The sequence below is a fragment of the Sarcophilus harrisii genome, chromosome 2 (assembly GCF_902635505.1).
Source record: "Sarcophilus harrisii chromosome 2, mSarHar1.11, whole genome shotgun sequence".
NCBI lineage: Eukaryota > Metazoa > Chordata > Mammalia > Dasyuromorphia > Dasyuridae > Sarcophilus > Sarcophilus harrisii.
Genome location: NC_045427.1, coordinates 109,009,914 through 109,131,809, shown reverse-complemented (window position 1 = coordinate 109,131,809; position 121,896 = coordinate 109,009,914). Strand labels below are relative to the sequence as shown.

Genomic DNA, 121,896 nt, shown 5'->3' with positions numbered 1-121,896 from the left:
GGGCATAGATTAAGTCACAAGACTATTTGGGAGACTATGATCATGCAACAGAATTTAAAGGTAGAATTACCAAAATATGATGACTAGATGTATGTGGCAAAGCAGAAGGACAGAGGAAGGGAAGAAGCATTTATTAAATGCCTACTATGTGTTAGGTGTTAGGCACTGTACTAAATGCTTTACCAATATCTCATTTGATCATTATACATGGCACCAACAAGATTATACGATGATCTACTCTGATGGGCGTGGCTTTCTTCAACAATGAAACAGTTCCAATTTTCAGTGAAGAGAGCCATCTACACCCAAAGAGGGGACAGTGGCCGCTGAGTGTGGACCACAACATAGCATTTTCACTCTTTCTGTTATCGTCTGCTTTGCATTTTTGTTTTCCTTCTCAGGTTTTTTTCTTGCTAGATCCGATTTTTCTTGTGCAGCAAGATAACTGCATAAATATGTACATATATGTTGAATTTAACATATACTTTAACATAGTTAACATGTATTGGACTACATGCCATCTGAGGGAGGGGCTGGAGGAAAGGAGAAAAGTTGGAACAGGTTTTGCAAGGGTCAATGTTGAAAAATTACCCATGCATATGTTTTGTAAATAAAAATCTGTAATAATAAAATAAATTTTAAAAAATATCTCATTTGATCGCACAACAATCTTGGAAGGCAGGTGCTATTATCCTCATTTTATATAGTTAAAGAAACAGGTAAACAGAAGTTAATTGAATTACCTAGGGCTATGCATTTAGAGAGAACCTGAGGCTAAATTTGAATGTAAGTCTTCTTGACTGTATTTAAAGAATTACAATCTAGAGATCAGAAGACTGGATAACCAGAATTACCATACCATCAATAACAGAGATGATAGAGGAGAGATAGGTTCAGATCTGAACCTATTAAGTTTGATATATAGCAAGTGAACATATAGAGAATTCCAGCAGGATACTAAAAATAATCAACTGGGCAATGTTAGAAAAACTAGGGACATTGTTGGTACATTCTGGAAAGCAATTTGGAACTATACAAAGTTACAACTATGTGCATTCCCTTTGATCCAGAGATTCCATTACTGGACTTATACCCAAGGAAGTCATTGATAAGAAATATATACAAAAACAAAGCAACACTTTTTTGGGATATCAAAGAATTGGAAACAACACAAATACCCATCAATTGGGGAATAGCTAAATAAATTGTAGGACATGAATATTATTGTGCAGTAGAAAATTGGATGAATACATAGCATAGAAAAGATCAATGAGAACTGATGCAGAATGACATAAGTAGAACCAAGAAAACAATATATACAATAATTACAACCAAATAAATGGAAATAACACACACTCACATACAAAATTTCTATCATGGATCAAAAGAAGACAGATGAAAAGACATTACCAACTTATTCTCTTATAGAGATATAAGTTCTGCAAGTATTTCACATTACATGTTTTCAGAACTTTTTTTTTTTTGCAGTATTAATCAGTTAAGCAGATTTTTCCTCCTTTGTATTAAAAAAAACCACTTATTTGGGACAGCGTTCTGAGAAGAGTGGAAAGGCTAGGAAAAATGATGAGTATGGAAGTCATAAATGTGGGGGGAAAGAGAAGAAAATGTAGCTAAGAACAGACACCTGAAAGAGAGATGAAAAAAAGTCAATAAAAAGAGTGAGTGTTCAGACAGGAAGGAAAACCAGGTGTAGGAAAGTGTCAAAAAAAAAAAAAGTGGTGAAAATACAAAAGAATAGATTTTAGTGATAGGAAGAGGGCTGGTTTTAGTATAATGGAGGGAATAGAAATAAGATTGCAAGAAGCTAAGTAGGTGGTAAGATAACATAGGCAGAAGTATTGGCTATTTTTCAAAACTTGGCATTAAAGGGCAAAGAGCTGAGATGGAAGCTTAAAGAGACAGATGGATCAAATAAGGTTTTTTATGCATGAGAAAAACCGGAAAAAAACATGTCTACATGTGGTAGATGGTGGGGTTAGCTTTAGCAATTATTATTTCAACCTGTGAAGCTAGAGAGAAGATGGGTTAGGGACACAGAGAACAGTGTACTTAAGTTCACCTGAGATGTCCTCAATGTATTCAAATAGGAGTCTAAGGGTGACTGCTGGGAGACTCTAGGAGAACTTGAGGATACAAAGAAAGTATATTATTATTGTCAATAGGAAGTGAATAAAGACTGTCATATAAGAGAACCCTGTTGATATTAAAAAGTGCTTATTTGTAGTAGACTCCATTAGCAAGACTTTTGGTTAAGTAGCTTGGGAATAAAAGAAAACACAACAGAATTCAACCAAAGCTGAGAACTATAGGGTAAAAACAAATAAAGGAATTCAAAGATAAAAAGGACAACATTATTGGAGTGGCTGATAATTAAATATGGATAAATAAAGGAAAAACATACATTTACTACCACTCCACCACCAACCCTGATTAAATCATAAAGAGGATAAATTGAGAGTTATCATGTGGATATTTAGTTATATATGACATTCAGATTGTTTTATCCATTCTCAATTCAGTTCATTTTAAAACCTGAATTGTCAAGGCCTTTATGAAAGCTATTAAACCTTGAAAATGGATTATTATCTAAGCTTTGTACTAGATTACTAATAATCTGTACTTTGTTAATTTTCATGGCCTATCTTACTTAAAATTTTCATTCAATAAAACAAAACTAGTAAATATACCAAAATAACAGTGCTGGATTTGGCCAAGTGTGGAAGTGGAAGTAGGGGGAAAACTCAGCCTAATCTTTTTCATAAGATGCTTCCTAAAGATTGTCAACTGATCACATTCTAACAAAGCAAAACAAAACATGAATGAAAATGAAAAACAATGTAGTCAAACACAATTATCAAAAGATAAGACTAAAACCAAACAAACTCTGAAAAATTTTATTTTATTTTTCAATAAAAAAGGCCCGTGCTCAAATTAAATTTAAAACTACTGAAATATCCATTGACAGTTTCTCAAATGGCTTTCCAGATATTTTAACATTGCTCAGAACTGTAATAATGCTTTTGATTTTGTTTACCTGGGTTAACATCCTAAATACCAAGATTTGGTGTGGTTTTAAAGCAGATAGATGTTTAAAAGTAGGATGAAACCCTAAGAAACCCTTTAACTGTCAAAAACATAAGCAAATTCTAGATTAAAAAAAAATTCAAAAGTATCATAATTATAAATTTGAGTGACTATTTTCTTTTCTCAGCATTCTGTTGTAAGCTGTGAAAGCAGTTGTAAACTTCCCCTGTGGGAACTTTATCTGACACAACAAAAACACCAATTAATCAGAGACACCCAAAAAGACATTTCTAAATGTACTCATTCAAAAGTCATGAGAATCAGATTTTAAAATGGAATTTTATAGTAAGTGTAGAAAGGTAAGTAGTATAATGAAAATTTTCAATTCAGAATTCAACAATTTTTTAAAAACAATGTCCAATTTGTTTTAATTATTTATTCCATGGATTGACAACTGTCTGAAGGTAAAATGAGTTACTCCTTTAATGTTGAAAATAGCAGCCAATACTTCTCCTAAATGTGGATCATCCGACATGGCCAGTGCTCAAGACAGTAACCAATTTATATTTATATGAGTATCCCACCCAATGAAGTCCATTTAGAAGATTTTAAGAATCCAAATACTTCATATCAATACTACTCAAATTTATTACCTCGTATTATATGTAAAGGTGTTGAAAGCACATCCAGCATGCCTATAAGTTTGCCTTTTTCCAAGTTAAGGGTTAAACAAATTTAATCACCATTATCAAAATACTGGCTGCATAACTTCTTTTTTTGTACTTGTTGCTTTTAAACAGATTTAAAGTTTTCATAAATACAGGCCTAAGTCAATTTTTCTGATTTTAGTGAGTCCAAAAGAGGGAAAAAGTAGAAGTTTCAGAAATGAGAGGCAGGGGTGCATGTGGCCTGGAAATTAGGAAGCCTGGGGGTTCATGTCCTGTCTCTGGGGAAGTCACTAAACCTCTCAATGCCTAGGACACTTTCCTAAGGATCCTCGAGGATGCTCTTCTGAGAGAAGTCTCCATTAAATGAAAACATAGGTCCAATCATCTTTATTCCCTTTTTTAAGACATCACTATTTGTGAATAAACTTCACTTCTGGAATAAGGGTCTTCAAAATGCTCATTTTTAAAATCAGTTATATGATTTCCTGTTACTTTATTCAAAAAATTAAAAAACTTCATCTGCATGATATTATTTGATATTTCCAATAAATACTAAGAACTATTGTGTAGTTTTATACAGATGATGTAGCATAACCAACAGCCTGCTATGCAGTTACATAACACAACTCTTCTTTCAAGCATTAAAAAATGGATGATAGTTAGCAGCTACAATTATTTTTTTTCAATAGTTGTTAGAGATTTTTAATCTTGATTTTTCTTTTGTAAACAACATTTCAAACAATTGAATTTCACCCTACCCCCTTCCCAGTATCAAATCAAGACAAGCAAAAATTACTTGTGAATGAATATTTATCAACTGGCAACAAGTCCCATAACCCAATGTTATTTTTTAATCCAACAAGTAGAGGTATTTCTTCTTAATTACTGCCAGCAACCATATCTGCTTGTTTTATTTAAATCAGCACTGGTCAGTTACAGGAAATCTCCACTTTTTAAGAACAGTACTTGGCATCAGATTACTGCCTCTGCAAAATTTAATATAAGTGCTTTAGAAATAAACAAAAGCACTTTAGAAAAATAACCGATTTTACAATTCAGTTTTTAAGTAACGCTTTTCTCTGTACTTAGAATTACTAAAAAGCATCTTTCACTTGACAAATTCTAGAGAAACCAGTCCCAGAATGATGATGTATGGAATTAAAAAAAAATTTTTTTTAAGCTAGGGTTAAACCATATGGCAATGGATTAGATATTACTCTACCCTTGCTTTTTCTATCATATGGAAATGTATACCAAAATTAAAATGGAAAACTTACAAAATAAAATGAATGTAAATAAAGTTCACCCTAAATGATCACAGAAAAGATATACAGCTCAAAATCAAAATACAGTATCTCTCAACTCATTTCCACTCCCGTATCCCCACTAACCTCTGGAGGAAAGGGAGGAGAACTTTAACTGTTTAGTTTACAGCCAGATTATTTCCCCAAGACATTAAACATGGAAGGCTTTAAGGTATTTATAGTAGTAGCAGTGACAGTTTAAAACTCCACATTATGGAAGAAAGGCTACAAAGGGTGCAAAGGTAACTCCTCCACAAAAGTAATAGGATATAAAAGCTGCTGTAAAAGTTTTTCTTATGCTAAGAAAGGCAAACCACCTGGTGTGCTAAAGACAAAAGCTAGCAGCATTATAGCAGTAAACTGAAAATAAAAAAGTCTACAGGAATTATCCAAATGCCTACAGAGAAGAAACAATGCAACAGACAGGGCCCTTAGCTCTCCTGTTTTGTTTGTAGGGAAGTGGGCAAATTAAATAGTCAAATTTAGCCACATTAACTAACATTTACCAAAGCTTCCCAGAGAAATCAGAACAAAACCTGACCTTTCATGTCAAAGGGCACAGAGAGGCCTTTTCCATGTGATGTAGCTGAATGAGTTCAAAAATTGGCAATAAAGAGGGGGGGGAAAAGAAAGCTTTAAAGATGTGATGGGAAGAAGCTTTGAGTTTATCGAACAGTCACGCCCAGTTTCTCTAGCACACGAACACCCTTTTCCTGGTATTCTTGTCTGGTCATCCAAAAGTTGTCTTTGTCCTTCATAATGTCTGCCAGAACTGCACCGCCCAGAAACACCATGTGCTTTCGGCGAGGTGGGTCCTCAATGCGTATCTTAAATTTCTAAAAAGGGGAGAGAGATAAAATTAAAATCCTAATTGCAGGGAATTTGCCATTTCAATGAATAGCCTAGCCAATGGATAGCCAACTATCCATTCTGAAAAGTGTAGCAATGGCTGTCTTTGAGTATTTGAAAAGATGAATATGGAGATGGAATTAAGCATGTTCAGCTTGGCCCTAAAGGAGCATGAGAAGAGTAATAAGAAGGTAAAGAGAGGCAGAATGAAGTTTTTAATGAGGATTAAATTCCTAACAATTAAATATCTATTCAATATAATGCAATTGAAACAATTATTAAGTGCCAACTATATGTAAAGCAGCAGAGTGGGTTCTTTAGAAAGTAGTAGGTGTTTCCACACTAGAGAGCTTCAAAGACAAGATGACCACTCGTCAGTGTCATTTGCAGTGACAATTGTTAGTTTCTTGTACACATTTAAGTTGGGACTAGTTGGCTTCTGAGATTCTTTGATTTTTTTAAAAATCCAAATCTCATTTTCTTTTTTATGGTATCTTTGGGATACAGACCCAGGAGAGACACTGCTTGATCAAAAGGTATGCAGTTTGATAGCCATTTGGGCATAGTTTCAACATTCTCCAAAATGGTTAAATCAGTTCACAACCCCACCAACAATGTAGTAATGTCCCAGTTTTCCCACATCCCGACCAACATTCATCATTATCTTTTCCTATCATCTTGGCCAATCTGAAAGGAGTGAAGTGGTACTTCAGAGTTGTCTTAATTTGCATTTTTCTAATCAATAATGACTTAGAGCATTTTTACATGACTAGAAATGGCTTTAATTAGTTCATGTGAAAATTGTCTGTTCATATCCTTTGACCATTTATCAATGGGAGAATGGTTTCTATTCTTATAAAGTTGACTCAATTCTCTATATATTTTAGAAATGTGATCTTTATCAGAAACCTTGGATGTAAAATTTTTTCCCCAGTTTTCTGCTTTCCTTTTAATCTTGGCTCCATTGGTTTTGTTTGTACAAAATCTTTTTAATTTAATATAATCAAAATTACCCATTTTGTATTTCATAATATTTTCTGGTTCTTCTTTGGTCATAAATTCCTTCTTTCTCCACAAGTCTGAGATAGACTATCCCTTGTTTTCCTAATATGCTTGTAATATCACCCTTTATATTTAAATCATGAACCCATTTTGACCTTATCTTGACAAACCCCTTTTCTACAGAACCAAATTGAAATAAAATGTTCTAAAAGAGATAAGAGGAAATATAGTGTTCTCTGTTTCAGTTTCTTTGGGGTCTCTGGGAGCAGCCTTCGTTTCAGTTCAGTAATCACCACACGAGTAGCCAGGGGTTAAAGTCCAAATCCTTTATGGTCTCCTTCAAAGTCCTATCTCCTTCACTTGGGGCTTGGCTAGTTTTCTGGAGGCCTTCCGGAATCTTGGTTTCAGTAGAGAAGCGAAGGAGGAGAGCCTGACACTAAGGAGATGTGAGATGAAGTGAATCTTCTTCAAGTCCAGGGGCTTGTGCTTCAGCCTTCAGCCTTCAGCCTTCTGTATTCTCTGGCCTCTGAATCTCTCCAAATCCAAAGGTTTGTGCTTCAGCCTCCAGCCACCACAAAGATGGATGATGGAATGAATGTGTCTCAACCTCCGAGAGTTTCTAGTGCACTTGTCTCCTCTGGCCCTGAGAGCTTCTAGCTTATATGCCCCACACTGAGTATAAACCAATCATTGTATCACTAAGAAACCATTATTTGTTGTAAGAGTAAATCTATCGTACTGAACCATGCTAAGCCAGATAACTATTATCTCGATCAATTACACTGACTTTAGTACCTTGTAAGAATATTTTGTTTCAAGTTCAGAGTTCTGGCCCATAACAATGAAATAATTCTTAAAATAGAGGCTACTAAAAAGCAAACTATAGATGCAGGTAGCAGTGTAGTATACAGAAAATTGGACCTGGAGTCAAGAATACCTGCATTCAATTTGCCCTCAGACACTCAATAGTTGTGTGACTCTTGAGCAAGTCACTTGATCACTGTTTCTTTAGTTTTATCATCTGTAAAAATAGGGATAATAATAGTACTTAACTCCTAGGATTTTTGTGAGAATCAAGTGAAATAATTGTAAAGTGCTTAAAACAGTATCTACTTTCAGTAGTAAATACTAAATAACTGTTAGCTATTATTCCTACTATTTTAAAAGCTCATGAAATAACAAATGTATCAATGAAAAGTGAAAACAATCTCTGTACTGGCTAAAATAAAAGGGCATAATCATAATCAACATTTGGAAAGAAACAAGGCTAAAGGTGACTTTTTGTTTCTTAGAACCAGAGAAAAGGAAAGAGGAACACGAATCAACTAATTACCTTTTAAAATTATCCATTTTGTCACATATATAGAATAGTGAATCTTAATTTGACAGGATAGACAAGTAAAAAGGTGAATAATATTTCAAATGTGTAATTTAATTTAAACATTTGTCAAAAGAGATCTCCAAGTTAGTAGGTAAGAAGGCAGTCAACAAGTATTAACTACCTAATAAGCAAGGCACAGTACTAAAGTACTGAGAATAGATACAAAGATTCAGAGCCAGTCAAGACTAAAACAATTAAAAAAAAAAAAAAAAAAAAAAAAATCCAACCAGCATGCATTTACAATTATCTTTTAAAAAGGAATCACTATATTTAAAATGTAAATTATGTATTAATTATGCTATTTCCCCTTTCAATTTTGATCTACATTTTAGAATATATTTTTATAGTCTTAATTTGCATTTATGCTATTCTTTCTTCACTTGCTTCATGTCTTTTCAAGTTTGTTTATATATCAGTTAATTTTATGTTGCATTATAGTATTGTATTAATTGCTTTAATATAGAATATTATTCAAATGTTGAAAATAGAGGTTTTCTTGAGATATTTTTATACCAAGCTAAATGATATGGCTACTTTTGTAATTTTCCTTGTGTAATACCAGATTTCTCTACAAAAAAAGTTTACTACTAGTCCCTATAACAATATAAGACAATCTTGCTATTGGAGGAATTTTGTTAAGTTTTGTAATTTTTGACAATCCAAAAATTACTTGGCGGAAAATTAGTGTAATCTGCACTTCTTTATGACTTTGAAGTGATTATTTACAACATATAAATTATTCATATTTGCTTTTTATTTATCCAGCAAGGACTGGATTCAAACTGCTCCCTATAGGAGCTTCCCTAACTACTTTGTTTTTATTTCCTGTATTTATATAAATGTTTCATGTTGGGACAGGAAAGTAACACAGTGGAAAGACAGCTGGTTCTGGAGTAACAGAAGTTCAATCATTTCAGTCGAGTCCAATCCTTCATGACCCCATTTGGGGTTTTCTTGGCAAAGATACTGGAATGGTTTGCCATTTCCTTCTCCAGTTCATTTCACAGAGGAAGAAACAGGAACAAACAGAGTTAAGTGATTTCCCCAGGGTCACACTAGTGTCTGACTCCAAGCCTGATGCGCTTTCCATAGTGCCACTTAGCTGCCCCAGGATTTAGGTAAACCCGAGTTCAAATCTGACCACAAAAACTTACTAGTTGTGTGACCTTGAATAAGTCACTTAATCTATTTACCTCAGTTTCCTCAACTGTTAAATGGAGCTAATAACAGCATTTGCTTTGCAGGAGTATTACAAGGATCCACTGAGTATGTAGAACAGTGGCTGGCATATAGTAGAGGCTATGCAAATATTAGCTATGATGATCTATGCTGTCTTCCCCTCATAGAATGTAAACTGAGAAGACAGAGATCTAGGCCAATTCAAAAGTTGATCATATTGATAGAGATTTTTTTCTTTCCTACTTTATTATATACTGCTCCCTTTCCTAACCAAACTGTCTCACTCTTCCCACATTTGCTTGTAATGCTCATCTTTTTCATCTTTTTCTTCAAAACTCAGCTGTTCAAGTAGCACTTTCTACATGAAACCTGTATTAATCCCACCTAGCACAGTGTTCTTAATCTTGAGGTCCTATGATTTTTTTTAAATATATATTTTGGTAACTATTTCAATGTAATTGGTTTCTCTTTGTAATTCTATATTTTTTATGCATTTAAAACATTATTTTAAGAAGAGCTCAACAGGCTTCATCAGAATGTCATAGGGGTTCAGGATAACAACAAAAGTTTAAAATCCTAGCCTGCCTCTCTACAATTATTTTCTATTTCTTTCATATTTGACCTATATATATTTCTTTGGGGACATACTATCTTCACTTCACCACTCAGCAGAATGAAAGACAAGGAGTCTAAAGAATAGCTTATTCAGCCATTATTCAAATAATAGTATCCAGACTTCATTTTTCTTTAGATATTTTTTAATAGCTAGCTTTCCTCTTTCAGATAACACTCATTAAATAAGTATACTTTTCCTAATAAGTTAAGGAGATGTGGGGGCAATAAGGAGTAGCATTGCATATTGAGTTTATTCATGTTCAGAAATCTAGGAACCAGAAGGGAGAAATATAGTGAGGAATATTTGGATGAAGATTAATAGAAAGAGAAATGGAAGTCATTTTTTCTTTGGAATATACTACAAGACAAATAGGCCAAAAAAATAATTATATGTGGAGTTTAGGAAATAAGTTATAAGTTTAGCATAGGGAAATGATATAGTAGTGACATAGAATTTGAATTATGTGGACAGCTACTGGAGGTCTGCCAAATGCAGAATAGCAAGTCCTTTCTTGTTATGTTTTAATGATAATTGCATCCTTCCAAGTAAAAGGGATCAACCAGGAAAAAGTCTTATTCTGAAACTTAATTCTCACGCAAAAGAGGAACTTGTTTCTGGGGTGTAAATAATTAAAATTATTATTTATATAGCATGTTAGGGTTTTCAAAATGCTTTATCCTACCTACACTTCATATTTATATTACACTTATACTGCCTAATTTGATCTTTATCAATGAGGTAGGTACTCATAGTTTCCACCTCCATTTTATAGATAAAGAAGCTAAGGTGGAGAGAAGTTAAATAACATGCTCACAATCACATAGCTAATAAGTGTCAAAGGAAGGAATAAAACCCAAGTCTTCCCAGCTCCAAGTCTGCCACCAGACTGACTTATCACTTTTCTATCAAAGCCTTAGGGAAAATGACCATTTTGTCTTGAAATGTGTGACAGAAGACAAGAAAGCTAGGCAAAGCCTAGATTTGGGGAGAAATATTTCGCAAAAATTTTAAAAAAGGAAACAATGTTATGGTTTAAAATTCTATAGGGAGTCACACAGAAAGGGCTCAATAATGAAATCCTAAAGACATAAAGAAGAAAAAACCTGGATAAGGAAAAGGGGGTGTTGTCGTGCACTTAACATGGCTACAGAGGAAACCTAAAAAAACATGTCAAAAGACAGGTAATGGAGAATGAGTTCAAAAGCACAGCATAATCCAGAATATTATAAGTGCTTAAGAAAAGAATAAGTTGAAAGTGAGGTAAAAACCAAGGTTAACAAAACTAGCTTTTAAAGTTATGTTGAATAATCAATAGGGAAGAGAAGGTATAAATGTTAGATTCCTACTTTTTGTTTCCTCTACAAAGAAAGACTCCCAGATAACTGGGAATGGATAACCAAGATAAGTAAGGAAATAAGAGCACTAAGCTCTCCCAGGTGAGACAGCCACCTGATGAAATCTATAGATTCCTTCTCAGAATGTTTTTTTTTTCCTTTTTAAATATAGCTATGACTACACAAGAAGACAATTACATTGAAGTAGTTATAAATTTATTTCAAAAACAAGGTCAAGGAACCCTGGTTAAGGACCTCTGCTCTATACTCTTGCTTGGCTATCTTAAACATATTCTCTACTATTACCTAGGAAATCTTTACTTTACTGTAAAGAGCCTTAGAAATAATTTATACAAATTAGGGAACTGAGACCTAAAGTGATCTGCCCACACACTGGCTCTAGAGTCAAGAAGACCTGAATTCAAATTCAGCCTCATAGATTTATTGGCTGGGTGAGCTGGGAGAGTCACTTCCTCTAAATGCCTCCATTTCCTTAAATGGAAAATGAGAAGAGCAGTACTTACTTCCCAGGGTTGTTTGAGGATCAAATGAAATAATAACTGTAAAGTACTTACACAATATCTGATATATTATAGGTACTTAATGAACACTTGGTTCCCTTTAGGCACTGAGTGAAGATATAGAAATAAAATACAATTGTTGTCCTCAAAGGCAGCTTACAATACAACAGAACTAAAGCACAACATAGACAAGGGCAAATAAGACTGAGCAAAATGTTTTAAATGTAGAGAAGAATGTTAAATTTTCACCAAGAGTAATTAAAGAAGACTGGCTAGTATTTAAAATGGACCTTGAAAACTACATAGAATATCAACAGACAAGACACATTGGGCAAAAGAACAGAGATTAAAGAAAAATTAGAACAAATCACAGCAAATATTGAAATACTCAAGGAGATTGTGTAGTCCAGTTGGGCTGGAACTCAGGGTACCTGAAGGGGACTAAATAAAGTCCCCTTTTTGCTGATAAGACTAAAGATTTTTATTCAGGATACGTCATCTCAGCTATATGAAGGAGATAGCTTCATTAGAAGCTATGATAGCTATGATGGATTCTAAGAGGATGAGACTGGAGACCAGAAAATAGTAAAATTATTGTAACTTATAGTTTGGGGTAAGAAGGCAATGGATATGAACAATACCACAGAAAGAAATTCCACAGGATGTGACACCTAATTGGTTATAAAGGAAAAGAGAGAGGAAAGAGTCAAAAATGATTCAGAATTTTCAAATTGGTTGCCTGAGAGGGAGATAACATCATCAATTGAGAAAGAAAAGAGGGAAATAAATAAGCAATTATAAGTGCAAGATACTCCACTAGGCACTTTTTACATATGTTATTTTATTTGATCCTCACAACAACCTGGAAAAGTGGGTAATGTTATTATCTCCATTTTATACTTGAGGAAATTGAGACAAAGAGAGATTAAATGACTTGCTAGAGTCATACAACTAGTAAACTTCTGAAGCCAGATTGGAACTCTGGTACTCCTGACTGCAGGTCCTAGCTGCCTCAGAAATTCAGAGATCAGGAGAGGGTTTTGGAGGAGATATATTGAATTGGTTTTAGGAAATAAAGGGTTAAATGGGGTGGGTATGGGAAATGATCAACGAGGAGAACAGCTCATTAAATAGTCAGCAATGAAGAGGATAGGAAAGGCATATACAAATTTTTAACTCTGTACTGTTTTATAACACATAATAAAAGTCTTAAGGACAGTAAAGGAGTTTGTTTAGTCTAAAGTAAAGACAGCAAATATTTAGAAAAGCAAAGAGAAATGTTTAGTCATTTCAGTTGGAGAATTGGTTATAAATAATAAAATCAGAAAAGATAATTCTCAGAATCACTATGTGACTCTATCCCAATCTCTGAAGTTTGCCTGAAAGGTTTGGTCCTGTCTGGTCACTAAGTCAGAAGATGCAAGAAAAACATCACTCCATTCTCCAAGTTGTTCTAGCTGATTACATATAATGCAAAAGCTGAGCTCCTGGCTCCCTCTAGTGGCTGTCAGGATCAAATTAGAATTCTAAAACTACAGTTCTCTCCATGATGTTGCTCTCACTTACCGAAAGTTTTTCCACATCTCCCTTTAAAACTCGTTCTAAGTAAAGCTGTTTAAGTTCACGTTCCAAACGAGATGGCAGCCCAGGATACATGGTAGAACCTCCAGAAAGCACAATGTGCTTATAAAATTCAGATCTAGAGAAAATAAATCAGATTATAGATTGAGAATTCAAAAAGACAATAGGAAATCAATCATCCATTCCTCCAATCCCTTATTCTACAGATGAAGAGAGAAGGAACAGAAACTAAGTAAAATGATTTATCAAAAGTGTGATGCAAATGGAACTAAAAATCAGGTTTCCTGTCACCAGTCCGGTGCTCTTATTCAGTACTGTCAGAATGCAGCAGAGTATGGTAGTGACCGATGGGAAGGAGCATCATGCGACTGACTGAGCCAGAGATTATCTTCTCAGATCCCCTTCTCTGACAGGAAAGCTGAAACTTTGAGAGGTCAAAAGACTTGCCTGAGATCACACAGGTAAACTGAGATAGTAAATTTATAAATCATAATTCAGAGGTGGAAGGGCCTTTAGAGGCTATGATCTGATCCCATCTTTTCACAGGTGAGAAAGGAAGTGCTTTGCCGAAGGTCATAAAGAGAATTGCCAACAAGAGTCAGAGCTTGAACCTGGACCTTCTAACTCCAGAGGCAGTGTGCCCATTCTCCTGTACTACATATGGCTCAGTCAAGTTTAAATGCAAGGTGAAATGCCTATCATTCTCTTCCCTCCTCCTGCCATTTTGACACTGAAATCAATGCACTTTAGAGAATCTGTAAGGAACTCTGGGTGGTACCCACTCAGGAGTCATCCTGGACCCTCCATCATCACCCTCACTCTTACTGGGTACATGAAGAGTGTTACTGATAGGAATCTGGGAGCCATGCCACCATATCCATGTGAAAGAGGTGGATTTCTATCCCATGTCTGTCCAAATTAACAAGTGGCAGAGCTGAAACTCAAATCCAGCTTATAGCACAGTGCCCAGAACACAGTAAATTCTTAACAAATATCTGCTGATTGCCAGTTTCCACATCCATGCTCTTTCCAGAGCAACTATTTATTCCTGGTGTTGCTTTTAATTTGGTTTCATCTAGATAATCCTGCAAAGTCTCCATTTTCCAATAATAGTGCATGGAAAAACACTGCTAGTGACAGACCTTAACAGATACTTGTTGATGCTGCCAGTGGACAACAAGCTTTTCAGTTATATTATGGTACCATAATTATGGATTCTACTAAATATTATTCTATTTATTGATAAGAGTGGATACTTTGCATCAGGAGCTATGAGGATTAAAAATATGCACATATATATACATATACACATATGAATATTAAGTATTTAGGTATGTTTTTCTATGTATAATAAACTATACACACACACGCACACACATATATATGTTTTATTGCTCTCAAATGTAAAACACTTTTGGGTAATAAGTTATGGCTCAAACTATATTTTGTGTATTAAAGGTGTTTTTTAAAAAATACAAAAAACCAAATACTAGTCATAGGTAAACAATGGGAGGTAGCATGATATGGTGGAAAGAACACTGGCTCTGGCATCAGAGGAGACAAGTTCACATCTTCCCTGACACTACCATGTATGACCCTGGACAAATCACAACGTTCTGGGCCCTCAGTTTCTTTATCTATAAAATATAGGATTGAAAATATCAGAGAAGCAAAGATGAAAGATACAACCCACCTTCTGACAGAGGAGTCAGATGGACTCAAAATGCAAACATATTTGCAGACTTGGCCACTGTAGAGATTTATTTTCCTTAACTGTACATATTTGTCACACTAGTTTTGAGTAACTTTTTTTCAATTAAAGAGATGTAAGAAGGGAAAACCGGCAAACTAAGGATAGGATTACACACCCAAAAAAAGCATAAAAAAGAAAAACAGAGAGCAAGGAAGGAAAAAAAGGCATAAGCATTTTTGGAAAAACAAAAAGTCAAAAAGAATCACAGACAATAAAAAGCATAATTTTGAAAGTTATATGTTAATGACTTCTATGGAAATGTCTTGTCTAACTTGACACGTGCCTTCTTAATCAGAGGGGAGAGGGAGGAGGGAAGAAGAGAAAGAATCTGGATCTCAAAGTTTTAAAAAATTGTTTTACATGTAACTGGGGGAAAATAAAATATAAAATTTTTTAAAAAGGAAAAATAAAATAAAATCACACGCTGAATTTATTCTATATCAAAGAAGAAAAGAAAGCTCTACATAATACAGTTATATAGTTCATCCACAATTCTGTATGGAAATACTCATTTGGTGTGTGACAGATTTTTTTTTAGTTTTGTTTTGTTTTAAGTAGAAATTGGATGAGATGGCCTTTAAAGGTTCCTTCCACACATACTAGAATCTTTTCAACAAAAATGGACCATATGGACTTTAATAGACATTATTATATCAACTAAGAAACAAAAATACCTTTGCCAAAAGTATTTACCATAATTAGAAAGTGTCGATTAGAGGGGTATCTGACAGTCTTCTATTTGTCTTACTGTTTGCCAAGACCCAGCCTAAAATAAATGTTCTGTTTTAACTTATACTCATTATCTCCTCTTCCACAATTACTTTACCAAAATGACTCATTGAGAATATCCCCTTAAATTATGGTCAACAAATCTATGCTTTTAAAGCATTTAACCCACTATCATGGGTCTATTTTTAATGTTTGAAGTTCACTTCCATCCTTTAGAAATTACTTTCCTGTACTTAAAAATATTAACTATTGTGAATTAAATAACAGCTCAACCACTATTTACAAATATCCAGTTCTAAAAGTTTATATAAAAGCACAAATCATCCTAACCTACCTGGTATCAATATCAGCAGCCTGGATTGTGTTAAAAAGCAATTCAGCAACACCCACTCCTTCTACATTGATCAAATGAGGTTGAAATAAAGCTTCAGGTGCTTCAAACCTCTCTCCACCAACTTTGATAATTCGGCCATCTGGGAGCTAAAATATAAGAAAGTATGAGTAGAAATATATTTAATAAGAATTCATGACCATAGTGGCCAAAATTAGAATTGGCTTTCCATTAAACTAGAAAAGAGGCATTTGCATTTGTGTTTTAACAGAATAATGGACAAGTTCAAATATAGACTCTACCACTTAAAGATCTGAATGGTCATGTCATACAAATTTCTATTAATTCTTTTCCCTCACCTTTAAAATGCAGGTCAATCAATAAGCTTTTATAAAGCTCTTATTATGGTCAGGGAATACGCTAGGCCCTACAGATGTAAACAGTTGTTACCCTCAAAGAGTTTTTACTCTACTTGGGGGATAAAGCCTATTCACAGACAAGTAAACATATAGATTCATTAACAATTAGAAGAAATGAAAACAATACTTTTAAAAGAGGTGGCACTTGATCTGAACCTTGAAGGAATTTGGTTTCCCAAAAGGTGGAGAGGTATGAGAGCATTCAAAATATGGGAAGATAGTCTGTGTAAAGATATAACTAGGCTAATCTGGCTTGAATTATAAGTAGAGCACACAATTGCTTATGTTATGTAGTCAACATAGAAAAATATGTTGAAGCCAGATTGTGAAGGGTTTCCCCCCCGCAATTTCTTTTTTAATAGCTTTTTATTTTTCCTATACATGCAAAAACAGTTTTCAACAATCACCTTTGCACATGAGGAACACACATTGTGTTCCAAATTTTTCTACCTCACTCCCTCTACTCCTACCCATAGATAGCAAGCAATTCAATATATTTATACATATACTATTCTTTTAAACGTATTTCCATATTCATCATGCTACACAAGAAAAAATCAGATCAAAGGCAAAAGAAAACACACATACCCATACACACTCAAAAAAAAAAAAAAAAAACAGGCAAGCAAACAACAATAACAAAAAAGGTGAAAATACTATTGATATAAATTCAGTCTCCACAGTCCTCAAACTGGACGTAGATGGCTTTCTCTCCATCATAAGTCTATGGAATTGGCCTGAATCATTTCATTGTGGAAAAGAGTCACATTCATTAAGAGTTGAACATCACCTAATCTTGTGGCTATGTACAATGTTCTCTTGGTTCTGTTCACTTCACTTAGCATCAGTTCATGTAAGCCTCTCCAGGCCACTCTGAAATCATCCTGTTGGTCATTTCTTATAGAATAATATTCCATAACATTCATATACTGTAACTTATTTAGCGGTTTTCCAATTGATGAGCATCCGTTTCTAGTTTCTTGCCACTACAAAAAGAGCAGCCACAAAAATTTTTGCACATTTGGTTCCCTTTCCCTTCTTTAAAATTTCTTTGGTATAGACCCAGTAGAGACACTGCTGTTTCAGAGGGTATGCAGAGTTTGATAGCCCTTTGGGCACAGTTATGAAGATTTTAAATGAACACAAAAGAGTATGTATTTTCTCCAAAAGGCAATGGAGAAAGATGAGGGTAGAGGAAGAGGTAGGTCTGGGAGAAGATAATGTGTTCCATATCCTATTTTGAATAGGGCGAGTTGGATACCTTTGGGACCTCCAAGTGCAGATGTCCAACAACATGGTACAGTGGAAAGAGTACTGAATATGAAGATGAGTCAGAGTTGGGTTCAAATCCTGCCTCTGACGCTTACTATCTGTATAAACACAAGAACAAGTCACTTCTCTGCCCTACGTCTCAGTTGTTTTTAATCAATAAAATAGGAATTGGGCAAAAGATCTCCAAGATTTTCTGGAACTTAAGTACTATGACCTAAGACTGGAGCTCAGCAAAAAGAAGAAAAGATTGTGGGGCTATGTGCATAGAGATGTGAATATATCTATTCTCAAAATACCATTCTAAGCATCTAAAGAATGTAAATATAAACTGCGATTAAAATCTGGATTTTCACTCTCTGTTCAGGGTATTGGAGGCAAAGGGTTTATTATTTAGCAAAGATTAAATAATTTAGTTATAATTTAGTGTTCTGCAGCAACAGAATATTTAAGATATAAAATTTTAAAACATTTAATGTAAGCTTTAAAAAATGTAAGCTTCATATCAATAGTTTAAGGTTTATGGTTTTGTGAAGCAAATACTTCGATAATACCAAGATTATATTTATTTAAATGAGCAATTCTGAAAAGAAATTTCCTCTCTACTACCACTATAGTAGTTCAGCAGATTGAAATTACAAGCCAAAAATGTGCACTGGTAAGTTGGCATTTGATGTATTTCTTCATGAGATCCTAAAATTAATTATGGTATTTAATCACAGTTGCTTTAAAATTTTTAACATATTCATTATATTTAGCATCTCCTCAATTGATTCTGTTATATAATTAGTTCCCATGATAGAAATAACTCATCTGAAACTATTGCATCTGTTGGCTACAATACAATCAAATTAAAATCAGTATCTTAACAGGAAGTACATTCAATTCTATTATAACATGCATTTTTAAAAACAAATCTGTTCCTATGTGGTAAAAATCTGAGCATAAAATAAATTTTGAGTTTGTTTAGAACTTATTTCATCAGAGAGAAGGAGTGAGAACATAGAAAAGTGCACCAATTCATAGTAATTCATACCCTGTAATCCTTTTAATGCTCATTCCTACAATCAAACTTAGGATCTTATGTTCCAAGGTGAAACTGCATTTTTATTATTTATCTTCTGGTACAGTTGGAGCAATATGTTCAAGCATAAACACATTCATTTTGTCAAGATAAGCAGCACCACTATTTACTTTAGCAGCTATGTATTTCTTAAATAATGTTTTAAATTGTACTACTGATTAAGTTTTCTATCTTTTTTTATGTTTCACTGACGAAGTTTTTAGTGTATTTTCCTAATGCCATATTCTCCCAAAAGCTATGGTTTTTACTGTACAATTTTGCATAGCAGTAATTTTTAGAATACATTTCATATTATAGTAGAACTGACTGCCTTATATTTTATTTTCGAGTTGTGAAATGTAAATTTTAAACATACAAATTACAAACCAATGTATGGTATCCTCAAACATCTCAAGTGAGTTTAACAGAAAATTTTGCTTTTAACAGATCAAGAGATCTGAGCGGAAAATATTCAAAGATGAGGTAGGTGGGTTTGGCTATATATAACACCTCACACTTTATGAAACATTTTGTTCTTTTCTTTAATATTGCCATATCATCACTGTTTCTAATTCCCTTATTGAAAAAGGATCCAATTTTTTCATTTCCTCCCCCCATTTTTCTCCAATATGAATCATGAAGGCAAGTAAAAGATTAGAAATCTAGGAATGCTTTAAGCATACCTCGAAAAAGTTACAGAAGGAGCTCAATAATTGTGATTTTGCTTGAAAAAAAAAAAAAAAGACTTCATTACATATTTAGTCAGTGTTAAATATGGCTTTCTTTCCTAAATAAAATTAAGAAAAGACAGTCATACTTAGATAAACTTAAAGGCTAATAAATGTTGTTACTTTAAGTCAACAACTTAAAGTCTTTGAAAAAGTTAATTCTGTTATAGGAAAATAAATGTTATCCATTCCATTAATTTTATTTAATGGATAGGATTTATGAACAATTAGTTAAACCCTGATTCAAAGAAAAGAATGCTACCTATTGATCTGTAAAAGCAAACTTTTATATACCCAAATTTGGGCAAGGATGGAAGTAGAACAAGATAGAACAAATGAATACAGAATTTTCAGCTTTAGTTTATGTTGTATAGTATTATAAAATGATCATCTTATAATCAATCTTAAGAAATTGAAGGGAATTTAAAAAACAGTGTACCCCAGTCTTTCAAACAATTATTTATAATTCTTAACACATGAACAAAAACATTTAGTTTGAAGTAGGAAATGTCCTCTAAAAAAGCAAATACACTGAACTATTTTAAATGCTCTAATTTCATCAATGTGCATATTATTTTCTTCTAACTATGTAGATGAAACTCAGTCATGAAGAAAAAACATTGATTATGACTTATAATTTCTGAAATTAGATACATCATACTCACTGTATAAGATTCAACTAATACTGTGGTTTCTAGGGCCAGTTTCTGCTCCTGTTCAATATTGTACCCCACATAGCACAGTTTTTCTTTAATCATGCGAACAGTTTCAAAATCAGCAGAATGGTTGAAGGCATATCCTCGAAGAAGCAGCAACTGACATGAAAACAAGAGAGAATGAGCACTGCTATTTCTGTTTTTAGATTTTAAATTCTACACAACAGCAGTCAACACTTACACAGTGTTTCAAGGTTTTCAACATGATTTATCAATATTTTTATCCAGCAAGGACCACCTCTTTTTGCAAGTTAAAAAGTCAAACGCAAAAAGGTTCAGTGTCCCACTCTGTAAAAGAATTGAAATATAGGGTTCTTCTGATTCCAATCCAGTGGGATCTTTTTGTTCTGCTGTGTCATATACACAGGATATATTAAACACTAGCAATTCCTTCCCCTTTCCCTTCCTTTGTCTATATTCCATGTTTATAATTACTTCTCAATCTCTTCCAATCTGACTTTGTTCTCATAACTCAACTCAAATCTTTCTTATGGCATTTGTCCAAGAAATATAAAAGGAAGAAATTCTGTAAAACAGTTCAATCAAAGATATATAATCTTGAAAGACATGCATTCACAGAAATATATTAATATTCATAAGAGGTTTATTAAAGAGATTATAAAAGAGAGCTAAGTCTGCAAATAATCAATTACTTCTGGACAAAACTCATCCAGACCCAAGAATCAGTAAGAGGTCTATACTGTAAAGCAGGAAGGAGTTGTAACCTTAATGAAGGGCAAAATTACTCCAAGACAATGAAATTATATACCCCTAAAGTATTAAAAGTATGAAAATGATACATCATGGCCTTTTCTCTTACTTGATATTTTTATATTAAACAAAAGTTTATATGAGAGAAAGATTCTGTGTCACCACTCCATTTGCCATGAAAATGCTCCAAATATTCCCACAACAGGATGCTACATCCTAATTCTACCTCTGAAATCCTTTATATCTCATTCTGTAGTTTTTATTTCTACTCCACCAACTTGGTTGAAACCCTAATCCTCTCTTCTCTAGCCTATTAGGTCACACTTACATAATCTCACAAAAGCTATAAATCCAAGAATTACACCCATTTTACAGATGAGGAAAGAGTGACATTCCCTGAGTCACAAAGAATTAGAAATATATCAGAGCTTTAAACTCAGGCATTCTGATTCTAAACTCCATATGCATTTACCCTAGTCCCTTACTACTCTCTATCTGATCCTTTTAAATTGCTGCCAATGTATTTCCTACCATATAACCGGGGTCACAAAACTCTCACAATGAAAAAAGCCTTTAATGGTTTATCACTGCCTACTGAATAAAAAACACAAATTTCTTAGCCTAGCAGTCAATGCCTCTCCTTATCTGGAGTGAACCTATCATTCTAGTCATATTTCACAGGACTTCCTTTTGTATAAATTTTATATAGCAACTGAACTGGCCTACTCCCTCTTTTTTTTTTTTTTTGGCTTCATTTGATACTCTCATTCTTCTGGTTTTCAGGAAGCAACTGTTATAATGGAGCTAAGTTCTCTTCTTCTCCGGGCTCTCCCTACTCACAACTTTTCTCTCATTTAAGGCCCAGTTCAATTCAAATTTGAAAAAATTACAGGGATCCTAAAAAGTTATAAATTTAATGGATGAAAAAGTTATAAATTTAATTCTTAAATATATTTACTTGATTTGTAACAGAAAAAAGAATTAGAGTACAATTTAAATAATTAGGCACGATTCCTAATTCTTGATTAATCCTAATCCTAAATAATAATCCCATTTACTGGGAACACCTGGATTACATAAGGCCTATTCACTTGTTTTAAAAGCTATTGAGAAGAAAACATTAACTAGGAGGCTAATTAATAAATAAAAAGTTTTTTCTATTATGTATCCTTTAAACTGGAGAGATTTTTTTGATATTCTCTGAAGTGAGAACTGTTCAACAGTGCAGGTTAATGAAGACAAACCACAATATGTTTATTATGTCTCCCCTCCAGTTTACCTTGATAAGATATCTGGTAATGTCTCTCCCAGCAATATCCAGTCTTCTGGTAAGGTGAGGAAGAGAAAAGCCTTCATACACTGGACATATATGAGTTACACCATCACCAGAGTCCACAACAACACCAGTCAATAAACCTAGACAAGAGAAATAGCATATGAAATAAAAGGGGAAAAAGCAAAAAATTGTAGCCAACACATTTTAAAAATTGGTGGAGTAAAGAATAACATTTTAGCAACTGGGAAGCGATAGAAACATATAGCTCTCAATCTACAACATAAAATTTCTATACAATTGAAATACAGGTTCTCTTTTGAACAGTCCTGATTAAAAGGATTAAAATTGTATTTAATAGACTACAGGGAAAAATAAAACTTTCAAATGAAGAAAAAACAGAAAGCCTCAAAAAAAAAAACCATGAAAATAATAATTATAAGCTAACATGTATATATCACTTCAGAGTTTGCAAAGGACGTTACTATATTTATATCTACTTGATAATCATAACTATCTTGTGAAGTGGATCCTATAGTTATTCCCATCTTGCAGAAGAAGGAACTAAGGGTCAAAGAAGTAATTTGGCCAAGGTCATTCAGTTTTGAAGTATGTGAGACAGAATTCAAGTTCTTCCTGACTCCAAGTCTAGAACTCTAGACATGATGCCATCATTTAACAGTTATTTCAAGAAAAAAATTTGTTGAAAACATGTACTAGGAGCAAATGCAAACGATTTGTGAAAAGGTTTAACGATGCAATATGAGAAATACACAACCTTCTCCTGGAATGTCCCAATCACCGACACTGTTAACTATCCTTTCAGACATTTTAGACCATCTCTTAGTTAGTTCCACTGTATCACCACCCAGTTAAATTCTTTGTTGCATCTCTAAAAGTAATCCTTGTCTGAAGTTTCCTCCCACAAAGAAAATCCTGCACATCACTTCTAGATTGGTTCCTCAGTAAAATAAAAACAAAACTTGCCAGATTACCAACTTAATGAGGTAGTAAGGAAAGAATTTTGTAAACCTAAAGTGCTAGATAAAATTAAATAGTAATTGCCTAGTACAATCCATTGAAAACATTAGGTACTTAATATATATTAAACAAACACCCAGAATAGTCCTTATAAGCCAAATAAAAAATTTGAGTTTATTCAATTTGGAATAATTAAAATTCTACCTCACATTTCCTAGACATCTGGTAAAAAATAATTAATAGAAGAAAAAAAAAAAAGACTTTACAAATTACTGTGAAAACAAGCCTTAGTATTTTATGCATCATCGATTTAAAGCTCTCAAATATTTAAAGTATAATACTGCTGTGCGAGAACAGCCTTATTATTGTAAAAGATTCTCTGGTGATAGTGAGACCACATGCAGTCATGAAAACTAATGAATTTGGGTCAAAAACTAATCTAATTAACCAAAACTACAATTACTATCCTTCAATTTAAAAAAAATCTTCAAACTTTACAAAATATTGCTATGCATTTTGGAGGCAACACCTTTTTATCACTAGGTAATGTCTGAGAAGGGGCAGCTAGGTGGCACAGTGGATAGAATGCCCATTCTGAAGTCAGGAGTTTAAATATGGCCTCAGAAACTTCCTAACTATGTCAAATCACTTAACTCTGCTTATCTCAGTTTCCTCATCTATATAATGAGCTGGAAAGAAAATGGTAAACACTCTAGTAGCTTCCCCCCCAAAAAAAAAACAAATGGGGTCACAAGGAATTAGACATTACTGAAACAACTACACAACAACAAAAATGTCTGAGAAGAGAGGTTAGCAACTTCATGTTCTTTTACTATTCCATTATAATCTAGATTACAGTAGCCACCATGTGAAATTGTCATTCCAAATTCTATGAAATTTTAAAAGATCTTTGTCCTTATATGGATGAGTACTAAAGAACTCAAGAGAGTATAATAAAAATTATTAGCCTTAAACAAAACCCAAGAAATTAAAAAGATTTTAACCATAATCTTTACCTGCTTTGTATACACATAATTTTAAAGTGTTTTAGAACCATTTAGATGTATGTACATTAAATAAGTTGGTTGTAAAATTATGATAATATATAATTATTATATACCAAAGTTTGGTTCCAAGAAAGAAATGAGGAAAAATCACCTTCTTTTTGCTGAAGAGGTGAAGATATAAAGTATAGAAATTTGCTTATGATATCAAACTGGTTGGTTTGGCTAAACTTTTAGTTCCTTAAAAAATATTTTTGAAATAGATCGCTTGATAAGTAGGGACTAGGGGGAGAATCCAGATCAGCATTTATAAAGAAGTCAGGCACTGTTCTAAGTACCGGGAACACAAAAATAGGCAAAAAAGCAATCCCTACTCTCAGAGAGAGAACAGTCTAACGGAGGAGACAATATGTAAATAACAATGCTAAGATACATACTTAATAAACTGGGGGAAATTTCAGAGAGAAGGCATGAAGATCAATGAAGATTGGGAAAGGCTTCTTGCAAGTGTAACTCTAGGTCAGACTGGAAGGAAAAAAGGGAAAGTGGAAGAACCAATGAAAACATGCAGACACAGAGTGTCAAGTTCAAGGAACAGTAAGAATACTAGTATTATTGGATCACAGAATTAAGTTATGAGATATGAGTAAAATGTAAAAAGACTGAAAATATAGGAAAACCAACCAGGTGATGAAAGGCTTTAAAAGCTAAACAGATTTTCAAATGATGAAATTAAAGCCATCTATAGTTATATGAAAAAATGCTATAAATCACTATTGATTAGGGAAATGCAAATTAAAATAACTCTGAGGTACCACCTTACACCTCTCAGATTGGCAAAGATGACTGGAAAAGATAATGGTAAATGTTGGAGGGACATGGGAAAACTGGGACACTAATGCATTGTTGATGGAATTGTGAACTGATCCAACCATTCTGAAGAACCAATCTGAAATTATGCCCAAAGGGCTATCAAAGTATGCATACCCTTTGACCCAGCAATGACATTACTGGGTATGTATCCCAAGAAAATCATAAAGGAAGGGAAAAGACTAACATGTACAAAAATATTTGTAGCTGCTTTTTTATGGTAGCAAAGAATTAGAAAAGGAGTGGATGCCTATCAATTGGGGAATGTCTGGTAAATGAAGGTAATAGAATATTATTGTTCTATAAAAAAATGATGAACAAGCTGCTTTTAGAAAGGCCTGAAAAGATTTACATGAACTGATGCTGAGTGAAACAAGCAGAATCAGGAATACTCTGTACACAATAATAATAATGTGCAATGATCACAGCTACAAAGGCTTGGTGCTTCTCAGTGATTCAGTGATCTGAAGCAATCCCAGCACCATCTGCACTCAGAAAAAAGAACTAAGGAGACTGAATGTAAATTAACATAAGCTATGTTCACTTCTTTTTTCTGTTTTTTTTTTTTAATCTCTCCTATGGTTTTTCCCTTTTGCTCTGATTTTTCTTTCCCAATGTGATTCATAAGGCAATGTATATTAAAAATAAATAAATGTACTAGAACAAAAAAGTTAAACAGAGGGATTTTATATTTTATCATTAAGGTAAACAAGGAGCCACTGATACAGAGGTTACTGAAGGAAGAATAGCAACACAGTTCAATCTATGTGTTAGGAAGAGCAATTTGAAAGCAGATAAAAGGATGGACTTCCGGAGTGGGAAGAGACTTGCTTGCAGCAGATCAATAATATTATTGCAATAGTCTAGGTGTGAGATGATAAGGGCCTTTACAAGTCTGGTAGCAATGTCAGAGGAAAGAGATGTTAGTTACAAAGTTAGAAATAACAGGATTTGACAACTTAAGTGATCTTTGATATAGACAGGATATGGTGGATGTGAGAAGGACTGAGGAAAAGTTGAAAGATGACACTTTGGCTGTCAAGCCTGGGTCATCAAGAGGGTAGTAATACTTTTGACTAATAAGTTAGAAAGGGGGAAAGAATTCATGTGGGGTGAGGAAAAAGGAAGGGGAAAAGATAAGTTCAGTTTCAGACATGTTGAATTAGAGATGTGTGTGGCACATCCAATTCCAGATATTCAATAGGAAGTTGGGTAAGGAAAACTAAAGGTCAGGAGAGAGCTTAGAGGTGGACAAATAAACCTTAATTTAAGGTTAATTCCAAAAGAACTGATGTAATCACCAGTTAAAAAGCACAGAGGGAAGGGCCCACGACAGAGCTTTGGGGAACACCCATTGTGAGCTGGCATTACATGGATGGAGATCCAGAAAAGGAAAACTGAGAAGATACAATCTTACAAGGAGATGAGAAAGAGGGAAACAGCAGTGCCAGAAAAGCCTATGGAAAAAAGGCTTATAACTAGTGAATATAGATGAGTCAAGTGAGAGTTTTTTTTGAGAAAAGGGAGACATAAGCGTATCTATAGCCAATACACAGAAATAAGTGACTGAAAATTACTGAGGATGTTAATAGAGAAGGCAATATGATGCAGATGACACGGGAGAAAGGGAAACTTGTGCATTATTAAAGGGTGGAGAAAGGCCATCTCTTTATGTCAAACAGAGGTAATAGAGGAGCAGTTGTAGAAAGAATCTAAATGAGGTGAGATAATGAACAAGGAGTAAGAAGTTTTATAAATGGCCTCAGTTTTTTCAGTGAAATACAGATGAGAAGGGGGAACAAAGAGGAGCTACTGGAGATTTGAGAAGGGATGAAAAGTTTTTGGGGAAAAAAAATGGTTGTGATGAGTTGGGATAGTCAACAGATTAGCAATAGATGTAAAAAAGACTGTTTTGCCATGAAATAAAGAGGCAAAGGACTCAAGATAAGAGGAAGGGACTCAAGATAAAAGGATATGGTAGAGCTTACCTGGGGAATGGAGGAGAAAAAAGTGATAGCTTAGGAAAGAACTAAGAAGTTACAAGGATGAGAAGCCATGGAAAAAGAACATCAGAGCTTGGAGTTTCAGAGTTCATGAACATGGATAAGGAACATTTTTAGGTGACGAGAAGATCACAGACCTCACCATCTCTGCATATAACTGTGTTGGGAGAGAGAAATGGATCATAGGTAATAAGTTGAGAAATTGAGAAGTTATGGTATTTGAAAGAGAATCAATATGTATGTTGAAATCCCTCAGTATAAAGACAGGAGTTTAGGAAGAAAAGACAGTTAATGAATGCATTGAAGTTGGAAGGAGGTCATTAGACAACAGCCATCAGAATCTTGGTATAAACAGGGACTGAATGAACCTCAAAAAGAGGTTATAAATGATGGTAGTAGAGAGAGGGCCTAAAGTAGTAACAACTCAGGTGAGTTATTAAGATCACTAAGTGAAATTCCAAAGAAAGGGGAAAAAAAAAAAAAAAAAAAAAAGACCCAGGAACAGAGCTTTGGGGGATACCTATAATTAGTAAAAGTTACTTAAATGATAATCTAGCAAAGGAAACTGAGAAGTGTTCAGTTAGATATGGAAAGAAATAAGATAGAGCATAATCAAAAATTTAGGGTGTGAGAGGGCTTCAGAATCTGCTTAAGACAAAGGGTATGGGATCAAGGTACAGAGTTTTTCTCTGGCATGAAAGGCTACTTCTTTACATGAGATGAGTGAAGGAGGACACAGTAAGGGAAAATATCTGAATGATGTCAAATGGAGGGGAAAAGATAGGGTTAGTTATGAACAGTGGAAATTAAAAACAAAACAAAACTAAGATTTTTATTCAAAGACAATATCATCGTATCAAAAATTTTCAAAATTTCATTTAATAGACACCGGCCTATAGCTACAAATTAAATGTTCATTTATTCATTTCTACTAAGAGAAAAAAGGCCTAGCAAGAAAAAAATCTTAGGCTCAAAGAGGTTAAGTGCCTTGTCCAGGGTCATAGGACTATTAACTGACTGAGACAGATTTTCAAAGTCAGGTGTTCTTAACAGAGTCCTTGTTTGGTTCTATGAACCATTAAGAAAATCAGCTTGATTCCACATGAAAGCCCTTAAGAAACTTTAAGGTAATGATCATGGTTTTCTCTTTAAGTTTTGAATAATCCATGCAAGTAGTTGTGAGTCTAATGTTCTAGTCACTCTTATCTAGACTAATTTGTATATTTCCTTTCTTTAATGTGACACCCAGAATGAGCCACAACAGTTCAAAGATGATTGGATCAGTGCATAGTAGATAGAGTGGAACTATAAAGTCTTTTTTTCTGGACACTTATTTCTTTTTTTAATTGAGTTTAATTTCAAATTAGCTTTTTTGACTGCCATGTAACATTGATGACTTACACTACACTACAAATTCATCATAAATACTAGTCGTCTCTCTCAATCTTTGCTTACATAATTGAATCCAAGTGTAAGATTTCACATTTATCCTCACTGAATGCCATTTACTTATTAGTCCAGTTAGTTAAAAACATTTCTGGATTCAAATTCTGTTATCCCGCACACTTGATATATTCCTCCCCCAGTTCTATCATTACAAGGTTGATGCATGAAAACTCTGCTTTCATCCAATTAATAAAATAATATTCCTGAAAAATTCTTAATTTTAAAAGTCAAATTTTAAAAGACCAATTCAATATACTGCCATTTACAAATGATGCATCTGAGGGACCTCTCCATACACAGATAAAAAATTTTCTATTTCAACTTGATACAGGAAATCTTTAGAACACTAGCTACAGACAAGTTTTTTGACCTGATAGACACTTAATGTTATGATAATCAGTGGATAAGCAAAGTTTTTTGCTAACCTTTCAATCTTACATACTTCATGTTTTATTCTGACAAACACACGTAGAACACCTTGTTAAGAAAATTATTGGATTTTCTTCTATCAAACTAAATGCTATAGGAAAAAAAAAAAGTCCCATAACCCACAAATAGCAACCATTAGGAAATCTTATATTCTCTACACCTCAAAGGCAATTGTTTGACCAAAAAGATACAATTTATAAAAAAAACAAAAAACTTTTATTGGTCTCAACTTGCTTCTTAAAATAAAGGCCCATTAAAAAAATTATTTAAATGAGATTCACGTATTCATTGACTTATCTCTACAATAATTTTTATTTCTCTAAATTATTTTTCAATATACTTTAAAACTTACAAGTATTTGTGTACCTATCTGCATAGCAGCAAACCAAATAGCTTAAAAATCTCTGTTTAATTTCCTCATGATTAGTGATTTAATTAAGTTTTTTCATACGTAACAGTAGATGACTATCACAAAATTTTTATTTTAAATAAGTTTCAGTTGTGTAAACAAGCAAAGCAAAAAAGCACATTAATAAGTACTTAAAAGTTTTAATCACATAAAATACCAAGAGCAGAAATATTTAGTAGATACAGTCATTGGTTTATTCAAATCAGCATTACATGCACAAAGCATATCTCTAAAGGTTAAATACCTATTGCAAACTATTTTAATTTTTCCTTTTTAGTCCATTATAAAATTACCATCTATGATCATTTAAACTCTTGCTGTATCTATGTTTTTATTTGTGCCACTTCTCAGGGTAAGAAATTCTCTATTTTTATTGCCAGTGACATCTTAATTTTAGGATAAATGTAAAAGAAAATATTACTAGCCTAAAAAAAGTTTCCTTGATTCAGCAGTATTGAATAAATAGGTTTATGTGTATCTATACCAGACCTTTTTCTTGTTTAACAAAAGGTAATTTTAGAAATTCAAAGTCCATGATAGACTAATTTCCCAAATTATTTCAGAGATTTAAAATGTACAGTATTGAAAAAAATATTTAGAGTATATACAGCAGATGATGTAGTTGAAAAAGAATATGTTTTCCTTGAATTAGCTAGCATACAAATTGAATAACTGAGAAATAGTTCCCTGATAGTTGTTTCACCTACCTTGAGCATACAAAGTAAGAACAGCCTGGATGGCTACATATACACCAGAAAACTGGTAAGTCTCAAACATGACCTAAAAGAAATTAAAAGTATCCATGACTACCAGAAAACCCTTAGAACATTATTCAACCTTCATTATGTATTATTCACTTACTGATTAGTTCTCTCTTAATAAACGTTACAAAAAGACAATGCTACACAATTCAGTCCATGTTCAACATGAGTCTGGTCTTCACAACTCTCACTACTGATAACTTTTGTGAAATTCAATGAATTCATATTACCAATTTAACAAAATAATATAAATGAAAGATTCTAACCATTTCAATTATTTAGCAATTATAACAGAATTAAAGACTTCTAGAAAAGAACAAGTCTACCTTATAATCAGTGCCTTCTGTGGGAAAAAGATTTCAATTCAAATTGTAGAATATCAGAGCTCATCATTTTGTATGGAGAGAATAATTTAGAAAAGAAAAAAAGGACATCAAGAGAAGACAGAAAGAACTAAAAATATATATCGTCAATTACTGAGGTTGGGCAAAAATTAGAATTTGCTTGCTATGAAGCAATCCTGCTAGATTAGGACTCTATGCCTACCTATCAGGGTAGCATGCCAGTTGGGTAGCAAATGGGAAATGGGCTGCTTTGAACAGACAAATTTCCTTATACTTTGCCTGGATCATAATTGTGACTCTTGGGAAAGAGGGAACCTATGACATTCAAAGGCCTCAAATCTAATGCAAATGGGAACATTATTCAATTTTTGATTATGCATATTATTCCCCATTGATTAAAAAAAAGTTGAGAAAATTCTATGCTTTTAAAGAATGTGAATATTTTAACATAACAAAAAAATTCATAAAATTTAAACATACTGCCATCGAATATAACAATGCAGTTATATTCATGAGATATCTTGGCAAGCATACGCCATTATCATTTTTAAAAAAAAGACAAAGTTTAAGTGACTTGCTCAAGATCACACCTAGTTAAATGTCTGAGGCCATATCTGAAGTCAGATCCTCCTCCAGAGCTGATACTCTAGTCACTGCGCCACCACCCAGCTATTCCTCTATCATCCTCTTTTTAAAAAAAGGTTAACTACGGCTCTGCACACATATATTATATCTAGGAAATACTGTGACATATTTAATATGTATAGGACTACTTGCCATCTGGGGGAGGGAGTGGAAGGAGGAAGGGGAAAAGTCGGAACAGAAGTGAGTGCAAGGGATAATGTTGTAAAAAATTACCCAGGCATGGGTTCTATCAATAAAAAGTTATAATTATTTAAAAAAAGAAAAAAGTGAACTATGGCTTGCAATCCTGAAAGTTTTCTGTGTCTAGCACTGAATCCAGTAAACAATTCCCTTCTATTATTAGTAAAGTCATTAAAGTTTTTTGTAGTATTAAAAATAGCTTCCACAAGCCTCAGTTTCCTTAATCTGTAAAAGGAAAGTATTTACATTATACCATCCATATGTCACAGGGTTGTGAAGAGGGCAGTTTGCAAACTTCAAAATGCTATACAAAGGAGTTTCTTCTTCTTCCTCTTGATATTAATACAACAGTTTTCTAATTAGATATATTGTCAGTTTTAGACAAATTTATACTTAAAAGCACAGAATTCCAATACAAAAATGGTAAATCCAATCAGAATAGCAGAGACATCTTTAAGCCCTGCTAGGTCAGGAACCAAGTCTTAATTATTTCTGTATCTCGGCTTGCATTTACACAGGGCTTTACATACATCAGGTGCTTAATAAATAGTAGCTGAATGAAATTAGTTCTTAAAAGTATAGCTTGACAGCTAAGCTCAGACTTTTTAAATCTTTAACTTAAATGTTAACAATATCCCAGGAAATAACCTGTCCCTGTTCAAGACCCTTTAAAAGAACAATGGCTTACAATTGTGTTAATTTTCAAAAAGGGAAGTGTAACCATGTTTAAATTAACACAGAGTCAACTCTGGGCTACAAGCACAAAATGAAAAACTGAGCTAACCACATTTCAAAACTAGTCCATTTTTAATTTAAAATAGCTACATTAAAAAAAAAAAAAAAGTTAACTAGCTTCACGTCTATGCTCATTGGAATAAGATAAACTTACCTTACACATTTTAGCTAAATATTCCTAACATGCAACCTAACAGAAGACTTAGGCTATAATCTTGCTTTTGCCACCACTGAGAATGTGAAATTAGTCAAGACCCTGAATACAGTTTGTTCTATTGTAAAAGAAAAGAGTTGAACTAGATTCTTTTGGGGGGCCTACTATGGCTCAAAATCTTTCACTAGGTCTCTATGTTAAAAAGCTATAGAAATACAGGAGACTAACCCATATTGTTGATGACTCAGACTTTCTTTACTCTTTTTCCCTTTGGCTACTTACCTTATTTTGGAAAGTTATTCACATCTCCAAAATTTGGGAAAGACAACATTTTTTAGATCTTTCTAATTTTAAAATTTTCTCACAGAAAAATGTATATACATAAACCCCATCTTAAATTTACCTCCACAATCTTCTCCCTGTTTTTTGTTGGGTTCATAGGAGGCTCCGTAAGTAAGATTTTACAATTTCTGGTATCTATGTTAAGTTTTTCTGGTCCAAATGTATAGTCCCACAGATGCTTCATATCATCCCAGTTTCGAACTATGCCATTTTCCATAGGATAGTTAACTTCTAACATTGATCGCAATTCACTTGCCTCATCACCAACCATAAGATCCTAAAAATTACAACAGGAACATGTTAAACTATTCCAACTTTTATATACAAGTTCTTAAAAAAAAAAAAAAAAAAATCACATGTCTTTAATATTTTAAGAAACAACAATCCCTGATTTACTGCAGTTCTTTCAAATATACACTTCCCCTTACCAGTTTTCAGGGTCGCATTAAACTTTGGTCTTTCAAGATCACTTTGAAAAGTTTCATTTTTGAATGACAAATTTTAATGTATAATTGTGGTTTGAAATAATAAACTGATCTTACCTTCTTTTCTTATGATCCCAAAAGAAAGAGTTATTAGTATAAATAAATCCTAGATTTTGTTATACTAAAGGGCTTTCTGTGTGGTTTTCATTTGTTGCTTTTGATCTAATACTTAAATAATAAAGTATGTGAAAGGTTAGATAACGTATAAAGAGGGAGAAGATAAGTTGATAGAAAAATGTTCAATTTAGCATATTGTGAATATTCTTCTTGTTACCAAAATGGTAGTAATAAGTATTTGAAAGATATAGAATACTTAAAGCAAAAAAGGGGCCACAATTTTACATCAGCATTATATATATATATATATATAACATCCCAAATGAGTATTAAGGTAATTAAATCTTTAGGGAAGAAGCCCCAACTCTTTCAATAAGTATCCTTAGTATGAATAATAATGTAAACCTCAAAAGCATTTCAGAAAAACATGACATCACACATAAAACCCATTATCTATCTGTATGTATACACATACACACACAGATACACTCTGCTTCCAATTATATTAGCATTAATATTATCCAATTATACAATATTACAATTTGTGGGAAAGTATTACAGAAATAAAACTTTTTTCCTCCAATGATTAATGACAATTAGGCAATCTCAACAAAATATAAGGAATTAGTTAATACTGTTTTTTTTTTTTTCTAAAAATGTCCATCTCTAAAATACTCTTTAAGGAAGAAGAGAGCAACACTATTAAAACACATTCAGTCTTAAGATTAGGGAGGAGAATCCTATTAAAAAAAACTAAGATTTCTAACAAATAAGCTCTATAAACATTTAAAACAACAAGAAAAAGCTGAAAAGGAATTCCACCACATTTATCAGGAGGCAATAAAATTACAGTGCTCACCTTATTTATGATTGGCCCTTTTCAAAACTGAAGTATTATAAGTGCTTGATTCTTTAAACATTTTAATACTTCAGTATCACTCATAAAAGATAAAAAATCAAGAATTAATAAATAGATCAGCACTTGAATCCTTAAGATACTCAACACTCCTATGCAAATTTAACCTTCATTTTAACACATTTTGGTACACATTGTCTTGTATTTTATACATTTTAAATGGCTTACTTAAGGTTATTAGAAGAAATACAGGAAAAAAACCACAAAACTTCTCAGCAGAGCTGGATTCAAATTTTGGCTCCAACACTAACTATTCTATAATCATCAATTTCATGGATTATAACATGGGATCTACAACACAGGCCTTTCCTATTCTACAAGTTTATTATGAAGAATTTTTTTTTTAAACAAATCTCCTCAAAGTTCTATATAAACATTAAGGACAGCATGAATCATCAGTATTATTATTACTCAATAAAATAAGCATGCTTTACAATGTCACTAATTTAACTCTGTACAAACGCTTCATTTTAGGAAAAATCTGTCCCAATGGTATTTTCCCTCACAACCAAATCAACATCTTACTTTGAAAATACTTAAAGTTAACTCAAGGGCCAGATAGATGGCACAATGGATAGATGTGAGTTCTAATTTGACCTCAAGATATTTTACACTTAAGAGAGATGTGACCCTAGGCAAGTCACTTAACTTGCTTTGCCTTACTCCAAAAGAAAAAAAACTGAAAGAAATTTCTGAATCAACAAAATTATCTTTACTATTCTTCAGCATATAGGGAAATTTGGAAAAGAAGAAAAAAATGCAATAAAAATGTGGATGAATAAATGTAAATTATGTGTTATCTTTCTATGAATTGTTACCTATGACTAAGATTTTAATACAATAACAATAACAATGTACTCTTTCAAAGAGGACCTCAACTTAAAACAAAACCTACTGAGAAAATCATGCATTCTGCCCTCAGACCTTTGAAACAAGGTGTGAACTATAAGGTCAGGCCTCAGGCTTTACTACTCTCTTGACAGCAGTAGTCTTCACTGGGCACTCAAGCCTAAAACATCACTTGTTGCCTGAAAAGAATTAGAAATTATGGTAACTATCTGAAATGCCTTTAGAAAGATGTTAATACATACAACAAGCAGCAAAAATTATATTTTGCAAACATCAGGCAGTGCAAATTCCAATTATCAATAAGAACAATTCTGAAGTATGCAACTAAATTAAAGTCATAAGATTCTAAATAATCTGCATTTTGCAATAACTACAAACACTCAATGAAAAGCACATGGTATATTGTTGTATACATATTACTTTCCACAAAAATGTTTATAACAACCTAATATTAATCTGTACCTTTTTTGATTTTTTAATATTAAATATTGGCATTTATTTTGGACTAAACCTAGGCATCTCCCCATCTTTTTAGTTTTTTGATATTTACTAGGAAACTAATATGACAAAGACGAAATACTTAAAATGCTTTTGTACAATCACTAGAATCATTCAACATTCTTAATTTTCAAGCAGGGAAAGATACAATATGTTAAACTCTTTAAAAATATCCAAAAATAAACAAATAGATTTTTTTAAAAAAAATCTTAAATTTCAAAGAAATGTAATAAAAGGACAGAACAAATCTTCTGGGGACAAAGCTATGGGAGTCACAAGAATAGGTTACTGTATAACTACATTTAGTTGAACAAATGAAATGAACATTAATAGCTGAAATTCTTATGAGTATTCTCTTTTTCTTAGCCACACGCTTGTGGTTTCTATTACTCCTCACTAGAAGAAACTGATCAATATTGTTTCTTTCCTTTTTCTCCATTTACATTTCACTTGCATATAAAAATTTTACTCTGATACTTTGCAGATAGCATAAAGCATGACAAATATACATAGCTATGAGTACAATATTTGACTGAACACAGCTATGTCAATTAAACTTACTTGCAACTTGAAATTCTACTGACCCTTTTCTCTATTTAATACTTAATCCTGTACAGAATCATTTGAATTCTAATATAATGCACACCACATTCCATTTTACTATTAAATTTTTCTACATGGTAGACAAAAAAAAGTCAAAACTATGTTAGTGATTAGAATGTTTGGTCCTTGGTACATGTCCCATTCAGAAAAAAAGCGTAAGACTTAAATTAGTTGCCACTAAACTGAAGCAATGAAAGAAAAAAAAAGTTTTTAAAAAATGAATGAATGTATTAAAAAAAATTATGGAAATATCCCCCCTCCCAAATACTAAGGGACACAAAATAACAGCTACTGGTCCCATAAAGCAAAAGTGGAAAACAAACAGAGCATGGTATAACCTCACTTACCATCTTGTTATTCTACTTCAACAGGTCAAGAAAGGTGAAGAGAGAGAAGGTAGAAGTAAGAGTCAGAAAGGCCTAAATAAAATCCTCACTAAAAATTTTAAACACACAAGCAAGAGAGACAAATTAAGTAGAAGTCAGATGCAGTACTGCTATGATTTTTATTGAGTTAATAAAATCAGGGCCAAATTAACATGGTCAGTATCATCAACCCTAAAAAAAGGAAAATTCAGACACTTTATTTATAAATGGAATTTGGTATTTATGACTTAAATGTTTAGCTGTTTAAGCTGAAAAGAATGAAACAGAACGTATCTACCAAACAGATAATTTCAAATTCCAAGCATCTCTCCAAATTCATTAATTAATGTTAATAACATCTGATTTTCTGAAAGTTTAAAAAAAAAAAAAAAAAAGGAAAAACCTTCTGTAGGTAGGTAGTTCAAGGCTGTTATTTCTGGTTCTTGCAAAAAAGCATGGATTAGTCACATCCCTTATGCCACATTTTTTCAACCTTAATTATATGATGTTCTAATTTCAAAAGGCATGACAAATTGATCAGACTGAACCAGTGGAAAACAGTAGGCAAATCTTGCAGGGGAAATGCCCCCCTCTGTTAATCATTTTGCATTTATACCAAAAGTCATGGAGAGAATGAAAACATAGTCCATGGCTTTAAATGTAAAATGAACCACTTCCTAGGATGAGGACATGTATGTACAAAATATATGAACAAATATTTGCGGATAAGTTACAACTATATAACAAACACTGTTTAAATATGCTAATACTGTTTTTAATCTTTCGGTAAAGTAGAAATGGCATTTTAAACTTTCAACTGGGTGTATCATCAAATAAAAAAGATAGCATTAATTTCAGTTTAAGAAAGGCAGTTATATTTGTTGCAATCATTAAATGCTTAACTTATGTGATCATAATTATGCTCAAATTGAAATTAAGATTTAAATTTCAAGATGGAATTTGTTCAGAATTAAAGAAAAAGGTGCTTGGAAAATAAGATATCATAACGATAAAGCTGTAAGGAGGGACTTTAGCTAGAAATTAATATATTCATTTCTTATTTCAAACAACTTATTTCTGTTTTAAAATCTATTTATACTGCTTCAATTTGTTATAGGTTTCTCTGGTGATTTTTTTTTTTTAATATGAAGAAGCAGTCTTTTTAAAGCCTTTTAAAAAAGATTTTACATGTAATTTAGGATTAAAAAAAACAAGTATCAGTTAGTACATTTATTCATTGAGCTAATAAATAACTTAGCAAGAAAACAAATGACTATTACTATAAATCTATACTTTTTTGTAGATCTCCATCTCCAAAGACTGACTGCATATTGCATCCTAACCTCTAATTCAAATGATATGGTGTTCTAATAGGACCCAGAAGTCTTACAAAAAGGCTACATAACTAAAACCTACAACACTAGCTCACTCATAAACAACTTTCTGGATTCTAAGGGCCATAACATTCTATATTACCTGCTTGCTCTCCCCTTTCCAAGAATAAGAAATAGTACACCAGAGAACCTTTGGGCAAAAGCCAAATGGAAGACAAGCATAGCTTCCTTCTAAGGTAGAGTATAGGAGGTTGGTAATGTTAGTTGAGCACAACACATATTTACATGGCATCCAAAGTTTTCCACAGTTATACTGTGAAAAAGTACAGGATCAGGCCACAAAGCATTGAAAGAAAATGAGCAAGTTTCCAAAGAAGCATTTATATAACAGCAGTTGCCCTATAAAATAGAAAGATAGAAAAAGACCTTTTGAATTTTAAAGAACAAAGCATTCTAAAAATCACTCTATTGTGTAGCCCGGATTAAAACCCTCAGTAGAATATTAAGTATTATATACAGAACCTAATATGTATTTTATTCCAAACATGCTGTCACAAAGTAAACAAAATTAGATTTAAATTGGCATTAATGATTTACTTTGCTTGATCACTGTTTTGTTTAACAAAAATTATTTCAGATAACAATTCAGAGATTTCATTCCTGATTTACTTATAAATAAAATATTACCTTGATTTCAATATTTCCCACTTTGGTGGTTGATCTGATAATAGGTCTTCCAACCAAAGCTGGAAAGATGTGTTCTGGAAAATTAGAGCCTGCATATCCACATTTGACAAACTGAAAGGGAAAAAAAAAAAAAAAAGGTAAACACAAAATATTTATCATTTCCTAAATCCTTTTAAGTATGACTATTAAACTATTATTACATATAGTAGAATACTAACAAAATACTTTTACACACATTACTTCACTTGATATAGAATGCCACCTTTAAAGAGTAAAATGCTTCTAAACTATAAAGGAACAATAGAACAGAATAAAAAATTTTATTATAATCTTGATTTGTATTTTTGGTAAAGTATTCATCTTTATACTATGGACTATGATTTATCATCTGTTCATACTGTTTGAACCTAGCTTTATATATGGCTAAAAACTGTCAAATCCCAAAAGTTTACTAAAGAGGTAAGGCTCATCTCAGAGATGCTTCAGGTAATGCTTAGGTTTCACTTGCTGCTCCTTTTAGATTGCCTCACTTAGTTTTGAGTCAACACCAAGTTTGTGTTTTGGGCTCTCCAGAGTTCTGATTTACTGATGTTCATTTCAAACTGTCCTTTTGCAGACCATCTACTGCCTTAGGGAGACTAATCAGGCAAATGTCCATATGCCGTTTTCTCAATTCTATATAACCTCACAAAGATTTGAGGAAGGGCTTACCCCTTCTTTCCAGCTTTCTCTCTACCAAACAACCTAATAAATGTCTTTCTAAAATTGTTCCAGATGAGTTCACCACAAAAAATATATTTTAGAGACCAAAAACTAAAACAGAATACCACACCCCACCCCACCCCCGAAAAACCCCAATAACAATTTTCAGGGAATTATAAATTAGTGTATGAACACTCTGCATACTTCTACATGTGAATCAATAAGTAAATACCACTGAATAAACATTTTTTCTTTCTTGTGAGACAACTGGAGTTAAGTGACTTGCCCAGGGTCACACAATCAATAAATATTAAGTTTCTGAGGCTAAATTTGAACACAGATCCTCCTGACTTCAAGGCCAGTGCTTAACCTACTGTGCCATCTAGCTGCCACACACTGTATATTTTAACAAAATATTTTAATACCCTATTCAACAATAAATATTTAATTCTCCACAGAAGTTTTGCCCCAAAATCTCATCTATCAAATCCTGAGTTCTTGATATACCAAACAAAGCACAAAATCTGGCAGCTTCTATAAACCAAGCTATATTAGGTCTGCTGTCTGTGATCCAGTCTTCTAAAGTACTGACTCATTGTCTATCAATCAATAAGTATTTTTTAAGCATCCACACTGTGCTAAGTATTGTGTTAGCTTCTGGTAATATAAATAAAAGAAACAATTTCTATTCAAAAGGAGTTTACATCCTAATGTAATTCATAGCTGAAATATAGTCAATAAATACAACTATATATAAAATAGTTAAATACAAGATAATTCAGGAGGAAGAATACTAGCAGTTAGGAGAATGAGGAACCTGGTCCCTGAGCTATGACTCAAAGAATGAGAGGACTCTAAGAAATGGCAAAAAGTGAGTTCAAGGTATGTGGACAGCTAAAACAAAGGCACAGAGAGGAGAGAATGAGTGTCTTGTGTAAGGAGCAAAGATATGGCCAGACTAGACAGATCTCAGCATGTGGAAGAGGAAATATCCATGACCAATAGGTGGTGGTAATTGTTATGGACCCTTCTGGTAGTCTGGTTTCCATGGGCTATACCATACTGCCAAAGGGGTCTATTAACACCTAAAAAGGTTAAGAATCTCTGTTGTAGACATTCCATAAATGACATTAATTACTGGTTGTCCAAATCTCACATTTCTATCCAAAGATTTAATAGCTGATGAACCAAGGCAAACAGTATTCAGTAACCTGCCCAGTTTCTCCCAGGGAGAGGCAAATAAATAAGATTTCATTTTGAGCTCTAAAGCATCAATAATCATTTAAATCCATTCAGTTCTACATTATACAAAGTAAAGTGGCTACAACTAGTCTGCTCCTTGAGACTTACATGAACTGATGCTGAGTGAAATGAGCAGGACCAGGAGATCATTATATACTTCAACAACAATACTATATGATGACCAGTTCTGATGGATCAGGCCATCCTCAGCAACGAGATCAACCAAATCATTTCTAATGGAGCAGTAATGAACTGAACTAGCTATGCCCAGAAAAAGAACTCTGGGAGATGACTAAAAACCATTACATTGAATTCCCAATCCCTATATTTATGCACACCTGCATTTTTGATTTCCTTCACAAGCTAATTGTACAATATTTCAGAGTCTGATTCTTTTTCTACAGCAAAATAACGTTTTGGTCGGGTATACTTATTGTGTATCTAATTTATATTTTAATATATTTAACATCTACTGGTCATCCTGCCATCTAGGGGAGGGGCGGGGGGTAAGAGGTGAAAAATTGGAACAAGAGGTTTGGCAATTGTTAATGCTGTAAAATTACCCATGTATATATCATGTAAATAAAAGGCTATTTTAAAAAATAAAATAAAATAAAACTTCTCAAAATGGTCATAAAAAAAAAAAAACAAAAAAAACTAGTCTGCTCCTTTCAGGGAGTAGGGATGGTGTCAAGATATATTTATACACATGCCAATAAAAAGTATAGATGGAATAACAGGAAATATGTATCAAGAACAGAAAGCATCAACAACAGCGAAGTTGGCACTTAAAATCAGGAAAGCCTTCCTACAACAGGTGTCACCTGAGCTGTATTTCAAAGGAAGATAAGTGATTCCAAAAGGCAGGAATGGATCTGGAGGACCACCTATACAAAGTCATAAGTACAAACACTTTAAATCGGGAAATATTATTAAATTAGAGAACAGGGACCAATAGATGCAAGAGATGTTGTAGTTACAACTTAGTAACTCGGAATGAGACAGAACAGAGTCAAAGAAAGATTTTGAGAGTCACATGCCTAAGGCTGACAGTTTAACTTGGAATCACCAAAGGATAGAAAAAAGAAAGAAAAGAACCAAGGAGAGAAATTCTGGACGATGTCCAAACTTAGTGTGATAATGGACAAGTAAAGATAAATGAGAAGGAAAAGGCAGAAGAAACAATAGGTGGGTACAATAACAGTATCACTAAAGCAAAGGCAGGAGGAAGTGGGGTTTAAGTGTCAAAAACTGCAGACAGGTCAAGTTGGATAAAGACTAGGAAAAAGCTATTGGATTTAGCATGTAAAGAAATCATTGTTAATCTTGCCAAGCAAGTAGTGGAGTTGGAAAGACAAAATGCCAGAGGATAGAGGAGAAGGAAATGAGGCAAATAAGGCAACGAATACAGAAATCCTTCCAACAAGTTTACATAAAGGAAAAATGATATAATAATTAAAGGGGATGGTACACTACTAAGTCTTTTTAGTCCTTCCTTCCCTCTCCTCATCATTGCTGATTTATCTTGTAATGTAAGATATACCAATAAATGAAGCAATGAACAAGATCCCTAAATGAATGCTAACCTGTATTATATCTAAATCCTTTAAAATTTGGATACTGTCCTAGAGAACTGGACTGTCATAAATTCAGATAACACACAAATAATACCATTTTTTGGCTTTCAATTATTTGCTATCCTCATACATCTTCATAATCATGATGACTTGGATCCTTCTCTCAAAATTTTTCTTCTTCACTTTAATCAATTATAAAATTAAAAGATTCCAAAGTATAGATTTAAGGATCAAGGTATTAAATAATACTTTGTCTTTCAATCAGTGACTGACTTAGAATCGCTAAGAAGGCAGGGAAGTGACAAAATATCACCAAATATGTATCAAAGATAGTATTTTTTCTTCATATGAGGGAAAAGCTGGAGAACCACTTTAATCTTATTATGAACATGTGGGGACACTAATAGTTAAGTTGGTTTGTAACTATTAGATAATCTATCGACCTGAACAAAGTTTAATTTTCCTACCTAGCTTGTGTTAAATTTTTATCTTGTTCTAGTCCTCCTGACCACTTCCTACTTGTAGTCAGTATAGTTAAGTTTGTAAGTAGCCAGTATAACAGGAAGTAACATACAGCAAAGGAGAACCTGAAAGTCATGTACAAACTGTCCCAAAGATTTTGTCAGATAAAAATCAAAATTCACATTCTGGTAGTATGTGCTAAATCAGTAGAAGCCATCTCAATGCTACTATCAGAGCTCTGGTCCTGCAATATATAAATCTAAGCCAAGTTTCAAACATCTTCAATAAGAAATATTGCTGATATTTTGAGGCAATGTTAACTTTCAAATTTTACTGACAACTTTGAGATGATTTGGTTATGCTAATGAACTAATCCCAAGGTAGCATAAAGAGTGTGTTCCCCCAAAAAGCAATAAAAATGAGACCTCACACTTTGGCCCTTTCCATCCCCATACCCCCACAACACTCATTCATTTCCATTGGTCAGCATTATCAAGTATCCCCAACTCTACTTCATGATTACCTAAGTGATGTTGTCTGACTCTTCTCCTATATCTTTCTCATCACCAAATGCCTTTCTTCACAGCATTTTCTGTGCATTGCTATCTTTCTTTCACCCTGTCTCTGTACCTTCTTTGTTGTTTGCCCCCACACTTGGTGCTGATTAAAATATGATTTTTGCCCCGTTTTCAGCTGCCATTGGTAAGTCTTTCCTGGGGAATACCCCAAAAAAAAAGATTGCTTGGCCATATTTCATAATTCATAAATTTATCAAGTCATCTTTCAATAAGGTTTTTTAGGATATCTAAGTTTTGTGTATGGGCTTGCTTTTTCTAATAGCCTTTGCTATTAGATGAGAGGGAGGAGTCTGAACACCTCCATCCCCAAAAAGCCCCTGTGAATTTCCAAACTAAGTCATATAGAAAGGACAAATTAAATTTTTAAGCATAATGGAGATGTTAACATGTTTGAAAACAACAGTAAAGGAGTCACTGAACAAAGGATACATGAAAATGACAAAGAAGAAACGATTAAGGGGACAAGCTTCCAGACTTCCAGATGGAGATGGCATCAGGAACCTCCATGGCTTTTGGCAAGAAGTCATCTCCTTCATGAGACTAGACAAAAGGAGCCTAGGGAAATAACTAAGGAGTACAACAGAGCAGAAGTTATCTATAATTCATGGCTTCTGTTGTCTCAGCCAAGTAGATTTTTTAATCTGATATAACAATTAATTAGCTACAAAAGGTGAAAGAAAGGAGTATAATCCTAGTGTACCAAATCTGGGTGACTGAGAGAATGGTGGTATCCCCAGCAGAATAAGGAAGTTAAGAAAATGGACTAGGAGTGGGAGGAAAGATGGGAAAGAGAAGAGAGACTTCTGCTTTGGCAATATCGAGCTTGATACATGTAGAAAGAGATAATCGGGCAACAGGTAATGTTAGAGAGAATTAATAATGAGAATTTAGGTATGTAAATTTGAGAGTTATCTATATGGAGATTATAATTGAACATTGGGGACAGCTTATTCACCTTAGGTAAATCACTTAATTTCCTTGCATCTCAGTTTCCTCACCTTCAGAATGAGGAGACTGGATGCATGGATGATAATTCAGCAAAGGATTCTGAAAAATAAGTTAGACAACAGGAAAATCAGGAGACAATAATTTCATAAAAATCCAGAGAGGAAAGAGAATGGGAGGAAGGGCAAGTGTAAAAAAAATTGTAGAGATAAAAAAAGATGAGTGAGAAAAGATCAATGGATTTGGAAATTAAGACATTATTAGTTAAACTGCATTGTGAGATGTTAAGAATTAATTAGAGATGAAAAGTGAAAACAGTAAATATAGATATATGGTTCTTCTAAGTGTTTGTGAAAGAAAGATATTGAGTAAGATAGCTTAAGGATATGAAAAGAACAACTAAAGATTTCAGAAAAGAACTAAATATATCTACAGGCAAAAGGGAAGGAAGCAGGGGAACAAGAGACAATAAACATTAAAGAGAAAGAAGAGAGTATAACTGAAGGGGCAAGCTCCCAGAGATGGAAACAGATAGGATCAAAGACAAGTAGGGTTGACATAAAAATAGAAGGGTCACCTCATTCTCAAAACGGAACAAACAATAGAATGGAGGAATAAAGTTGAGGAGATAAAAGATATATAACCAGAAAGAGAGAGAGAGAGGAAAAAAAAAAAGGAATCCACAATGGAAGACCTAAATATTCTAAGTAAAGAATTACAGAAGGAAAATGGTGGAAAATTAAAAACACTATTACCTTACAAAATAGTTAACAAATAACAAGAGGAAAATATATAGAAATGCTTAATTTCACATCAACTAAGCCAGATCACCAAAAATATTTATAAGTGATATCAGAGGGAGGACCTCGAAGAAACTCAAAGCATCTTCCATATTCAGAATCTAACAGTTAGTGTCTGATGAGCTATAAGAGTAAGCTGAAATGACACTTTAAAAGATAGCAAGAAACTGACTGGATCTGATCAAGTACACAGAAAGGAAATCTATAGTGAGGTGACAACTTTGAAAGCACTGAAAGATCAATTTTCAAGCTCTATTACAGAGAGAAAAGAATACCAAAAAACCTCACATCAGAGAGAGAGAGAGAGAGAGAGAGAGTGTGTGTGTGTGTGTGAGTGACCGACCATCAATTACCCACACAGGTCTTTTTTCACATTTGAAAAAGGAGAGACTTTAGGGACAGTTAGTTAGTACAATGAATAAAGGACTCAAAAAAGCCTGAGTTCAAATGCAGCCTCAAACACTCACTAGTGGCCTAGGACAAATCATTAACCTGACTGCCTCAGTTTCATCTGTAAAACATAATAATATAGCACCAAAGCTGCTGAGAATCAAATAAGATAATATTTGTAAATGTTTAAAAGCACAGAGCCTGGGATATAGCAGACTTTATAAGTGCTTATTTCCTTCATTCCTATCACCATAAAATCTTTATGAGAGTAGTTTCCATTGTTTTCAGATTATTCTTGATGAGAAGAAAAAGTTTTTTAACCAATAAAGTTAACCATGTTTAACATAGATTGGATTACATGCCACCTGGGGAGGAAGTAGGGGGAAGGGGAAAAGTGGAACACAAGGTTCAATGTTGAAAAAATTATCCTTGCATATGTTTGAAAATTAAAAACTTCAATTAAAAAAAGAAAAAAAGAAAACTATCTTTGCATGTATTTTGAAAATAAAAAGCTGTTAAAAAAAAAAAAAAGATTTACTTATAAATGCAACCAACCACAAGGATAACTTTTAACAATCCACTGCTATAAATATAAGAATGGGAATGAAACAAGTAAAATTTGCTCAACAAAAGTATCTGCCATCCGTATAGGAAATATCCTATTAAAATTGAACACTTTAAGGTTTGCAAAATATTTTACATATCTTAACTCATTTAATTCTCACAATAACACTTGTGAGGTGGATGCTATCATTATCCTTATTTCAGAGATTAAATGCTTCTGCTAATAAGTGTGTGAGGCAGGATTTGATCTCAGGTCTTCTTATCGGTACTCTTACCCACTGCAACACTAAACTTACTAAAGCTTCTTCCCAACAATCTATGTTCATTTTTATGGGTACACAGTCCAATCAACATAGAGTACTTCTTTAAATAGCTAAATGAGTTGCTGTGGCCAAAAATATTAGTCATTTGATGCGCAACTTTCTAATGAGGTTTTCCAAATTTACCAAGTCTGGCCTTCAACCAGTCAATAGAATATATGAAATCTTTCCTACTAGATAAGTCCTACCAATCTATCACTGATCTTATAGAGTTCCAGACTAAGAATTGCCTCTACTCCATGATTTTAGAATTGAAGTCTTTAGTTTTTATGTCACTTTCAATTCCGAACATCTTTTATCTCCTCTTTCCTATTCACCTCATCTTCCCCATAGTGACTGCTCCCCTATTTAGAAAATCTTCCTTTAGAACAAAGATTTTTCAAGGAGAGAGTAGTTTGGAACTATGCTCAAAAAGTTATCAAACTGTGCATACCCTTTGATCCAGCAGTGTTACTACTGGGATTATATCCCAAAGAGATTATAAAGAAGGGAAAGGGACCTGTATGTGCACGAATGTTTGTGGCAGCCCTTTTTGTAGTGGCTAGAAACTGGAAACTGAATGGATGTCCATCAGTTGGAGAATGGCTGAATAAATTGTGGTATATGAATATTATGGAATATTACTGTTCTGTAAGAAATGACCAACAGGATGATTTCAGAAAGGCCTGGAGAGACTTACACGAACTGATGCTGAGTGAAATGAGCAGGACCAGGAGATCATTATATACTTCAACAACAATACTAGATGATGACCAGTTCTGATGGATCAGGCCATCCTCAGCAACGAGATCAACCAAATCATTTCTAATGGAGCAGTAATGAACTGAACTAGCTATACCCAGAAAAAGAACTCTGGGAGATGACTAAAAACCATTACATTGAATTCCCAGTCCCTATATTTATGCACACCTGCATCTTTGATTTCCTTCACAAGCTAATTGTACAATAATTCGGAGTCTGATTCTTTTTGTACAGCAAAATAATGTTTTGGTCATGTATACTTATTGTGTATCTAAGTTATATTTTAATATATTTAACATCTACTGGTCATCCTGCCATTTAGGGGAGGGGTTGGGGGGGGGGGTAAGAGGTGAAAAATTGGAACAAGAGGTTTGGCAATTGTTAATGCTGTAAAGTTACCAATGTATATATCCTGTAAATTAAAGGCTATTAAATTTAAAAAAAAAAAAAAAAAAAAAAAAAAGATTTTTCAAGGAAAAAAAAAAAAAGCTCAGTTTTAGACAGCATGCACATGCAGTATTAGTCCCTAACCTCTCCACTGAAAAGAGGGGAAGTATATTCTTGTTTTCTCCACTTTAGATTCCATGTTATCCATCTTGATGGGAGCACTTAATAATAAGGCCATAAGTTTTTATTTACCTGGTATATTCTGCCAAAGATATCAAAAACTTGATAATAATCATAAAAATATAAGAATTCTCAGTCCCAAAGATTAAATGATTATTATAGTCTAATAAAACTAAAGATTTTCATATACATACAAGTCATTTATTATTCTTTTTCTTCTGGTCTCCTATCAAATTTTCTTCAACCCATATTTAAGAAAAAAAACCTGAAAAAAAATCCTATTTCATAGAAGACAACAGTAAGAGTTAGCTGTTTTCATTAAGATTAACTTAATTAAGAAATACTATAGATGAGTTGATTGATTTTTGCCCCATCCTATGAAAAAAACAAATATATAGGTATAAACAAAAATCAATTGACTAGTATCTAATAAGAATTTATAGTGTGCATGTAACCATTATTATTTTTTTTTTTGCTAAATGACTACATGAATCATTCATTAATATTTCTAAAAATGCCATTTGCAAATGTAACATGTGAAAACTCAAGTAACATATAATTTAGGAATTTTCAAAACTCCTCTACCGCAATCTGGAGAAAGATTCTAAACACATCTATTTAATCATAATTGGCTCAAGATATGCTGCCATTTAGAATTCTACTTAGATTTAACAGATGGGACTTGTGAAATGTGTCAAAAGTCATGTTCTCTTCAACAGACTAATAAATCTTTAATAAAATTCTATCTGGAAATTTATTTTATGTACAAAACACTAAATAATTATCCCCTGAAGTATCAAGTTTATTTTAAAGGACTAATCCAGGATTGATTCACATTCTTTCCAAGATTTACTAAAAACAACATCAAAGGAGGACATCATTATTCTATTTCCTTACAGCTTAGAATAAAGGTAATTCTTATTGAGACAAAAATTAAGAGTAATAGAAACAAAACAATATAAAGTACTTGCTTAACCTCATCACTCCCCAGACTTATTTGCATCAGCACTAAAAGACCTAGGATTTACTTCCTAAATCAAGGCTATTTTTGTGCTAAAAGGACTTCAGAAACTTGGCTTTTATCCTGATCTAGTCTCTTGACCTTAACTGAAACGACTAGCTAAAAATCAAAAGGGGAAGAAGAGAAGAATGAAAGAATATCTTCCTAATTCACTCAAATAATGAGCTCCTAGACACAATCTACATTAGCCAACACGTATATTAATGTAAATACTTCATTACCTTAAAGAACAAGCTTCTATTAATCACTAACTATATACCAAATATTGACTAAGTGCTAGGGGCACCACTAAAAAAAGAAAACACAAAAAAAAGATCAACTGCAAGACAGATGAAAAGTCCTAGAAGTCCTATGTTTACTGCAGTAGGATAAATGGCCAAGTTCAGGGGTCCTGCCACTACATAAGAAGTCAAATGACAGTACAAGGAATGCAGAGCTAATGGTAAAACCCAGAAGACCTCAGGAGGTATTTGTAGGATAAATGATTAAGACCTGATGATTAAGCCTCCACCTCATCAGAAGGAAAAGCTCTTAACTCCAATCTCAAACAAATCCTGTGCACCATCAAGGACCCTAGTTGAAGGTGAAAGGGTAACCCAGTGGTACATCTTCCTGCATTCTGAAAAGCTATTCCAAATGGATTTTTTCTTTTGGGGGATGGAGGGTGTCAATTGTGGGTCTTTCCCATACCATCACCAACATATTTACTATTTGATCTGGCAAATAGTCTTTATGGCCAAAAATTACCTTGTGGCCAACCCAATAATTATCTTCTAGATAATCTGTTATCTTCAGATAACAGATGCATTTCACTGATCTTGAACCTCAATTAACACTTATTAGAACTGTACTCCACTGGCATAGTCTTCAAGAATCTTCACATACATTCCACTAAGAGGGAGTGGAAGAAGAGTTTAGTAAAATATGGGCATTCAATTATAATTATTTTAATATCATACTTTTACATTAATCTCAAAGTAATGACTAGATGTAAATTCATGAAGGGTCACAAAGGCCTTTGGTAGTTTGATAAGATAAAAATGGTTAACTTTACTAGATAAGCTATATCATGCCTATTCTCTACTAGGGCCACTTTCAGTATCAAAAGAAGTAGGAAGATATTGGAGGTTGGTCTGCAGAAGAAGCAGTTAACATGAATAAAGCCTAATGGGTAGAGGGATGAGGAAGATGGCAGCAAAGTAAGGAAAAAAGCTCAAAAAGGTTCTTGAAATTTCCTCCTCTAAATGATATGAAGGAAACAGTTTTAATTTATCAAACACTTACTTTACTGCATCATCCCAGGTACTCAAGATACAAAGACAAAAAATACAACAGTTCCTGCCTTCAAGGAGCTTATAAAAAGTTATTGTGAGAAACAATATATCTATATAAAGTATTTACAAGACAAATAAAAATAGAAGGTAATTTCAGAGAGTCAACTTCACATTAAGTCAATAAACATATATTAAACATCTATATGCCAGGTACTGAACTTATTAATAAGCACTGGGGACAAAAAGAAAAACAAAAACCTGGTCCCTGCCCACAAGGAGCTCCCAACATGCAAACTATTATGCAAATATGACATATACAGCATAAACAAGAAGTTATGCCAGAGAGAAGCCATTCACAGTAGAGGAGCCTGAGAAAGGCCTCTTATAGAAGATTAGAGATGAGCCATAAAGAAAGCCAGCAGGGAAGGATAAGGAAGAATTCAGGCATGTAGGCCAGCCAGCAATAAGACTGTGAAGATAAGTATTATATGGAAATAACAGCAAGAGCCAGTTCTGCTGGTTAGTAGAATACACAGTTGGGGGAGCAAACTGTTAAGAAGTATGGAAAGGTAGGAAGGGACAAAATCATGAAGGGCTTTAAAAGCTAAACAGGATTATAATTGATGACCAGAAATTGAGTAGAGAAACACTGTCAGATCTATGCTTTTTAGGAAGATCAACTTTGGTACCTGACTGGAGAATGGAATGGAGTCAGAATCACTATAAAGCAGGGAGATCAACCAGAAAACTACCGAAATAACAGATTATGGTAATAGTCCAGTGATTAAAGTAGTGAGAGAGAATGAAATGTATATAAGAAATGTTGTAAAGGCAAAAATGACAAGAGATAGCACTATATTAGTCATGTGCGCTAAATGTTAATAAAGAATCAAGGACAACATTATGGTTGTGAGCTTAGGGAACTGACAAGATGGTGGTCTTGGCAGGCATAAAAGAGTTCATAAAAAGGGAGTATTTGGAGGAAACGATATTGAATTCTGTTTGGGGCTGAAATCAGTATGTCTATAAGCAGATTTCCAGCTGCCTAAAATAAGTCCATTTGTCGCCTATCCTTAAAGAGGAGAATACTGGTATAACAAGCCTGTAAAAGTAGGTTGAAGTCTCTATTTCATCATAGAAGCATTAGGGAGTCATTGGAGTTTACTGATTAGGATAGTTTATGTAGTCAAACCTGTAGTTTAGGAACATTACTTTGGTAATGATCCCGGGAGGGGGGAGTCTTGAGACTGGGAAACTAAGTTAATACAATATTCCAAACAAGAGGTGATGAACACTTTGATGGGGAGAGTAGGGCAGGGCAAGAGACCAAAGAGGTGAACATGTGAATGGAAAGAGGATATATAAACAACACTGTAGAAGTAAAACTGACAATTAGCAACTGGTTAAGTGGAATGAGAGAGTGAGGAGCTTCTACTGATTAAGTCTGGGAATATACTTACAATTAAAGCCTAGAATATGAATGATGATCCAACAAAGATGACTGAGAAACAGATAAGTAGACAAGAGTACCACAAAAATTCAGAGGAAAATTATACAGAAAAGAATGGTCAAAAGTGTCAAATGCTGCAGAGAAATCAAGAATGATGACTGAAAAACATAACTGATTTTTAGAAATTAAAAGATCACTAGTAGGTAACTTTGGAGAAAGTTGATTTGAAAGCATGGAGAAGAGGTCAGAATCTATTTTTAAAAGAGTTAAAAAGTGACTGAAAACAGAGGTAGTTAAGGGAAGTCTAAGTGGTTCTTCCCCCCCCCCCCCCCCCATCTTTCTTTTTTGGAGAGATTTAGACATGTTTGTAGATTACTGGAAATGTTTCACTAGAGAAAAAAACAGAAGATCTAGAGAGGGGAAGATTGTAAGGGGTAGCATACAAGAGATGGGAGGGAATCAAGAGAACAAGTAGAGGGATTGGCTTTGACAAAAACCACCATTTCATCTGCAACTAAAGGACAGAATGGAATATAATGACAAGGACTTTTAACATACAGAGTAGAAGAAAATATGAAACTTAAGGCTATGACTTCTATTTTCTCAGCAAAGTATGAGGAAGAACTCTGAGAGGAAAGGTAAAACATGGGAGTCTTGGAGAAAAGAGAGGGTTTCAAACAATTGTTGAAGAAAGTGTGTCACTAAGGGAAATTATGGCACCTTAGGCAAAGCTAAGCTTTCAAAGTTTTAAAATTTCATTTATGGTTATAGTATGTATATAACTAGAATGAAAAAAGCAAATTGATTTACATTTGTATGATGGGATCAAATTTATGATGTTTCTAAACAAGAAGATTGACTAGATAATTATTCAAGTTGCTAGTCAAACAACTAAAAGTGTTTAAGTGTTCTTAGATCACTAGGTACAATGACATTGCTAAGTCAGAGAATCTAATATTCTTAAATCTTAATTGTCTGGAAAACTTCAAGAGCTTCACTGCCAAAGTTGACAAGTTTAAAGAGTACTGAAAATGGAAACAATTTAGATGGCATTTCTAAAGTTACCTGAATTTCTATTGGTCCAAAGAAAAACCACGTCTGTTGTGTTGTTAAATTACTATGTAACAAATTTATCAAATAATGGCTGACATTTCTAGAAGGATTTCTTTGGGTTGCTCAGTCAAAACTATTCCATATACTTTGGCACACATATTTTATTTCAAATTTTAAAATTACTTCAAAACTACTATAACAGGAACATAGTTTAAAAAGAATATCTCTAAATTAAAAATACATACTAAACGCAGGTAACTGTCTTTTAGTCAGCTGCTTTTAGTTTCCATTTCACTTAACATCGGGCTCCTGCTTTCCAGCTTCATTTTGAAGGTGGCCATCCCTCTCCACCCCTTTTCCATTTAAATTCTTTTGTTTTGATCTTTTGCAAGGCTATTGGGGTTTAAGTGACTTACTTGCCCAGGTTACATAGCTAGTAAGTGTTAAGTATCTGAGGTCACATTTGAACTCAAGTCCTCCCAACTTAAGGGCCAGTGCTCAATCCATTTTGCACCTACACGTCCCTCTCCACTGTGAGCTCAACAAGAACAGTTTCTTTTTTTTTTTTTTGTATCCCTAGGGCTTAGCATACAATTTGGCATATAGTAGTATTAACAAAATGTTTACTGAATTGAATTAAGAGCCTAAGGTAATCTACATACTCTTAGGAGACAGTGGAGCAAAAGAAAAGGGAAAATAAGTTGGTAAGACTAGATAGGACTAGACATTCTGCCTTCAGCCCTCCACAAGGAACATCATCTTTCCATGAAATTATAAAGGATTTGACAGGGTAATTTTTCACATTAATAAAAGATGGGGAATTTTAGAAACTTTGATTTTGGTATCCCCAAGAAATATCTGATAAGTCTGTGTCCACTAAACACAAGTGGAAAAACTAATACACGGTACCTAATGACTTATACTGTATGAGTTTAAATTTTCCTATACATATGGTAGCTTTCACGTTTAATGTGTTAGCTCCCAAAAATACATAGTAACTTTTATGTTTGTCTATGTGTGTGCTTGAGTATACTATGAATTTAATATTTTTAAAACGTCAACTAATTTCATTTATATAAACAAAATTTAAGTATTTACTATTATGTGTTAAAATTAAATGGGATATGCTTAAAAAAAAAAAGAAATACAAAGGAATTTGGAGAGGAAAGAATCATCAATATTCATTCTTCCTGCACCAAAAATCACAATTTTTAAAAAAATGTATAAAATACTACATCTATTAATTTACAAAATCAAGAAAATAAGTCTTTATTTTCAAACCATTATTTTGTCACTTAATCCTTAAAAGGCAAAATGTGACATAGCATATGTTAAGAACCCTCTCATTTAAAAACTTAGCTACTAATTTCCCCCGGTGTGTACTGTATTTACGGCATATACTACATAGATGGCTGCATTTTAGAAATAGATTTTACCATATATAGTTTCCTCTTCATAGCATTGTGGTTGAAACTGGCTCTCTTACTTCCCACTGAGTCATCAAATGGTAAGAACATTCACAGTATATCATATTCTTTCAGACAAGAATTAAGAATATTAACTACATTAGCTCACAAAATGTTTTATAAGAACAAGTTTTAATCTTGCTTCTACTTGTCTTTTTCCTTCCATTAATTTTATCAGAATAGTCCTTTTTCCATATTTTAATCAGACATTCATTAGAATACTATACTATAACCCTATTTGTTCACAAAAACTTTGTGTAAAGAGTTACTGACTTTCACCTCAAAGTTATTCTTATTCAGTGAATCACCTGAATGAACTAGATGATGGCTTTATTTCAAACAACCTCAATATGGCCCCTACAATCAGCAGAGTCCCTAAAAGCTCCTTAGAAAATTCATATACTAATACATATAAACTATGTGTTTAAACTAGTATGTATAAACTAGTGTTCACAGGATGCTAACTTGTAACTAGCAAAGTTCAGAATTCAACTACATTACTGATGGTGGTAGTTGTTGAGTAGTATCTGATTCTGAAGCTGTTCTAATGGCAGTGCAGAGAGTTGAGGTCTAAGAATCCCCTTCTAGTTGGGGCAGGTTCAATGTGAGAGAATTCACAAATTTGAAATATTAGTGGCAAAAAAGGAAGTTTTATCGGCACTGCAGAAGTCAGTTTTGTTAGGAGACTGACTTCCTCACTCAGTGGCAGAGAAATAACAAAAGTTTTTTGCTGAGAAGAGGGTCTCTTCACAGCGGGCAGGAGTCCTGGCTGGCAGGCAGCTATGCCAAGGACAGAGGTTCCTTGATAAGACATAGTCCTGCTTTGTACATTCTGCAAAGAAATGAGTATAAAATTGTCCTTTAATAGGAAATCTGAGATTGAAGTTCCCAGTTGAAAGAAAGCCAATGCTCCCAAGCCTAGATACTTTATCAACATCAGGCCCAGAGCTCCCAAATGAATGAAAATCCTTTTGAAGGGTTTTTTCAGCCTGAATGGGAAATCCAGTTTCCCAAAAAGATCAATGGGGGGGGAGGGGGGAGTGGCAGGAGGAAGGAGGGGGATTTGGCTTAGAAAAAGTCCAGCCTGGAAAGTATGTTTTCTCCTAGACTCTTTGGAGCCTGGGAGACTCCAATCTCTCTTTTTTTGCAGATCAAAAGGGACATAGTTTCAGTAATTATTTTACATAATTTTTACAGAGTTCACCCGTGTCAATTCTTCATGATCCATTTTGGGGCGTTTTCTTGCACTGACACGAGAGTGGTTTGCCATTTCCTTCTCCACTTCATTTTTCAGATGAGAAAGTTGAGGCAAACGGTTAAGTGCCTCGTCCACAGTTAGGTTTCTGAGATCACATCTGATTTCAGGAAAGTCTTACTAACTCTAGGCCTGACATTCTATTTTGCACCAGTTAGTTACCCCTACTACATGAGGATTCCTGAATGAATCACTGCATTAGAATTGGAAATATTTTCAGGGTCTATATAGTCTAACCCATTATAATTTAACTCGAAAAGAAAAGAGATGATCGCTTTGCTGGAAAACCACCAATGATTCTCTTAAGCAACCCATTCCATTTTGGGACAGTTCTAATTATTAGGAAAAATTTCCAGACACCAAATTTCAATTTGTCACTTTAATTTCCAACCATTGCTTTGGCTCCGCACCCTAGGGCCAAACAAAACAAGTACAATCCCTCTTCCATCAGAAAGGCATCTAAATATTTGGAGCTAGTTATTCTGTCCTCTCCCAGTGATCCCTGCTCCATCTCTAAGTCTACCAACCAATCCTCAACTGAAACAGGCTCAAGGCCCTTCAACCTCCTAGTTTTCTGGACAATTGCTAGCTTATCAATACCTCCTTAAACTGCAGTACACAGAACTTAACACAAAATCCACATATAGTTTAACTACAAGAGAACAATTCACCTTTTTTCTGGAAGCTATGCCCCTCAGTACAGTCCCAAATTATATTAACTAATCTGAGCACCTATATCATCCTACTGTCTCATGCTAAGTCTGAAGTCCACTAAATTCTCCAGATTTTTTTCAAAGAAACTGGTTAACTCTCCGTCTCCTAATCTGTGATTTGGAAATGGGTTTCTAAAGAACTCAAATCTAAGACTTTGCATTTATTTCTACTGAATTTAATCTAATTAAGACTGATCTCCGGTGTTAACCTGTCAAGACCTTTTCGATACTAACTGTCAAAAAGTGCTAACTATCCCTCTCAGCTTTGTGTAAAGCCTTCCTAATCACCAGATGGGAGCTACTTTAGGGTACAGAATCACTCCACTGGCCAAACACTTATGATACTTTCAACAGCAGTTGAAGAAGTATGCCTTATGTGCCAGGCACTGTGCTAAGCAGTTTATTATTGTTATTTCATTTGACCCTCAAAATAATCCTGCAAGGAAGGAAGGTACTATGTCTACCTCCACTTTACAGATGAAGAAAATGAGGTAAGCAAATGTTAATGACTTGCACTGAGTGATTCAGTTAGTAAATGTCTTTTGGTCCTTTAAGTATCATCAACAGCAAAGCCGAGAAATGTTAGTTTCTTTTCTTTTTGTTTTGCTTTGAATTTTATATGGAGCAGAACTAGATAGAATAGAAAAGTAAATGTAATACTTTTTCCCCTGCCTTGTAACTATGAAATGGTTGGGCCAATACTGATAGTTTTATACTTCATTGGATTTATAGTTTCATCCCTTGCAATGATGAAGACTAGAAATTATCCATGCAGCTTCATTTCCTCTCACAAATGGTCCATCTAATGATTGGGAACCTACTCATTTTCTAGGACACCAGTAGAGATCAGTGAAGTGTATAGGCAGTATCAGTTATTCTTTGCTAACTTATCTCCTTTACTTTTCCTTATCATGTACTTCTGATTATATCCTTTACTGCAAGGCCTTTCCCAAGTCATTTCTGGTTTGTAATGTGCTGCATCCTACCCATGCCTATCATGTACCTCTCTGCTGCCTTTTGGATTATGATTATATATGACTATGTAACATCACAAAAAGACTATTGGTGTTAAAAACTTTTTGTTTCAGGCAGAAGCTTGGAGAAAAGTTGTCATTAAAATAACTTCAACTTAACACAATCTGCCTCATTCCTCCCCTTGTTCGATTCTCAGCACAGCATAACTATTAAAGGATAGTTTAGCTTTTTAAAAAAAAGTATCTTTTAAGTGTCCAGTCCATTCATACAAGCTAACATGGAAGATTCTTGCTCTGTGGCTTATTTTCTTTAAATATGTGATCAATGGACAGAAGCTATAGTTTGCCTACCAAACTACATATCAGTCAGGTAAGTAGGCATTTGTGAATATAATGAACTTTCTAATTGATTTAGAAGGCTCTGCAATCTTCTGAGGCCTGATAAAATCAGTACACTGTTATTTGCAAACAGAAACATCCAGAGAAAAGAGGCCAGGCCAGTAGATACTAAAAAAATTACCAAACTTTGGATAAACTATCACTAAGAAAAAAATTTTTTTTAATTTAATAGCCTTTTATTTACAGGATATATACATGGGTAACAGAAAATTTTAAATGAGCAAAGAACAAATGAAAATGCTACATGCACAAATTTTTTATGGCCTTATACTTAATTGCATATGTAATGTTGTTCTAGAATAAAATCAGGATAAAAGACAGGATATAATTGATTTACTAGATTGCATAGCTTTAAAATGTCTATGTCTAAAGCTTATAGAAATGTTAAAGTATCTCTGAATATATTATGATGCTATCAATATGACTTCTGTACTAGTTCTGGCTCTTTCCTCATTTTAAAATAGTTAATATGTTCATATTTGCAAACACCAGCAGTTAATTTCAAAATTAATCAATCAATTTACTAGATCGTTAACAGAAAATGAAAGGAACTAGATTTTTAAATTTAATCATGCAAACTTTTCCCCTCCTCAAAATGTTACTGGGGAAAGTGAATTTTAAATGTCAAATTCATTGTGCTATTTATACAATGGACTTTCCAATATCAAATTAAAATCCATTTCTAATGCTTTTTGTCGTTCAGTAATTTTTCAGTCATATCCAACTTTCATGACCCCATTTAGAGTTTTCTTGGCAAAGATACTGAAGTGTTTTGCCATTTCCCTCTCTAGCTCGTTTTACAGATGAAGAAACTGGCAAACAATTAAGGGACTTGCCCAGAGTCATACAGATTGTAGTCTAAGGCCAGATTTGAACTCAGAGATATGTCTCCATTGCACTATTACACCACATTGGTACCTGGCATCTCTACTACTAGTGTTTTATTATATAAAATAGAAAGTAATTGTCTATGTGTTCACATACTAACAGGAGGTAAGAAATAATTTGATTTACATAAGTGAAAATTTCAGCAAATGAAAAAAGCAAAACAATTGAACAGACCTGAAAGGCAAAGGGGATAGAGCTTTGTCCTTAAAGCCAAAACTGTGACTTGGAGTTGGAGTCCTGCCTCAGACAGACACACACACACACAGACACACAAACTCTATCTCCAGGCTACTTCTAAGAATCAGCTAAAATCCTATCTTCTAAGAGAAGTCTTTCCTGATTCTAATGCTAAATTAAAATTTAGCTAAAGCTAAAACTTTTTCTCTATTGAGTATTTTAAATTTATTTTGTATTTAGCTTGTTGGTACATAGATGCTTATCGTTGTCATTTCTCTCATTAAGTGTGAGCTCCTCACGAACAGAGACTGTCTTTTGCTTTTCTTGTATCTCCAATGCTTAGCATAGAGTCTGGTACATAGTAAACATCGGTATTGACTGACTCTAAGCAACTTTCTAAGAAAGGGGCTTTTTAAAATTTATTTATTTTTAATTATGGGCATCTGATGAAGCCTGGGACACCATCTCATACAAACATTTTTAACTAACTGAAAGAAATGCTAGATTTTAGTTAGAGATTGGTGAAAATAAAGACATAGCCTTATCTCAATCAATTTCATGGGTTCCCTAAAATCAATCCATAAAGTCTATGGACCCCAGGTTAAGAATCCCTGGTCTTGAAACTATAAATTGCAGAAAAAGTGCCAATTTGCATTATCTGTAGAGGGTATTTCCTCATTTAGAAGTTTTCTGGGCCAATGAACTAATCTCTAGCTATATATAGATCTCTAAATACATATAAAATTCTGTTTTCTGAACATTACTGTGAGTATAATGGAAATAAACCTGAGATAATCCTAAACTTCATTTTTTTTTCATGTGACAAAAAACCAAATCAAACGGCGTCGCTGGAAATCAGCGTTATTTTTTTCAGTATTTCATATTTAACAGTCTCTCTAAAATGCTATAGCTGCATCAAACTAAATAATGTAACAATGATTCCCAACAGCCCATATGATTATATGAGGCAGACCTATGTAACCTACAAAGTAATAAATTAGCAAACAGGGTTTTAGTGCCGGCTATGCCATTAATAATACAGTGCTACCTAGTATAAGCCACAACTACTCTGGGCTTTAATTTCCTAATTTATAAGAGGATGTTAATTTAAAGTTCATTACATTCCCGACAGCAGAATTCTAGAAGAATTTAACAACAATTTTTTTTAAAATTGTAATTCATATCCTAGACCCTGCTGGGTGAGAACTGTAATAAGCAGGATCACAAAACTCCCCCCACCCCTCCAAAAAACAGACATCACTAGCATGCTGAAGGAACCTCCAAAGAATTGAGAATAAATGTAATATTAAAAGCATCACCGGAGAGGGCATTCAAAATAAATGTGTTTCAGTCTTGCGGTTTGTTCTGATTTTGCTATCATTTGATAAAAAGCAAAAAAGGGGGCAGACCTCCCCCCTTCTCAAATGAGACATATAGAAAAGGGAAAAAAAGAGTAATATTGTTTTTACAACTCTTTGCGTTTCTGGATCTCATTTAAGACCACACTCATTCGCAATTTGCAGTTAGGAAAAAAAAAGAGGAAGAGAAGGGGCTGGGTAACTTCCCCCAAGGTCACCACCCGCTACACCGGCCTTCGGGCTTCTGCAGTGCTCGCCCCCCAGGTCTTTCCCCCTAAGTCACCTCACCTCCAGGCCCCCTAGATCGTGCGAAGTCGGGCGCCTCCCACTAAGCTGCCTTCCCGGAGCCCCTCCAGGAACTAGGCTTCAAGACCGAGGCTGCCGGCCCTACTTCCTGCCCCCGAAGCTCTATCTTCGATTTTACAGGAAGAGGAAGGCCCGAGGATTCTTATTTTTTTTTGAATCAGAAGCTCCTCCGAATTGCCAAGGACTACCTTGAATCTGCCTAAGCCCATGGTCCTCAGTACCATCTCCAAGGCACTCGGGAAGGGGGAGAGCAGGAAACCATCCCCCCACCCGAAAGGGCAGGAGGCGCGGCGTGGGGGTGGGGGTGGGGGGGGCTGACAGGAGCGATGCGGGGGCGGGAGGCACAGGTTCCCCCACACACACACACCCACAGGCCCCGGTGTGCCGCACCACACCTAGGCAGCCTGCCCACACACCTCCCTCCTCCCCCCGGCCGCCTTTGACTGCGCTGCCCACAGGCCTCCTCCGGGCTCAGCGCTTACCCCGGTGCCGTTGTCACACACCACCACTTTCCTGCCCTGGCTGTCCATTGTGAGTCCCGGAGAGAATCAACGCCGCCTGCGCGCTTCTCTCCCGCTTCAGCTGGGCTAGTCGCCGCCGCCGCCGCCGCTGCCGCTGGTGAGGAAGCTACTACAGCCGCCGCCGCCGCCGCTGCCACCGCCCAAGCTCTTTTCCTCTTCCTCCTCCTTTCCGCCCCTCCTTCGACTCAACTTTCTGGACCCAACCGGAAATGATTAACCCCGCCTGCTGTATAACTGACAGCTCCTTGAGAGGGGCGGGAGAGAGATGGATGGAGGACTCCAAGAAAGTGTGCAAGGACTGGCAGCACTACTGTCCAATGAGAAGCTGGAGCAGGCGGAGGCTCCGCCCCACGCCTTGCCCTCCCGATTCTGTCTTCTCTTTTTTTTCTCTATGGTCGCTTTCCTCCCGCCCACGGCCGCTGCCCCGCTTCCGGCCGCCGCGCCCTGCCACCCGTAGTCCTCCTTCCTCCCTTTCCTCTCGTTTCCAGTCCTCCTCGGGGCGTTGTCATGTTTGCCGCTGTCGGCACTCGGTTCTCGCTGCCGGTGTGCGGAAACCGGGCTTGCTGCTCAAGCCTGGGGTTGGGAGGCCGCCGTGCGAGAGAGGACGATAGGTGACGGGCGAAGGGAGAGGAGCGGGCGGCGGAAGGAGCAGGCGGTGAGGCGTACAACCCTTCTGGAGCCGGGCAACCCTTCTGGAGCCGGGCGAGGGCGCTGTGGGGCGAGCGAGGGCGCTGTGGGGCGGGCGAGGGCGCTGTGGGGCGAGCGAGGGCGCTGTGGGGCGGGCGAGGGCGCTGTGGGGCGGGCGAGGGCGCTGTGGAGCGAGCGAGGGCCCTGTGGGGCGAGGGCTGTGGGGCGAGGGCGCTGTGGAGCGGGCGAGGGCGCTGTGGGGCGAGGGCCCTGTGGAGGGAGCGAGGGCGCTGTGGAGCGAGCGAGGGCGCTGTGGAGCGAGCGAGGGCGCTGTGGAGCGGGCGAGGGCCCTGTGGGGCGAGGGCGCTGTGGGGCGAGGGCCCTGTGGAGCGAGCGAGGGCGCTGTGGAGCGGGCGAGGGCGCTGTGGAGCGAGCGAGGGCGCTGTGGAGCGAGCGAGGGCGCTGTGGAGCGAGGGCCCCGCCTCCCCGCACTGCTGTAGAACTAAAGCGACTCGGCGGAATAGTGCCGCGTTCTGTTACTTGTAACCTTGCCTTGCGATGCCGTAATTACACGTTATCTGTAGGGTACGGGACTAGCCCCTGCCTTATTATAGTGCGCTGTTAATACTATGTATCAATGTACATTCATCTTGTTAATGGGCAACTAGATGAGCGCCGGGCCTGGAGTCCAGAAGATCTGAATTCGAATGTGAACTCGGACACTTCACTGGCTGTGTGATCCTGGACAAGTCACTTAAACCCCTTTTACCCCAGTCTCTTATCTATAAAATAAAGAACGGGCACTAGTGTCTTTGCAAAGAATCTTTTGTTTACACGGTGCCAGAGATTGGAACATAACACAACTATGCTAATACGTGTATGCATATTAATTAATACCTATTATGTATATTAATGCCTATTATGTATATTAATACATATTATGTATATTGAGAAATATTGTTGAATATTCATATTAGAGGCCTTAATGCATATCTACATTAATTGGTGGTTATATGTAATTATACATGTGTATTGATATTTTTGTGAATTAATGCATACTATGTGAATTAAGTAATTGTTATATATGTGTATTAAGCAATTGTTTTAATATGAACTATTTAGTACATATATGCATTTTTATTATTCAGTCATGTTTTACACTCTTTGTGACACAATTTGGGCTTTTCTTGGCAAAGTGACTTGGTTTGCCATTTCCTTCTCCAGTATATTTTATGAGGAAACTGAGGCAGAGTGAAATGGCTTGCCCAGACTCGCACAGCTAGGAAACATCTGAGGTCAGTTTTGAACTCAGAGTGAAGCTTTGAACTCAGGTGAAGCTTTCTGACTCTAAGTCTGCAACTCTATTCCCCTCCCCTCCCCCCCGCAACACCTAACTGCCTTTAATACATATTCTGATTATTCAATAGTAATTATTGTGTTAGTTACTATATATTCAATGTATTAATTGTTATTGATATATATTCATTTATACACATGTATTAATATATATTCCTTGTATTATTTGAAACATTAATACATACATTGTTTAACACATGTATTATATTATCAATGCATTTTAATAGATAATATACAGTTAATGTATTAAGATGATATACAATATAGTATTTAATTTACTAAATGTACTTTTATATAGCACAGAAATATAATGTATAATAATGATAAACAAATATACTCATATTAATGTTTTGCTAAGCATTTTAAATTCACATCAGTTTTGAGTTAAGTGCTAAAAATGTTTTTATACTCAATTTAAAAGGGAGGAAGCTAAGGCCAAGGATGGTTAAAATATTCATCCATAGTCTAAACATTAACAAATGGCAAAGCACCTTAAAGAGCTATATAAATGGCTATTATTATCTGAAATAGGATTTGAACGCATTTCTTCCTGATTCCCAAGCTCAGCAGTGTAGCTTCTCTAGTCCAAAGGTTTAACATGTGTTTTGATATTGTACACCTTTTTAACAGTATGATGAAGCTTATGGATCTCTTTTCCAATCTATATTCTTGGGGCAGCTAGATGGCACAGTGGATAGAGCACCAGCCTTGAAGTCAGGAGGACCAGACTTCAAATTTGGCCTCATATACTCAAGCCTTCTAGCTGTGTGACTCTGGGCAAGTCACTTAAAACCCCAATTGCCTCAGCAAAAAAGCAAAAAAACAACATTTTTAAATGTATGAAATAAAATATATAGGACAAAGGAAACTTAACTGTATTAAAATATATAGTTGTTGTTTTTTTTTTTTAAACAAATTCAAAGAATCCTTTCAAGTCCCTTTGTGCCATACTAACTAATCCAAGAGGCAGTAGAAACTGCTTTTGGAGACAGAAAATCTAGATTTGTTTCCCCCACTTTGCTTAACCATGGGAAAAATAATTAAGAAGCATTTATAAAGCCCTTATTACATACCAGGTGTCATAAGTAAATAAGTAGGTGCTAAAGTAAGTGCTAAAGATACAAATAAGAAGAATGAAACAGTCCCTGCTCACGAAAAGCTTATGATCTAACAGGAAATAAGCATGTGCCGACAACCTCACTATTTATCCTTTATCTATTCACTGTCTAATTGTCCACAGGGGAGTTTCTGAACTTTTCATCTCTTCTCAAGCCTCCAATGGTTTCCCTATCTATCCATGTTCTTAGCTGAGAATTTTGCCTCATTTTTTTTTTTTTTTTTTGCAAAAAAAAGGTCAATTTACATCTTCATCTGCTATCATTCAAATTTCTTTCTGTTCTCTTTTCTTCCTTCACTCTTTTCTCACATAATGAAGTGGATTTATTCATTACAAAGGCTCAATCATCCACTTCTTAAAAGCTCACAATCTACCTTACCTCCTTCAACATATTCCTCCTCAGTCATCTCCATTCTTTCACTTACTTTCAGTCTCTCTAATGGCTCATTTTCTATTACCTAAAAGCATACTCATCTCTCCCCTAACCTAAAAAAAATCTTTGCTTGATTGTTCTTTACCTCATGTTATCTTATACCTCTTCTACACATTGTTGGCAAACTACTTAAAAAGGCCATTCACTATACGATCCTCTATTTTCCCTCTCTCATTCTCTTCTTAGCATCTCAGAAATTGGATTTTGAAATTCCAACATTACTAATAATCTATCAGTTGCCAAATCCAATGACCTTTTCTCAGTCTTCATTCTTCTTGACATGTTCATGCAATTAATTTATAATTAAAGCTTTTATTTTCAAAATAAATATGTGAATAATTTACATTAACCCCTACAAAATCTTGCACTCTAATTCCCCCTCCCTTTCCCCACCTCCTCCCCAAATGGCAAATGATCCAATATATATTAAAAATGTGCAATTCTTCCACATATATTTCCACAAATATCATGCTGCACAAAAAATCAGGTTAAAAAAAAGAAAAAATGATAAAGAAAAATGCAAGCAAACAACAACAGAAAGAGAGAAAGTACTATATTGTGGTTCACATTCACTGTACTCTCCTGGTGCAGATGGCTTTCTTCATCACAAGACCATTGGAATTGGCCTGACTCATCTCATTGTTGACAAGAGGCATGTCCATCACAATTTATCATTGTATGATCTTGCTATTGCCATGTATAATGTTTTCCTGGTTCTGTTCATTTCACTTAGCATCAGTTCATGTAAGTCTCTCCAGGCCTCTCTGAAATCATCCTGCTGATCATTTATTCTACAACAATAATATTCCATAACATTCATATATCATAACTCATTCTCCAATTAATGAATATCCACTCAAAGTACTGCCACAATCGTTTTTGCACATGTGGGTCCCTTTCCGTCTTTTGCCATCTCTTTAGGATACCAGCCCAGTAGAAATGCTGCTGGACCAATGGGTATCCACAGATTCATAGCCCTTTGAGTATAGTTTGAAATTGCTCTCCAGAATGGTTGAATCAGTTCACAAATCCTCCAACAATTTATTAGTGTCCCAGTTTTCCCACATAACCTGCAACATTAATCATTATCTCTTCCTGTCATTTTAGCAAATATGAGTGATATGTAGTGGTACCTCAGAGTTGTCTTAATTTGCATTTCTCTGATCAACAGTGATTTAGAGCACCATTTCATATGACTAGAAATGTTTTTAACTTCTTCATTTGAAAATTGTCTGTTCATATACTTTGGCCACTTCTTAATTGGAGAATAGCTTAAATTCTTATAAATTTCAGTCAATTCTTTATATATTTTAGAAATGAGACTTTTAGGAGGTAGAGCCAAGATGGTGGAGAGTAGAAATAACTTTTATCTGACCCTCTCCCATCTTCTCTAAAACCAATAGAATTAAGTCTCTAAGTTGTTTTAGACCGATGGTACCCATAAATATTTAGAGTACAACACATTGCCAGAAGAAAATACTTTGGAAGAACTTTAGAACAGGTCTGTTTTAATCAGACAGGGGGACAGTCTGCCAAGCCCAGACTGCAGCATAGGGAGCCTAGGAGAGGACCTGGGGTGAGGAGCCAGAGAGTTGAGGCATCTGCACACCAGGGAAGAAGTTCTTAGGCTATTCTGTCTTGGTTGCAAGCAAGTGGATTAGCAGATTAGTGGTAAAATGTCCCAAAAGCAAATACAAAAGTGATCCTCAGAAGAACAAGGAAACTGGGCATGATTTCCCAGCACCACAGTTCAGCCAACAGAACTGCAATTCAGCCAGCAGAACTGCCTCAGGGCAGATTAAAGTGACTGTCACCCCTTCGCTTTAAGAGCAGATCTCAACCCATAAAAATGAGCCAAAAAGTGAAAATAACTCGGATCATAGACGGCTTTTATGGAGAGAACAAATGTTAAATCTTGAGGCTCCTAAAGGCAAATCAAATCCAGATGTAACCCCATAATTAATCCCCATATGAGCTGGTTCCCATTTCACAAGGCTTTCTTGGCAGATTTCAGAAAGTACCTTAAAAGAGAGCTAGAGGAAAAATGGGGAAAAGAAATGAGATCTTTGAAAAAAGGTATGAAAAAGGAAAAACATTGTCTGAAGAAAATTTCTTTAAAAATAAATATGGGGAAAGCATATAACTCCCTACAAAAGAAATTTGAGGAAATGGAAAAATGTATAATTCCTTATTATATATATATAACCAATCCATTGGAAAACAGAATATGTGAAATGGAAAAAAAATTCATTGAACAAAACAACTTATTTAAAAATTCAATTGGCTAAATATAAAAGGAGCTAAAAAAGGCAACTAAAGAAAATATTGCACTAAAAGTTAGAACTGAAGAAATAAAAGTGAATGACTCAAGAGTTCAAGAATCTGTCAAATAAAACAAACAAAATACAAAAAAATGTGAAATCCTTCATTAGAAAACAACTGACATAGAAAATAGATCTAGGAAAGACAATCCATGGATTATTAGACATTCTGAAACCCATGATGAAAAAAAAAAAAAAAAAAAAGCCTGGATATCATCTTTTAGGCATTTTCAAGGGAAACTACCTTGATGTCCTAGAACCAGAGGGTAAAGTAGCCATTGAAAGAGTTCACCAATCATCTACTGAGACGCCAAAATGAAAACTCCAAGGAATACCATAGCAAAATTTCAGAGCTATCAGATCAAATAAAAATATTGCAGGCAGCCAGAAAAAATAATTTAAATATTGAAGAGCCATAACAGAATTGTCCAGGACCTAGCAGCTTGCAATTTAAAGGATCCAAGGGCCTGGAATTTCATATTCCAAAAGGAAAAGGAACTTGGATTACAATCAAGAATAAACTATCAGCTAAATTGAGCATTATCTTTGAGGGAGGAAGCTGCAGAAGTAATGATACAAGTAAATTTCATTTATTTTGATGAAAAGACCAAAGTTGAACAAAAAATTTGATCTCCAAATACAGAACTCAAGAGAAGCATTAAAAAGGTAAAAAGCAAATAGCTCTTGAGAACTATAACTCTAAGAATATACTTAGAGCATGTGGGTATAATTTGATATTATTGTGATAATATGAAAAACAAACTAGAGCTGGAAAGAGGAATGTACTGGAAAAAAGAAAAATGTAGGTAAAATGAGGGAACTGCATTCAATGAAGAGGCAAAGAAGACCTATTATAATTGAGGGAAAGGAGAGGGGAGGTGATCTTTGTGCGAATCTTACTCTCATCAGACTTTGCTCAGAAGGAAAATAGCAGATATATTGGGTTTCAGAGAGAAACTTGTCTCACCTTAGCAAGAAGTGGGAGGTGAAAGGGGAAAGAAAAGGGGGAGACTAATAGAAAGGAAAATAGAAGTAGTAGGGGAAGGGTATAAAAAAGGGGGAGGGCTATAAAGGGTGAGACCTGTGTAAGAGAGGTGGTAATCAAGAGCACAATACTGGAGAGGAGGAAAGGGGAAAAGGAAGAAAAAAGCATAACTTGGAGTAAATAGGATGACAGGAAATACAGAATTAGTTGTTTTAACTATGAATGTGAATGGGATGAACTCTCCCATAAAGTGGAAGTGTAGAGCTGACTGGATTTAAAAGTCAAAATCCTATATGTTGTTTACAAGAAACACATTTAAAGCAAAATGATACATGCAGAGTAAAAGTAAAAGGCTGGAGCAGAATCTATTATGCTTCAAGTGAAGTAGCAAAAGCAAGGGTAGTAATCCTAATCTCAGATCATGCAAAAGCAAAAATAGATCTAATTAAAAGAGATAAGGAAGAAAACTATATCTTGCTAAAGGGTATTATAGATAATGACGCAATATCAATACTAAACATATGCACCAAGTGATATAGCATCCAAATTCCTAAAAGAGAAAGTAAGAAACCTGCAAGAAGAAATAGAGCACAAAACTAAACCAGTGGGGGATCTCAAACTTGCTCTCTCAGAACTAGATAAATTGAATCACAATTTGTTTTCTTGGTGATTTTTGGAGAAAATTGAATGGAGACAGAAAGGAGTTTAGTATTTTCTTGGTGGTTCATGGAATCTATACAAAAATTGATCATGTATTAGGACATAAAAAGGTCAAAATCAAATTTAGAAAAGCAGAAATAGTAAATGTACTTTTTTCAGATTATGATACAATAAAAACCACATGCAATAAAAGCCTGGGGAAAATTGACCAAAAATTAATTGGAAACTAAATAAGCTAATCCTAAAGGATGAATGAATGAAAAAAACAAATCATAAACACATTCAATAACTTCATCCAAGAGAATGACAATAATGAGAAAACATACCAAAATTTGTGGAATGCATCCAAAATGATTATTAGGGGAAATTTTATATTTCTATATATAATGGAAAGAAAATCAATGAATTGGTTTTCACTTAGAGAAAAGAACAAATTAAAAACCCTCAATTAAATACCAAATTTGAAATTCTGAAAATGGAAGGGGGATTAATAAAATTTAAATTAAGAAAACTATTAAATTAATAAACAAAAATAAGAGTTAGTTTTATGAAAAATCCAATAAAATAAATAAACCTTTAGTTAATTTGTTTAGAAAAAGAAAAGAAGAAAATAAAATTGCTAGTCTTAAAAAATGAAAAGGGAGAACTAAGGAAAACAGAAGTAGTAGGGGAAAGATACAAGAAAGGGGGAGGGCTATAAAAGGGAAGGGCTGTTTAATGAAGATGGTGGTCAATAGCAAAATCCTGGGGAGGAGGGAAGTGGAAAAAGAAAGAGAAAAGCATAACTTGGGGTAAATAAGATGGCAGGTAATATAGAATTAGTTATTTTAATTGTGAATGTGAATGGGATGAACTGTCCCATAAAACACAGGTGGAGGGTAGACTGGAAGCACTGAAGAGGAAATTAGAGTAATAATTAGGAATTATTTTATCCAACTATATGTCAATAAATTTGGTGATCTAAGTGAAACCAAAGAATACCTACAAAACTATAGATTGCACAGGATAATTGAAGAGGAAATAAATAATTTAAATACTCCCATTTTAGAAAAGGAAATAGAATAAGCTATTAATCACCTCCCTAAGAAAAAAAATCTCCTCACCCAGATGGATTTACATGTAAATTCTAACAAACATTTAAAGAACAATTAATTCTAATGCTATGTAAACTATTTGAAAATATAGAGAAAGAAGGATACCTACCAAATTACTTTTATGACACAGATATGGTACTGATACCTAAATCAGATAAGGCAAAAAGAGAGAAAGAAAATTATAGACCAATTTCTCTAATAAATATTGATGCAAAAATCTTAAATAAAATATTAGTAAAGACATTACAGAAAAATTTTCCCCAGGATAATACACTATGACAAAGTAGAATTTGTATCAGAAATTCAGGGCTGGTTCAATATAAGGAAAACTATGAGCATAGTTGACTCTGTTAATAACCAGACTTACAGAAATCTTATGATTATCTCAATAGATGCAGAAAAAGCATTTAATAAAACCCAATACCCATTTCTATTAAAAAACACTAGAGAGTATAAGAACAAATTGTATTTTCCTTAAAATAATCAATAGCATCTATTTAAAACCAACAAGCATCATATGTAATGGGGACAAACTAGAAACATTTCCACTAAAATCAGGGGTGAAACAAGTTTCCCCATTATCACCATTACTCCAAATATTACTCCATCACCATTACTCCCCATTATCACCATTACAAAATTTCAAGGGAATTAATGAAAAAGATTACCAATGAAGGTGGCCTAACTGGGCCAGACCAAAAACTGTATTATAAAGCAGCAGTCATCAAAACTATTTGGTACTGGCTAAGTACTTAAGTTGTTTTAAAAAAAATACAGAGAATACTCTCTTTAAACATCATACACAAGTAGTGTCATGAGAAGGGGCCACAAGGAGTGTCACGAGAAGGGGCCACAAGGGGTGGCCATGAGAGGGTGCCACGAGGAGTGGCCATGAGGAGTGCCTTAAATGAAATAAAATTAAATGAAGTCAGCTTAATTGAAAAGGTCAATTTAAAAGTCAGCTCCAAAATCAAAGTTCCATAGTCTAGGTAAATTTCAGGTTTCCAGAGATAATAACAAAAATATGGAGTGAATTTAGGACATATCATTTTATCATTAGCGATAGAAACTATACCAGAGAAGCTGTAATATTGCTGAAGTATTTAAAGTTTACTTTGAGGGAAAAAAATTAATATAATCCAAAATTTTTCATTTTTTAAGGCCACAAAAATGTTAATCTTTATTTCTTTGCTCTGGCAATCTTCTAGTACATAGAATATAAGCCTATTCTTATCCTATCATTTGCTCTTTTTAAAGGAACTTTTCTTTCCCTCTTTATTGAATCTTAATGTTTAAAAATTCATTTAAACATAAAGATCCACGGTTTAAAATAGATTTTTTTTCTCAAAATTGGTTAGGTAAAAATTCTTTTTGTAGATTATAATATCTAATTTCTTTCTTGTCAAGTGTTTGAGTATAAATTTAGGGATAATACTATTTTTTGCCTAATAATAACCTTATTATTATGTATTTTATAGTGAGACATTCCAGATGGGATCAGAGTTCTACACTAATCGTTGGTACAATTCCTTTAAACTTAAACCACTAGTTATTTAACAAAGTTCAGCAAAACTAACACATTATAATGTTTATGGCCTAGATTTCTCTATTTCCTAAGCTGCTGTTCATTTTTTTCTTGGCAATGCTAAAAAAAAAAAAAAAAAAAAAGTGTTTTTTAATTTCCAGAAACATGTTTTTAAAATCAGTGGATGAAGCAAAAAACAGATATGTAGAAGTGAGAGGGACTAAATATTTATGTAGGTTATCATTTTAAAAATCAGTTTATAAAGAATTACTACTATATATTTACTAGTATAATAAAGAATTATACTATAAACAGATAAACTTTTAGTTTATCTCTAGCAAAACTAAGAAATTTAGAGCCAGCCTTAACATGTTTGGTAAATAGTACATATTGAAGTGTAAAGGTGTTTTGGACACAAAGGTAGAATTTTTTTGTATAGCACTGTGATCACCCCAGATCTCCCCTCAAATCTTTAGAAAAACCCACCCAAGCTTCAAGGGTACTCTGTCAGTCCACCTCCCCTCATGAATCACACTGATGTATACACTCTATCAGACTAATATGATTAAGTCACATAGTTCAAAACAATGAAGTGAAGAACAAAGTTTTATAATGTTTACATACACACACACACACACACACACACCATTAGTAGAAAGAGAGAATGTGGGAAAAGTACATGGAAGGCAAAACAAGAACCTGAGTTCTTATTTGAGGAACACAGGTATAGGGAAGGACTATGTCCATATGTTTGTGTGATTAGGAGATATGTATTGGGGGCAGTTGGCAATTCTTATACTAAAAGGCCATCAGAGACTTTGGGGGATACCATCCCCTTACTCTCTCTGAGCCCTCTCCCCTTGGCCTGCTCTATCCTTGGTCCTGAATGTGAATCACACTGTCTTACTCCAATTTGGCCTTCACACTTCTTTTGTTCCCCCTGTCTCTAGGTTTCTCTGTTCTTTAGTTGGCACATCACTCCACTGATGTTATGATTGTTACTGAGAATTTATCTCTGGTACCATTTGTAATTTTATCTCTTCAAGACTCTGTAAACCATTTCTTGTTCCATCTACAAGGATCCCATGAATAAAAAACCTCTTTGATGGAGGACAATTCACTGGCACTTTATTTGCAACTGGAGGCCAGGAGCCACTGTATCCCCAAAGCACTAGACCTACTTCCAACTCAGTCCCTTCAGCCATAATTGAGAGAAGAAACCAAGATGGAGAAGGATTCCACTTTCTTCATCACCATCAACAACAACTGCTGACTAACTACCACAATAGGTAGATGAGCACATTAGGAGGGCAACACCCACTACAGTACCAGTCCTGTTTCTATTCCAGTTTTCACACTCCCCATATAGGCCTTCATTTCAGAAGGACAATTTTTTTTATATCTCCCTAATCAATTCATCATCACATTTACCATAATGGCTATTTTAAACCTTTTCAAGATTCCATCAATTCCCCTTCTTCACCCTTGACTAAGGACTTTGCTCATTTCACTATTAAGATCATTTTCTAAGACTTCCCTTTTCCTCCTCCTCATTTTACATCATTCAGACATTCACCCTACTGACTTATCTTTCATTTCTACTCAAATAAGGAGATGGTCTTTCTCTTAGTAAAGATAAATTCCTCTATATGCAGAAGTGATCCCATTGTGTCTTGTATTCTTTAGCAAATTGTCTCTACCATCCCCATTCTGTCACCAATCTGAAATTTCTCCCTATCTTCTGGTGGTTTTCTTTTGATACAATCTGCTCCCAAGTTTTCCATTCTAAAAATGAAAAGACTTATTTTATCTGCCCATCATCATCAATTATCTTCCTTTCATAGATAAATTCTTAGATGAAGCCATATACTCACCTTCTCTTATCACTCAATTCTAAACTTCTTTAGAAGAAAGTTTTCTTTAAAAGAAAATATGGGCACATGCCCAATTCTAAGTCTAGGAATTCCTTCCCTAGGGATTCCCTAATAAGCGATAGAAGGCTGGATTCTTGAATAACTATGCCCAGGTAACCTCTGGAAATTTCTGCATTTCTGATAAAAAGTTAGATTTTTATAATTTCAAAATTGAGAGTGCTAGAGTCAACCCTAAAAGGAAGAACTCTCAGCAGACTTGCAGAAACTGAGTGGTCTGTTTTCAACTGAAAGTGGTCTTTCCAAAGTTACCAATGACTTTTTAATTGCCAAATCTAATGTCTTTTTCTAAATCTTCATCTTTTTCTAGTCTTTGACACTGTCATTCTCTCCTCCTGTATACTCTCTCCTTTCTAGTTTTTTGGACCCTGTTTTCTCCCAGTTCTTCTCCTACCAATCTGACTGCTCCAGAATCAGTGTCCTTTGCTGAAACATCTTCCATGTCAGCTCCTTTAATGGTAAATATCCTTTGACAATCTATCCTGGTCCATCTTTCTTTGATCTCCATTCTGTCTCCTTGGTGATCTCATCAGCTACTCTGGGTTCAATTATCATTTCTTTGTATGTTGTTGTCAGATCTATTTATCTAGTCCTAAACTCTTCCTATCCTTTGGTCTCATATCACCTCAAGCTGGATAATCTTTAGGCATCTCAAAGATAACATGTTGTTTAAAACAAAACTCATTATCACAAACTCCCTTGGGAATTTGCTTCCCCATTAATACTGAGGGCACCCAGGATCACAATCAAGGTGTTATTCTTGACCCTTCACTTGATACTCCCTTCTGCTTCTGTTTTTCTCTGGAAAGTGAAAATGAACTTTCTCTTTACACTCTGTTGCTTAGTCTTCTTATGTCTGTCACAATATCTCTCATATACTACCCATTCTCTTTACTCTCACTGCTACTCTGGTTCAGAACTCACCACTTCATATATGGATTAGCTCATTAGTCCTTTGGTTACCCTCCCTGAATCAAGTCTTTTTCCATTCTAATCTATCCTCCACTCAGTTGCCAAAGTGATCTTCCTAAAGTACAAATCTGACCATGTCAGCCCCAGTCTCATCCAGTAAACTCCAATGACTCTCTGTTGTCCCAAGGATTGAATATAAAATCCACCATTTGGCTTTTAAAAGCCTTTAACAAACTGGCCCCTTACAACTATTCTAGTATTCTTACTCCTTTCTATGTTATCTGCAATCCAATGATCTTGAACTTCTTCACACCTGACATTTCATTTTTCTACTTTTTCACTGGCTGTTCCCCCATGCCTGGGAATATACTTCCTTTCTTTCCCCACCTCTGTTCCCTGGCTTCTCTGGCTTTCTTCAAGACCCAACTTAAATTCTACTTTCTTTAGGAGGTCTTTCTCACCTTCTACTCATAACCCCTTTTACTAGTGCTTTCCTTCTAAGATTGCCTTTCATTTTCTCTGTGTATATTTGAAGTGTACAAAGTTGGCAGCCTCTCCCATTAAAAGGTTAATTCTTTGAGGGCTAGGACTGTGTTTTACCCTTTCTTTGTATTCCCTGTGTTAGCAATTATGACATATCAAAAATGCTTATTAAGAGGCTGATGTGTGGGATAGATCACAATATAGTTAAGTGAATTCAGGAACTAGCTGAATATCCAAACCCAAAGATTGATGGATAAAATCAACTTGGAGTGACTTCTATAATAGAGAGTACACCAGAAATCTGTCTTTAACCCTATGATGTTCTACATTTTTATGGATGTCGTAGAACAGAGAAGGGAGAATATGTGAGCAATGTTATGAAGGTGAATTTGATAGGATTTTTCAAAAAATATTGCATGCAATATGGATGGAATAAGTGGGTAGAAAATAGGTAGATAAGACCTAGGTTATAAGCCTTAGTTACTGGGAAATGATGGTATGCTTGACAATAATAGGTTGTCGTTTAACTAACAGTAAGTTAGGAGGTGTGGGGACAAAGATAATGAGTTAAATTTTGAGCATGTTGAGTTGAAAATACCTATAGGATATCTAGTTTGAGATGATGATAGGTAGTTGGAGATATGAGATTGAAGGCTTAACATGGAGGATTATCAGCATAAAGATCATAATTGCATTCATAGGAGAAAATGAAATTAATAATAGAAATAGTATAGAATAGTCGAGAAAGAAAAGAGGGGAAAGGAGAGAAAAAATAAGAAAAGAGGAAGAAAGAACAGAGCGAAACAGAGGAGAGAAGAAGGGAGATTTCAGGATATTTCGAGAACATCTAGGGTTCTGGCCAAACAAGAAGTTTCCTATGGAAAGTAACACTAATAAAAATAAATACCGATTTTCTAGCTTCTTAGCAATCAATTTGTTGACTTGATTTAGGGAAATCCAACTTTGAATATAAAGCAGAAGAAACATGGTGTTTGTTTTCATTCTCTGCCTTCTTTGTTTATTGCCTACAAGGAAACTGAGAACACTTTTTAAAAGGTTGAACATGTGCAATTCTTCTAAAGATATTTTCATAGTCATCCTGCTGCACACACAATCATACATATACACACAGGTGTGTGTATATCTGGGGTGAGAAAAGAGAATAAATATAAAGAGAACAGATGCAGGGTAGTTTGGGAAGGAGAACCCTAGTTTGTGGAGTGAATCAGGGTGTCAGGGTGTGGAGTTTTTCATGGGTGTCAACTGTAGAAGTATAGTCAAGTAAAACAAAGCCATACATTGACCAGGTCCAAAAATGTAGATCTTCCTCTGCACCTCTAGTTTATCCCTTCTCTATCATGAGAAAGTCATTTCATTATCCATCTTCTGAAGTTGTATTTGGACATAGCTCTCAAGTCTTTTAAAGTTGTTTTTCTTTTAAAAAAATTATTTCTTTTCAATAAACAACTCTCTACCTAATCTCCCAAATGAAAAATTGTAACAAATAAATTTCTACATTAACCATTTCTGAAAAACAGATGCATCATTCTTCTCCCTGAGTCTCTGTGACTGGTATGCTTCATCATTGATTCCTTGGATTTGTGGTTGATCATTGCATTGATGATTTCTCATCTTTCAAAAGTTACTTTTCTTTATAACATTTATAACATTGTAGTTATTACATAAATTGTTCTGATTCTGCTCATTTTCCTCTATCCACACTAAATCTTCCCAGTTTCTTTTGATACATCTTTTTCATAATTCCTTATTAGATAATATTCCATTACATTCACCATACTTGATTAGCCATTTCCTAGTTGATGAATAATCCTGTCATTTCCATTTATTTACTGTAACAAGTGTGACTATGAACATTTTTGTACATGTTTTTTCTCCCTTTTTTGAAATTTATGCTTAGTTGGGATTGCTATTAAAAAGGGCTCAACCAATTCACAGCTCTACCAACAACATAGTTTTATGCCTGTCCTCCCAAGTCCCTCCAACAATTACTGGGGTTTTTTGTCATCTTTCCTAATTTGATGAATGTGAAGTAGATTCTCAGTTTTAAAATTGCATTTTTCTTAATATTGTTGATTTACAGTTTTTGGTATCCTTGCTTTTCTTTTGAGAATTGCCTATTCATAGCTTGATAGTTTGTCTCTTAAAGGATGACTTTTTTAAAAATAATAATCAGCTCTCAATATTTCCAGTTTTAAATTTTGATTTATCAGATAAACTTGCTACAAAGATTTTTGTTTCTCAGTTTTTTTCCTTCTAATTTCAATTTCATTCATTTATGTTTGTGAGAAAACTTCTCAACTTGATATAATCAAAATTGTTCATTTTATTATTTATTATCCTTGCTATCTTTTGTTTGGTCAAGAAATCTTCCCTATTTGTGAAATGTATTTATTCCCTACCTCTCTTAATTTTTTATGTCATTGTATTCATTTGGAGCTTATTATAGTATATGGTGTGAATAAGCCTAATTTCTGCAGAAGTGTTTCCAGTTTTCCCAGACATTTTATTGAATGTCAACCTTAACCTGGCTATTGGGTTCTTCGGTTTTATAGAATACTAGATTTGTTTGCTTCTGTTCTATTGATTTTTTTTTTATTTAAACCAGTGCCATAATGTCTTGATGATCACTTTTTAATAAAACTTGATGTTAGGCCCTTTTTTTCCCCCACCATTTATTCATTGAGATTTTACATCTGTTTTTCCTTTGACTGAATTTTATTGTCATTTTTTCTAGATCTATAAAGTATTTACTAAATTGTTTGAATGATATGTCTCAAAGTATAATGTAATTTAAGTAATACAGTGTTGTTAGTTTTATTTTAGCTTAACCCTTCTAAAAGAAATGTATTTTCAGTTATGTAGGTCTTACCATTTCTGCAAAAAGTATTTTATAGTTATATTCATCTAATTATTTTACATGACTCGGTAGAAAGACTCCTCAATATTGTTTACATTCTGTAATTATTTTAAGTAATTTCCTTTTTTTCCCTGTTGAACTTTGTCAGAAAGGCTATTGATTAAATGTGGTCAAGACAGATGATTTATGTGAGATACTAACATTACAGAGAACAAAAACTAGATGACTTCTCTCTTCCTTTCCATAATTGATATACATCTTCCATCTATATCTTTGATCCCTGTTACAATGGATTTAGACTTCACTCATATGCTTGAAGTGTTTGTTCTTGCTAAAAATGTTCATTTAATGATGATAAATTTTAATTACTAATTGCTTTATGTTCTTACAAATAGAGCAGTTTTCTCTGACTAAAGCAGTTCTCAATCTGTGGTCTGCAAGGCCAAAACCATTTCCACCATAATATTAAGACATTTTAAGTTCTAATATATTGCCATTAGCTATAAACCAAAGCTCTTCATGAGTACAGTTTTTAAAATTGTAAAAGGGTCTAGAGACCCCTTTGGTTTTAGGGATCTTAAGAAAGTTTTAGAACCATTGGACCAGAGTATAAACTTTAATCTCAAGAAATCCAGATCATCATACCATTCTCCCAAAATTCCATCCTCCAAAGAACAGTTTATGTTTCAGATTGGTAGACATGAACTAGTTAACTTTGAAGGACTTTGAAACAACCAGGTGTTTCTGCTACTCTGGTTGCTCCATAGCTATGAGCTATGTGCCCTTTTTTCCAATTGTATATCTTCAGAGGAATTCATTAGGAACAAACCTAACCTTACAGAAGAAGAAATAGTGATGTGAAGACACTTGTCCAGAATCACAGAAATATCGAGTGACAGTGCTGGGAGTTGAACCCAGTGGACTTTCTGCTGTCAGATCCAAAACTCATCCACTCCATCTCATTTTTTCCAGCTTAGCCTTTTAGCCTGATCCCTAGAATGCTTTCCTTACCAATGTTGTCTTTGTTAACAAAACAGCATTACCTATGAATGTGACATGTCCAAGCAAGAAATGGAACTTAAACTAAGGTATTTCACCTTTCAGTGAATTCCCAAGAAATGAGAGATTTTATCTTAAAATTTTAAGTATTAATGATATCCATGATATCTTATGATGGAATCTTATGACACAAGGATTATACTTTTTTCTGGAGGTGATATTTATTAGAATTAGTCAGAATTAGAGTCTAAAGTCTAGTATGCTTTGGGATCCTTCTTTATGGAGTTTCATTGTTAGCAATGTTTTTGTCCAATTGATAAATGGTTAAAGGATATGAACAATTTTCAAATGAAATTAAAACTATTTATAGTCATATGAAAAAATGCTCTAATTCATTATTGATTAGAGAAACTCAGATTAAAACAGCTCTGAGGTGCCACATCACATCTATCAGATTGGCTAAAATGCCAAAAAGAAAATGTTATAAATTGGATTACTTGCCATCAGGGAGGGAGTGGGGAAAAGGGAGGGAAAAAATATTTGGAAAACAAAGTTTTGCAAGGGCGAATATTGAAAAACATCTTAACATGTAATTTGAAAATTTAAAGCTTTAATAATAAAAGAAAATGATAAATGTTGAAGGGAATATGGAAAAACAGGAACACTAATACACTGTTGTTGGAATTGTGAACTGATCCAGCAGTTCTGGAAAACAATTTGGATCTAGGCCTAAAGGGCTATAAAAATGTGCTACAATACTATTATTAGGTCTATATCTCAAAGAAATCATTTTTAAAAAAAAAAAAGAAAAAGGACTCACATGTACAAAAATAATTAGAGTAACTATTTTTTATGGCAACAAACAATTGGAAATTGAGTAGATGTCCATCAGATGGGAAATGGCTGAAGAAGTTGTATATGAATGTAATGCAATATTATTGTTCTATAAAAAATGATGAGCAGGCTGATTCCAGAAAAGCTTGGAAAGACTTAAATGAACTGATGCTGAGTGAAGTGAGCAGACCCAGAAGAACATTATATACAGTAATAGCAAGATTTTGTAATTATCAATTATGATTGACTTGGTTCTTCCTCAGCAATACAGTGATCCAAGACAATTCCAAAAGACTTGTGGTGAAAAATGCCTTCCATATCCAAAGAAAGAACTATGGATTCTGAATACAGATTGAAGCATATTATTTTTAGTTTTTTAAATTTGTTTTTTCTTGTTGCTTTTACTTTTTTAAAATTCTTTTTTCATAGCATGACTAATATGGAAATATGCTTAATGTAATTGAACATGTATAGCCTATATCAGGTTGCTTGCTGTCTTGGAGAAGGTAGAAAAATTTGGAACTCAAAATCTTACAAAAATAAATAATAAAAAATGATTTTTACATGTAATTGGAATAAAAAAAATTTTTTTTCAGAACAGTAGATTGAGGTGATTGTGAAAACCTAAGACCTTGGGCTAGGCCTAGGAATTTAGGCAAAACAAAGTCCCTGACCTCTTGGAACTTATTTATATGGATAATACTACCAATCTGCATGAAAGTCTGGAGACCTTCTCAGGCTATTTAGATGCTTGAAATCAATGTATTTCTATTTCAGAAAGTTTAAAGAAAATATAACAATAAAAGTGGAACTAGGACTTATCTCGAGTTTGTTGCATCCTATGAAAATGAGGACGCTTTACACAGACTATGTTCAAGATGTAATAATATGTACCATGAGCTTCCTAAATTAAAAGACAGGCAGAATGACTTAGTGAAAAGAGAGCTTGATTGAGAGTAATGAGCATGGGTTTAAATCCTAGCTTTGCCACTTATTATATGCTTTTGAATAAGTCATTTAACATCTTTGAATCTTAGCTACTTCAACTATAAAGTAAGTAGGTTGAACTAGACAGATTCTGAAGTGCTTTCCACCTCTAAATTTGTGATTTATAATATGTGATTTATGATTGAGAAAGTGAGAAAGCATCTTTATAATATCAAGGTAATTAATTCTTAAATGAATGAGCTTTCCCTGTTTAGAGTTTGCGAAGAATGGATCGTTGCTGAGATAATCAAGAAGGAAGTGTCATGTTGCAGTTAAGCCAGGATAGAAACTATTCATTCTATTTCTCTTTGCAGATTATAGGAAAATGAGAATAGAGATGCTTCACAATTTCAGTGATATCATCAATTTGGGTATTCTTTCCATCAGTGGAGAACTATATCTCTCCCTCACCATTCTTGCCCATGTCTTCTCATTGATCTTCTATTAGGATCTACCTGAAGTTTTAGGAGAGTTCTTTTAGGTCACGGGATTTTAATGTTGTCATGAGCTCCTGTGGCCCCTTCTCAGAATACTATATTTAAATGTATAAAATAAAATACTTAGAATTATAAAGGAAACCAGTTCTTTTGAAATACAATTATCAAAATTGTAATGATGTTCCAAGATTCTTGAACATGCAGCACCAAATGTAGAACACTCATATAAAAAAGATGTGATTTTCTTGTGGGTTGTATTTTGAAGAGGTTAATGATATTATCCAGTTTCCCATTTGCAATCAGCCTGTTCTTTTCCTCCTGTGCAATGAGGATGTCCTATCTCATTCTCTATAGGAAGTGCCTGCCCTAGATATATGTACTAATTATCAATTCACTGGAGTGGCTTAAGTAAGCTAATAAAGGTTTCAAAAACCCTCTAGATTTATGAAAGTCACTATCTTTATGAAAAGGTAGCTATCAGAAGATTGCCGTTATAGCCTTCAGAAAGAAAGGAAAAAACTTCTCCATCTTGTCTTCATCTGTCCCAGCCTTTTACTTATCATGTTCACCCATTCTGCTTATTGACTCTTGAATGTTGACCCAAAGTCAGTCACATAAGGTCAATCTAATATGTGAAAAGCCTTCTTGATGTCATAAGGATATCAAAGGAGCATATGGACAGTCTATAGGTTATCTACCACTTTTACTCCATAACTAGCCATATCCTTTCATGTTTCTTTGCCAGCATTCATACTATATTCTGCTTTGTTTTATGATTCTTTGTAATGTATCACAACCTACTCACCCCCATCATGAATCTCACTGTTGCCCTGTGGATGATACGCTGTTTTAGTTTTTCAGAGAGGATAGGATATCCATTATTAAAAAGTCTTAATGATATCCATTAAAAAGATGAGCCTTCATTTTTTTTCTGATTTTTCTTGTATAGCATGATAAATGTAGAAATATGTTTAGAAGAATTGCACATATTTAACCTATATTGGATTACTCACTGTCTAGGGGAGGGGATAGGAGGAAGAGAGGAAGAAAAATTTGGAACATAAGGTTTTGCAAGGGCGAATTTTTATTTTTATCTTTTATTTTTGCATTTTGCTGAGGCAATTGGGCTTAAGTGATATGCCCAGAGTCACACAGCTAGGAAGTGTTAAGTGTCTAAGGTCACATTTGAACTCGGGTCCTCCTGACTTCAGAGATGGTGCTCTATCCATTGCGCCACCTCGCTGCCTCTAAGGGCAAATGTTGAAAACTATCTTTGCATGTATTTTGAAAATAAAAAGCTATTATTTAAAAAGGATATTGATAAACTAGAGAATATTTAGAGGAAGTTATCCAAAATAATGAAGGACCTTGAATTCATAACAAATAAAAATCATTTGAAGGGGGAAAAAATGAGCCTTTTTTTTTTTTTTGTAAAAAAACAATTTTGAGATTTTCTAAGTTCATTATACCCCCATTATGTCTTTTCATTTCATTGTTAAGTATTTAAGCTAGATTTTAAGCTATTTAAGTTAGAAGAGTTGCATAGATTTGCCATCAAATTGAGTATCAGAATATAAATGATAAGCATTGCCTAAGAATAGGTTGAATCTTTTTGTTTTTTAGTGAGTATTAAACTCATCTGCAGTATTCTAAAGATTAAGACAATCAGCACAATGTCATCTGCAAAATGCAGTATTTGGATGACCTTTCCATTGTAGGAAATCCAGTTTTTACTTAAAAGGTATATTGGATTTTTTCTATAACAGAAGTGACTACCTTTGATAAGCATATATGCCCATGTCACAAAGTTTCCCCTATGGTATTAATCAGAAAGTTGTTATAGTAGATGATGTCTGTAAAATATTTAAGGGAATCTTGTATAATTTTGATATAATCATAAGAAACACTGTTTTTAAAGATAGCATTTTGTTCTACTGAGTCAAATGCTTTTTCATATTTAAAAAAATAGACTATCTTTCAGTCAGTTATAGTAAAAATGTGGTCTTTATTGTGGCCCCACGTGCATGCACACACACACACACACACACACACACACACACACATACAGGTTGGCATCTAATAATTGCTCATATTCCCTAAGTTAACTTTTTTTTATAGTAATAAGGACTAATGAAGCTTTTTTCCTCCCCACCCTTTTGCTATCTTCCCCTTTCAAATAAATAACAGAATCACTCTCCTTGTGCCCTTAGAATTGAGCATAGACTTTCTCCTTGTACATTTAATTTAGTCCAGCTTTTTTTCCCATATGTGTTCTATTTAGTGTTTCTACCTCTTCTCTGATCCCACCTAGGACTGTGATGTTAGAGTCTGAGTTTATGATAAAAAATTTTTGCTGATCTTTTCATCTTTCATTGGTATGTTGCTCTTCTCTTTCCTTCAGTATTCTCAAAATGACTTTGCATCTCACTGAACTTTATTTTTTTTAATGTTATATTTATGGATCCTTTTTTTATGTTATGTGGATTTTCATATATATCCCTCTTACCCAGAAAGCCAACTCTTATAATAGGAATTTTAAAAGAGGGAAAAAAAGATTTTCAACACAACTAACCAATGTAGCAATCATATCTGACAACATATTCAGTATCCCACATCTGTAGTCCTCCATCTCCAAAAAAAGGAAAGAGTATCTTTTCTTAAATTATTTCCAAGCCCAAGGTAAGGTTTAAAAAAAAACTGTTTTACATCCCAATTCCTGCTTTTTTTATGGTGTGATAACTGCTCATAATCTTCTGCCATATATTATATAATTTTCCCAATGATCTCTCATTCTATACATTAGTTTTGCTATTGGCTGCCGTTATCTCTCAATTTGACAATAACTATTTACTGACTACATCTATTTTAGGCCCCTTCATCTTCTTGTTATGGCAATTGATTTATGCCAGTTAAACTTTTATATGAAATTATTGCAATGTTATCATTTTCTGTTACATTCCATTTTTTGGCATCAATAATTTACTTTAATAAAGCAACTTGGATTTTTTTTTTGCCTACTACATCTTTTTCTCGTTTTTATTTTTTCAGCTTTTAAAAAATTTTGATGTTTATTCTAAAAAAATTCACTATATGTAGACAGTGATTCAGGAATGATTAACACATTAAAAATGAAGGGTTTTTTGTCTATTAAACATAGTTTCTTTTTTTGGTATTCAGTGTTCACCATATCCAACATTTTCTTGTTTCTTTTCTGATCTGTTAATCAGCTAATCACTAAGCATTTATTAATTATTTATCCTGTGCCAGGCATTGTGCAGTTCTTGCCAATACAAGAAAAATAAAATGGTCCCTCTCCTCAAGGACTTTACATACTGTTTAGGAAACAACAGATATGTATTTAAATATATACCGAAGTATGTCCATAATAAAAAACAAAGTTAATTGAGAGGGAAGAAACAAGTAACTAGGGAAATCAGGAAAGGTCTTTTTTTCAGGTAATCTTTTGAGTTGAACTTTGAAGAAAGGTAGGAATGAAGTTGATCGACAAGCTTTTTTAAGTACTTGCTATGTGCAAGGCACTGTGTTGGTTGCTGAGGATACAAAAACAAAATGGTTGTGAGAATTCTGGTTTCTACCAGATTATTCCAGATTTATATTTACCTTTAGAAATGGCCAAAATATCCCATGAATTTATGTTTTTTATACCATTGAATACCTAATAAAACCAATTAGGTATGTTTCCATTTTCCTGCTGACTTTATTCTGTCTTATGGTTTCATTAAATCCTTTAAAAATCTTTAGAAGAAAGGAATTAGGTAGATATAAATGCAATCTACTTTTTCAACCAGGTTCATAATGTTACAGCATTCTCTCAAGGAGTTATCTTCATTATTCTTTACAGTCATATTGCTACATATTTCACTGGTGGGCTCAATGGCTATTCTTATAATAAGGTTTTCTTAGCTTTCACATAACAGATCTGCGTCATTTTGGTAAAAAATAAGGGTGGGAATCCATTTCACCAGAAAATACAATGTGCAATATATTAGTCTGACCCATATTAAAAATAGCACAGTTATATTTTTAGCAGTCAATTTTGAGGTGACATATTTAACTCATTCTAGTAATGTTTAAGTTTGAGTGCTTTAGAATGTTTTACAAATGAATTTTCAAAATATGTGCCTGAGAGTAGCAGAAACCAAGCTTTTGACTTTCTGTTAATCTGTGCCATTTGACCTATTAAGGGCAGGTTGGTGCATTGGGAACAATGATGGCTTTGTAGTCAGAGCAACTAAGTTTTAAACATATCTTCCCCACATGCTATGTGTGACCTTGGACAAGTAGCCCTCATCTTTTGGTTCCCCTTCGTCTGTCAAGGTCTCAGTTTCCTCATCTCCAGAATGAAGGAATTGGACTAGATGGTATCTAAGCTCATTTCCATCTCTAAATCTATGATCCTATGGCCAAGGGTGATAGAAGGTATCAGAAGAGTAATCTAGGTTCCCATTTTAAGAATCATTCAAAAGATGCAAATAGGAGTGAAAAGAAATTTCATTTGGATTAATATTATTTTCTACCTAAATTGTACTTTCTCTGCTCTGAGCTCAGGCTCAGAATTGAATGCTGATAATTTGCAATAAAAAAGAACACAAAGCTTGTGGGGGCAGAGGCAAATTTAGATCTCTAATGAATGATGACAGAAAGGGGCGTTTAAGACAACCTAGGCAGCCAACAGCAAGGACTGGAACAACAAGAGCCTTTTCAGAATCTGTTTAATACCCATGAAGCTTTAAATAAACAAGGCAAAAATAAAAACATGAGTTTAGCAAATAAAAAAGAATATGTCAGATGAATGGCAAATAGCCTTTTCCATTTATTCTAGAGGTAGAATGTCTAATCATCCTTTTTCTCCTCTCTGTTCTGGTTTTTCTAAATCCAACAGAAATATTGTCATAGAATTCCCTGTAGAAAACCTTTAGCCCACTCTTGTTCTAACTAATCACTTTATTCCTGGCTTCCAGATAGAGTATGGACAGACAAAGAGCTAATTAACTTTTTCTTCCAAATCTAAAATAATATTATAGAATTGTGTAAAAAAAATTAAGCTCTATCTTGTTTTGTTTTGTTTTTGAAAGATTTTATTGATTCATCTATTATTTTATATCGCTGCCATTTCATAATAACCATTGCTACCACACCCCCAACCCTACCATGCAACAAAGAAGAACAGCTAAGTCAAACAAACTCACCCATTAGTCATGCCTGACAGGTTATACACATATCATCCTATATTGATAGAATTTCAGCCCCTCCCTTCTAACACTTTGTTGTTGAGAGAAATGTGTTTCATCGTTATTTATTTGAAATCAAAGAAAATTAAGCTGAATTTTGATATCTTTTTTATGTATTTTTTCTTTATATGACTGAGGTCATTACGTTCTTTTGGTTCTTTAGTTCATACAAATCTTCTTAAATTTCTCTAGACTGTTATTTCCATCCTTTATTACGGTGCAGTAAGTAACATTTCTTTATATCCAAATACTGCAATGCAAATGATCAAATGAAAAAAGAATTTGTGTTTAGTGTCTGCCAAGCACTGTGGGGCATATAAATAATGGAGTCTGTCCTAGTTTTCATGGAACTCATATTCTAATGAAGCTGATAACACATGTAATTGCAAAGAATAGGAAGGTCTCAAGGTCCTTACGATGCATCAGTGAAGCAAATCATAACATATCTTTAATGTCGATTCCACTGATAAAAATATATCCATTGCTGATGTAAAGCTAGTTGACAGTACCAAGAACTTTGGGAGGTAGTAATTTTCTTTTCCCAGGCTTCAGTAGCTGTGGTTGCTGCAGAACCCACAGCTGTGCTTAACGGATCGCTTTTCTACGTGGATGGCTTCTCAGAATGATGGCTGCAGAGTCTAAGCTGTGGGGCACTTCACTTCTCAGAGTTCTTGGGTTCTGAAACCTGATCTATGTCTATTCAAGTTTAAGAAGAGATGAAGCACATGCCCTTTGCTCCAACAATACTACTACTAGGTCTTCTATCCCAAAGAGATCATTAAAAGGGGGAAAGGAATGTATATGTATATGTAGGTACACACACAAAGCTACATATACAAAGACTTATATGAGCAGCTCTTTTTGTGGTGGCAAAGAATTGGAAACTGAGGAAATGCTCTTTCAGTCAGTCAGCTAGGGAATGGCTAAACAAGTTGTGGTGTATGCATGCAATGGAATACTATCATGGAATGAAATTGAGCAGTCAGATTTCAGAAAAATCCGGAAAGACTTATGTAAACTGATGCTGAGTGAAGTGACCAGAACCGGGAGAGCAAGTAATTCAAGACAATTACAAAAGATTCATGATGGAAAATGCTATCCATATCCAGAGGATGAACTATGGAGTCTGAGTACAGCTCAGAGTATGCTATTTTTACTTATTTTTTGTTTTTCCTTATGACTGTTCCCTTATGTTCTGTTTCTTCTTTCACAACATGACTAATGTGGAAATACATTTTTATGACTGCACATGTGTAACCTATAGCAGATTGCTTGCCATTTGGGGGAAAGTGATGAGGAGAAAAAATTGAAATTCAAAATATTATTTTAAAAAATGTTGAAAACTGTCTTTACATGTAATTGAAAAAAATTTATTTCCCGAAGTTAAATAAATAAATAAAGCAGAAATGATAGAAGTCAAATGGTAGTGATTGTTTAATTTGTCTGGCACATGATGCTTCTTGGCTCTTCCTCAGGTGCCTTGCTACTTATAAATAATATGTATTTGTGTGTTTGGGTATCTTCTATCATATCCAACTCTTTGTGATCTCATTTGAGGTTTTCTTCGTCAAGATAATAGAATTATTTGCCATTTTCTTCTGCAGCTCATTTTACAGATGAAGAAAATGAAGAGAACGGGGTTAAGTGACTTGCCCAGGATCACATAACTAATGTGTCTAAGGCAGGATTTGAATTTAGGAAGATGAGTCTGGAGTTCCTGAATTCAGACCTGGCACTCTATCTACTGTGTCATCTATCCCCCATACTATAGATTCCCTAATAGATAGATACTTAGTTTTCAAGCTGGTGGTGGGTTTTGGTTTTTTGTTTTTTTTGTGGGGGAGGAAGGGCATGGAGGTGGGGTTGCAACCACAAAAGTTTTATTATGAATATTTTGATGTAACTGTAAAGCCTTTACTTTTTTTCTTATCAATCTACAAGCATTTACTAAACTCCTACTATTTGTCTACTATTTGTACTAGTCATTGAAGATTAAACCTAGTGATCTTTTCTCAGTCTATGGGACCTTTTCCAAACTTCTTGGGGCCATATGCCCAGCAGTGGTAATTCTCAGTCAATAGATACATTTTATTAATTTTTTTCACATAATTCCAAACAACCACTTCATTTACTATTGGAAAAAAAATTGAGAACTAAAGAGATTGTAAAAGGGAGATGTTATGTTTTGGTAGAAAGGGCTAAATTCAGTGGCAATCAACTGATGAAGTTCCACTTAGCAAATAACATTAGAGAGGCCTAATATTTAATTTGAGTTTTGATTTCATCTATAAGCTTTTCTTACTTGGTATACTCCCTTATATATTGTAGGAAATTCCTAACTTTGTCTCTTTTAATACCTATAATTTGGAATTGGCATCTTCTTAAGCAATAACAACTTTTCCCCCTTTTACTTTTCTCAGTGCCTTATACCTGTTGAGTTTAGCCCTCCCCCTCCTCATCACTGTTCTCTGGGTTCCCCAGTATTCCCTGGAACTTGCAGTCTTTTGTTAAATTCTCTTTCATACTGGATCTCTGACTTTTATCCTTTGTTAAAAGAATAATTTATTTAGGCAGCTAGATAGTGTAGTGGATTGAGCAGTGGTCCTGAAGTCAAGAGGACCCAAATTAAACCTGGCCTCAGACACTTAACACTTACTAGCTGTGACTCTGGCAAATCACAATTCCAGTTGCCTCATGAAAGAAAAAAAGACAGAGAGAAAGAAAGAAACTTATTTTTGTTATGTTTATGCCTTTTGCATTTACACCACACTTTTTCTGAAAATACCTCTCCTAGTCCTCCCCTTGCAGCAAATTTTCCTTAACCTAGCATTTAAGCATATCCATTTGACATGATATTTGAATTAGATATCATATGAAACATTTCACACTCCCCATTTCCAATGAAAAGTGGTAGCTACATTTCCTTATTTCTTCTGAAGACTAAGATTGGTCATTATAACTATATAGTATTCCATTTCATTGCTTTTTTAAGAATTTATTTCATTCAATTAGAATTCTTATTTCTGTGAGTCAGTAAAGATTTATTAAGCACTTTTGATGTACCAGGCACTGTGCTAAGTACTGGGAATACAATGAAAGGCAAAAAACTTCCTGCCCTCATGGAACTCTGATGGGAGAGGCAATATGAAAATCCTGTCTATATACAAACTATGTACAGAATAAATAATAACATTGAAAGGCACCAAAATTAAGAGGGGTAAGGAAGAGTTTTCCAAATTTTGTACTCCCAAAGAAGGGAAAGAGACCTGTATGTGCAAGAATGTTTGTGGCAGCCCTCTTTGTAGTGTCCAGAAACTGGAAACTGAATGGATGCCCATCAATGGGAGAATGGCTGAATAAATTGTGGTCTATGAATATTATGGAATATTATTGTTCTGTAAGAAAAGACCAGCAGGATGATTTCAGAGAGGCCTGAAGAGACTTACATGAACTGATGCTGAGTGAAATGAGCAGGACCAGGAGATCATTATATACTTCAACAACAACACTATATGATGATCAATTCTGATGGACGTGGCTCTCTTCAACAATGAGATGAACCAAATCAGTCCCAATTGTTCAGTAATGAATAGAACCAGCTACACTCAGTGAAAGAACTCTGGAAAATGAGTGTGAACCACAACGTAGCAATCCCAATCCCTCTATTTTTGTCTGCCTGCATTTTTTATTTCCTTCACAGGTTAATTGTACATTATTTCAAAATCCGATTCTTGTGCAGCCAAATAACTGTATGGATATGTATACATATATTGTATTTAACATATTTAACATGTATTGGTCTACCTGCCATCTGGGGGAGCGGGTAAGGGGAAGGGGGAAAGAGGGGAAAAATTGGAACAAAAGATTTTGCACTTGTCAATGTTGAAAAATTACCCATGTATATATCTTGTAAATAAAAAGCTATAATAAAAAAGTAATAGGAAAATAAAAATGATATTTTTTAAAAAGAAAAAAAACAAATTTTGTACTTCTTCTCCCTCCATAACTTTATATAAATATGGACTCCATAGCTGGAATATACTCATTCCTCATCTCCACCCATAGGAATGCTTAGATTTCTTGAAGGCTCATCTTATGAGCTGTCTACTGTAGGAAGCTTTTCCAGATCCCCTCAGTTATTAATGCTCTCTTCTCCATCCCCCTCATCATGTATATACTTAATAATACTATGGGATCAGAGAACATAGTACAATCTTTTTATTTTATAAGGAAACAGGTCCAGCTCTAAATCTTTGGTCTTTTAATTATTTATATGTTGTATCTTCCCAATAGAATGCAAGCTCTCTGAAGGGCAGGAACCATTTTTCATTTTGTTATTAGATTCCAAATGTCTTTTTACATAATAGGTACTCATAAATGTGTGTTAAATTGGACTTAATCAGAAGAATAAAGAAGGTATATCTATCAGATTTAGCAATTAGGAGTGCACTGTTAATAATAAAGAAAAAACAAATGAAATTATTAGAAATTGTTTTGCCCAACTATGGTAAAAAAAAAATCCAAACAACTCAAGTGAAATAACTATTTATAAAAATACAAAATATCCAAATTAAATAGAATAAGAAATGGAAAATTTAATTTCGATGACCTAACCTTAGAAAAAGAAATTGAACAAGACATAAATTAATTTCCCCCAAAACACTCTGGAAGCAGATGGATACACGAATGAATTCTATCCAGTATTAAATACAGAGAACAGTTCATTCCATTATTATGCAAACTGTTTGCAAAAATAGCACAAGAAAGGAGCTTACCAAATTCTTTCCATGATATAAATGTGGAATTGATAATTCATGAGAAATCTTTCCAGTCCAAATTCTTCTTGGTACCAGGCACTTTCTTTGACTATTCCCCAGGCCTTGAGTGCTTTCCCTCCTCTCTGCCCATTGGCTTCCTTCCTGAACTCCTTTAAATCCCAGTTAAAACTCTGTTGTTCATGCTTCCTTTTCAAAGAGGACCAAAGTTAAAATCCTGTTTTCTAATACAAGCCTTTCCCAATCATTATTTTTATGAATTATTTTCCACTTATTCCATATATAGCTTATTTTTGCTTCTGTTTGCTTGTCTCCCTCATTAGATTGTGAGCTCCTTGAAGACAAGGATTATCTTTTACCTTTTTTTTTTTTTTTTTTTTTTTTTTTTTGACTGAGGCAATTGAGGTTAAGTAACTTTCCCAGGGTCACACAGCTAGAAAGTGTTAATTTGAACTCAGGTCTTCCTGACTTCAGGGCTGATGCTCTATCCATTGGGCCACCTAGCTGCCCCTCTTTTACCTTTCTGTACCCAGCACTTAGCACAGTGCCTGACACATAGTGAGCACTTAAATACTTACTACTGACTTGACAAAGATCATTTTTTTTCTAGGCAAAGAGAACAGAAATAAGCTAAGAGTTGAACACTTAGGCCTTCTTTCTGTCCTTGTTCTTCTTGTATTATTCCTCATTTTCCCAATTTATAGTTTTTAAAACCCTTTTTGTTATCCTTAGTTTTCCTCAACATCATTCTAAACTTTTTAGCAGTTTTTAAGCTTGGCACTGTATCATTTTTATCTTTTTATTTCCAGTGCCCAAATGTCAATCATTAAATATTCTTAAGTACCTACTATGTGCTAGGCACTGTGTTAAGGAAAAAGACAATGGAGATGGAGTTTCTTATTTAATGAACAGCAAGGAGGCTAGCGTTACTAGATCAAAGAGCGTAGAGATGCAAGAGAAGAAGGAGGTATATATTTTTCATGTAGTTGGTGCATAATAAGTACTTGTTAAATTGAAGACAGATAGTTGTTGCATCACATTTTGAAATAAGCAGGAGAAATTTGTTTCAATGAATGATGCTTTGAGGTATCATATCAGCTTGAGTTTATTGATATTCTCAGGTGATAAGTTAATTTTATCTTTTAAAACTTGAAGACAGATTAGGTTTTCCTCCTTACTCAAAAGTTTTACAGACTACATTTCTTCCTATAGCAGGGACTTTGACAATTGATTTCACATGATATCTAGCTTCTATCTTCAGCTCATACACAGGACTTCTCTCTTCCACAAGAAATGTCACATTAGATCTCACTCATTACCAAATTAATTCATTATTCTATATTAAAACTACTATTCTCTATCGAATTTAATCCTATATTCCACCTTCTTAAACCTTTCTTCACAAGATTTCAAACCTCATCTCTAGTCTTCAGGCCATTAACTGTTCTGTTATTCCTAGTCATTAGCGACTTTTAAGTACAATAATGTCATCGACTTCCTAGCTTCCTATTTCTTCAGGCTCAGTAAATTCAGTGACCTATTCCTTTACTCCATCTCATCCACCCAAGAAAATGATCACACATTAGATCTCACCATTACCCATAAATAATTCATTGTTCTAATTAGAAACTGACATTTCTCTATCCAGTTATAATCTCCTATCATTCCACCTTTCTTAAACCTGTTCTTCACCAAGATTTCCAAACCCTCCATCTCTCAGTACTTCCTCAGGCCATTAACTGTTCTGTAATTCCTCAGGCCATTAGCCCTTTTTGTAGTGGCTAGAAACTGGAAACTGAATGGATGTCCATCAGTTGGAGAATGGCTGAATAAATTGTGGTATATGAAAATTATGGAATATTACTGTTCTGTAAGAAATGACCAACAGGATGATTTCAGAAAGGCCTGGAGAGACTTACACGAACTGATGCTGAGTGAAATGAGCAGGACCAGGAGATCATTATATACCTCTACAACAATACTAGATGATGACCAGTTCTGATGGATCAGGCCATCCTCAGCAACGAGATCAACCAAATCATTTCTAATGGAGCAGTAATGAACTGAACTAGCTATACCCAGAAAAAGAACTCTGGGAGATGACTAAAAACCATTACATTGAATTCCCAATCCCTATATTTATGCACACCTGCATTTTTGATTTCCTTCACAAGCTAATTGTACAATAATTCAGAGTCTGATTCTTTTTGTACAGTAAAATAATGTTTTGGTCATGTATACTTATTGTGTATCTAAGTTATATTTTAATATATTTTAACATCTACTGGTCATCCTGACATTTAGGGGAGGGGGTGGGGGGGTAAGAGGTGAAAAATTGGAACAAGAGGTTTGGCAATTGTTAATGCTGTAAAGTTACCTATGTATATATCCTGTAAATAAAAGGCTATTAAATTTAAAAAAAAAAAAATTCCTCAGGCCATTAACTGTTCTGTAATTCATTCCCTCTCTACCCTCAGCCTAGTATTTACCTATATCAGTTCTATGTGGTCATCTTGCCCACTTGTCTCTTCTCTTCTCTTGGCTGATCTCAGCCCTGGATTACTTCCCCTTCTACTTCCTTCCTTGTTGCTCAGGAGATGCTAAACACAAATGAAGTCTCACAGCCATGTTGACTGGATACATTACGGATTTATCCAATATCCAGTGGGTGCTTCCTGTAAAAAGGCAATCTTTTTATTCCTCCCTCATTAATGTCCTGCCTCACTTGCCAAAGAAGCTATTCTGAACTTTCTCTTTCTTCAAGTCTTTTACATATCCCTTTGCTACCCTCAAGTACAGAGCTTGCCTCTTATTTACTGATAAATTGGGACCATTTGACATTAACTCCTTCTCCTAGGGGAACTCTCTCCTCCCTTATCTTCACTGTAAAACTCCTTGACATCCCCACTCCCTCTTCTTTCCCCTAGTATGGCAAATATGAGGCCTTTTTCTTCGCCAAGACCAACCTGCCTCTATGTGCATCCCATCATCTCCTCTTTTCTTCAACATTGCATCCACAATCCTCCCTCTCACTGAAAATCTTCAACCTTCCCCTTTTAATTGGTTTCTTAATGCCTTCAAAAAGGCCCATGTCTCCCTGAGACTTAAAGTACCATCACTAAATACTCCTTCCCAATCCCATTTAGCACGCATTTAAATTGCTCCTTCCTTCTCAGCCAGATTCCAGGAAAAAGCTGCCTTTACCTTACCTCCATTTCCCTTTCTTTCACTTTTCAACTCCTTGCCATTCTTAACTCATTACTCAGTTCAATGGAAACTAACCCCAAACTGCAGTGATCTCTTAATTGTCTGCTTTGGTGGTTTTCCTCCTTCCTGCTTGTCTCATTTGCTGCTCTTTTGACCACATTCTCCTCCTGGGTTCTTTCTCCTTTCTGGGTTTTCATAATGCTGCTTCCTTCTGGTTCATCTCCTCCCTGTCAGAATTTTCCTTCATCTCCTTGGCAAGTTCTTAGTCTGGTATCACAGCCCCTAAATGCGGGTGAGGGTTCCTCAAGGTTGTGTCCTGGGCCATCCTTTCTGCCATTACATCCTGTCTCTCAGGAACCTCTTCAGCTCCCATGAGCTTAACTCAGGACTTCCAGTCTATATATCTAGCTTGTCTTTCCCTTGAACTTTAATCCCACATCATCATTTTCCTATTGAACATTTCAAATTGGATATACCAGAGAATCTTAAATTCATAATCTCCATAACTGGAGTGCTTTTCTTTTTCCAAAACTTTTTTCCAAGCATCCCTATTTCTGTAGAAAGCACTAGCATCTTTCCTGTTTCCTAAGTTTATAATCTTGAACTTCGCACTCTCTCTTAACCCACATATCTAAACAGTTGCCAAATATCACTGCTTCTGTCATCTCAATAACTCCCACATCCCACATTCTCTCCACTCATACAGCTGTCACCTTAGTTCAGGCCCTTATCATCTCTTGGATAGAACAACAACCTTTTGATTTCACTGCATTTTATTTCTCTACATTCCTGTCTGATCTCCAACTGCCAAAGTAATTTTCCTTAACTACAGAAATGACTATGTCATTCATGTACTAAATAAATTTCAGTGGTTTGTTATTGTCACATGAATAAAAAACCTTTCTTTAGTTTTTAAAACTCTACAGTCTGTCCCCAACATATCTTTCAAACCTCATTAGAAATGATTTTCCTCCCACACTGTACAATCCAATGAAACTGTTCTTTCTGTCCCTCGCACATAATACACTCCAGCTGTCTCCCATGCCTAGGAATGTGTTCCTTCATTATAGCTGTCTCCCATGCCTAGGAATGTACTGTCTTATTACCTCATCCTCTTAATAGTGAGTTGAGGCTCAAGCACCATTCTGCCCAAGGACTTTCTTAGAGAGCTTGCTAAGTGCTGGTAACTACCTTACATGTATGTATTTATGTTTTATTTACCTTATATTTGTGTATAACATGCATATATTTTATTTCACTTTATGTTTATGCATGTGCTTATTTACCCCATTAGGAGGAAGTAGTTTTTTTTTAACTTAACATCATTCTATTTAGCACAATACATCCTAAGAGAATGACAGAGTTCAAGAAATCTCTTGACGAGTGGGGCTAATTAAAATATGAAGCATCAAGAAGTATTCATTTCTATTTTCATTTTTTACCCTTCATAAAGACACAGAAACATGATTCCCAGTAGGGTGGAAACCACATTGCTATGAACTAATTGAATTTAGCTCCTGTAGGTGAAATCTGCCAGGCTCAATGAAAGAGCATTTCACACAGAAAAAATTAATGCACTTTTTTTATAAAATTAAAATCTTCCCTGTCATAGGGTCTTATGAATTTAAGTTTTCTTCTAAACATGGTTAAGATTTCTTCATGTAATGTAAAATATGGCCACTGGGACAAAGATGGTTTTGATTAGACTTGATTGGCTTTTTTATGAATAAATGATTGCTGTTTATTAAATTTAAATTCTTTTCAAACTAAATTTCTTTGTTAATTTTAAAGATAGTATAGGTCAGGAAAGAGGCTATGTTGAATACAGTAAATATCAAGACTTTAAATAACTTGGAGAAATATACTTTATTAGGGAGTATTTACAGTTTTGTACTGTTTGACGTTTATGTTGTTACATATTTAGAAAGTATGAAGTTGTAAGCATGTTTTATCAAGGGAGTAGCCAGGAAAGCATTAGTCAGAAGAAATTATGATAAATCAAGTAAAAATTGGGCAGTAGACTTAATGACAAGATGGCATTCTCTTTTTCCAAACCCTATAATTATAGTTGAAATTAGTCAATATTCTTTTCATGCAGGTGTTCAAATCTACTATTTTCATTCTTTCATTAATGTAAACCATATTATGAAATTGCTTTTCAAATTTTATTTTTGTTGCAAATTGTGTATATATTTGTTTTAGCCTTTCATATGGATTTTAAACTTCTTGCTTATTAATCCATACCAGTGAAGAGGGGGAATTGACTACCTCATAAAAAAACTCCCCTATGTTTTTCTACCCTTTTGTTCTGGATCTGCATTTAAGAACGGGAAAGGATAACTTCTTCCTCTTTCATAAAACACCCTTCAAAAAGTTGAAAAAAACTTTTTTGTTCTTTTTTATTCTTCCCTTTTCCAAGCTATAGATCCTCATTCTCTATATTGACAATTTCTAGACCTGTAATATCTGGTCATTCTCTTCTGGATATATTCCACTTTATCAACATGTTATCCACCACCCTACAAACATAACATCCCAAACGGAACACAATTTTAAATGTGGTCTGTCCAGAAAGAGTATTACCTCCTTTCATATAACCATAATACTTCTCTAATGCAACCTATTATTGTATTATTTTTTAAAAAACATTACTAGTTGTTTTGAGTTGTATTAATTTTTTTAAATATTGAGTTGTACTTTTTTTAATGTTTTAATGACCATACCTGAGGGAATGAAGAAGAATAAGAAAAAGAAATACAGGGAACCACAGAAATATGTAAAGTGAAGTAGCCTAAAGAGGAGGGAAGCTAGGAGGCACAGTATATAGAGTGCTGGGCTTAGAATCAGGAACACTTCTTCTAGAGTTCAAATTCTGCCTCAGATACTTACTAACTATGTGACCCTAGACAAGTCAGCTTTTTACCTCACTTTTTTGGCAAACCACTCCAGTGTCTTTGCCAAGGAAACCCCAAATGGGGTCACCAAGAGCTGGATAAGACTGAAATGACTGAATAGTAACAAGCCTAGAGAAGAAAATTTCAAAGTGGGCCTGCTTTGTGTGGGACATATAGGGCTGTTGGGAATTCTTTAGAGAGATGGTGTAGCTGGTAGTGATCTTTGCAGTCCTTACTAAGAATATGAACCTAGATTATATCCTCAAAGATTTTGTAGACAAGGGATAAGCCTAAGAAAATTTAAATAGCAATAAAAACAATAATATATTCATAAACTATATCTGATTTCTAAATGAATATTAGAGACAGTGAATGCTGTTAGTTTAGAAGTCACTATGGCTTCAAATAGGTTGAAAATGTTTTTTGGAGAAGGAGTTTAAGCTAAACTTTGAAAATTAAGAAAGTTTAGCTAGATGAAAAGTTGAGAGGGCATTCAAAAAACAGTATGACAAAAAAAAAAAACCATAGAAGTGTTTATAAGAAACCTTTAAGATCATTTGAGAAAAGGAGAAAGAACATTTGTGTGAATTAAGAAATCTGGGATAATTCAAGATTCAGTGAACTCCCATGATTTGTCAAAGAGATACCTCATACATTTTGAGTAAAATTTCACATAGAATGATAGATATGGAAAACAGACAGCAGAAGGTGAAAGAAGGAAGGGATGGTGAGGAAATGAAATAAGATAAATTTGAAGTAAAAGAAAGGAGAGAAATGGGGTGTTGTATAAGAAGAGCATCAAAATTTTTTCTTATTTAAATTAATTTTTGTTTCTATTTTTTTTCTTAATATTTTTCATTTCCTATCATATCCTTCACCTCTCTCATCCAGACGGGTGTTTCTTCTAACAAAGGAAAGAAAGAAGAAAGTAGTTCAGCAAAACAAGTCAGTATATTGATCAAACTGTATGTTGTGTTCTGGCATAGATCCTCTCCCCTCCTTCAAAGACAAGAGGGAAGTGCATTTTGTGCATTCTTGTATTTCTTCAAGGTCAAGATCATCCATCATTATAACTACAAACTTTCAATTTTAATTTTTGGTACTAATTCTTTTCATTTACAATTTTGTAATCATTTTATATATTATTTTCCTACTCTTTCTTATTTCATTTTTCATCAATTCATATAAAATTTCCCCTGTCTCTCTATTGTGTTTACATTCACCATTTTTAGTGATGCAGTAATATTCTAGCACACTCACGAATCACAATCCATCTTAATAATTTCCCAGCTGATGGGCATTTACTTTGTTTTCAGTTCTTTGCTACTAGAAAAAGTGCTGCTATAAATATTTTGTTTTATATATGCCTTCAGGTGTATGTCTTGTGCAGTAATGTGATCCCTGAGTCAAAGGATTTGATCATTTTAGTAAGCATCTTAGTAAAATTCCAAATTGTTTGCCAGAATGGTTGAACCAATTTGCAGCTCCACTAAGTATATTAGTGTGCCCATTTTTCTACAGCCCTTTGCAATATTTAATATTAAATTCTCATCTTTGCTATTTTTTCTAGATTTGAAGTGAATCTTCAAAATTTTTTGATTTGGATTCTTATTAGGAGCATTCTTTCCTGTGGTTGTTAATAATTAGCAGTTCTTTTGAGAACTATTTGTTTATATATTTTGACCACTTAATCACTGGAAAACAAGTCAATAATTTTTCAATAAGGAAAAAACCAGCGCGTGTTTGAAGATAAAAGAATAGTCAGCAAACATGTAGAAATGAAAGATGCTGGAGAATGAAGAGGATAAGTGTGGGAACAGGATTCCAAAGGAGATAATCTTAATAAGAAAGTAGGAAATATCTTCATCTGGATTTAAAGGAAAAATGAAAAACAATGCTTGTTTTCTCCTTTTTAGATTTAGCAAATAGAATTTTTTAAACTGAAGTCTTTTCTGTTTGTCTTTCATATCTACAGTATTTTTTCTTGCCTAGAAAATCATATCATGTTTCAAATCAAGTCAACAAATATTTTGAAAGTTGATAGATCAGGGAAGAACAGGAAAAATAATATGTAAAAAGAGAAAGAAAGAGGACAAGGGTCTATCAACTCATAACTTGTAGTTATGAATGCTTTCTTTAAGAACAAAGCCAGAAGATGCTGAACACAGAGAACATCAAACAATATTACCACAAAATCAAATCAATTTCATCTTAAGAGGTAAGACACCACTAATCTGGGATGTAAGAGCAATATCAGAATCAACTGTCAAGAATACAATCAGTCATCAGTTATTTAAAGTGAAGGTCAAAATCAATCAGTGTCAAATTACAGCAGTTATAATATCTAGCTATTATCTGGTATTCTAAGGTTTATAAAACACTATATATTTTCTAATTTTAGTTTCATAATCAACTTGTGAATTGTAGGTATTACAATTCTTATCCTGAGTTTAACGATGAGAAAAGAAGCTAAATGACTTGCCCATGATCATAAAGCTTGTTAGTCAATAAATATGTTTTATGTTCTATGTGCCAGGTACTGTGTGATATGTACTGACTAGTAAATCTTAGAGGTAAAATTCGAACTCGAATTTTCTTTACTCCAACCCCAACACTATTCATTATGCTGTATGCTTCCTAAATTAGAAGAAAAGATAGTGATTAAAATTGGATATAAATGCAACGATTTCATTTTGGCCTTAAGTTATTGATAGTAAAAATGGAAAACAGAAAAAGCCTAAGACATCTTCCTTTCTTTATCACCTTTTTCCCAAAGAAATTTAACTAATATAAAGTAACCACCACCATCAGAAGGTCAAGATCCAAGAAGCCATCTGAATCAGCAGACATTCAGTATTTTTTTCTTTTTTTTTTTTTTTTTTTTTTTTTATACTTTTTATTAACAGAACCCATGCCAGGGTAATTTTTTACAACCTACCCCTTGCACTCACTCTGTTCCGATTTTTCCCCTCCCTCCCTCCACTCCCTCCTCCAGATGGCAAGCAGTCCTATGTTAAATGTTACATAGGTTACAGTTAAATAGGTTACAGTATATCCTAGATGCAATATATGTGTGCAGAACCGAACAGTTCTCTTGTTGCACAGCAAGAATTGGATTCAGAAGGTACAAATAACCCAGAAGAAAAACAAAAATGCAAGCAGTTTACATTCATTTCCCAGTGTTCTTTCTTTGGGTGTAGCTACTTCTGTTCATCCTTGTGATCAATTGAAACTAAGTTAGATCTTCTCTTTGTCGAAAAAATCCACTTCCATCAGAATACATCCTCATACCAGTATCATTGTTGAAGTATATAATGATCTCCTGGTTCTGCTCATTTCACTCAGCATCAGTTCATGTAAGTCTCACCAATCTTCTCTGCATTCATCCTGCTGGTCATTTCTTACAGAACAATAATATTCCATAACATTCATATACCACAATTTACTCAACCATTCTCCAATTGATGGGCATCCATTCATTTTCCAGCTTCTAGCCACTACAAACAGGACTGCCACAAACATTTTGGTACAAACAGGCCCCTTTCCCTTCTTTAGTATCTCTTTGGGGATAAGCCCAGAAGAAATACTGCTGGATCAAAGGGTATGCACAGTTTGATAACTTTTTGAGCGTAGTTCCAAATTGTTCTCCACAATGGCTGGATGTGTTCACAGTTCCACCAACAATGTATCAGTGTCCCTGTTTTCCCACATCCCCTCCAACATTCTGCATTATCTTTCCCTGTCATTCTAGCCTATCTGACAGGTGTGTAGTGGTATCTCAGAGTTGTCTTAATTTGCATTCCTCTGATTAATAATGATTTGGAGCATATTTTCATATAGCTAGAAATAGTTTCAATTTCTTCATCTGAGAATTGTCTGTTCATATCCTTTGACCATTTATCAATTGGAGAATGGCATGATTTCTTATAAATTAGAGTCAATTATATATTTTGGAAATGAGGCCTTTATCAGAACCTTTGACTGTAAAAATGTTTTCCCAGTTTATTGTTTCCCTTCTAATCTTGTCTGCATTAGTTTTATTTGTACAAAAACTTTTCAATTTGATATAATCAAAATTTTCTATTTTATAGTCAATAGTGATCTCTAGTTCTTCTTTGGTCATAAATTCCTTCCTCTTCCACAGCAGACATTCAGTATTGGTTAGCAGAAAGAGGTAATGGTTAAGATTCACATTAAGATTCAGCATTCAGATTAATTCATAAAATACTATAGACTGACTTGGAAACTCTTACCATTACAATAATTAGCCATGATTCCAGAGGACAATAAAGAATGCTATTTACCTTTTGACAGATGTCAGTGCTAGAATTAAATTGCAGAATTAAATATGCAGGATTAAATACCCATTTTTAGACATGGACAATACAGAAATTTGTTTTGCATTCTGTTTTTGTTTTTTCCAAGAGAGAAGGTAGGAGGGAGAAAAAATAATTGATAATTGAAAAATAAAATTAATTTTAAAATTCTGTAAAGAAGGATGTTGTTTGTGTTTAATTTTCAAAGAGAACAAGGACATCCCAGGGTAATCTCTTGATTTCATCAATGAATTGGATTTAAGAGTGAGGCAAAGTTGCACAGTCTTCAGTCTCCTCTCTCTTAGAGAGTCTTCAAATTCCAGTGGCAAGACAAATTCTGGCTGACCAGCAATGGCCTAGGATGCACTGGACAGTATCTTCAGTGCCCAACCACGCTTGGCTTCTGCCGTCAAGATTGCTGGAACAAATTGTTCTCCCCCACCACTATTCCAGTGGTGTACTGGTTTACATGCTTGAGGTCACAGACACCTCCAAGTCATGGATGGAGGCCTGTGATGACCCTCAACCTGGCTTAACTCATCCATCAAGATGGTTTACTGGGACTTGGCCTTACACATGCTATATAGCTTTTTGAAGCCTCAGGTGAGAGTTGAGTGCTAGGTGGACTCAGGAAACCCACATACTGCAGGAGGATGATGGGAAGATTATAAGCAGTATCACTTCATAAAACAAAAGCAATGGAGATAAAAGCTATGGAAAACTTAGCATAAACCCCAACTGAGCCTTATCATCCTGAAGGCATTTATACAAGGAGCTGGTAGGAGAACAACAATTAGACAGAAATTAGAAAAGATTTGTCAGTGATTCTGTAATGAGGAATGTGGTAGACTAAACTTGGAGTTAAAAGAACCTGGGTTTTAGTCACCCATCAGATACTTACTAGCTATATAACCATGGTTAAGTAACTTCGACCCTGTAACCTCAAATTCCTCACCTATGAAATGAGAGGGATTGTTCTCAAAGGAATCTTTAAAAGTCCCGTCTATCTCTAAAATACACAGTCCTGCAAACCCTTTTCATCATCAGAGAGTGAAACTGCCACATTTGGATGCTAGTACCTTAGTCTTCTCCATGGTATTTGAGGAGTAGAAGTATCGCTAGAAAACACAAAGTAAAACAGACCAGGTATGTGCCAATGAAATCCAGAATAGAGATGACAGTTGAAAGAATTAAGGAATCATTTTATTAGTCTTATTCAAAGAAGGGAACATACCAAAAGAATGAGGGAAAGACAAGGAATCATTAGATGATATTGCTACTCAAAGAAAAAGTGATTGAGAAGGATACATATCACGGTATGGGGATGATAATGTGCTAATTTCATTAAACCTAGACCTCTGAGGGGCTTCTTTATTGAACTCAATTTTGAGTGGCTATTCAAAAGAGAGACACCTAATTATCCAAATATAGAAAGAAACCAAATGAATGAAAAATTCTATTTGTTTAGGCTTTGACATACATTTGAAAAGCCACCTTATTGGGATATGCACGATTAATAGATTTGTGAATTAAGCTCAGATTTGAATAGGAAGAAAACAGACTAATACATTTGGGAAGTTGTTTACTTCTTTTAATTATCTAGCAAGAACTGCATCTATTTTAACACAAATTTTTTTTAAGTGACATCAAGTGGTTGTGAATGTCACCAGTCTTCAAAGAATCAAATTTGTGGAGGACCTGTAAAAAGCAGTGGAGAGATTTGTACAGAGTGGATTGTGCATATTTATAATGATAAACTCAGGGGGGGAAAAGTAAGCCTTTCATATAGCAAGAATGAGGAAATACAGAAGAATAGCCATATTACTAGCCTCAGAATGTATTTTTTTTAATTAGAGGAAGATCTCCAGTATGCCAGGTAAATAAGAAGATATAAATTGCAATCTTTAATGATAAGAGTATATGCTTGTTTTGATAAGATCACAGATCTATTGAAGTTACGAAACGTAAGAAAAAATTTTTAAATGTTTTTATGAAATTTTTTGATAATTAATAACCACAGTATTGTTATGGTATAGTAATAACTTTTCAAATGGATATTTACCTTCCAAACCACCATATATAATACATAACTAAGGTTAGGCATTAATTATGGTCTGCTTTTAATTATAACTAGAAATCGAGAACAATGAGGATCAATACGTGATTAGACGAGGAGGCTACTCAAATAAAGAGGGGCTGGTCCACTGTAATACAGTTGTCATGGAAGGGGTCCTTGGTCGAGTTGTGGCAGTGGCAGCCTTAACTGGGTATGTGTTGAATTTTGTTCATGTAAACACATTAATGTTACATGTGCTTATTACAATGAAGGTTCATTTTACAATGAAGGTCCACAGGAAGGAAACAGTCACATACAAAATCTTTTAACATATATAATCATAATTCACATATTCATATGACTATTAACAAATATTTTTCTTTCATGTGTTTAGATACAGTGTGTGCATATACATAAATTGATACCCACATATACACATGAGTATACATACTGATAAGTAATAACTTGCTATTAAGGCATGGTGTGCCTTTGACCCTATACTATTGTTCCTCCTAAGGGTTTTGATCCTTTCAATTAAACTTTCTTTCCCCACATTTTTCATCTCTTCCTTTTTTCCTCACTGTCCACTATCATGACTAAGTGTCCTCAATCTTGAAAAAATTTTACTTTACAGGACTGCCGCCACTATTTCTTTCCTTTGTTTCATAGCCAAATTTCTTTAATTATTGGTCCATACTTGTTGCTTCCGCTTCTTACTTTGCTGCTTACTCTACCCATCCCCAATCATTTCAATTCCCCTTCTCATTTACTCTACTGAAATAGCTTCCTGAGAGTCACTAATGACTCACAATCCTCAGATCCAAGAGATTTTTAATAGTCAGTGTTCAGTCTCCATTTTCATAGCATTTAAAGCTGAAGATGGTTAACTCAGAATATCTTTTATAAATAATGATTGTATGGAGACATTTATAGTAGCATCATTAAAAATCATCCTTTGATAAGTTTGGGCAAGACTTAGCAAAGGTCTGTCCTTTAGCAAAAATATCAAGAAAATGATGGAAAACAGATTAGGTTTTATTTTCATCAGGCACCTCACTAACAATAAACTTAGTCTTTACCATCTCTACAAAGTTTCTTATCTTTAGCTTAGCACAATTGGCATAGTTTACTAAGTGTGTTATTCAACCAGCATGAGCACCTCATTTGATTCAATGCTCAAATTCTTCACTTTTTTATTTAAAAAAAAGTTATTTTTAATTTTCAAATCAGTCAGTATAATGTCAAGATCCTAATGAAATGACACAGTGGATGTCCCTTGAAAACTACATTGTGATATCCAGAGATTCTTGCTGTACCCAGCTATTCCCAAAATCTACCTCCATAGTTGGAATAACTTTTTTATTGGTGGTATGAATAAGAACCTTTTTGTACTGTTCCCAAAGGATAATAAATCAGTTTCTGCACAGAAACATTATATACTTATAGCAGAGGTTCCAGCAGTATTAACTGAATGATATCAATGTATGGAAAGCCTGATAACTGTGTGAAAAAGGTAACTTTATCAATTATTGATATACTGCAACTAGAATCAACTTCCATCTAGTACTTCTACAGTCTGAAATACTGAAGTATTTTTGCTACATGATACAATTTTGAAGTTTATTGTAATATAAATAGGAGTATTACAACTCCTGGGAAATAGGGCCTCGAATAATGTCTGGTAGTAGAGACTTAATAAATGTTTGTTGGTTGATTTAAGTAATTGATTCAATTTGATGATCCTTGAAAAACATATTTTCTCAGTGTAGTCCATGAATTTGGAAGTATAACATTGCTATAATTCTCTGAAGCTTAACCTTAAAGATATGTACTTCCTGGTTTCACTCTACAAAAAATCTCTGCTAGCATGCTAACAACAGAATTGCTCACTGGAACTACTTTCTTAAATTGTAATATGTAGTGATTCAGACCCCACAAAAGTCTTGTTCAGGTCCTTAATCATGGCATGGAAGCAGGAAGGAGGATAGGGAATAAGCATTGATTGGGCGCTTACTTTGTGCCAGTGTACATTTAAGTGCTATACATTGCAAGGAGCAGCTCTCCATATTAACAGGTCGCCGGTGTGGTGGATGGATCACTGGACCTGGGGTCCGGAGCTCCTGTCCAGCCTGAGACCCTTTTGGGCTGTGTGAGCCTAAGCAAGTCACTTAACCTCTCTCCACCTCAGTTTCCCCATCTGTCACCTACTGGCCAGGGTGGTTGTGAGAATCAGAGAAGATGATGATGGCAAAATGCTTAGCACAGTACCTGGCACACAGTTAGTATCATCACGATTATCATTATTAAATCTAGTAGCGTGACTCTGGGTAGGTTATTCAGTCACTGTCTGCATGAGTTGCCTCATCCACAAAATGGGGATAATACTAGTACTGCCCTGCAGGGTTGATGAGATGTGTAAAGGGCTTTGGATGCCTTAAAGTCCTGTATGAGTATTAGCTAACATGGAGGTAATTTTGAGGTCCTGAAGGTTATGCTGGAGGAGCATGCTCTAGTAGACCCTATCATGCTGGAAGGGCATCAAGTTTGCGTCAATGGATGAGCAGGTAATTACAAGTAGGAGCAAGCAAAGCAGTCCTTGTCTCAGTTTACTTACATTTCAGGGAGAGAAAACCAGGCACCTTGGGGAACTAGAGTTGGGAAGGGGAGGGCTGGAAGCCTCCCTGAGAGGAGGAGTACTTGTCATATATCTGACAAGCTGTGTGATTCTGGCTAAGGGAGTGATAGCTCGCCTCCCAGAGCCCAGAGTGCAAGTTTGCCTGTAGTACCAGAGGTGTTTGCTGAATGTCTGTAGTCTGAGGACCAACCTAGGGATGAAGAAAGTTCTCTCTAATTTTTCTGTAGGCTGATGAGGCTTTTTATTTTGTTTTGGTTTTGTTTTGTTTTGGTTTGGTTTGGTTTGGTTTTGGGGGTTTTTTTGTTTGTTTGTTTGTTTGTTTTGATCTTGACAATGCTTACGAGACTTTCTGCTATGTTATAAAAAGGGTGTTGCTGTGTTCATCAACTGAAGGAGTCCTCACACTGGTGAAATTCTAGCTCGCAAAGTATTGAAATAACAAATGACACAATCTCAGTGAGCTTGTTAAGCACATGTAACATTAATGTATTTACATGAACAAAATTCAACACATACCCCGTTAAGGCTGGCACTGCCACAACTCGACCAAGGACCCCTTCCATGACAGCTGTAATACACTGGACCAGCCCCTCCTTATTTGAGTAGCCTCATCGTCCAATTACGTATTGATCCAAACTGTTCTCGATTTCTAGACATAATTAAATATATATTATGTAATATAAATTATAACATAATTTATATATTATATAAATATTAAGTTTGGTTCATTCTTGGGGTCTTCTCTGAGGTCCTGTTCGTGACCTACACATTCAAGAGAACCCCAGAACATGTCCCCTAGGAAATCTCCCAAATTGCGGTGTTGAGAGCAAACATTGCTCCATCATTAAAGCAGCAGTGCCCTCCTCAGGTTTCTGGTTCCATTTGTAGAAATTAATTCTGGATGCTTTCTGTAATCCCACAAGTTCTTTATATGTCTAGTGTAGTTAGATGCAGCTAAAGGTAATGTAGACATGATTCTCAGATTTTAGATTAATTATTTTAAAACTAGTTTCCTTAGCCTTCAGCTGAGAGGGCATCTCATTTTGTTCAGAATCTGCTGATACTAAATAGGCCCTTTAAAGAACACCTATCGGTTGATTAGTTGAAAGGGGGGAATGATTCAAGACCCTAAGTCCTTAAGGAAGTAGGAAAGGGTAAGATCAAAACATAAGCAGAGAGGTCCAACCATCTATAATTTATATATATATATAACTTATAAAAATCAGCTTGGTTCAGTTAATTTAATTCTTTGATCCTATCTTTTCTACTAATGTACTTTAAAATTTTCTTTTAAAAAAAATGGCACTTGATCATGGTTGTATTTAAAGCAACAAGTTTTTATTAGTAGAGTCTAAGAACTTTGAAGAGAACTGTTTCATTTTTGTGTTTATTTCTCCAGCACCTAGGACAGTGTCTCACACTTAGTAAATACTTAATAAATCATTGCCCATTGATTGTTCCGTATAAAACTAGGATGTGGGGAGGAGTAAAAAAAAAAAGTGTAAGACAATATTCTTTACAAATATTGTGGAAATAAGCATCTATAAAATGTTTAGATTAACACTTGGTTTAGAGTAAGAATTATAGGAATTCATCCAAAGAACTCATGGTGAAAAATGCTATCCATTTCCAGGGAGGGAATTGATGAAAACTGACTACAAATTGAAGCTTTTTTTTTTTTTAACTTTCTTTATTTTTGCTTTTTTCCCACATGCCTAATATGGAAATACGTTTTACATGACTTCACATTTATAATAGGTATTATATAGCTTGCCTTCTCAATGGGTAGGAGAGGGGCTGAAGAGAGAGAGAGAATATGGAACTCAAAATTTTAAAAATGTTAAAAAGAACTTTTAGTTATAGAAATTAAGAGAATAATAATCATATCCTTTATATAAGCAAGACATACAAATTACATTGTAATACTTGTCTTAAAAAAATTTGGAACACCCCTTGCTGTGGCTTGAAAGGTCATGGATACATCAGTTCACAGTCTGCTTATTGGAAAAGAGGCCTTGGCTTTTGTAAAAGAAGATGGTTTCATCATAGAAGAAAATGAACATATGCTAAGCAAGCACAGAGCTGATGCTTATTGGGTAATGTTTGGACTTCAGACTCGTGATTGATGCATTTTTACAATCAATTAACAAATATTTTTTAAGACCAGTCATTCACTTATATTACTTCAAGCTGAGAAAAAGTAGTTTAGGTTTTACAACTGTTTCCTCCTTTGTCATAGAATTAGTCAATTAAGTATGTAGTGTGTAAAATGTATATTGCTAGAATTATGAGTGCTAGTCCCTGTCCTCAAGAAGCTTACAATTGGAAGAGTTCTGTTTTTTTTAATCTGTATGATTTAAAATAATAAAAACTAACATTTACATAGTTTTTTTGGGGGGTTGGGTTTTTTATTTTTATTATAGCTTTTTATTTGCAAAATATATGCATGGGTAATTTTTAAGCTGACCCTTGCCAAACCTTCTGTTCCAACTTTTCCCCCTCCTTCCCCCCAACCCCTCCCCCAGATGGCAGGTAGACCAATACATGTTAAATATGTTAAAGTATATAACATTTACATAGTTTTAAGATTTGCAAAGTATATTATATTTTATCCTGTTCTTTGCTTATTTTCTGACCATAGGAATATTTGAGTAAGGGGAAGCAAGCTACTCTGGGCGTGATACTTTATTTCTGAGGTTATTTTTATATTTTAATAGTAAAAAGCAGTGATATGGTCATTCATATTAAATTATAGATGTTACTTTAAGGAAGAATTATAACTTCATTCTGAGCAGTAATTTACAATGAAGAGAATATTGTTAAGAGTATCAATCTGATACATGTATAATTTGGGGTTTGCATCTTCATAGAAAATTATATGACAAATCTTCATAAGATCTTGTCTAGTTTTCATAATGTTTGTAGTCCATCAGCAACGTTGTCTGGTTTCCTTAACATCTATAATCAATCAGAATTTTTAATTAAGGTATTTGGTGAGAGTGAGGCAGTTTCTGCGTTTTGTTTGAGACATAGATCCAGTTGAACTTTCTTCTTTATCTCCCAAATATATTCCTTTGTACACTTGCCTAGAATGTTTTCCTAACAGGAAACTTCCTGTTTCCTGGATTCACTTACTTCTGTTAAATCCCAGTTGCTTCTGCAAAAGACATTTCCCAGAATCTTTTGAATTGATATCTTCCTCTGGCTCTAGGCATTACTTTCCATTTACACAGTATATACCTGTATTTGCAGAATTGATTATGTACTGATTTGAATATAAGTTTCTTGAGGGCAGGGAGCATTTTTAAAAACATTCTTTAATTAGCCAGTGCTTTGCAAAGTCCCTGGCACATATTTAAGAAATTTTGTTGATTATTTGATGAACAAAAGTTGCCATAAAATGGCCACAGGAAAAAAAAAATTGTTTTACTATTTAGATATTTGTAGATCTCTATCTTAGATCACACATTAATAACTGAGTGACTAACAATCATATATCTTTGATGTTATTCTGAGACTTTCTGACTAGAAATGATGGGTCCCCAAACCTTTTCCCTAGAATTTCCTCTCCACAAAAGACAAATGGAGGGAGATGATGGGTCAGAGTTCAGAGTCTACTCAGAACTGCATATCTATCCAAGGAATGGATATCATCCGTTGCTCTTTATTTGTCTTTAGTAAAAGCCCTGACTTCTTAACTGCCTCCTTACCCTACTGACAATGCTTTGCTAAAAGACATCTTGACTCCTCCCTTATCTGGTCTTTGCTCTCAGATTTCAATATGTCAAGCTCTCTCAACTTTTACCAATTACTAGACTCTTTCAGAGCCTTTTCTGGTATGCTTTTATAAAAGTTCACCGTCTTTTGTAACTTTAAGAGAATCTCTTTGAATTTCTTTTAACCAACTATGAACCATGACTCTGGGATACTTAAGAAACATTTTATGTTATATGTATTAGTTAAAATTTGGATCAAACTCCATCATTATGATAATGTAGTATATACCCTTATTCATACACATTTATCACACTTCCTATTGTAATTTTGTAAATCTATTTTTTGTAAATTATTTATAAGGAAATAAATTTAAGCATACAGATTATTTGGGGATTTTTCTATTTAAACATGCAATTCAGCCACATTTTAAAAACTAAAATGTATTCTTTTATAACTACATAAAACCATCATTTCTAATGGAGCAGTAATGAACTGAACTAACTATACCCAGAAAAAGAACTCTGGGAGATGACTAAAAACCATTACATTGAATTCCCAGTCCCTGCACACCTGCATCTTTGATTTCCTTCACAAGCTAATTGTACAATAATTCAGAGTCTGATTCTTTTTGTACAGCAAAATAATGTTTTGGTCATGTATACTTATTGTGTATCTAAGTTATATTTTAATATATTTAACATCTACTGGTCATCCTGCCATCTAGGGGAGGGGGTGGGGGAGGGTAAGAGGTGAAAAATTGGAACAAGAGGTTTGGCAATTGTTAATGCTGTAAAGTTACCCATGTATATATCCTGTAAATTAAAGGCTATTAAATAAAAATAAATAAATAAATAACTACATAAAACCCTAAAAATTTTAGTCTTTTTTTAGCTACCTAAATTATTCATTATTCTTAATTTTCTTGATCCGTGAAACAGTCTTTTATCTTCTAAGTAATCATAAAATCAAAAGATTTTGAAGGACTTGCATGAAGTTTTACACGACTGAGCCTCATTCCTATCAACAAGTTATTGGGGAAGATGGAGAGGATCCCAAATCCTACCCATAGCTTAGATTCCTGCCACTTCCTGCTCCACAAAGTAAGGAGAAAGATCAGAACATGGGGCTTAAAAGAAAAAAGCACAAAGGGTGTACCTTCTTAAGATTCTATTTCTTTATTTCTAAAATGAGAGGATTGGTTATATGGTCTTTGAGGTCTCTTCCAGTCCTAATTCTGTGATCCCATGATCATCCTCCATTAAAGAGTACATCTGTGTATTTATTGAGTGTGTTTCTGCATACAAGTACAGAAAAAGGTAGGTGGTATTCAAGCTGACTTCTAGATGTGGAACAATGAAAGAATTTAACAGTTGGGAGCTACTAAGCATGCTATGTTTGTTCTCAGAAGTACTATTATATAAGGCAAGTTAATAGAAAGTATTGTAATTTTTTTTAATAACTTTTTTTTTGACAGAACCCATGCCAGGGTAATTTTTTACAACATTATCCCTTGCACTCACTTCTGTTCCGATTTTTCCCCTCCCTCCCTCCACCCCTAGATGGCAAGCAGTCCTATACATGTTAAATAGGTTACAGGAGATCTTGGATACAATATATGTGTGCAGAACCGAACAGTTCTCTTGTTGCTCAGGGAGAATTGGATTTAGAAGGTATAAATAACCTGGGAAGAAGAACAAAAATGCAAGCAGTTTGCATTCATTTCCTAGTGTTCTTTCTTTGGGTGTAGCTGCTTCTGTCCATCCTTGATCAATTGAAATTAAGTTAGATGAAAGTATTGTAATTTAAAAAATACATCCTTACTTTGCATGTACTCAACAGAACCAAGCATTGTTCCTTGATGTCATTTCTTGTAGGATTTCCTTTCTCTATCTTTAGGTTCTCCCTGAACAGCCACCATTTACAGAAAATAGTAGATCTGCTGTAAATTACTAGCAGAAGCCATAATTTGCCAGAAACCCAGAAGTGTTGATCTTCATGATCTATGTATTTTCTTCCTAGTTCAGTTAACTACATTAGCCTGTGATAGATCCCAAAGTAAAGAGGGAGTGAATTGTTGTCATGGAGAACAGCCTGTGCACAGAGTTAACCAATGGGTTGTCCTGTGGAGGAACAAGAAGGCCTGTCTGGCTGGGACCACAAAGTATGTGCAGGGGATGTAATCTTATGTAATAAGGTTAGAGAGGTATCTCGAGCCAGGCTTTCAATGGCAAACAAAAATTTTTTTTTATCCTAGAAGTTATAGGAGTCACTGGGATTTGTTGAGCCAAGAAATGAAATGATAATGATTCATCACGGAGGCCTGAGGAGCAACCAGAAGGTATGAGGAAAACCTAGAGTAGAATCACAGAAACTCAGAAGAGAGAGGAGAGGTGGTCAGTAGTGTCAGAATTTAAGGAGCTTGATAGGGATGTGGAGAAAAGGCTATTAGCTTTGTCAGTTCAAAAATCATTGGTAATTTTGAAGAGAAACATTTCATTTGAATGGTGTATTCAGACAGAGGTTGCAAGAGATCAAGAAGAAAAGAGAGGAAAGGAAATAACTTATTCTAGGAGTTTGGCCCTGAGAGATCAGAGATAAACAGAAGGATAGCTTGAGGAGGTTCTAGGGTCAAGTAAGATTTCTTTAAGAATGAGAAGACCTGGGATTATTTGTAGGCCAAAATGAGGGAGCCAGCAGATTATAGATTAGAAAGATTGGGGGAGGGGGGAGGCTCATTGAGAAGATGGAGAGGATGGGATCCAGAGTATAAATGAAGGGACTAAAGTCTCTGAAGAGAAGGGTTGTCTCTTTATCAGAAACTAAAGTAAAAAAGAGAATTGAGGATAATGAATGGAATGAAGTAGATTACTCAAATACTTCAAGGATCTGCACTCTTCAAATGTCTATGAAGGTATTTTCTTCTAGATTTTAAAAATTCACTTTTAATTAGTAGCCAAAGTGATCACTAAATGATTTCATTTTAGCAGTGTATCTTTATCCTAAAAGAAGAGATTTAGTGCCATAAAAATATTAAAAACAATCACAATAGAATTGCTACTTAAGACACAAACAAATCTGATTCATTTTTTTTCATTTTTTGGGAGGGAATACATTGAATTTATTATGCATAGACTTCTTTGTAAGATTTTTAATTAGATATATTCTATCAGTAACTATTCAAAGATATTTTTCCTTACCAAGATGGTTCCTGTAAATTTTCAAGTTTTAGAATAAACTCAGATTTATTCTAATAATTCCTAGACAAATTAGTCATTTAGATGCCTTCTGTCTTAAGACAAACCTAGAAGAAATCCCTAGAAGGGGGCCTCAGCAGCATATACAGGCGTGCATGCATGTGCACATGCGCACGTGCATGCGCACACACACACATACAGTCCACTCTACCTTTGGGATTTAAAAACAACCCAACAAAAAATCATTGCCAAAGCCATAATTATGAAGATCCTTAGAGTTTTCATCCAGGTTTGTGAATACCCACCCACCTGCCTAATTAAGAGAGGTTCCCCAGAGCCCCTTATAAGGCTTTTCCCAGACCAGATGTCTCTTTCCAAAGCAGCTGTCCAAGTTCTCCAGAAAATCTTTCCCTCTTCTCCACTGTTTTATTCTGTGCTTCTGAGGGACATGTCCCTTGTTCACCATATCCAGCTCCTCTAGCTTCCCCAATGACTTTTAGTCAATAAAAGCCTGTTATCACTTTTAAGAATTGTACTGGTTGCAAACTGAAAAGTTTTTGTACAAACAAAACTAATGCAGACAAGATTAGAAGGGAAGCAATAAACTGGGAAAATATTTTTACAGTCAAAGGTTCTGATAAAGACCTCATTTCCAATATATAGAGAATTAACTCTAATTTATAAAAAATCAAGCCATTCTCCAATTGAAAAATGGTCAAAGGATATGAACAGACAATTCTCAGATGAAGAAATTGAAACTATTTCTAGTCATATGAAAAGATGCTCCAAGTCATTATTAATCAGAGAAATGCAAATTAAGACAACTCTAAGATACCACTACACACCTGTCAGATTGGCTAAGATGACAGGAAAAAATAATGATGAATGTTGGAGGGGATGTGGAAAAACTGGGACATTGATGCATTGTTGGTGGAGTTGTGAACGAATCCAACCATTCTGGAGAGTAGTTTGGAACTATGCTCAAAAAGTTATCAAACTGTGCATACCCTTTGATCCAGCAGTGTTACTACTGGGCTTATATCCCAAAGAGATCATAAAGAAGGGAAAGGGGCCTGTATGTGCACGAATGTTTGTGGCAGCCCTTTTTGTAGTGGCTAAAAACTGGAAACTGAATGGATGCCCATCAGTTGGAGAATGGCTGAATAAATTGTGGTATATGAATATTATGGAATATTACTGTTCTGTAAGAAATGACCAACAGGATGATTTCAGAAAGGCCTGGAGAGACTTACACGAACTGATGCTGAGTGAAATGAGCAGGACCAGGAGATCATTATATACTTCAACAACAATACTATATGATGACCAGTTCTGATGGACCTGGCCATCCTCAGCAACAAGATCAACCAAATCATTTCCAATGGAGCAGTAATGAACTGAACCAGCTATGCCCAGAGAAAGAACTCTGGGAGATGACTAAGAACCATTACATTGAATTCCCAATCCCTATATTTATGCACACCTGCATTTTTTATTTCCTTCACAAGCTAATTGTACAATATTTCAAAGTCTGATTCTTTTTGTACAGCAAAATAACGTTTTGGTCATATATACTTATTGTGTATCTAATTTATATTTTAATGTACTTAACATCTACTGGTCATCCTGCCATCTGGGGGAGGGGGTGGGGAGTAAGAGGTGAAAAATTGGAACAAGAGGTTTGGCAATTGTTAATGCTGTAAAGTTACCCATACATATAACCTGTAAATAAAAGGCTATTAAATTTAAAAAAAAAAAAAAAAAAAAAAGAATTGTACTAGTTGAAGGCATTTCTTGTACTGGAACAAGCCCCAAGCTGGAGACACCTTCAAAATGTTACACTACACCAGTGGTTCTCAGACTTTTGTTTTCAGTATCTTTATCCTATTAAAAATTATTGAGGATCTCTCCAAAGAGTTTTTGTTTATCTGGATTATATTTATAGACATTTACCATATTGGAAATAAAAACTATTTTTGAATTTGTAGACCCTCTAAAAGGGTTTCAGAAATCCTCAGGATTCTCTAGACCATACTTTGAGAACCACTGCACTAAACTTTGCCTTTTCTCTCTCCATTTGCTTACCACTCTGAACATATTGGACATTTAATGACTTTTTTAAAAACACTAAATATTTCTTCTTTATGGTTTCTTTGAGAGAAATAACTTTAAAGGGAGGTTTAAAAAGAAAAGCTCAGTAAATATATTCTCTTTTTTCTCCAACCTAGTTAGCACAGAAGGAAAGTTGAATAAACACCAGTGGGATTTTGATTAGTCTGCAGTGAGAAACTGGCAAACAATTTAAAATGTTTCTTATTCTCCACCTTTAATAGGCTTTAAAAAATCTCCAAACTCTAAAAGTGGATGTACTCTTGGAGCAAGTAGGCAATAATCTCTTTTCTATCAAAGAGAGAGTTGTGCATTCCTAACAGTCTAGTTCAGGAAGTTCCAAGCCCTTCCTAATTATTTCCATTTGTCTTCTTCAAGCACTGTATTTCGAGGAATAGAGTGAGAGCTGGTTTCTGTTTCATCACTGCAGGTTTGGGTTTGGTTTTTTTTTATGTTTATAGAGCGTCAAAGGCGCTAGTAAAGTTCTTGGGATGGATTTAATTTTTTTAATATAATTTTGCTTTCACAACAAACATAGGGAAAAGACAAAAGATTCTATTTTTCCCTTTGAGGGATACACAGAGAGCTTAGATTGATTTGTCTATGCCCTACTATACCAGGCAAATGACTGAGTGGGACCATAATGTAGTCTTTCTGTTTCCCAATTCAGCCAGCATTCTACTTTACTTGCCTAACTTTTATTAGATACTCTTGCATGATGTAACATGTAAACTAGTGCTACAAACGCATTAGATTATAAATTCCTTGAGAGCAGGGGCTGCCTTTTGCCTCTTTTTTCATCCCCTTCACTTATCCCAGTGTCCTTCACATGACAGGGGTTTCATAACTGTCTTTTATAAGAATAATCAACCTGCACATCAACCCTAATGTGGAATTTAAAAAATGAATATCCAAGAGGAAAAAATGTTTTAAATATTTCTGCTTCCTTTTCTGAATTCACAATTAAATATTAGCAGACTTTGCCATCAAGAGAAGCCACAAGGTAGAAGCGATGATATAGCAATTATTATTTCGGGAAACAGAATGTAGTTGCAGAAATCTTAGATGGTTATGTCAGTGATCAAGGCTGATATAATATAAGAAAATAGCTAGCTTGTATGTCACTGGTGTGTTACTGTAGTGAGTGTTCCAAATGCAGTGAGTATCCGTGTAATGCCTTTATGACAAGAACGTGTTTTCAAAATATTTACTTCATATTTGCAGTTGATTTGGAGGAAATGGAAGGGAAAGTGAAATCCAAGAAATGTTAAATGTATTAGCTAACAACAGAAGCTCAATACCTAATCAACAGGAGAAAAGGTTTGTTTCAAAAAAACACAAGTTACATTATTTTTTGAGAGTTAGTGCATGATTATCATGCATCCATTATGCATTTAGTAAACTGCTATTGTATGCCAGGCATTGTAAATGCTTATAAAGGGAAAAAAAAGCAATAATATTTACTTTTGAGGAGTTTACATTCCATTGGAGGAAAGTAACATGTACACAAAAGATTAGATCCAAAATATAGATTAAATGCAAAGAAATTTCTGAGGGGAGAGGAATAATGTGGGTATTCTGCAATCCCCTTTTTCTTATTACTAGTTTTTCCATCTATTTTCTTTTTTCCTAAATACTTCCTTGTTTAGAATGAATCTTGATGTTTTGATGGTTTAGAAGGACATTTTGTTTCAAGGGTGGGGTCTGGATAACTATATCCAGAGGGAATAGCTACAGTTCCTTCACTGGTCCTAGGATTTATGCAAAAAAAAGAAAAATGTGGAAAAAGAAATAGGCTGGAAAGTGATTTGGAAGAAAAGTGGAGCTTTCTCTTCTTACTATGAGAAAGAAAGCCAGAGAAAATTTTGATTGGTATGTTTATTGGGAAAAGAACTAAGAAATCAACCTCTAATTAAAAGTCCTGGTCCAGCATCCCAATATTTTCATATAACAGGACCTTAATAAGTGCTTTTTCATTCATTTATTTATTCATTCCTCCACAGATAATAAGCAAACATTCCATTTTTCATAGAATATAATACCAAGCTCAAACTGATGAGGGTTCTGTCCCGAAATGATGAAGTTCAGCACAGGGTCCCCTCGATTCCCCTAGGATTTGGTGCAAGGCAGAGAGTTGTGGGAACCCCTTTGGTCAGCGGAGAGGTCCTTCATAAAGGAATTTACAAACCCAAAAAGCTAGACTGGCAAAAAGAAGTTTATTACTGGCATTGGGAAGTCAGCCTTTGCTAGAAAAACTGAATTCCTTGGTGTCAGGTCCTGACAGAGAAGTAAAGCTTCTAGTGGAAGAGTCCTGGAAGAGAGAAAGAGAGAGAGATAATGTTTCTAGAGAAATCCCAATAGAGAGGTGAATAAGGTCTTGTAAGGGAAATAGGTGAGAAAGGTAAAGAAGGGGTAATGTCATTTCTGACATTATTGAAAGAGAATGTCTTTTCAGTGGGCAGAGGGTTGCAGCTGAGCAAGCTACTTTAGGCCTTCTGCAAGGAGTGAGCCCCAAGTTGCCTCCTTTTATAATTGAACCCTTGGCTAGAAGCTGGGGACAGCTCTTGATGGGGTCCGGGAGCAGACTGAGCTAAAATAAGAATAGAAAATCTTGGAATTAAATGAGTGTCTCTGGGCTAATTTCCAACTTAGTAGGATTAGGAGTGGTCCTGGACTCAACCAGTCCCACCTAAATAACAGAATGAAAACCACTTTATCTTGATTCCCTGGGGCAGGTCACTCAGAGGAGAGCTTAGTTTCCCCTAAAGTCAGAGAGAGAGAGAGTTTCAGGACTCCCCTGGTCAAAACCACATAACCTGGTCTTAAATATAGGACTTTTTTCCTCTTCTGATATTTCATCAATTTTTGTTGTTCAGTCATTTCAATCTTGTCCAACTCTTCATCACCTCATTGGAGGTTTTCTCTAGCTCATTTGACAGTCGAGGAAACTAGGTTAAATGACTTGCCCAAGGTCACACAACTAGTAAGTATACAAGGCTATATTTGAACTTAAGTCTTCCAGATTCCAGGATCCCCGCTATTTGTTGCACACCCTAACTGCACATATTCCTTTAGGGGTGTCAACAATTTATCTTTATTGTGACATACATTTGTCTCTGTGCCCTATATCTCTGTCTGACTTTTGATTCTACAAATAATGTATTTAAGGTTCGCAGCTGATTCACTATGAGGAGAATTGTCATCTTAGAGCTTGGGACCCCAAGAATCAGGGAGAAGATTGGCTTTATCTCTTAGCATCTACCAATTTAATCAGTTCAGAATTGTTCAGTCATTTTTCCATCATTTCTGATTCTGTGACATCATTTGAGATTTTCTTGGCAAAGATACTGGAGTGGTTTGCCATTTCCTTCTCCAGCTCTCTCTTTTCAGTTTCTCCTCTTTCCAGAGAAAACAGGCAAACAGGATAAAGTTGTTGAGGTGTGAGAAATGAGGGGTGAGAGATACCCTAACAGTGATGGGGTCTTCAGGCCAGTGTTGCAAATTTTTGCAAAAGAATTCACAGTCCCAATCTACAGGCAAGGTTTTTTTGTTGTTGTTTTTTGTTTGGTAAAAAATGGGTTTATTACACTGAGAAGCTATCCAGTGAGCTCTTCCAGATAGGAATTAGTAAAGATTTGGGGTACAGTCATTTTTATTAGCCATCTATGGTTTGGAGCTAGGGAGCAATTAAGGGCTAATTTTCAAATCAATAAAGGGTATTGAGTTTTTCCCAGACCAAAGTGATTCACAGATTAATTGGAGGTAGATGATTCCCAAGGGAAACCAGGTAGCCTTCCCAAGGGAGATTCAGGTGGGTGGAGATCATTTTTAGGAATTTCCTCAGGCCAGGTGGCCTGATCACAAAGATCAGGGGACACAGTTCTGTTATATCAGAGTGATTTGCCGGAGGTCATACCATCAGTAAATATGTTTGAGGCCATATTTGAACACTGCACCACCTACCTGCTCAAGTCAGACCCACAAGGAAAAGTCAATAAGGGAGTTTGCAATGAAATTATTAATTGTCTATTTTATTTCACTTGTACTAAGGACAGAATCAAGAGGCAAGTGAACTCTACCCCCTTATTTATTAAATATCTGCTAGATTCATCGATATGTAAATTATTGTCTATATTATATTAATAATTTAGGTGTTCTCAGGTTGTTGCTGAAAGAAGTAAAATTATATTTTTAAGAATCCTTACCTCCAAAGAGCTTCTGGTTATAAACTAAAGTGAAAATTAGAAAAAAAATTTAACCATAGGTCACTGTGTTTTTGCAAGTAAGTTACACTGTGAAAGAGCAGTACTCCTTTGATATAATCACAAAACAGCAGAATTTCAGGATTGGAAGGGATTCCCCAGGGGCCAGTCAGTTCAAGACTTCTAGGAATCTGCAGCTTCCAGAGGCAGACCATTCCACTTTGGGAAGGTGCTTTATTGGAAATATTTCTTGATGGTCAACTCTGATCTGCTTCTTTGTAGCTCCCACCCCACTGCTCTTAGTTTTCTGGTTCTAGTTTTAACTCCTCAAATGTATGACAGCCATTCTGATATCTGAAAACTGCTGCTATGTCCTCCTGAGCCTTTCTTTTCCAAATTAAACACGCCCTTGTTTTTATGTTAATTGACTTTGGAATGAATCCAGGGAATCTCTTCTGAAAGATGAAAAAAAAAATAATAATTCAATTCAAAATATATGAAGATATTGTAATGGGCTGAAGCTCTAGTTGATGCACCGAGGTCCCAAGCACGTGAGGCTAAATAGTAATTGGACAATACTCTATTAATATACATGCTTGGAGAAAGAATGGCCCCCACCCACTCTCTGTGCAAGTCCTGATGTGTTGTATAGGAAATGACGATTTTGGTGGGTGGAGGCAAAGGGGCAGAAAGACTGCTGGCTGGCTTCTGGTCTGGCTGGCTTCTTGACTCAGCTGCACACATTGCTATTGCGAATTCCCCTTTACCTCCGATCCCCCTTTACCGCTGATCCTTCTTCACCTCTACTGAGAATAAAGATTGAAGATTTTCCCTTAACCTGAATTCCTGACTCCGGCTGATTTTAAAATACACGGTCTTCACAAGATATGACTATAAAATCATGAAGCTGTTTACCTGTGAGATTCCTGGAATCAGGCTTATTATTTTAGTTATGTCTTATTTTTCCACATTGATTAAATAGCACACTGAGACCAAACAATGTGATTTACAAAATATTTCATAAAAGAGCCATTTTGGAATGAACATTTCTTTACACTATAGTTAATATGAGTTGGGGGGAAGGGAGTTGAAAACCTGGCTTAGAAAATCCAGAATGTAAATAATACCACTGACTTTGGAGTTGTCTTTTCTGGGGGGCGCCTTTGTGTCACTATGGTTTTATTCTGGAGCTGGAAGCAAGTTGCTTTCTCAGTTCTATATTTATCTGGCTGTCAGTGAAACTGCTACTTTGCTTGTCTTTATTAGACCGGATATGTCACATTCAGAGATAGTTAAATTGAATAAGTATATTGTAACCTCATTTATCCAGCTTTGGATGTCTGGTTTCTGCAGATAATTTTGCCATCTAAGCTTGCCTGTTGAATCTCTGCAGAACTCCCTTCAGGGAATATTTTACATCAGTACTATTCTTCATGAATTTAGTTATCTCCCATTAAAGTAAATAGAACTGATGAGCTTCGAAGTCCTTGGAACTAACTTGACTTTTTAGTCCTCATTCTCCCCTTTTGGTATGGTGGACCTCTGCATCATAATACCTGGATTCCTTGTAATCCTGGAATAGAATCACTATCAGATTCTTTGCTGCATGAAAGTAGCTTAATGGCATTTAAAACCTCTTCTTCATTTAGAATTTCAGTTAGAGAAGGGATTGATTTCAATCTCAGGTAAATGGTCCAGGACCTTAGCTTCATCAGTGACGATCTGTAGAGAACACCATGGAAGTGTTCAGCCCATCTCTCGAGGATCATGTCCTTATGACTAAAATCATTCACCTCTGAACAGAAAGATTCGTACAATTTCCAAGCACTAAAGAAAGGTTGTCTAGGCCCTGAAGGTTGGGTCTTGGCCCTGCGGTCACACAGAATCACAGATGGAATCTAGCTCATCTGACTTCTAGGCCACTGTTGTTGGCAGACTCTATCTGGCTGCAGTTAGACTCCTGGAAAATCAACTTGGAAGTCACAGGAGCTCTGATTTGCCATTCTGCTAATATAGCAAAACATACTCAAGCTCTGTGATCCTAAAAAGTATCTAATGAGCACCAAGCACAAATGCTGTGATGGTACAAAATAAAATTTATGTGTTTGCCTGATCTCTGAGTCTTAACTGCTAGACTATGTGTTTTCTAAGAATTCAGATTAAGAAAGAGCAATGTGGATTGTGACTGTGTAACAGGTACATATGTACCCTCCTTCCCCAAGTATGGGAGTGTTTGGAGTGTTAAATTATGAAAGGAGCAATCAGGCAGGAAGAGAACTAGGATACAGAAGTGTCATAAAAACCCAGAGGGACAGCATCCAGGAGAAGTAGTTAACAGTATCAAATGCCTCAGAGGATTGTAGAAAAGATCATGGGATTTAGCAATTAAGAGATCAGTGGCCATTTTGGAGAGAGCAGTTCCAGTAGAATGATGATGTTAGAAACCAGATTGCAAAGGATTGAGAAGTACGTGGTGGAAAGGCATTAAATGCAGGGGAAAAGCCTATCTACTTCACCTCAGCCTGTGTTATTGATTTCAAGACTTTATTATTAGGGTCCATTGATGGAGAAAGTAGGAAAGGAAAAAGGTGGGAAACCAAGAATTGGGGGTTTGAGATGAGATACTAGTTAATTCATACAAATCACAAGCCTGGAGGAATTGAGACTTTCACTGATGGCCCCATGAGGAGTGAAGCTTGGGAGGAGGGGGTAGAGGATAATAAAATGAGGATAATAATAGTAACTACCTCCCTGGGTTGTTGTGAGGCTCAAATGAGATATAATTGTAAATTGCTCAGCACAGTGCCTGGAATATAGTTTAAAGCTATATAAATATGATGATGAGGATAATGATGATAATGATGAGTTACATAGTCAGGTATTAGAAACTTTTTCTGTGTAACCTGACCAACAAAGCATTCTTACTACTAGCCATCCATTAGGACATAGAAATATTTTGAGAAGGAAACTTTTTGGTTGTATTTTATTTGTAACGACAATTTATAATTAATTTTATTTTCTTTACATTGAGAGATAGTGTTGTATAGTGGATAGAAAGCAGGATTCAGAACCAAAAACTGAGTTTAGGCCCTGCCTATAACACACACTGACTATGTGACCTGGTACAGGTCACTGGAACCCTCTAGCTTATTGTTTACCCCATAACTCTCACTGCCCTCTAGTGTTAGGTGGATTAAGTATAAAATGGGCAGGCTCTGGCCGTCAACAAGTAGTGTCCAGTAACTAGGTAGCAGCACCCCTCCTGGTGGTCAAAGTGATATTTCATCTTATATTGTAGTTAAAAGTTTGCCATGATTTTTCACAATGTACTACATACTTCATAAGGACAAAAATTATAACATCTAAATTAGGTATCTCCTCCTCATCATCTAGTACAATGCATTCTTACAGTAGTAATACATTTTTTGTTGATTTGATTGAATTAAATTGGAATCAGGTGAAATTATATAAAACATCAATAAAAAAAATCAAAATTGGTTTAAAAATTATAGGTCTTAGATTTTTTAAAAATTCTTACCCTGTTTTTCTCAGGGTGCCTTCCCTTTTTTCTTGCTTATGAAGGCCTAGAATTGAGCCTTCTTTTTCACGCCCTTCCATCTCTTCTAGGAAATTAGACTATTTATGTCA

General features: G+C 34.7%; 1 protein-coding gene across 2 annotated transcripts; it reads right to left on the bottom strand.

Moving 5' to 3' along the window:
* Nucleotides 1–2,906: 2,906 nt before the first annotated feature.
* Nucleotides 2,907–60,457, bottom strand: ACTR2 (actin related protein 2). 2 transcript variants are annotated; one of them, XM_031950586.1, is made up of 10 exons: nucleotides 60,274–60,457; nucleotides 38,570–38,680; nucleotides 36,531–36,542; nucleotides 32,837–33,052; nucleotides 30,322–30,394; nucleotides 22,479–22,615; nucleotides 20,438–20,587; nucleotides 16,297–16,442; nucleotides 13,466–13,598; nucleotides 2,907–5,853 (listed from the first exon to the last, which is right to left on the bottom strand). In XM_031950586.1, the coding sequence occupies exons 1-10, from the start codon at nucleotides 60,319–60,321 to the stop codon at nucleotides 5,683–5,685; spliced, it is 1,197 nt and encodes a 398-aa protein (XP_031806446.1). In that variant the 5' UTR covers nucleotides 60,322–60,457; the 3' UTR covers nucleotides 2,907–5,682. The 2 variants fall into 2 exon arrangements, with proteins under 2 accessions (XP_031806446.1, XP_031806447.1); XM_031950587.1 differs by lacking the exon at nucleotides 36,531–36,542.
* Between the last annotated feature and the right edge of the window lie 61,439 nt (nucleotides 60,458–121,896).

Bases quoted from the DNA above. Each gene is read 5' to 3' on its own strand.
- ACTR2 (XM_031950586.1), bottom strand. From the start codon at position 60,321: ATGGACAGCCAGGGCAGGAAAGTGGTGGTGTGTGACAACGGCACCGGG. The intron at 38,681-60,273 runs GTAAGCGCTGAG...TTTCCCTTTCAG, and splicing joins TGTGTGACAACGGCACCGGG to TTTGTCAAATGTGGATATGC. The intron at 30,395-32,836 runs GTAAATTTAAGA...AATTTCTTTTAG, and splicing joins ACAGGGAGAAGATTGTGGAG to GTCATGTTTGAGACTTACCA.